The sequence below is a fragment of the Mirounga leonina genome, unplaced genomic scaffold, assembly GCF_011800145.1.
Source record: "Mirounga leonina isolate KUSES-001 unplaced genomic scaffold, KU_Mleo_1.0 Mir_200, whole genome shotgun sequence".
In the NCBI taxonomy this organism is placed as follows: domain Eukaryota; kingdom Metazoa; phylum Chordata; class Mammalia; order Carnivora; family Phocidae; genus Mirounga; species Mirounga leonina.
Window position 1 is genome coordinate 3,449,919 of NW_023270503.1, and position 144,179 is coordinate 3,594,097.

A 144,179-nucleotide genomic window follows, 5' to 3' on the forward strand; every position below is an offset into this window, starting at 1 on the left:
TGATTAAAACACAACAAGAAATGAAAAGGAGGATGCTATTCTAGATACTGCAGGTATTTGAAAACTGGAAGATACACTCAACTTTGTTTAGAAGACCTAAATCCACAACCTCCAGAGCAACAGAAGAAGAACAATAAGCTGGAAAGCAGACAGAGGCGTTGAAAGATTTAGCAGAGCTGAAAAAATTGAATCCTCAGCCAATGGTGGAGACAGCCGGTGCTAAGCAAACCAATTTAGGTCGCATAATCCCCCGAATAAGGCAGCTCCAGGTAGCCATTAAGGGAATTGGGAGCGAAAGGAAGGTTACTGGAGGGTTGAATGTCTGTTAGATCCCCTCCCTAATTTGGGCAGCTGGGTGACTGTCCCTGCCCTGCTCCCTCAGCCAATTCAAGATTTATTCTCGAGAGAGAGAAACCGTTTGTGGTCTGGAGGTCATTAACATAGCTGAGGATGAAAGTACCGTAAGAGGGCTGAGTGTTTGCTTTCTGAATGTTCTCTGTCCTCTTATGCTCCTAGAACTCTAGTGCCCAGCAGGGGCGCCCGGGTGGCCCAGCCAGTTAAGCGTCGTCCATCAAGAGATGGAGTCAACTCAGGTCATGACCTCAGGGTCCTGCGATGGAGCCCCATGTCAGGCCCTGCGCTCCGTGTAGAGTCTGCTTGTCCCTCTCGGTCTGCTCCTCCCGCCTCCCCTGCTCTCTCTCTCATAAATAAACTTAAAAAAAAAAAAAAAGAACTCTAGTGCCCAGGAGATTGGAAATCTCTGGGGAATCTTGATTAGCCCAAAAGGAAAGCTATAAAGAACTATTATGACATAAAACATTATTTTATGAGACTGGCGTAACTCTGTCAAGGGTAGTAAGAGAAAAAATTACACGTAAATCACACCCATACACAGAGATGCAAAAGTCCCCAAATTATAAACCAAATCACCATATGTAAAAAAATAATCCTCATAACCAAATATTTAATGAAAGCTATTTCTCAAATAAAATTAGGTTCACGTGGGGAGAAACACAACCTTGCCTATGTCTTCTCTGCTGAAGAGGAAGGGAAACGGGTCAAAGGACTAGCCAGAGACCTGAATTGGAGGACCTTGCTCATACTTGGGGGACTGCTGAGCGCAGAAATAGGGAGCTGTGGCTGGGCACTCTCTGACTGCTACTCTGACCCCTAGAAAAGTCCTGGCCGGCCAGGATGACTCTGGAGACATGCAGAGTCATACTGACCCCACACACCCCAGAAGCCAGGCCCTGATAATGAGCCGTGCCTTCATGTGGTCATGAACCCATGTGCCTGTTCCAGCTCGTCCTTAAGGAGCAGCTTGATTCTAATTTGCTGTCGGCAGCTCCAGGGCCCTTGCGCTCCAACGAATTCCTTCAGCTGCGCGGTGCAGGCCAGCCCTGCTGCTGACCACGGCCACAGCCCCTGGTTAAGCTGGACTTCTTTAAGTACTTCCCGATGAGCATTCCCATATTTAGGACAACTTGTTCGAACCATTGTTGCCCTTCATGACGCTGACTCTTCCTTCCTCCCTGGGGTCGATGATAACAATTTGATTGAAAACTAGGAATAAACCAGCCAGAGTTGTTTTGTTTCCCTTTTTTTTTTTAAGAGAAAGAGAATAAGGGGTGGAGGGGACGTGGGTACAGGGTGAAGGAGCGGCGGGGGGGCAGGCAGAGGGAGGAGAGAGAGAATCTTAAGCAGGCTTCACACCCAGAGTGGATCCGCTCCATCTCACGACCCTGAGATCATGATCTGAGCCAAAACTGAGTCGGATGCTTAACCAACTGAGCCACCCAGGTGCCCCTTGTTTCCCTTTTCAAATTCAGCCTTTTCCGCGTTACCACAAAGGGAAAGGAACAAAGGGAGGGAGGGAATGTTCAATTTGCACCAGCTGCAGTTCTTTGGGAACAGAACTGTGAAGACGGGAAGCCCCTATACTCCTTTCGGTACAGTTTGAATACCAGTTGCTCTCTTTTATGCTTTGCTTACTCCTCTAGAAAAACTCTAGTTCCATAACTCCTCTTGAAACGGATGGAGTGCTCTTGGGAACCATCTCTCGGCCTGCCCCATGACAGTTTTTGGTTTTATTATTTTTTTTTTTTTAAGATTTTATTTCTTTATTTGAGAGAGATGAGTGAGAGAGAGCACGCACAAGTGGGCAGAGTGGCATGCAGAGGAAGAGGGAGAAGCAGGCTCCCTGCTGAGCAGAGAGCCCAATCTGGACCCTGGATCTGGACCCAGGACCCCGGGATCATGACCTGAGCTGAAAGCAGACACTTAACCGACTGAGCCACCCAGGTACCCCTGGTTTTATTTTTTAAAATCAGCTGCAGTTCAGGGTAGGGCAGCTGAGACAAGGTGGACTTATGGTAGAAAGTACCAGAGTGTGTTTGACTTAGAGTTGCGGCCTCCCTGCATCTCCCCTGGCCAGGGACCTTAGAGGTTACCTTGTCCAAACATGTCCAAAACAGTCAAGAAATCCTTGGAGTTTTACTTGGAACATTCATCGACAGGAACACAGAGCCTCCTCCCCTGTGGCCTCTGCCCACCTCCGCAGACTCAACTTGCTCACTTCCCTTCTTGTTCGCTCCACTCCTGCCAACTCCTTTCTCCCTATCTTGTCCCTCAGACACACCGAGCTCACTCCCACCTCCTTGCTGTTCCTCTTCCTAAAGCTCTTCCCTCAGGTCTTTGCATGGCTGGCTTCTCCTGACTCTAGTCATGGCGCCATGTCAGGACCGTCCTGAACACCTTACCTGCATAGTCAGCCTCCCTGCCCCGCTGCCTCTACCACTTCCACACCTGTCCCCCTCTGCTGTGATCGGGGCCTGCTTTCTTCACAGCACTCATCACTTTCTGAAATGATCCTATTTCTTTATATGTTTGTCTGTTTCCCCCAAAGTCGATACTCCCTGTCAGCTCCCCAAGGGCAGGGGCTTTGACTTGCTCACTGTTGTGTTCCCAGGCCGGGCTCATGGTAAATACTGACTGGCTGGCTGACTGAAAATGCCCTATATTCTGACAGCTACACTCAATTAAAAGTTTATACATAGCTCCGAAGTCCGCTTTCCTATACAACTTGCTCAACAGGAACAAGTAGCAGGAGAACAAAGTCTCTGTGATCTTCATTCCAGTGCTTCACAGAAAGGTTTAGATTTCATGAAGGTGACTTACTTGAGGGGAGTAGAAAAAAAGGGGGGAAACCCACAAAGTTTTTTTTTTTTAAAGATTTTATTTATTTGAGACAGAGAGAATGAGAGAGAGAGCACATGAGAGGGGGGAGGGTCAGAGGGAGAAGCAGACTCCCTGCCGAGCAGGGAGCCTGACGCGGGACTTGATCCAGGGACTCCAGGATCATGACCTGAGCCGAAGGCAGTCGCTTAACCAACTGAGCCACCCAGGCGCCCAAACCCACAAAGTTTTATGTCACTTTTCTCACTGCCTGTACCTTTCTCCTTTCTTTTTTTTTTTTTAAAGATTTTATTTATTTATTTGAGAGAGAGAGAATGAGAGAGAGCACATGAGAGGGGGGAGGGTCAGAGGGAGAAGCAGACTCCCTGCCAAGCAGGGAGCCCGATGTGGGACTCAATCCTGGGACTCCAGGATCATGACCTGAGCCAAAGGCAGTCGCTTAACCAACTGAGCCACCCAGGCGCCCCCTTTCTCCTTTCAAATCAGCCCAGCACAGTGGGAGGTGCGGGGCGTTTGGACCAGATAGGCTGGTTTTGCCACTTGGGGTCTGCGTAACCATGGACAAGTTCCTGAACCTCTTTCAGCCTCAGTCTCCATACCACTTTTATTGAAAAATCGCTTTTAAGTGTATTAAATATGAAAACTCACAGCTTGAGAAGGAGAAAAGCTGTCATTTATTTTTAAAAACATTTACAGCAAAATACAGCCGAAGAGTCTATACTGCATATTACCCATAAAATAGCAAAAGGACTGGGGCGCCTGGGTGGCTCAGTTGGTTAAGCAACTGCCTTCGGCTCAGGTCATGATCCTGGAGTCCCGGGATCGAGTCCCACATCGGGCTCCCTGCTCGGCGGGGAGTCTGCTTCTCCCTCTGATCCTCCCCCTCTCATGCTTTCTGTCTCCCATTCTCTCTCAGATAAATAAATAAAATCTTAAAAAAAAAAAACAAAAGGACTAAAGACAATGTGCAGAATGAGTCTGGTAGATGCTCCATAAACGGTAGGTTTTATTATTTTTTAAGATTTTATTTATTTATTTGAGAGAGAGAGAACACAAGTGGAGGAGGGGCAGAGGGAGAAGCAGACTCCCTGTGGAGCAGGGAGCCTGATGCGGGACTCGATCCCAGGACCCTGGGATCATGACCTGAGCCGAAGGCAGACACTTAATGGACTGAGCCACACCCCAAATGATAGCTTTTATTAATGACCAGTTCTCACAGAGCTTCTCCAACGCATGTAGTATTGTGCTGAGCCCTCTGCGGTCCAAACATCACCCTCCTCTCTAGGAGTTTATCATTCTGCTGGGAAAGTAAGATGTCTTTACACGAGCCAGTGGAGAAAGAAGGTGGCTTTATATGAGTGAGGTCTTCTAGTAAGTGCCCTACGTTGCAAAAAGGCTTGAACTCGGAGAAGGGAAGAAATGCTGACTGGTCTTAAACTAACTTCTAACCACAGTGACCACAGACCCCAGTGAGGGTGGTGGATGAGGGTGATGAGCTTACCAAGAAGAGACAAAGGGAGAACCTCCCTATACGCAGAAGCACAAGTTATCGTGAAGTTCCTAGAAGGGAAGAAAAGCCAAAGAGAGGGTGAGTGAGGACCCGTTCTAAGAATAATTCTGGCCCTCTTGATCCCATCCCGAGCGAAGCCCTAAACGTCACCTCTCGGCTCACAGTAATCTCGCTAGTAAATGAGCACAAATATTTGGCCCTTCCTAAGGGAACAGACAAAATTACAATGGTGCCGAGTAACTTGGCCCCGTTTGGGAAGGAAACACATCTGAATCCTGTGAAGTAGAGCTGCGCCCCTGGGAACACCTCCAGGTTCTGCTCTGTGGTAAGTTTGGGGCTCCCAGGATGTCTTCCTGCCTTCTGTCTTTCCTTGGCTTTTTTCTTCCTTCTTTCTTTTCCCCTCCTCCTCCTTGTTCTTCCTCTCCCTCACTTGTCTATACTTAGATTTCAACACACATTATCAGCCTCCCCCGCCCAGCAAACTCAGTAACACCTGTTCTGTGCTTTGCTTTTCCCCCTCATTTAACAATAAATCTTGTGAACCTCCCCAGATGAGCCCAGATAAACTGCCTCACTCTTCCCAACAGCTGTGTGGTACCCTGTTGTTGGCTGCACCAGGATTTACCCAGGGCCCTGGTTTTAATGGCACCCGGAGTCTGTCAAGAGTAAAAAGCATTTCCGAGTAGTTCCCTGGCCACGCACACGTCTGCGGGGCCTGCTGTGTGTTGAGCCATGGGGAGAGGTGGGGAGCCCCTTCCCTTGGGAACTGGGAGCCTAGCAGAGGAGGTGCGCACGTAGGAGAGGGGCACGGGCTCTATGTACCAGGGGGCGCAAACACAGGGCCGCGGGGGCCCTTCCTGGGGCTCCGTGCTGCTCCTGGCTTCCGCTTCTCTGCTGAGGTCGGAGGTAAAAAACCAGCTCTCCTCCAGAATGTGGCCCCAGCTCTGGGTGTTTATAGTCAGGGGAGGGAATTCTGTAGGAAGGAAGGAAAAATCAGAAACCCCAGTTCCAAGATATTACAGATAGAGCACGGGGCAATCACAATAGCTGTCAAGCCTGGAGGAAGAGGGGTTGTTTATCCAAGGCAGGAGGCTCCCAAGGGGCAGGAAAGGTGGCCAAAGCATCTTGCTCAACCCCATCCCTGCCACAGCCTAGCACATTCCCCTCCTGGCACTCCGGATGGGGCTGCCCCTCCCATGCCCTTCCCTTGTCTCTTCTGGATCCAGCGGGGGCTGCCACAGGGGGACACCTGCCCAGCCCTCTGAGGGGGTGAGCACAGGCCTCAGTGCAGCAGATCCTGCCTTCGAGGTGCCGGACTCTGCACGTGGCTGAACATGAACAGAGTCACCCAAACTGTGTCACCTCCCTGGCAAATCCCCTTTGGAAGGGATGGCGCAGGCAGACACCGCCAGGGCTGGGAATCCTGAGGAAAGGCCCAGAAGAAGGGGTGGGCCTCGTCTTCCATTATTGCATTAAACAGAACGGAGGCAGGACAGACAGATGGCCCCAGGACTTCTGGAGGGAGAGGTTTGGCCTTAGAGGGTTTTTCCTGCTCTGGCTCCACAGGGGAACAGTTTGCTGGGCCTCGAGACATCCGGAGCGTGGGTGTTCGTGGTGGCAGTGTTTAGGTGTGGTGAGGGAGAGAGGGCTGTGCTCATTCTGCAGAGGCCAGAGCTGGTGGAACTGAGGGCAATTATCGCTGAACCAGGGTCGCCTGGCAGGGCTCTTCGCCCGGTCCTGGTCACGCAGGTTCAGCCAGGTTCGGAGCATCTTCCACAGCCCCGTGGCTTTCCCGACACCAGCCAGTCGCTGAGCCTCACAAGTTCCCCTGGTTTCTGACTTCCGCCTCCTCCCTGTCTGTGCCTTCCGTTCCGAGGGCCCCGTGTGCCTCCAGCGCCCCCACTCCCCTACTGCACCTCAGGCCCGGGTGGAGCGGCCACGGGATCCTTCCAGAAACGCTGCTTTCCTCGGGCCTCTCCGGCTCCGGGCTCCCTGCTGCTGCCCACGCTCAGCACAGCCCCTCGGCCTGGCCCTGGAGGGCAGAGCCTGTGTCTTCCTGCGCCTGGCACGGAGCAGGTGCCCAGGTCATGAAGGAGCTGTGATGGAGATGGACAACCGGCCAGGGCACCAGTAGACGGTGACATCTGTCCGCTCCCCGCCATGCGGACGGAGGACGGGCGGTCAGACCGGGGATCTGCACGAGGGAGACGGTCAGCTCTGGGATGACTGGGCAGCTGTGGCAATGGCAGCGGGAGGCACGATGGGGAAGGGTTGGCTGTAGGGAGGAGAGGGGGGCTGGATTCGGGGAGGTGAAGGGGGGCGGCTGAGGCTAAGGGGTGTTTATAGGGTGGCACCCACGGGGACAAGAGGAAGAGAAAGCACATGTTCTGAGAGGAGATGGACCGTCTGGGACAATTTTGTGTGGACTCCACCAGGGAGGCAGTAAGGAGCGAGGGAAGAATCCAGTCTGCATAAGTCTAATGTCTTTTTCTGGGAGCGCCCCCTTAGCGAGGGAGCAAGAGGAGACAAGCCTGGCCTGGGTGGTCCAAGGCCGAAGAGAGAGGATACGGGAAGTCTCCCTCGGGAGGAGAGGTGAACAGGGGGCGGGCCATGCACCTGTCAGCCTCTTCACACCCCTGAGCTGGGTGGTGCTCACCATTCATAGGATCCCTATTTTACACACAAGGGCCCCGAAGGCCAGACAGGTTGAGGTGAGGGAACTTACCCTGTGTGGGAACAAACCCACATAGACAGTACAGGGTCAGAGCTGAGATTTAACCGAGGCCCGTGGGATCCCCCACTCTCTAGGCCAGCACCACACCAAAGAAGGCAGTACCCACCCTGGAGTGGCTGGGCAGAAATGGGTATTAGGATCTAGAAAGAAGGCCAGGAGTGGTGGGGTCAACAGGTTCGTGAGACTGTGGAGCGGTGTTGAAAAGCCACGTTGGAATCAAGGTGGAGGACAAACTCCGGAGAGCCTTAGCCAAGGGCTAAAGTCACCCCCACTGCTCCCACAGCCTGTGGCCCCCCTCCCAGTCTCCTCCTCCCTTGGTTCTGCCCTGCCCCCTCCTTGGAACCACACCCTACATTTGTGTAGCCCCTTGTTCATACGGCGTATACACATGAGTTTAAGAAAGCCAAGTAGAGATGGGCGCCTGGGTGGCTCAGTTGGTTGGGCGACTGCCTTCGGCTCAGGTCATGATCCTGGAGTCCCGGGATCGAGTCCCGCATCGGGCTCCCTGCTCGGCAGGGAGTCTGCTTCTCCCTCTGACCCTCCTTCCTCTCATGCTCTCTGTCTCTCATTCTCTCTCTCAAATAAATAAATAAAAAAAAAATCTTTAAAAAAAAAAAAAAGAAAGAAAGAAAGCCAAGTAGAGCCTGGGGCGCAGCAACTTGTTTATCTCAAAGAGGGAAGCACCCACGTGGGCCCCTGCCGCCTGGGGATTTGGCCTGGAGACGAAATCCCCAAGTTTGCCCAGGAATCACCGGCCTGGCTTTGCAGCCCTAACTGCCAGCCAGCTCACCACCCCCGTGCAATCGCTAGCCTGACGTCTAGGTGGCACCAAAGCCTCACACTGATTCCTCCCAGGCTGGGGAGCCCGCGGGTACCCCGCAGGCACCTGCTCAACCCAGCGAGTTCGTGCTCAGCTTTGTGGGTTCAGTTCCTCCAAGTACACAGCAGCTGCAAGCTTGTAATTCCTTTCTTCCTTCTACTTTGCCCCATCCCTGGCCTCCTTTTGGAGGTCCTCGCCCTCTCCCCTCTCCCCTCTGCCTCAGGGACATCCCAAAGCAAGGACTCCATCTGTCAAATGTAAAAAAAAAACTACTGAAAAGAGAATACAACAAATAACATGAAATTCACACTTAAACTTCAGGGTTTTTTTGTTTTTGTTTTTGTTTTTTAAAGATTTTATTTATTTATTTGAGACAGAATGAGAGACAGAGAGCATGAGAGGGAGGAGGGTCAGAGGGAGAAGCAGACTCCCTGCCGAGCAGGGAGCCCGATGCGGGACTCGATCCCAGGACTCCAGGATCATGACCTGAGCCGAAGGCAGTCGCTTAACCGACTGAGCCACCCAGGCGCCCCTAAACTTCAGTTTTTTTTAAAAAAAATTATCACAGCAATATTTTCACATGGTTCAAAACAATAAGCTCCTGTTGAACCTCTTCAGATAATTAAAATACTGTAGTAACTTCTCGACTCTAGGAAAACCACCGGCGTATCTGCTCCGGCAGATCACCAGCCGGACACTCTGTTCTGATACGGCTTTGAAGTGTGGCTAGTTAAGAAAACGAGAATTCATTCATTCATTCATTCATTCATTCATTCATTCATTCATTCATTCATTCATTCATTCTGTCTGCAAGTATCTACTGTGAGCCACTAGGTCGGGCACTGCTGGAGGCCAGAAATTAGACTAGGTCCCTTCTGGCCAAGCGCACATCCCACGGTGGAGATAAACTCCAGGAATGCCAGGTGCTAAGTCCTAGGAAGAGAAATAGAGCAGGATTCCGGGTAGGGGTGATGGGCAGGCGTCAGTGGTCCAGAAAGATCGCTCTGAAGGAGTGATTTTGAGCAGAACCCTAAACACGACCTGGGGAGCAACTGGTGGGGGCGGAAATATCCCTGTCGGCTGTGGAGCGGCCCCGTCCCCCGCGAGGTGAGAGCGAGAAAGTTGGGATTCCTGGCTCTGCTCGGCCTTCGGCCGGCGCCCCCGCCGCCCCGGGCTCGCTCGCTGCCTCCGTGGGAGGGAGGGTCCCCGTCACGTTCCCTGGGGCCCCGCCCCCGGCCCCCCTCCCTGCACGGCGCACGGCGCACGCCGCCCCCCACCCCACCGCGCGGGGGACCGCGGAGCCGCGGCCACGCGCAAACGTAAAGTTTCTGCGGCTCAAAGTGACGCAAAAATTCTTGAAGAGCTCTTTGGCGGCGGATATCTAGAGATCAGACCATGTGAGGGCACGAGAGTACAAATACGGCCGCTCGGGCGCCCGCTCCCGCACAGGCAGCCGCGCCCCCGCTGCCTCGAGGGCGCGAGGGCCGCCCCGCCTCGGAGAGCCCCGGACCAGCCTGCGCACGGACTCCCGCCAGGTGGGTCGGCCTGCCTCGCGCGGGTCCGCGCTCCTGCCCGCACACCCCATCCCGCGGGGCCTCCCCGGGCGCGGGCGCGGGCGTGTGTGCGCCGCGCGCTGGGCTCCGCGCCCCGCCGCCGCCCTCGCCGCGAGGACGGGCGAGGACGGCCGGCGCGCCCGGGGACGGGGCGAGCGCCGAGGGGGCTGGGGGCGGGGGGCGGCGCTGGGGGGCTCCTTTGTCTACCGCACGCGGGGGCTGTTCCGATGGCCGGGGGACCGGAGCAAGACCCTGTGAAGACGCGCTCAGGCTAGGCGCTGTTGTGCGCGTCGGGGAAAGTTGCTTTAGTTTCAGCTCGCTGCTTGCGCTGGGTCCTCCCTTACCCACGGCGTGCAGGTGGCTTCGTGCAGAGGCACTTCTGCAGGGAGGGTTCTGGTTGACAGCCCAAGTATCTGGAGAAATCTCTAAGTGGACTCTTACGTGGGACGAGTCTCCGGGCGCCTGGGTTGTTTTCACTGGCAGAGCCGGTGCACGCTCCGCCGTCGGCCGGGCCGTTCCGAACGTACGCGAAACTCAAACTGCAGCGAGCTGCTGGGCACGTTCAAGTGCGTACCCGTCGATTGCTAAAGAAAATGTGTGCATTTAAATATGTCTTTTGAAAACACTCTTTGGAGCTGAAGAACCCAAAGGAGCACGTTTCCTTTTGCACTGGGTCTTTTGCATAAAGAATTTCTTGTTCAGTTGGGGTTCTGAAGAATTTGAGAGGGGTAGAATTGCTAAGAGGACATTACAAACGCGCGCGGGTGTGTTTATGATCAATTTTGTCCAGAAAAATGAACCAGGTCAATGGATTATTTATGAGCCTGCTAGCTCTCATCATGGTAAGACTAGATCAAATATTTAATGTGTTTTGCCTTCAGTTACATAGGAAAAATGTCTAAGGAAGCAACATTGGCATTTATGTTTAATGCAGGCCCACTATGGGCGGCATTAGCATTTGGGTCTTGAGCGGTGGAGGGAAACACACAGCTTTGACTCTGTCCCATTCCCTGCGTTTGTGTGGAGTCCCTGATGCCAGGAAGGTGGCTTTCCTACCACAGACTGGGGTGGGGGTGGCTGCCTTCAGCGCCACCGAGGAGACTCAGGTTCTGAGGAGGCTGGTGCAAACTAAGCAAACCATTTTGTGCATGAGCTTTTCTTTTTTTCACTGAACTTGAACAAGAGCAGATCGAGACTGCTTCACAATTAATTAGAAGGCCCCTCAGCACTCTGGTGACCCGTGTGGGACGTTTCAGGAATCTAAGAGCAGCACAGATACTCAAACCCATTTCTTTCGGTCTCTTGCTTAAGAAACATAAACTAGGGGTGGGGAGAGGGGTGACGGTGGGGACAGAATAATGTTGAAGTTTTAATGGAATCAGCAAAAGCTCAGAAATTCCTCTGTGGGGGATTTTTAGAGTTGTCTGAGCATAATGATGACGCTCGGAGAAGCATGTCCAAGAGTTTCACGAGTGGGCGATGTGGCCGTGGGGTGGGGGTGCTTGGCTGGTGCTTGGCTGGAGTCTCCGAGGGCAGGCGTGCAGGAACGTCCCCAATGTCCCCTTCCGAAGAGAAACACAGATGATTCCAGAAATTAAGCCAGTAAGTGGCAGTTCCTTCTCCTGCGTATCATCAAATGGTTTGATTAGAGAGAACAAAGGCAGGGCCGCCTGAAGAAGTTTAATTTCAATTTGGCTTCATGAATCAACAGGATATGGTCATGATTTGACTTTTTTGAAGAAAGATGCCTGTGTGACCAAAGGGAGAATTATGCATTTTTTTCTGTCAGAAGGTACCTCACGCCTTAGCTCTTCCCATCCTAGGTCCGCTCCTCTGGCTGTCACAGTCCTCAGCTGTAATTGAGGGCAGGAGGGGGCCCTGCGTGACATGATGTCCAAGTCTCCTCCACTTCTTCTGTGACTGTGACCCTAATCTCTCTGCTTTAAACAAACACGACTTGAAAGGATGCTGCAAAATGCCGGAGCACCGGGACTCTGCCCAGATGTTGCCATTAATCAGGGTCCCCTGAGGAACCCCCAGGCGTCGCTTGAAGGCAGAGGTTTGCACAAGTCAAGTCTTGCACCTCATCCACCCACAGGCAACAGGAGCCCGAGTTTCCCCGCCCCGCACATCCCCTTTGCAGCATGCCCAGCGTGGGGTTCAGTGGAAACGGCCTCCAGGCAGTATGATTCGGGCCGTGCCCATTTTCTTTCCAGGTTTGTGGTCTCCCATGTTAACAGCGACAGTCTTGGGTGTGGAGTTAAAGATCTGATAAATCGCCCCACTTCTGCTTTCCTGGGGCAAGTGAGACTTACTCATCCTGCTCCTGTGGGGAATTAGTCTCTGGGCTTAACCTTCTAGCACCCTAAGGAAAGAGAATAGTCATCTTTCCAGGAGGGACCCAGGTGGAAAAATAGACGACAGTGGCCTGTGGGAGATAACTGGCAGAAGTGATTTTCCCTGAGCAGAGGGTGAACTGCTTTTCTAGGGTGGGCGCAAGACCCACCAGAGCTGATGGAGCCCCCATGTTTCTCGGCGCAGCTCATCATACTGACTTGGGTCCATTTTCAGAAATGGTCTCTGAGTAACCGCTCTGTGCAGGGGCATTCCCTCAGCCTGACCAGGGCTGGCTGTCCGTGAGTGGGAAGATCAGCGCGCCTTTACTGGATGTCCATAACACGTTTTTAAAGCAAGGGAGTGTGCTCCCAGCCCTGTGTCCATGTGGTGACAAAATGTGGAGAGATGAGGCCAGTGTGAGGCCATTTGTCATCTTTCCTCCTTTCTTTGGGCTCCCCTGGAAGCTCGCGGATCTCCCTTGCTTCCACCCCAACCTTGGACCAACGGTACTCGTTAGTGGGTATTTAAGCCATAGGCTTTTTAAGTTTTTTGGTTTTTTTTTTTAAGATTTTATTTATTAGAGAGAGAGAGAGAGAGAGATCATGAGCAGGGGAGGGGCAGAGGGAGAAGCAGGCTCCCTGAAAAGCAGGGAGCCTGATGCAGGGCTCCATCCCAGGACCCTGGGATCATGACCCGAGCCAAAGGCAGACCCTTTACCAACTGAGCCACCCAGGCACCCCTAGGCTTTTTACTTTTAATTTATTTTATTTTATTTTATTTTATTTTTAAGATTTTATTTTTAAGTAATCCCTATACCCAGTGTGGGCTCGAACTCTCAACCCTGAGGTCAAGAGTTGCACGCTCCACTGACTGAGCCAGCCGGTGCCCCTAAGCCATAGCGGACTGGATATCCTGTCAGGAATCCCAGGACCCCCCTGGACTGCAGGGCGAGAGATGAACACAAGCGGTGTGGAGATGTGGAGGTCATGGGGCTGGGCCAGCCCGGTGGCCAGGGTCTCCAGGCACTGACAAGCAGGAGAGATGGTATGGGGAAGGACTCCTGGGACCCTGAGGTCCAGCTCTTTCTGCCATTATTTGAGGGAGGGAGGGAAGAAGTGGGGGGTGGGGTTGGGGGGAGGGGGTGACAAGGCCAAGTGGCAGATCTGGGAGAGCCAGCTGCGTGCTCCAGGAGAATCCAGAGCTGGCGGCTGGGAAGCGGGCGGATTAGTGGCAGCGAGTCAGCAGGGGGCCTTGGCCTTCTTGTGTTTTTGTGTGATTTTTCTGGGCACATCCAAAGAAAAAGAACATTTTCTTTCCATTACTACTGAGCTGCTGAATGAAGCTGAAATAAACAGAGCTTTCCCCTCTCACTAAGGGACTCCCTCGAATTTAGGGAGGGGCAGAGCTGGAAGGGCTCCGATCCCGGGGTTTACTCCAGCCCGCCTGCGGCTGTGAGGGCTCAGCCAGGCCCACCACTGCTACCCTCCCGCACCTCTGGTCTTCCCTCTCCCCTGGTGTGTGGTTTTTAAGCACTAATCAAGCTAGCTGGCTCTGTTCCCTGTTTCAGAGGAAAGGAGCGGGGCTGGAGGAAAGGGGAGGGAGGCCCTGCCCAGAGAGAGAGGGAGGAGAGGGGAGATAATGCTATTCTGGGCGCGCCCCAGGCCCCCGCAGGGACATCTGACTGACTTGAGGTTTCCCAGCGCTCCAAAGTCTAGAATGATTTCCCTCCCTCCACCCCAGTTTTTTCTTTTAAAACATTTCAACTGAAAAGTCAGGGAAATGGTCCAGCGAACCTTCTTCCCTCAGAGCCGCCCGTCATTAACGTTTTGTCATGTTCGTGTGTGACTCGCTCTAATTTTTGCCTGTGTAATATATATAGTTTGATACATTCTGTATCATATGTGTGACAAAATTCATGTAACAATGAGACAATCTATATATTATATAATTTTTTTGTTGAACCTCAGAGTTTGCAGACATCTAAATACTTCACCTCTTGGGGCGCCTGGGTGGCTCAGTCGTTAAGCGTCTGCCTTCAGCTCAGGTCATGATCCCAGGGTCCTGGGATCGAGCCCCACATTCCCCCACATTCGGCTCCCTGCTCGGCGGGAAGCCTGCTTCTCCCTCTCCCACTCCCCCTGCTTGTGTTCCCTCTCTTGCTGTCTCTCTCTGTCAAATAAATAAATAAAATTAAAAAAAAAAAAAGTTAAATACTTCACCTCTTGTCTCCTAAGAACAAGGACATCCGCCTACATAAGCAGAGCCCCATTATTATCACATTTGGGAAGCAGTTTGATAAACTACTATCAAATATACAAATATTGGGCACCTGGGTGGCTCAGTCGGTTAAGCGACTGCCTTCGGCTCAGGTCATGATCCCGGGGTCCTGGGATGGAGTCCCGCATCGGGCTCCCGGCTCAGTGGGGAGCCTGCTTCTCCCTCTGACCCTATCCCCTCTCATGCTGCTTCTCTCTCTCTCTCTCTCAAATAAATAAATAAATAAATAAAATCTTAAAAAAAAAAAACAAATATTACAGTCCTTATTTAAATTTCCCCCACTATCTCAGTGGTGTCCTCTGTAGCATAAAGGGTTACTTCTTGAGACCACAGACTCCCAGGGGTCGAAAACCACCTCTTGCCCTCACCTCTGTGCATCTGAGGCCTAGATCAATATTGCGTAACGATGAACTGATTTTCATGAATGTTCCCAAACTGCATGCATGACACATTGTAAAGCACATTTCAGAGCTTCTTGACCTAAGAATATAGGTCCCTTCAGGCAACATTCCCTAAATCACAAACATCTTGTGGGCTCTGTGGCCCCCTCCACTCTGCTGCTTGACCTCAGCCCTTGGCTCCACTGCGTCCTCCCCACTCCCTGCCCCACCCCGGGAAGTGGGCCCAGCTCCCCCTTTCCTCTTGCCTCCACCACTCCCATTGTACTTAATTCGACTTCAGACCCCCTTTCTCCCCCCCTCCCTGCTCCCCCCCCCCCTCCCCCCCCCCCCCCCCCCCCCCCCCCCCCCCCCGTGTTCTCTCTCTCCCCCCTCTCCCTCCCTTGGCTCCCTTTGTGGGTTTAATCATGTCTGTTTTACACAAAAGTAGTTTTAGTGATATACTTCGTATTACGGAAGAGAAAAATCTGTGTTTGGATATGCTGCCACGTTTTTTAATCTTGATTTCTATTTATGGCATAAATTGCGTTACGACCACAGTAAAGGAGTGTTCCGAAGGTGGAAGCGGCCCTCCTCACCCCACCTGATCTAACGCGTCGGCGGTTTGAGTTTCCCAAGTCCTTTCCTGGCCTCGTCCACGTTGGAACACAGAGGCAGCAGTTTCGTTTTCAGCAAAAAGTTGTGAGTTGTGGGGTTCAGTGTAATAACAAACGTGTGTCCTCACCTTCTACAGCTCTTAGAAAGGTGCCTGAAAGACTCGTCCACAGAATCTGCACAAGAGTCTCCCCACTTCCTGTCCTCTCCTGGAATGTAGTTTTTCTCAAGAACCAGGAATGTTAGGATAGGGAGATGACGGATTACAGATACCTTCCAATCAGCTTCATTGTCCCCTTTTGTTGTGCTTCACAATGCTGTCCCACAGCTTACATTTTAGATGTTTCCGTATTTTCCGGGCAAACTGGATTCTGTAGCTAGTTTAGGAGGCTATCTGCATTGACAAGGTTGATTTCTGTAGGTAGAAAATACATTCCACGTTCCAAACAAGCAACTCACAACTGAACGTTTGGAACACAGACCATTGATGGGTGTGCCTGCTGGTACTTGTTTCAAAGTCTAAAAGCACAACCTGTCTTTTCTAGTCCAGAGTCCATGAAAATGATTGTTGTGACAGTCCTCCCTCCCCGCCCTCAAGATGCACAGCACATCTTCCCGATGGGTGAGGGGTGGGGAGGGGCACCTGTGAAAGGGACCCGGGGAATGAAAGGGTAGCGCCTTACCTGAGGCTCAAAACCACCAGCACGGCGGCTGGGGCTCCCTGGGCCCTGCACCCAGGGAACCTGAAATACAACCTCTGTGCTGGCAGCTGTGCAAGTATTTGAGCCCAGAGATGTATGAGGAATGGCTCCTGCTGCCAGGACATCCAAAGCAAATAGACATAAAAGGATAACTAATGATACACAATAATCAGGGATGAATGACATATTAGTAATCGTACAGCGTGGCGAGAGATCATTTGGGCTGGGGTGATGAGTGAAGCTTCATGGAGGGGCTGGATAGAAACTTAAGCCAGGCCTCGAAGGATGCGGGATAATTAGGGGCAGCAGCGCGGCGTGGGGTAGGGATACACTTGGGCGCGCTGGGTGGCCCACCTGCCCCTGATGACCTGGGGTGCCTGGTAAGCATGCAGCACCCACATGGATCTCTTGAATTATAATCTCTGGGACAGCAGCCCAGGAATCTGCTGTTTACAATTTGCCAGTGACCCCAAGGAGAGGAGCTGGTTGGGAGGAACAAGCACAGTCAGGGAGGGCCTGTGGAAGTGGGGGAGTCGCTCGCGTCTGGGCCCCGGTCCCCCTGGTGGGGCGTGAAGCCAGAGGGCAGGATGGGCTGCACACGTGTGGTGGCCCAGTGGCCACCAACGCCCTGTCATTTACTGATGCTCTCCACGTGCTAGACACTGAGAGTCAAGATAAATAATCCATTGTCCATTTGTCCAGCCTCTGGAGCGATGTGAACCACACCACAAACGGCTCATTCTCTCTATCCGACTCGCTGTGTGCAGAGAAGTTCGAAGCTCCCCTCTCCCAGGCAGGGAAAGTTCTGGACAGAGACCCTTGTCCTTTCTCAGGATAACTGGCCCAGATGACCCTAAGGATTATAGACTATTTAATCCCTCTCCAAAAAATTGAACTGTCTCACACAAAGAATTCTTTGGGTGGGAAAGCGATGTTCATTTCTACCTCTTTTGTCCAAAAACAGGTGGATTTTCCCTGCCCTCCCCATTCACACGGTGAAGTCTGTTTTGTTTGAAAGGTGAGCCAGGAGTCCCTTTGGATCCAAATACAAACCACCGTCTTACGCTGCGGGCGACTGTGAGTCAGAACCCACTCACATCCGGGCTCCTGCGACAGAAACCGCGCAACAGGAACAAAAGAAAGACTTGTAGACTCTGAAGGCTCCTTGGGGCTAGAAATGTGAGCCATCTAAACACGCTGCTCAGGTCAGCAGAAGGCTCCGGTGACAATAGGATGCGCGACAGGGATTTGTAGGAGCACCATGGGCCTCTCCCTCCTTAAGCCTAAGTACTGAGCCTGGCCTTGTACCATGAACTTCAGATGGGCCGAACGGCGCCTGCCTTGCCGCCAGGAGCCTGGCACGTAGTAGGCATACAGTATGTCTTTGCAGAATTAGTGTTGCCGGCTCAGGGCTCCCTGGCAATGGGCACCAGAACTTTGTAATTGCTCTCGCCCTCGGGGAGGTGTGTTGGGAACTTCAGACTCCCTCTCTGAAGAGAGAAGGCAAATTGCCACTTGGCTATCTGATCTATAATTACTCTGTTCTCTGTGGTACAGCCATCATTTGTGCTGGGTTTGGTTTGGTTTTTGAAAATGAAAACCAAGTGTCCTGAGAAATGAACTCACTTCGATCTCAACAAACGAAGTCAAAGTACAGACTTTCTCTATTGTTTCTGCTTAGAGCGTGCTGACAGATGTGCAACAGACAAGTCGGGTCAAGGACATTTCCAAAGGTCTGGGTAGTTTCATGACTAACTGTAATTACATGCTTGTTCCGAAACCGGTTCCCCTGGCTACAGAGGCAGAGTTTGTGGGAAGAGGAATGGAGGTTTGATCAGAAGTTTAAAGAGAAACAATCCTTTCTCCTGGGGTTGGGGGGTGGGGCGGGGTGACTTAGCCACCCCCCACCCCCTGGGGTTAAGAGGGAGCAGGAGTGTGAACCGAAAGCACGGGCTGTCAGCCCACCAGGGACTCACTCCCCTGTGCTGCCCGTGTGCGGAGAGGTGGGATTAGGGTCCCATGTGTCATGTTGTCATCCCATCGAGCAGCAGGGTGACGTGGTGCCACCCCCAGCCTGTCACCTGCTCAGCTGGGTGCAAGAGCCAATGTTCAAGGTGCAAAGGAAGGCTTGTGGGGCTTTCTCTGGCCACAGAGAAACTCAAAGGCTGCCTGGAGGAGGTCACAGCTGTAATATTGACCTCGTTTGCAATCTCTACCCAGCAGGATAAAAATATCTTTTAAAAAAGAAAGCTTTTAAGAGAACATTCTTAGAAGCCAATTTTCTTAACTCTTACTTCTTTATTCCCGGGGCAGCCTGCTCTCAACTGTGATCTGCGGGTCTCAGTAGAAAAAGGTGGCCCGTGCTCCGTAGAATCGGAAAAGTAGGAGAATGGGAGCCACGGGCAGCGTCCTGCCAGCAGGAGGGGGTCCAGGCCAGGCTGTGGTCTCCTGGCCAACTGGATGAGTCACCGGGAGGAGCTTTCTTCCAATTGGGAGAGGCAGAAAGGAAGGAGATGTGCGTCTCCTGCCCATTTGGTGGCTTTGGGTGGCTGTAACTTAGGTTTGTACCCCAGGTTCGGGTATCAGGAGTGCTAGAGAGCGGAGCTGGCTGGAGAGAGACCAACCTGAAGTCATGAGTCCATGGAGGATCCCCCTTGGCAGGCTTTCTTAGGACTTGGACCATTTCAGCCTGTTGATGCAATTTAAAAAAAAAAGTGCTGGGAGATATTTCAGGAAACAAGGTCTTTGTAATACTCAGAACAAAAACAGAGAAGCATGCATTATTCTTCTAGGAGCTGCTCAGGACAGGTGCCAAGAAATCAAGATCAGTTGCCTTAGGGGACGAACCCCTGAAGATACTGAAGAACATATATTGCCCAAAGAAGTTCACCAACACACACACATTTTGCATCTTCCCTGCAGGATGCCCCAAGGGAGAAAGTACAGGAAACCTAGAACAAATCACTTGACCCAGGCATGAGGAAGGTGACAGAGTCACAAGTATGGCTAAGTGTTTGCTCCCCCCACCACGATATTCTTCAGAGATGGGTGACGTGTCCCTCCCATAGACCATGGGGGACGTGCCACAGAAAGATTGGATGGTACAGCTGCTCTTTGAGCTGCAGTTTTTTGTTTTGTTTTTTAAGTCTTCTCTACATCCCACCTGGGACTCGAACTCACGACCCTGAGATCAAGAGTCGCACGCTCCACCCACAGATCCGGCCGGGCGCCCCTGAGCTGCAGTTTAAATGAGAGCAACAATGCGGTATTCCAGATAAGGAGAAGCTCCTACAGAAAACTTTGGGTAAAATTTTGAAGGTGGAGAAAGAAAGGTAGGGGAGGGGGAGCCTTGGTCACAGGCTGGCTCAGCCCATTGATGCCATCGGGCTGCACGTGGTAAAGCTCTTTATCTCTGTCATCTGGCCTTCAAGTTCTTCAGTGTTCAATGCGGAGAACATGCTGTTGATAGAGGCTGAAGGGAAGTGCAGAGGCCTTCTTCAAACAACACAACCAGAGACCACAAGGTGCAGGTTTAATTTAGCTGTGTATTTAAATACACTGACACCTCATCATCATCTCTCAAAAAAATAATGAACTTTAAAAAAAATCCCTCAGCCTGGCACATGGTTACTTATGGTGGATGAGAGAATGTGTGGTTAATTTGAAGAGTCCACAGAGGGGGCCAGGGGAGGCTGGAGAGCAGCATAAAGATGAGCACAATGGGGTTTTATCTAGATCACGCTTTATCAGAAATTCATGTTCTTCTGTGAGTGGTGTTTGCATCCTTGAGCCCGGGGTAGGGTCCGGAGGTGGGGGCCAAGCAGCTGGATAGGGTAGAACCCAGGACACCCACCCCATCTCCTTATTTATACACATACACACCCTAGATCCATAGAGCTGGTATCTCTCTTGTTGCTGGAATATTTTCAGCAACAATCAATCCCTTTAAAATTTTTATTTTCTACTTTACAGAAAAAAAGAACCCAATGAACACAAAGCTCTAATTACTTGCATCCCCTCGTATTCATTGCTCATCCTTGCCAATATTTTTGTACACAGTCACCGGTGTGAATCTACTACTTTGTGTTCTAATTTTCCGCTACATTTTTATCTTCACATTTCCACCTGTGGATAGTTAAGTTCTAGTCACTGAAAGCCCCAAAGAGGTAGGAGACAGACACTGCCGTTTTTTATTAGCTTCCATTTCTAGCCATCCTCCAACTGTTGGATTTGAAGGGGTGATATCAGATCTTTGCAGCTGTGACTAGTGCTAACAGTCATCCCTAGACATCTCGAAAGGTGGAATGTGACCTGAGCTAAGCAGAGACCTGTTTCAACTCCCAGCCTATTTCAAGAGCTTGAAAAGTTCAGTCCCCAGTAAAATGAAGTTAGGTGGAAGGTCTTGGCTCCTTACTACTTTATAACATGCCATAGGTTTACAGTCCAAGAGGGCTCGGATTTCTGCCCCATGTTTGACGTGTGAGGCCTCGGTCCAGATTGCGGCGCTGACTTCCCCGCACCTCGCTCGGCCCCAGCAGGGCTATGGAGGTGCCGAGGCCCCGGCCAGGCCTCCCCACCAGGCTGCTCGGGGACAGAGACACCAGCCATACTGGCATCTGTAACCCACACGCTCTTCTCACTCGCTCTTCCAGCTCGCCCCGCCTGCCCACTGTTGCTGGCTAACAGGTGGATCCTCCTCAGGAGTGGCTGGGAGAGGTAGGCAGAATACACAGCGAGCAGCAGGGCCATTCAAAGCCCGGGCAGACTCGCAGAGGCACGAGGCGAACGCATCTGGGGAACGCCCTGGACACAGTCAGGAGCAGCTAGACCCTCTAAGGAAGAGGGGAAAAGTCCACAGCTAAGGATCTAGGGGTGCCTTTGTTCTTGTCCTTTTAAAGTCATACTTGCAATTTACGTAAAATACACGGCCTGCTCTGCTTAGACGGTTTAGGACTGTCCTAATTTATTTGCAGGCAGCAACTGCTTCTTTCTTTGTGTTTCTTTTCCCAGCCTAGCATCCAGAACAAGGTAAGTGCTCTGCACAGTTTTGGTGAAGAAAGTCATCTTCTTACCTTCTTCTGAGTGACTGGTAAACTCCAGGATGCAATTCTAGTCTCTCAAACTGAAGTCAGTCTTTTGTTCTTAAACAGAGCCGATGCAAGACCTGGGTGATTTGCTGTCTGTTCTTATTTGTTTTGTTGTTTTGGGTTTTTTGTTTTTTGTTTTTTGTTTTACCTTTTCAAATGACTTGATTGTGATTTGATACCTCGTCTAGGTTGAAAACTGGAGGTGATTTTATTGACTGCCATATAGCAAACAGGATGTTTCACACTTGACAGATGCATTTGTAATCCCATTCATTAATGTCGTTTACGGTGTTTGTTGAGTTAATACCAAAGACAAGTAGGATGCGTAATTCTGTTCTCCCTTTGCCGTGTGCCTTCCCAACAGAGTTCTCAATCCCATTGATATAAAGCTCCGAGGAGATCCCCAGATCTGAGCACTGAGAATTCGGCTCGGGTCCTCAGCAGATGGGTGTCACCGTCATCTCCTAGCCAGCAGGATGGAGACCACGCCCTTAAATTCCCAGAAGGAGCTATCAGCGTGTAAGGATAAAGAAGATTGTCAGGAAAACGGAGTTCTGCAGAAGGGTGTCCCTGTCCCTGAGGATAAGGTGGAGTCTGGCCACGTCTCCAACGGGTACTCAGCGGTGCCGAGCCCTGGTGCCGGAGATGACTCTCAGCACTCCATTCCAGCCACCACCACCGCCCTAGCGGCTGAGGCTCATCAAGGGGAACGGGAGACCTGGAGCAAGAAGATGGATTTCCTCCTCTCGGTCATTGGCTATGCCGTGGACCTGGGCAACGTCTGGCGCTTTCCCTACATCTGTTACCAGAATGGAGGGGGTCAGTATCATGGGCCACAAGCAGAGGCTCTGACCCAGGGGTGGTCTGTAGATCCTTTTGGGAGGCCAGAGCGGAGATCATGTCTTTTGTCTTGTCTGACTGATGAGTCCGGGAACATGATTGCTTAGACTTCCAAGCTGGTCCAAAAGACAGAGCCCCAGTAAGCCAAATGTTCAGTCAGCATGTCTGAGGTTCAAGTTGGATAAAAGCTCTCCCAAACCTGACCTCGCCAGACGTTCAGCATCCTCGTGCTTCATGTGTGGGAGAGCCCCCTTCTCACCCCTGAATTACCCAAGCTCCACCCTCAGAGCGAGATGTGAAAATGACCATCAGCCTTGTGCAGGTTCTGCTCGGCAGAGGCCAGAGAGGTTAGATCTGTGTAAGGAAAAATTGGGAAGGGGCTCCAGGGTCCCAGGCCCTCCGGGGCCTTTGGACCCACGTGTGGTCAGAGAAGGGCGTCTGCTCAGGTCCAGAGTCTTGAGCTGGAATCTGAGCATGATCCAGAGTTGAACCCAGCCACAGCATGGCCTTAATAACCCCAAACCATACACTGGATCTGCCTTCTATCTCCTACAAGAGTGCTGGGTTTTTGAGGCTAGAGACTATTTCAGGTTCCTCCTTTTACCCCCCAACACCTTCAGAGCAGTTAACTGTAGGATTATCAAAAAGAGTATCTGACTGCCGGCATGGCTATGGGAGCCACAGAGAGGGGAAGTGGAGAGGAATGAGTAGGCACGGGGCTTCTGTGTTGACACTGGACTTGCTATCAAAATGGTAAAAGGGTGAGAAATGGAAGTCAAATCAGTCAATATTTTTTTTTGACAGAAGCTCTGGCAGCTGACTTGGGAGGGCAGCTAAAATGACGTTTGGGGAGAATTCATTAGTGTCCTCATTTCCTCCATGGCCTGACACAGAGTTGCCTGGATTTTTTAAGGACCTTGGTCCACATGCCTACGAAGGCAGTTCCGGGGTGGGGGGGCTGGGAAGCCCAGTCCTCTCTGCCTGGGAGGAGCGGAAGTTATCTCCAGCTTGGGAGGGCTCATCTTTAGCCTGAGCTTTCTATAAGGGGCTGGGGCGCTGGTGACGTTTGTCCTACACTCATTCCCTACCATTAAGCCAGCCAAGCAAACCCATTACAAATGCCACCATGAGAACACAACGTGGTTCTTATTCCCAAGCTAGATGTACCCAGAGCGATTGTAAGTGAGGTGGGACCTTTCTGAGTTGCCCCAACTTCTGGTTTCTAGGTTCAAAGCACTTTATGGGAGGGAGAGTTAGCGGGGAAAATCACAGCTGACCCACCCTTTGGGCTGAGACTCAGGCGGCAGGTGAGCAATCCCCACCTCGGTGTTTCCAAACTGTGCCTCAGCCACGAGAGCCAGGGGACACCAGCATCTCTGGGGATGCCGCAGCCCCGCGCTTCCTTGTTCTGTGACAAACTACCCTTCTCAGCCACATTTGCAAAGGGGGCCCAGAAGGGAGCGTTCTGGCTTAGTGGAATTATGGAAATAGAGCCACATTTCAGAAACAAGAGTCTGGAGCCAGGGATAATAGGGATGAACAAAGATTGGAATGCAGGGACCTGCAGATTACTGCAGGTTGTCACAGGTGATCTGTCCCCAGGGTCTCAAACTCTGCTTGCGTCAGAATCACCTGGGCAGCTTACACATTTTTGTCTTAAACCCACACCTGGAACTTCCCTGTCGGATGTGTGTTCTTAAGCTCACCAGTGATTCCCTCGTGTGGCTGGCTTTGGGAAGCTCAGCCCTCTGCCACTCTGTCATTTCATAGGGGAGGAAACAGGTTCAGGGAGGGGCGGTGTCCCCCAGGGTCCTCTGGTTGGTTAGAAGTGCAACCGATTCCAGGGTCTGGTCTGTTGATCCTGAACCCAGCTTTCTTTCCACGTACTCTCTGCCGCCTTCATTTACTCTCTGAAACCTCCATTTGACCGTGGAGCTCTGGGAAAGTGCTAAGCCCAGGGGAGCATAGTGTGAGGTCGCTTAGCACAGGGTGGCTTCATGAGACTTGAGCATGAGATGGCCCCTTGAATCTTGGTGCTACCCTGGGTGTCCAGATCAGTTGGGCTGTCCTGGGGCAGATGTGGGCAGGGGGTGAAATTGTCTTTCGTCTGCCTCAGGGGCATTCCTCCTGCCCTACACGATCATGGCCATTTTTGGGGGGATCCCACTGTTCTACATGGAGCTCGCGCTGGGCCAGTACCACCGAAATGGATGCATTTCTATATGGAGGAAAATCTGCCCGATTTTCAAAGGTAACTGAAAGGCTTGAGTGGGCGGGGGGGGGGGGGGGGGATGGGTGTTGCAGGGGAGAGGTGATTCCTGTCCATGTATGGGAACTGGGGACCTTCTTCTGGAATCAGCTGGGCCTTAAGGTATCTCTGGGCGATGACTCGGTAATTAAGTTTTTCACTGCTCAAGTGGTATGAGATTGTTAAAGGTAAACAGAATAAATAGCAATTAAAAGTAAACCTGGGGCACCTGGCTGCTAGAGCATGTGACTCTTGATCTCAGAGTCATGAGTTCGAGCTCCACGTTGGGTGTAGAGATTACTAAAAAAAAAAAATAAACAAGCTTAAAAATAATAATAATAAAAGTTAAATAAGCATTTTAGAAAATAAATAAAAGTAAACCTAATAGAGTCCTATAAATATAGAGGATAAACTAATGGTTGCCAGAGGGAAAGAGGTGGGGGATGGGCAAAGTGGGTGAAGGGGACTGGGAGGTACAGGCTTCCAGTTATGGAATGAATCGGTCACAGGGATGAAAGGCACAGCATCAGGAATATAGTCAATGGTGCTGTAATAGCGTTGTGTTGTGTGGGGACAGATGGCACTACGCTGTGGTGAGCAGAGCAGAACAGATTGTTGAATCACCTGTGGTACACCTGAGACTAATGTAACATTGTTTGTCAGCTATATTCAAATAAAAGGACTTTTTAAAGCAACCAAAATAGGGCGCCTGGGTGGCTCAGTCGGTTAAGCGACTGCCTTCGGCTCAGGTCATGATTCCGGGGTCCTGGGATCCAGCACCGACCGACCCGCGGGGAGTCTGCTTTTCCCTCCGACCCTCCCCGGTCTCGTGCTCTCTCTCACTCTCTCAAATAAATAATATAAAAAATAATAAAAATCTTAAAAAAAAAAAAAAAAGCAACCGAAATATAAAGAGTTCAAAGCAGTAACAGCACACACACGTTTTCTCAAACGTGTGATTTTGCAAATACATCTAAGGAATTTACCACCCCTGTCCGCCATCTCCCAGAGTCTTGGAGAATGAGGGGAATGGCAGCCCCCAGCACGCCCCCTCCCCTGAGCTGCAGGACCCTCCAAGGCACCCCGGGTCCGTCAGTCTGTCACTGTCAGGCCGCCCTGTAAACGTGGCCCCCCCGGCCCCCTTCTCTCCCAGGGATCGGTTACGCCATCTGCATCATCGGCTTCTACATCGCCTCCTACTACAACACCATCATGGCCTGGGCGCTCTACTACCTCATCTCCTCCTTCACCGACCAGCTGCCCTGGACCAGCTGCACGAACTCCTGGAACACTGGCAACTGCACCAACTACTTCTCCGAGAACAACGTCACCTGGACGCTGCACTCGACGTCCCCCGCAGAAGAATTTTACACGTAAGTGCATGTAAGTGAGGGGTGGTCTGGTAGAGGCGGGCCACGCCCCGGGGCGTGGCTTCTGTGGAGGGAGGCGGGGCCAGGGGCTCCCCGCCTCTTCGGTGGTTTGCGAGAAACGAAGCTCTTCCCGCAAGAGGAGTAAATGCAGGTGAGGGAGCCACAAGGCCGGCCCCAGGCAGATGTGGAGCTGGGAGGCTCGACCTCGAGTGCTCCCTAATCTGGCCCTGTGGGCTGTCCCCCCCCCCCCCCCGCCCTTCATAATGTGCCAGGCCAGGCTGCCCCCAGGTGCCCAGGCCGATCCCTTCCTTCACGCTCCAGAACGACTCCGCGTCCAAACCACCCTTCCTCCTGGGCCCCCGCTCTCCCGCCGGTTGTCAGGGAATCAAAGCCTCCCCCTGCTGCCGTGGTTTGCAGCTATTCAAAGGGTTTCTGGTTTCATGTGTTCACTTCACAAGCGGGACCTACCCTTTGGAAGAAGATGCCTGGAGTACGGAGTACTCTTTAATGCCGGCATTGCGGGCAGCGGGAGCCCCAGAGAGCGTGATTTTGGGGTGGGAAGGACCCACTACCCACACAGACAAAAGCTGCCCCAGCCAGGAAAGGAGGTGCCTGAGAGTCGGCCTCGGGGGCTGAGTGCTCTTCCCAGGGGCTGTGGGCCCGAATGTGCCGCTCTGTCCCCCAGGATGGGCAGGGCCCGCTCTTTCTGAGGCTTGGTGCCTTGCTCTGGTCCTTGCTGCGCCTTGTCCGGTTCTTCCCTTGGCACCTGCCGGATCCGCTCACCGCTCAGGGCATCTCACGGGCCTTTCTTTCTCGCTCACTCCAGGCGCCACGTTCTGCAGATCCATCGGTCTAAGGGACTTCAGGACCTGGGGGGGCTCAGCTGGCAGCTCACCCTCTGCATCATGCTGATCTTCACTGTTATCTACTTCAGTATCTGGAAGGGTGTCAAAACGTCTGGCAAGGTGAGGAGGACCCTGGCGGCGGATCCTGACCTGCCAAGGGGCCCCAGAGGATTCAAACTCAGAACTCAGTAGCCTGGACAGCCATAGACACAGGGACATTGTGTCCTTCAACACCAAACACGATTCGTGATGCTCAATTTCTCTTCACCAAATCTGTTCAAGAATTCTAGAAATAGGCCAATCCCAGGAACCATTATATGATTTTTAAAAAAATTCCTTTAACCCACCTGTAGTGTCACAGTTAATGACCACGGCAATAATTTATTGAAAACCCATGATGGGCCATGATCAGTGCTTTATAGACACTGGCTACTGTCTTGTCTTTTGCTGGGGTTTCCCCATATTGCAGGTGGGAAGTGGGTTTGGAGGGGTAGTACTGGTAAGCTGGGACTCAGATCCCCGTCTGATCCTAAAGGCTCTGATGTTTCTGCCACATCACTCTGCCTCCTGTAGTTACAGAAAGCATAAAAGACACCAACATCCACATGCTGACAATCTGTGTTTCTACCCCCTTCCTTCACAGGTGGTATGGGTGACAGCCACCTTCCCTTATATCATCCTCTCGGTCCTGCTGGTAAGGGGGGCCACCCTCCCCGGAGCCTGGAGGGGTGTTCTCTTTTATTTGAAACCCAACTGGCAGAAACTCCTGGAGACAGGGGTAAGATAATGGGGAAAACGATGGGCACCTGTCTGTCATTTTACTAACTGAAGCTAGCGCCCCCCGGCCCCCCACATAGGGACAACTGAAATTTAGGCTCATTATTGCAAGTGTGCAATAATGTTTTAAATCAGGAGTACAAGCATGAAAAGTACAGTCAAGGCCAGTGGATTGGCTTATGCCAAAATGTGAGGAAGAGAAATCACGTTTGTTTGCACTTTGTATGTGGCCGCCCCTGGGAGGAGCTTTGAGGGCTTGTTTTTCACTTTGCACAGAGAGTATGGCCCGGGGCTCGGCCCTCACCCTTACCTCTGCTGCCTTCCAGGTATGGGTAGATGCTGCCGCTCAGATCTTCTTCTCTCTTGGTCCTGGCTTTGGGGTCCTATTGGCTTTCGCTAGCTACAACAAGTTCAACAACAACTGTTACCAGTGAGTATCTGGGGCTCCCCAGGCAAAGCTTGAAAGTGGGTGAGCATCGTCAGCTGGCCAGAGGAAGGTGATCGAACTAATGGCCTCAAACTTGGCCGGGCCCGGGCACCCCCCAGGTCCCTGACCAGTTCCTCCATGGCCAGAGCACCCACCCAGTCCATAGCCTCCCGCAGCCAGTGAGGATTGAGAGAGGGGCCTCAGGCCACTTTCGTTTTGTGAGAGCTTCTCACAAAAAAAATTTTTTTTAGATTAAGAAATTCCACAGCAGATTCTTAAAAATTGCAACATATATTAAATATTTAGATTTCACTTATTAACGTGTTTAACAAAAATTGTAATGTGATCATTTATTTATGTACATATTTACAAAAGTATAACGATTGAGCTATTTTGACCAATGCAAAATGCCACCATGATTTTTGTCGCAAAATCTCATTTCAGAAATTTTGACAAAACGGGGAGTGTTGTGCCAATTACGATTTCACTATCACTTTTCATCTTTAGAGTTAACTTTGTTTGAATGTCCTCTCACGGATGGCAGTGTCCAGCACTCTAATCAATAAGATGATTACAGAATTCACTTTCTCTTACAAAGGAATCCACAAATACCCTAAGCAATGTGGCATTGCACTGGGACACCAGCCTGAAGTTGGATGACAAGATCTTCTTTTAAAAGTATCAGGATATCCCAGTGACAGGCTCGTAACCTCATTTGCACATAATGTCAAAAGTCTAAATCTGAGGACTTCATGAATGTGAGGCCAAGGCCCCCTCACGGTCCCGCCTCCAATCCAGACCTTGCTTCAGAGCAATTCTTTTTTTTTTTTTTTAAGATTTTATTTATTTATTTGAGAGAGAGAGAGAGAGCACAAGCAGGGGGAGTGTCAGGCACAGGGAGAGGGAGAAGCAGACTCCCCGCTGAGCTGGGAGCCCGATGTGGGGCTCGATCCCGGGACTCCAGGATCATGACCTGAGCCCAAGGCAGTTGCTTAACCAACTGAGCTACCCAGGTGCCCCCAGAGCAGTTCTTGTTTGAAATCAAGAGGTCTGTGTGGTTCCAGTTCACCACAGGAGGTCACGATAACCAGTCCTGACCTGCGGCTCGTCCCCACCTACCAACCAGTGTGAGAGGCCGGGCCTGGGAGAACGGGAGGGGACACTAGGACAGGTCCCTGCGGGCCTTGGCTGGAGACAGATGCTCTTGAGACTCTCACCTTGGAAATGTCTCAGTCTCTGTGTGTTTTCTGCTCCAGAGATGCCCTGGTGACCAGCGTGGTGAACTGCATGACGAGCTTCGTTTCTGGATTTGTCATCTTCACGGTGCTCGGGTATATGGCCGAGATGAGGAATGAGGATGTGTCCGAGGTGGCCAAAGACGCAGGTGGGAACTTGGGTTCTCTTTACATCCCCTTGCTCTCACTGAATTGGTTGGCTGCTCTTTGGGTCCTTATAAATATCTAACTTTTGAATTATTTCTGAATGTTCCTTTAAACATTGCCCAAGGTTTTAGAGAAACTTACTGCCTTCTGTGTGCTCAGCCATGATAGGGATGGGGCAGCTCCCCCTAAAATGTGACTTGGATGAGGGCTTTTAAAAAACCACTGGGTTTGGGTTCGGTGATGGGTCCAAGTCTAATAAGCAAATGATTACTAACCCTTAGAATTTCCCCTTGCAGAAAAATAAAATGTAGATGACGTATCCCTCTACTGTATTGTGAGGTTTTCATGGAAAAGGAGGGACAGATATTGAAAAAGTGGCCATAGAAGCTTGTGGATGGAATCCCAGGGCTTTCTTGCCAACAAGCCTGTCTTTGGCACAGCTCTGAGCATCCCCGTACCCCAAACTCAGGCACCCCTATCTCGCTCGTGAGAGGTGGAAGACATGTCCCTCACACTATCAAAAGGGACTTTAAAATAGTGGGAAGTCTTTATTCCAAGGCCTCTATGACTCTTCTGAAATCAGTTCACATTTCCTACTATTCTGGAGCTAACGCCATCAGAGAGAGCTAAATGCTCTAGAGTTATCAGTCCTGGCCCTGAAGAAAAGCTCTGAATTATGATATGGTGGAAACTCTTATTCCTGTGTGCAGCTTTGCTAGTCTTAGGGTCTTGGGTTTGTCTCCATCCCCCCGCCCCATTGATTGAGGGTTCACACTTTTCAAGATGGCTACCATTCCTTCCCTGCCTCGCGTGATGTCGGGACGGTGGGATGGTGTAGAGTGTGAGGAAGCCTAGTTCATGTGTAAGGTCTCGTGACCGGAGTTGTAACTGTTGGTGTGGCTGAGGTTCCCCCCGAGACATCTTCGCAGGGCAGGTGTTGGTGACCACATCCCCCTCTGTCCCGCTCTGTCTCAGGCCCCAGCCTCCTCTTCATCACGTATGCAGAAGCCATAGCCAACATGCCAGCATCCACGTTCTTTGCCATCATCTTCTTCCTGATGTTAATCACGCTGGGCCTGGACAGCACCGTGAGTGAATGGAGAGGGAAACCTGGCTTTCTGGAGGAGACAGGGGTTGGGGGGGAGGAGGGTGCACGTATCCCTCCCATCCTGGCCAGCCCACGTGGTGTTGGCTGCCCCCTCCCAGTGCTCCCTCAGCCCCTGGCTTAGGCCTCATCACTGGGGCTCGGGGCCCTCTAGGGCATGAGAGGGTCATTAATGGGCTAATGAGGGCTAGGTGTCCACACAGGCCAGGGCTCAGATATGTGAACTGCTATTACTGTGCACTGTCCCTGGACCACAGGGCAGCACCTAAAGGTCCCTCTTGTGTCCTGGTATCCTGCTGCCCTGCATTTGGCTCAGCACCTCGAACTTAGTAGTGTGGGATGACTCTCAGCTTTGAGTTGGCCATTCTGGCACAGCCGACGTCTCCCCGAGCGACCTCACATAAAGAAGTCCTGTCCAGGCACTATATTTTTTTTCCCCAATGTTCTTGGGGGTGGGGTCTAAGTGACCGTGTAAAACGGGGTGATAACATTGCCAGAGAGGGCCGTGGTGTATGGGGGGAACCGGTCATGACCAGCCACCCTCTGGCCTGTTCGCCGTCCTCGAAGGTAACAGACTTGTCCCGAGCCTCCCCTGTGACCGCTTGCGTGTCCCTCTCAGTTTGCAGGCTTGGAAGGGGTGATCACAGCCGTGCTAGATGAGTTTCCGCACATCTGGGCCAAGCGCCGGGAGTGGTTTGTGCTTGGTGTGGTCATTACCTGCTTCTTTGGATCCCTGGCCACCCTGACTTTTGTGAGTACCACAACCCCCAGCTTTGAGTAGCCTCTCCTAGGGCAGCAGAGCCCTACAAGGACCTTCCATCCTCCGTGGGGGCCCTGGCTTGGGGGCCAAAGTAAAAGGGGTTGATCAGACACAAAGTTGTTTCTGGCAGCGTCTGTGTGTAGAATCTGTGCCTGGTGGCTGGAGGTCTTCGCGCCCTACTGTAGACCCAACTAGATTTCAGGCTTGGCAGGGTGTCTGCAGAAGAACTGAGATCTGCTTTTCCAGTCTTTAGGGCTGCTTTCATGGGATTGTTGCCCTGATGTCCTGATATGCAGAATATCTGGAGGCTGGCATCTCATGTTTGTAATCTCGCTTTGTCTCCTCCAGAGAATTTGCAATGGTGAAGAAGTCAGACCCTCACCCATGATTTTTTTTGTTGTTGTTGTTAGCTGAGGCAAATAAGGTAAAACGGAATCCCAGGCATCCCAGGCTTGTGTCCTCCTGACTCAAGGCAGATTTTGAAGACCTGCCTCTTCAAGCCACGACCCCAGAGGCTCTGGAGCTTCAGTGGGGGTGGAGGTGGGGGCCCCTGAGGAGGACCCAAGGGATTGGCGAGTTAAGACAGAAGGCAAAACCAGGACCAACGTGCTCAGCGTGTGTGGTATGGTGAACTCGCCCAGATTCAGTCTTTAGGGTAGAGTACACAGTTAAGTGCCGCATCACTAGAAGAAAGGTGAAAACAGACCCAGGGGCTCTTTTGAGTTTGTATCTTAAAGCTCAGTGGGAGAGGAAGCAAGGAGAGAGTGCTCCCTAGGACGGGAAGAGATACCCGATGGCATGAAATCAGGGTCCTGCTGGGAGGGCCAGCCCAAGAGGCAGGCTCTGGGATATTTATATTAGGTCCAAGGCAGGAATGATCCAACGTTCAGAAGCTGCTTTTGGCCTTCACCGTAAAGAGGAGGCCGTGCATCGAGGGCCCTTAACCGGTTTGCCATCTCATTTCCAGGGAGGGGCCTACGTGGTGAAGCTGCTGGAGGAGTATGCCACGGGGCCCGCCGTGCTCACCGTCGCCTTTATAGAGGCTGTTGCTGTGTATTGGTTTTACGGTAAGATGCTCACCAGTCGCGAGCCTTTCCACACCAGCCTGTAGACACCGGAATAGAGAAGGGCTGATTTCATCAAAGAAAGCCGGGGCAGGGGACAAGACGTCACCTCCCTGGGGGTCTCTGAAGCCACCCCAGCAGAGTGCCTTCTTCGGAAACAGGTCACCATTTCCTCCACACTCTGTACCACAGATTCCCCTGACTCGTGGGAGGATGCTGTTTCCTTCTGAGTTTAAACGTTCACCCAGCGGACACAGGCTGAAGCAGTTCCATAGAGCTCATCCTAGTGGATGCTGAAGATGCTGATGGGCTCTAAGAATAGCACAGACAACAGAGAACTAGTGGATGGTGAATGCATTTGTAGAGGGTACAATATACTACTATTTTACAGAGCTCCCCACAAAGCCCCGAGACAGAGTCTAGGAGATTATCTTCCAGGGAAGAGGCAAGAATGTTCCTGTTTGGATTATTTGCCTTGGTAAAATCCCCAATTCACCCCCTGTGATGCTGGGATGGAATCTGATAGGGGTGAAACTTGCAGGAGCACAGAGAGTAAGCTAACGTGGGTCCATTGGCAGGGGTCCCAAGAATCCGTGGGTGCAGATGGGGTTGACCCAGGCAATTGAAATGAAGAAAACCATGTTCAGGGGCTCCTGGTTGGCTCAAGTCCATAGAGCATGTGACTCTTGATCTCAGGGTTGTAAGTTCGAGTCCCACACTGGATGTAGAGATTACTTAAAATAAATAAATAAATAAAATCTTGAAAAAAAAAATGAAAGAATACTAGATTCAGAGATACCTCTCTTCATCCTTAAAATCAAGAAGTGATTATTTCATTCTGAAAATGTATTGATTTCCCTAGTTCTATGGTAATAAAACAGCTTCAGCATGTTTGTCATTACACATAACATGAAGAAGGGGAGGCCCCATATTTTGAGTTGCACATGGGCCCAGTTTTTTAAAAAGAATTTCTCCCCACCTCCTTAGTGATTCAGATGACAGAGTTCAGAGTAGGTGCATCGTTGTGGACCTCGCTGTTGCTGGGGCTCTTGGGGAAGCGACTGCAGGGCAACCCGCCTTCCCCTTCCCAGTTTCTCACCAGTCGGAGTTCTCAGTTCTCACGTTCTCATACTTTTTATAGAAGAACCTTGATCTTGATCTGGCATGTGAATGGGCAACCTGTGGTTAAAATTTTCTCTTGAACATTTCCAATGTACGGTCCAAGTCAGTCTCTGTCAAGTGGGTTCACACTTCCTAAATAAAATTCAACTTTCTTTTCTACAGTAACAATAAAATCAAACGTGTGCTGAGTTCTCAGAAATCAGTGCAGTGTGGGCACCAAGAGGGGGCTTTGGGTTCCTCCCCAAATGTCCACCTGTCCCCCCGACTCTGCTTGCTATCAAATGTAGTTTTGTGACATGTCCGCTGTCCCACTTTCTGACCAGATTGGTGCCCTTGAGCCCCTGCTGTGGACAAACTCCAGAGCTGCGACTGTCTCTGAGAATCAGGGGATAAGACAGTCTGTGTCCTCCCTCAGTCGATCTCTTTCTCTTGTGGGTGATTTTAGGCATCACTCAGTTCTGCAGTGACGTGAAGGAAATGCTCGGCTTCGACCCTGGGTGGTTTTGGAGGATCTGCTGGGTAGCCATCAGCCCTCTCTTTCTCCTGGTAAGTGGTCATTTCCCTCTTCTTCTGGCCGCAAAGGAAGATTCACCCAAACACTTATATAGAGTAAATTGCATTGAAGTGTAACATAGATACAGGAAAGTGTGTAAATCTCAAGTGTACATCTCATTGCAATTTTATAAATCAAGCATGCTTTCTCAGCAGAAACCATGCTAAGAAACAAAAATATGACCAGCCCTTCAGAAGCCCCTCCGATGTCCCCTCCCAGTCACTGTGCTCCCCATGCTTCCCCTCTTCTGACTCCCAGAGCTATGGAATGTTAGTCTGGGCTTGGGTCCCCGCTGCCTGTGTCCATCACTCCCCTGCTCAATGATAATGATAAATAACATTTATTGAACATGACATACCAGGCCAGACTTTGTGCCAAACTTACACCTGTTGCTCTATGAATCCTTACAACAGTCCTACGAAGGAGCATAGTCCTGATACCACATTTTACAGTTAAGGAAATTGAAGCCTGAAGGGTAGCAAGTGTCCCTGCTTACCTCCCGGTGTCCCTCTGAAGGAGAGACACTTGGCCCAAGATGGCGAAGCTCCCTGCTTGCATCCCACGTGTGCTCTGACGTAGCCCGGGGTAAAGTGACTCTGTGCCTGTGGGCAGGGATCACTCTCCAGTTCTTTGATTTAACTGTAACTTTATCTTGGAGGGAGTTTTTTATCTTTTAGATCCAGAGGGCTTATTGGACTGGTCCCTCCATCCGGGTCCAGCTTGTTAGGAGTGTCTGGACCAAACATTTTGTCTTAGGGACATCTTTGGCTTTGACATAGAGATAGCTGTTCCTTCCCTGTCTTGTTTAAAACAACAACAAGGAATTCTGTTTTGACTTTCTCTGGGCAGCCCTTTGTTTGGTACTTTTTGTACCCATACGTCTGGACACTAACATATAAGATGAGCAGGACATTCCTTCTTGTCTCTGCGATGTTGCATGAGTCTCTCTCTACCCCAGAATCCCTGCTTGACTTCCATTCCCCTGGACCCTGGAGGTTTCCAAAACCAAAACCAACCATTGCTCCAGGTGGCAGATAATTCTCAGCACCCAGTGGCTCTGGGGTGTGCTCTGGGCTCTAGTGTTCTCCTAGACTTGGCCTGGTAGTTCCTATTATCTTATCAGCTCACTGGTGCTTTTAGGTAGATTAAAAACACATATATATTTTTCTTTCAAATTTTTATTTAAATTCTAGTTCATTAACAGTATAATATTTAGTAGAGTAGAACTTAGGAATTTGTCACTTACATATAACACCCGGTGCTCATCACAGCAAGTGCCCTCCTCAATCCCCATCACCCACCTTGCTCGCCCCCCATCCCCTTCCCTCCATCCACCCTCAGTTTGTTCTCTGTCGTTAAGGGTCTCTTATGGTTTGCTTTCCTTTCTCTCTCTTTTTCCCCTTCCCCTATGTTCACCTGTTTTAAAAACATGTCTTTTTTTAAATCCAGGAGTTTTAATTGTTTTCAGTGAGGGGGTTGGCATGAACCACCGAACCTGCCATCACTAGACACAGAAGTTCTCACATAAATGGATTAGTAATTTATATTATTACCAGTGCTTCTTGATAAGCTACTTAAATCCTTTCAGTTGGTTTTCAAAGGAAGAGGAGACACTGCATTAGTTCGTTGAGGGAAGAAGCTATATCTGTTTGCTCGTCAACTTTAGTATTCCCCACCCAGGGAGGAAGTTGATGTTCAGGGCTGGGATTTGGGAGAGGCAAATAAGGCATTCACCACAGGTGTCAAATTTAAGGGGGGGGAGGCTGTGTGCCAAAACACTCAGGAATCAAGATAAAGACTATTTTACCACAATATTTTTTAAAAACCAAAATGAAGGCAAAAAAGTCCCCAATCAGCAGATTTCAACATTTTAAATAAACGAAAGATCTGACCCTGGACTTGCCTGTCTCACCTCACTCACCTTACTCTAACCTGGCCCTGCCAGATCTTGTCTTTTTTAAAATACTGCACTAAAATATTACTCCTTGATTACTAAAATTGACTTAACTGTTGTGCCCCAGGTGAGCGGCTCACATGTGCCAGCCGTGTCCTGGCCCCAGGCTTTTAGTCCTTTCATGTCTGTGAGCCTCTGGTTGTCTTGCAGCCTGGGTGGGCGTGTGGTGAGCGGTCAGCGCGTTCCCGTGCCCAGCAAAACTCACGCACGGATTCGCGTCGAGGCCTGTCACTCCTAGTTCGTGTGAGGTTTGCTTTACTCACTTCCTCTAAAGGCAGGTGCTCCAGTACCCAACGAAGAGGAGGCAAATCTGTCTTCCCCTTCCGGGTTTACTTACCAGATCCCTGGCTCTGCGCTCTTTAAGGCTGCCTTCAGTAAACAATGAGTAGCTACTAAAAATACTCTTTTTCACCGAAGCCAAGTTACAAAAAAAGAAAATGTTATATATGAGCAGGCAGGGCCGTCCGTGCACAGGGTTTGTCTGGAGCAACACACACTGGCTCCCACAGGAGCTTGAGGCCTCTCTGAACTGGGCTGGATTTCACACACCTGCCATCCAGATGAGATGAGTTACAGAGGGGAGGGCGCCTCACCGTGTCCCTCCGTCTTTCCGTGTTCCAAAACCAGCTCCCTTAGTAGCTGGGGCTAGGGGTGCGGAGGGTAAGTCCGGAGGAGGGTCTGCGATTGGCCGGGCGCCTCTTTGGAAAAGCCTCCTCCCAGACTCAGGATAACACTGTTGGGAGGATGGATGTGTGTTTAACAACTTCCCACTTTATTACCTGCAGACAAAGAAGAAAAGATATAAATAGATGCTTAATCATCACACAAATAGTTTACATTACTGCTTTCTTTATGACTATGAAGTAATAAAATAAAATTAAATCAAGAGCAGTAACGATTTCGGCCCCATGGTTACCAGGCAAAAACTGGTATTTATGCTCGCTCTCTCGGGAAACCAACGCAAAATAAGAAAACCTATAAACTGAGCGTTGGGAGCAACACCATGGCATTTTTCTTGGGAGACATTTTCACTCGAATTTTCAAGTAAAAAGTACACGAAATTGCTTTTTCCTTCCATGATTCTGTTCATGACGAGGGCCTGGGGCAGGCAGTCACTTGTGGTTGAGACGCGTCGTGGCAGAACCCAGGCTAAGGCGCTCAATGCAGAAGGCAGAGAGCTCAAGAAAAGGGAAAAGAGGAAACACATACCCAGGAGCCCAAGGCCTCTCCAGTCTCGAGAACCTTAGAATCTCTCCTGGACACAGGTAACTTCCACCTGACAGCTGAGAAATGCAGGAGGAAATGAAAACAGAGCCCAGACAACTATGAGGCTTTAGGACTGACAGACGCCGTGAGGAGTCATCCAGTTTATTCCTCCACTGTCTGGCGAGACGGGGCCCAAACCACTCTTCATGGTTGCCGGTCTCTTCCCCTTTGCCCCGAAAGGGTTGCTTTACCTCCTCAGAAACAACTTTCTGAGGGCTTGGCATCCCCGCTCTAAGGGTTGAGATGGGGATGGAGAGGAAAATCAATATAAATACCTGGCTGTTTTCCGCTTGCAGCTTGGGCACAGAAATGAGTGAATTCTCCGAGTCAGAGTCAATCGAGGATCTGTCACGTTTGGGGGATTTCCTGAAAGGATCTCAGCTTTAGCATTTGGTGTTCCTGGTATCAGAACTGCCCCCATCTGCAAGGATGTCGTTACGATTTGTGATGTTTCTTGGCATTGCTCTTTCAGTTCATCATTTGCAGTTTTTTGATGAGCCCGCCCCAGCTCCGACTTTTCCAGTATAACTATCCTCAGTGGAGTATCATCCTGGGTTACTGCATAGGAACCTCATCTTTCATCTGCATCCCCACATATATAGCTTACCGGCTGATCATCACTCCAGGGACATTTAAAGAGGTAGGTGCTAGTGTGTGTGTTCAGACTAGTAATTGTTTTGGGAGAAAAGGATTTTCTGGTTGTGCTGTATTCAGAGGAGATGAGTCCCCCACGTGAAGTTCACCAGTTGGCTCTCCATCTTATGTATTTACATGCCTACACCAATGTGCAGACCTGTAATGGCTGCCGCTCCCATGAGCCTTAGATGCAGTGGCAAAAGAGAGAGCTGGTTATTTGCATGCACCGGAGCGCACAGCTTGAGGTGTGGATAGCATTCTAAACTTATCAGATGACTGCTTTGCCTTCTGCTTGCCACTGGGCATGGGCATCAGAGCTGTCATGTCTGCAGCAATACACATTATGTTTTATTAGAGATTTATTTATTTATTTGAGAGAGGGAGATTCATTTATTGAGAGAGAATAAGTAAATAAATATTTGCGAGCAGTGGGAGGGGCACAAGGAGAGGGAGAATCCTCAAGCAGACTCCCCACTGAGTGTAGAACCCAAGGCGGGGCTCCAACCCAGGACCCTGAGATTATGACCTGAGCTGAAACCAAGAGCTGGCCGCCGAACTGACTGAGCCACCCAAGTGCCCCTGAAGCAATACACATATTTTGACTTAAGTGGAGATTATGGTGGAAAATGTCCATGGTCATTTTTCTAACAGCAGTGTGATGAGTGCTATTTTGAAAATCATCACTAAATAAGGATGTTGCAGCAATATAATAGTTTTAGCTCAAACCATTGGAGTAAAAAAAAAGTTTCCATTATAGTAATATTAATATAGTAATGAATAATGCTATAAAATTTTATTAATAGAACCTTGTAATTTGTATAAGATTGTATATTTTTCAAAGCATCTTCATGTAGATGATCTCCTTTTGCTATCAGAATCCCTTGTGAGGTGGATAGGCAGGTATTATTAGACACAAGATATTGAGGCTGGGAATAATCTTGCCCAAAATTTCCTTATTTCAGTGACTTGTCCAAGGATATAAGTACAGGGAGGCTCAGAATCCAGGTTTTCTAATTCCTGGTCCAGTTTTTTTTTTCACTTTTCTCCTCAGGGGGTCAATAGTTTATGTAGAAATTGACACTAGAGGTTTGGGAGCGGTGAGTTGCCATTTTTCATCCAGTGCCCCCAGAGTTCATAGTTGAGGTCACCAGGATTCCCAATAATGTGGTACTTCGTTATTTCCAGAATTGAAAATGTTTGAGTTGTTACTTGGTTGTCTTTCTTGCCATAGTAAGAAGGTTACTGTGGCAGAAGAGCCTGAAGAAGTCTGTAGGTGGGTGCTTTTGTAGGGGATGAGCTCAAAGGTGAAGAGTGGTATTTGGGGAAAGCTAGAAGGGACCGTATCTGTAATGAACTGAGAACTGAGGTGGGCTAGTCTATGAGCTCTTCAATGCAAAACTCAAATAGGAGACCATCACACTCATCTTCCTAAAACATTTCATAAGAAACATTAAGCAAGAGTACATAAGGCAATTAAACATCAGCTCTTTCTGAGAACAGCTGAGTGCATTTATTTTTCCAAACAGGAAAACTGAATTCTAGGTGGAGAGAACTCTGCATGGAGTTACTTATTTCCTACACTGAAACCAGTCCTATCACAACCTCATTCCTCCCCAAGGGCCTGGGACCCTGGTGTTGCTTGAAATATATACTCAGACCCAGAATCGTTGGATTTATCCCTTCAAATCATCCTTTATCATAGTCATGATGATCCACTGGTTCCATTGATTAAAATCCAGAGGTCAAGGTCAGGGGTGGGAAGTCTAGTTAGGTTAGAAAATATCAGTATTCTTTGGTCAGACTACACCTCAAATCCTGGTCCTCTCTCTTGCAAATTCTCCGTTGGCCACAAGGAAATGTCACCCAAGGGTGAATAATTATTACAGCTCAGATCCATTAGCAATAGAGGTAAGTAAGGGTGATTGCACCATCATCTTTGCCATAGGCCATCATATGGGGAACAGTGGGTTTCCAGGAAGCATGATGCAGCCCGTCAAGGAAGACTGGTAGAGAAAGGAGCTAGTCACCTCTGGCAAGTTGCTCCTCTTCTCTGGGCCTTAGTTTCTTCATCTATAAAATGTGCTTATTGGACTGGATTAAAAATTCTCAAACTGTTTTTTAAGGAATAAAGTATTCTTGGAATATCACTAGGTGTTACTGCTGGGGAAAATGTTATGTGGTCAAATAACTTTGAAGAAAGCTGGATTAACGCAAGTTAAATAGGTTTCTTTACTACGGGACTTCTCAAAAGCCTTTATATGCCCATTTGCATGCTTAATCTCTGAGATGGATAAAGCATGCTAGGTTTTTTTGCCAAGCACTCCAAGGGACTATAATTCTTTGTGAATACCAGACTTGCTGGTCCATAACATTCTGTCTATGAGGGAGGGAGGCTGCATGTAAAATTTTGGTATAGTTAAAAAAAAAAGACTAAGGTAAATTTCTTAACTCTTTTGGGGCCTAGCCATATAAAAGGTTGGAGCTTGTGGAATGATCCTCCACTTGCTTACCTGGAATTTGGACATGCACCTGCAGCCTGGAAGTCTCCAGTTTGGAGTCATCAACTAGATTAGGTCATTGTTGTAGAAAGCCCTAGTAAACTGCACAAAGATACTGGGAAGATGGGCCCTCAAAAGTAAGCATTCATGAAGGTGTCAACAGTGATCTGTTTCTTAGATTATCACCCTGCAAAAGGCCAAGGCCTGGCAAATTTTGAGAGCAGTGGTAGTCTGGCAACTGGAATGCTGCCAAAATAGGGAAAACAAAAGTGGGCCTAGTATTTTGGGAGATCAGCAGCCAGAAGGGCAGCAGAATGGGTGGCTGGGGACTAGGACACAAAAGCCAAAAGTTCTGCTTTGCAGTGTTGTTCATTATACCATTCCACCATATACCTTAGTACTCTCTTCTCTTCCTGCACAACATAGCTTCACTCAAGACTAGTTAGAATGATCTGCGTCCAGTTCCCAATTAGCAAGACTTAACTCTGTGTAATCAGTTATGGTTTACATATTCATCTGTGGGGAGGGATGGTTTGTGAAATTTTGCTTTCTATGGCTTGACATGTCCAGGTAGCTGATGAGGTCTACCTTTTTAAGGGGATTTCTGGCGTGAAATTTCAGTTCTTGAATGTTAAGGTCATTAGGAACACAAAATATACAATTTTGTTAATTTCACTAACTATGCAGATGGAACTGTTTGAATGCCATAGGCCCTGCTCCATAAAGAAGAACAAACTCCCAGAATCAGGAAATAAAAGATTGAAGGACTGAAACTAATGTAACATTTTGTATTAACTATCTCAAAAAAAAAAAAAAAGACTGAAGGGGACTAAATACTTTTTCAATCCAAAATAAAAAGGACTAGTAGCAGAGCTTCACCTACAATCCATAAATCAAAAACCGCTTTCAAATCCAGTTTTGCCCACTTCCTGTACATACTTTCAGCCATCAAAGATTTTGCTAAGCAACTTAATAAAGATTTTCCTAAGCCTCTGAAGTGCTTCTGTTTTCCCTTCGCATCGCTGAGCTGCTTCATGTCACCCTGATGCTACGTTTTACATGGTGGGCTGTATGTCTCATACCCAAGCCCAAGCGTATTTCAGATCTGTCTTAAAGCTTCTGTGCATCTCAGCTGTTTCCAAACTAAAAATTCCTAAAGTCTTCCTTGTAATGAGTCCTATGTCAACATGAGTTTGCTTTAGGAGTGATTGATTTAAATGGTCACTCTTTTTAAAAAGTTTTGTGATAATTTGTAACCCTGTATGAACTAACTTCTTCACAGGTAGATTCCTGAGATCAGTAACATCCTAGCCTAATATTATAGCGGCTGCTGACACTGTGCATCATACGCCCGGTGTGTGTGCAGGGTGCAAGGAGCCTGGCTGGGGCGGGGTGGGGGGTGTACAGGGTCCAGCATTCACTCTGCTCCCTGAGCCCTGTGTGGCCGCAGGAAGCCTCCTCGGTCCAGAGAAAAAGATGTGCTTTCCCAGGTCCTCAAAAGCATGTTATACCCCAGTGGAGGTTCGACCGAAAGATCATCATTTTCTCCCGTTAGTGTTACAGTGATTTTTGTAATTAGTTGACAGATGCTTATAGTTCCTGAATATATCATTTTTTAAGTTGTATGTAGGTATGTATGTATGTATGTATGTATTTAAGTGATCTCTACACCCAACATGCGTTCAGACTCATGACCCTGAGATCAAGAGTCACAGCATCCAACTGAGCCAGCCAGGTGCTCCCTGAACGTGGCATTTTTATCTATATTTGAGAACAGATAAATTGGGAATTCCTTTCTTTTTTTTTTAATTTTTTAAAAATTTTATTATGTTATGTTAGTCACCATACATTACATCATTAGTTTTTGATGTAGTGTTCCATGATTCATTGTTGGCGTATAACACCCAGTGCTCCATTCAATACGTGCCCTCCTTAATACCCATCATCGGGCTAACCCATCCCCGCACTCCCCGGGAATTATTTTCTTTTTTTTCTTTCCCCCTATAACTTTATTAGAATGTGAATATATTCCAAATCAATAACTAAAAAATAAAATAAAGATAAAAATAAATCAAGTTACAGAGCATGCATAAAATACAAAGTAGCGATTTACAAATAGATAATAGTATCTTCATAACCAACCAATACTCTAAAATAATAAATGGCTACAGAAGAAAACCAAAAGACTGACCACAGCAATGCCTTCCGTGTGCCCCACACGTCATGTGCCCCACACGTCATGAACACCGCAAAAGACAGATTAACTATGAAACATAGTAACCTATGCAAGCCCAAACACATGTATTTTTGTACTTGGGGGATATTCCACCATCCTGAATGGTATCAATTCAGTTGACACAACTTTCAGAACACTGCAGAGTAAGTGCTTAATATTATCCACAACAAAGTAAAACTCAGTATTAGTGTGCACATTTCTAAATGGGAAACGAGTTGCTCCACTGATTTCAATAACGTAGTGGGGAGAAAGTAGTTCAGGTTTGTATAATGCCTAAATGCATTCTATTTAAATTCAAGGTACTACGTACTAGAATACATGCCTTTAAGTGGTACCACTTGAGCAGAAATTAACCTCTCACTATATTCCTTAGACCTACTGAAACCAGATATTTAACTGGACTGTATTCCATAATATACTGCAAAACTCAAAAATCAGCATAGTTAAAATAATTATCCATGCCTGCTGATAGATACGGTGATAAAACTAGGTTGCATTTCATTTACTGGAAGGTTTTAAGACAAAATTAACACTTCACAATTTGATACAGCATTAAACCTGAGCAATAAAATGCCACATAATCTACTGCTGGGGAAATTAGATGAGTTCAGTGATCTGGGCTGCCTGATCATTGCAACAGAGGCATCTCAGATGGAATTCCACCGGTCTCTCAAGTTCCCAGCCTGCCAGGCAGCATTGTTTAACATATGGCTCCATAACCACACTGCTACTGAAACCATAAACAGTCTTTTGTTTATTAAGATAATTCTTATTCAGAAAAAAGTGTCCCCCTCTCTAATCAACTCTGATGCTTACAAAAATTAAAAGACAAAATTTACTAAACTACTTAACCTTATTAAGGCATTTTAGAAACTGACTTCCAGAATAATGGAAAATTTTCAAGCTCTCAAAATCCTGCTATGTTTATAGGGCAATTCTTAGATTTGTGGAAATATACACTGCATTGAGAGAAGAGTGTATGAATTGTAAGCTGCTCATTATAAGCTGCTCTGTGGCAAAATGATAGCTTATTTCTTCTAAAGTCTTCTTAGTTTGATTTGATCAAGACCAATAGGTCTGAGCTTCAAGTGATCAAGTTCTAGTATGTTCTACAGTGACAGGCTTCCATGATGAAAAGTAAACAGTAACTGAGGAATCCAAACATTCAGTTTATTAAACTAAGGCTAGTGAAGCCATAGTATGAAAAAAAGCTGCAGTCATTCGGGGCAAGTGGATGATTTTATAAAGCTAAAATCAAAAGACTTAAGACATGGAAAAATTCGTAAGTATGAGGAAGTAATAAAACACAAAGTGACCACAAGAATTGCAAATATATTTAAATCTCAGACCTGGGAAATGGACTATACACAGCCTTCTAGGGGAGAAGAGAAACGCCTTAAATGTTCTGACAGCACTGCACCTTTGGCTTGTTTTCAGTGGTTGGTGGAACATGAATAGGAACCACATTGTTGCTTGGAGACATGTCATTTTCACGTCTGTCTGACATTTGCTTCTGGGAAACAGTGCGGTATATCTCTGTCAGAATTGTCTGAAAAGCAGCTTCTACATTTGTAGAGTCTAGAGCGGAAGTCTCAATGAATGACAAACCATTCTGTTCTGCAAAAGCTCTTGCTTCATCTGTAGGAACTGCCCTGAGATGACGCAAATCACTCTTATTGCCCACAAGCATGATAACAATGTTACTATCAGCGTGATCTCTCAGTTCTTTCAGCCATCGTTCTACATTTTCATATGTGAGATGTTTAGCAATGTCATACGCCAATAAGGCACCTACAGCTCCACGATAGTTTGCTGATGTTATAGCTCGGTATCGCTCCTGCCCTGCCGTGTCCCATATCTGTGCCTTTATTGTTTTCCCATCAACCTGGATGCTTCTGGTTGCAAACTCTACTCCAATGGTGCTCTTACTTTCGAGATTAAACTCATTTCGAGTAAATCGAGATAAGAGATTACTCTTTCCAACACCAGAATCTCCAATAAGGACAGCTTTGAAGAGATAGTCATACTCGTCGTCGCGGGTGCCCATTGCGTGGCCGAGGAGCGAAGGGGCGGGAGCAGCAGTGGTATCGGTGGGACCAGGGGGCGTCGCTGCAGGGGTAGCCCGAGAGCCGAGCTTCAGCTGCCCGACGGGGTAAAGAACCCCTCCCTGCTCCTCGGGAATTATTTTCTTAAGGAAAGTCAGTGAGACTGTTCCCACTTACTAGTAAATGCCATTAAAATGCTATTTAAATGTTTTAATATTAATGTTGAAATATTTTTGCAGTACTGTTATGAGTGTTTGTAACGTTGTATTTTCTTCCCAACAGCGTATTATTAAAGGTATCACTCCAGAAACAGCGACAGAAATTCCCTATGGGGACATCCACTTGAATGCCATATAACAAGCTTCAGTGAGGGGAAAATGGCTTCCCAACAACCTCTTCCTCTGGTTCTGACAAGTCATGCCTCGCCTTCTCCCCTCAGAATGAACAAGTTTCCAGCTACGCCTGACAATGGAAGGGCCTTCTTCATGGAGAGACAGTCCCAAAAGACTATGGTGCCCAGACCCTTATGGCCTCCAACTACTTGTTTCTGGGAAATCTCCTGGACATATCACCACGTTAGCTCTATGACACAGCTAAACTGGACTATTTTGGACGCGTGAGGGTGTGTATGGAGGTGATGGAAGCCACCATCTAATCAGTTAGGATTAGGCTGAGAAGCAAGTTTGTACAAGTCTCCTGTGTCATTTCTTGTTATGATCATTGGTATCTGACATCCATTGCTTCTAAAGGTTTCACTGTTCATGAGTGCATAAACCACGTAGGAGAAAACAGGGATGCCGTTTTGCTAGCCATATATTTTCTGAGTAGCATAGAATTCTGTAGCTGGAATCTACTAGAACCCTGTAACCCGTGTGCTGTTGTGGAGTCAGCAGAGGGAGAGGTAGAAACTAAATGGAAAAATAATGTATTCACGTGAGCATGTGTGTCTGTGTATACTGTTGTTTCAGTGTATCCTTGTCTCTGGTCCAATACTTTGGGCCCATTACAAACTATATGAATTTCCTCTAATTTTTCTTACATTAACAATTCCACCTACTCAAATGCGTATGTATGTTATTATAAGGGTATCACTGCCAACTTCGCCTTCTCCAATGACCCCGCTTTAGTGCGCACCTTCCTTTATGGGCTGGTGTTTAGCATTTGCTGCACTTCATTGCCATCTTCCTGTCTCTGCCAGTTAAACATTCAGGATAATGTTCCACAGGCAAATCTGGCCTATTTCATTAGTGACTGTGGCTTGGCCGTAAACTGCTTTGAAGACGGATACTGACAAATGTGTCTTCGGTGTTCAGTTGACTATCTGGTTTAAGCCCTGTTTCAAATTACCGGGTTTGACCGCTCAAGTTACCTTGCTTTGTGAAGAGAGGATAAATCCAGTTCTTGCTTATAGGGTATAGAGTCTGGCACCCTGACCTTAACCAAGGTCACCCTCAATCTAGAAGTAATTGGAGACTATGGGTTGGCCTTAAATGGAATTCCCCTAACACTTCCTGGTTGACCACCAGGATTGTGAGCCCTCCAGCTAATATTCAAGATTGAGGCTAACTGGAAAAGGGTCAGTTAAATGAACAACCTTGCATTCCACATAAAGCCTTGAATACAGATCAAGTAAATTTGATCTTGAGTGGCTTGTGACTTTCAGATGCATAACTAAAGAAGTAAATTTACCTTGTAGTGCAAGATTTCCTCACCAAAATCTTGAAGGGAATAAAGCCTAGTCGATGATAAAAGAACTCAATCATCTTGCCCCACATCATTTCGGTCCTCTATATATAGCATTTAATTCCAACCACCTTATAGAAAGAAGACCCATATAGCAGAAGCTTGGTTTTTATCCAATTACAGATCTTCCTCTCGGCTTCTTTCCCCAACAATCTCTGCCCCAGCCATCTTCTTGTACTCCCCTTACATTCTTCTATTTCTGATTCTTTGCTTCTCCCAGCAGGATATTTTCCTTATAGATGTGAGCTGCTGAGAAGTTTCCCAAAATATTAGAGGAAAAGAGAAGAGGGATTAAAAAATGTCCCTCACTGACCTACCTTCATTATCTTCGCTCTTTCATTCCTTCATGCTACCTTATTTCCATTCTCTTTGCTTTCTAGTGCGCTGAAAGGAGAGGGGATGTAGAAGCGGCAGCGTGATCCAGTGGTAAATGGCTTTGCAAATTTTAAGAACTACTTTATAAAGATATTCAGATATGGATTCTTTCCATCCCACACACACTTACGCATGTTCCAAAGACATCATTTTTTAAAAAGCACTTTTCAAACAGAATAGAGTTTTGCCAAGCCAGGTGCTGAGGGAATTATATAGGTGTTTTGAAAAGTTTTCAGACTTCACTGGACTTAAAAAAAAATAACAAAATCTCTGTTCTGCACGGTTTGCACTTACTTGATGCCTATTTACTATTATGGATTTTTTTTTAAAGGAAAACTTAGAAGTAGGTAGGTGGACTTTAAAATAATCTTTTAAAGAACTTTTACATCTAATGCAGTATTTACATAAAAGTAAAGAATAAAAATGGAATTGAATTGTAAGGTCATTTGAGTACTGAAGTTAATTTTTTTTTGCTGTGATATTATTAGTAAGAAATACCCAAGAAATAGGCAAGACACAAGATAAAGGCATGGAGGGCAATTCAACTGATTAAGGTTGTTTCCTATATTGATAAGCAATGAAGCCAAAGAATTCATCTCCCTTCCAGAAAACTTACAACCTATTTAAAATTTATTCCATTAGTTGTTCAGAACGCATATGACTTATAACCTAAATTCATTGCCCTGGCTGCCCCATCTGGAGATGAAGACCCTGACAAGCACAAAGTCAACAGAATAGCTCCAAAATCAACTAGCGAAAATCAAATCAAATAATGAAATCTCACAATAAGGCAAAAAAAAAAAAAGTTATTTGGTGAGATGAGTCACTCCCTCACCATCCTCTTTACTAAGCTTGTTAACTTGTAATACCAATCTCAAAATTTAAGCTTAAATATGAATTTCCATTTAACCCATCCACCCCACCTCCACGCCTGAAAAGGGAGATTACTCTCCTAGAATTACAATCGTATTCTCTCTGATAAGTAGGAAGGAGTGACCCGAAATGTTCTACCTATTGTATAATTGATTTGGGGGTTCACCGTCAGAGCAAAGCTTAAAACTATGGAAGGCAATGGCTTAACTGTGGTGTTCTTACCCATATCTTAGTGCTTAGCTACAGAATCGTACAATCCAAGCCTGGTTCCCTTCTTAGCACATCCCGACTCCCCTACTCATAAATCAACAACTGGTGCTTAAGATACCAGAATTGTTCAGAATGGTGTCATTAAACACAGCAGTAATCAGAGGACATTTTTCACTATCCTTCTCTTCATTCCTTTTTTTTTTTTTTTTTTTTTTGGTCAGGGGGTAGTGGGGAAAAGCAGTAGGTTCCTCAGAGAGACTATGTTACAACCTGTCATCCCATAAGTAATTAAGTAATGTAATAAAAGCAAAATAGTCCTATGCTCAGTGGGAAGCCTTATATACGTTAAAGTCATCATGGAGCTCACACATCATTTAAAACAAGGTGAGTTACACAAAAGGCTCTTCACTGGGAAGTTGAGTTTATAAAGTGCTTATTTGAGAAGCATGTCAGAGAGAGAAATTTATAAAATCAAATATGGGAAAAGAAATGTTACAGCAGAAAGATTATCCCTAAACTGTAGAAAGCTGTTCTGGTCCACTTGAAACATTCTGGTTTTTGAAGTTTTTTTTCAGTATCAGAGATAAGTAAATTATCTTATTAAAATTCAGCGTAAGTAGCTCCATAGATGGAGTATTTCAAATTTCTAAATTTTTTTCTTTTCTTACTTTCCCCTCATTGCTTAACTCTCTCTAAATTTTAATGATAGAACAATATTTTAACGTTTAGATAACCACATTACAGGCAGAGCAAACCTGGCGATCTAGCTAATTTCTCTGCTCTTCCTGGGATCTGGAAATTTCTAAATGAAGGTGAGGTTATTTCCTCTGCTAGAATGAAATAATACTCCTCTCAATTGGTTTAGTGGGCATTTACCTCAGTGGAAAAGATAAACATTTTAGGATGGAATCTTAAATATGTCTGTCCTTCTGTTTCATATAATTGGGACCTATTTAGTATTGTTTCTAAACGGAGTGTTTCAAAATAACTCACCTTTTCAAGAGAAGAAGTCTTTTTTTTTAATGATTCACAATATATTTCAGTTGGAATTTCAGATGGTATTTCTCTTACCAACACATCACAATATCCATGCCAAATTGCTCAACTAAATGATAGTAGATCATTATTTCTAGCAGTTTGTAAACACTGACAGCCCAAACAACAAATATTTGGGGAGGAGGAGTTATCCCATCTTTATGCTAAAATACCTAAAATACTATAACCAAATAAGAACATTTTCAGGGTTTTTTTTTTAAAGCTATTCTGGGGGTGCCTGGCTGGCTCAGTTGGTAGAGCATGTGACTCTTGAGCTCAGGGTTTTGAGTTCAAGCCCCATGTTGGGTGTAGAGATTACTTAAGAATAAAAATCTTAAAAAGAAAAAAAAAAGCTATTTTGAAAGATACTTCTTATTCAAACTCTAATACTAGAAGTGCACCTTGAGAAACTTGATTTATGAAAAATGCATATTTTAAAAGATAAAATTAGGGACTTCAAGAGTTTGCAGTTATTTCTTCAATGGCATTTAAAATAGGATTTGATTGGGGCCGCTGGTTGGCTCAGTCAGTTGAGTGTCCGACTCTTAATTTCTGCCCAGGTCATGATCTCAGGGTCCTGAGATTGAGCCCCCGCAATGAGCCCCGCACACAGTGGGATTCTCTTCTCCCTCTGCCCCTCCCCAACTCACACATACTCTCTCTCTCAAATAAATAAATCTTTTTTTTTTTAAAAGATTTTTATTTATTCATTTGGCAGAGAGAGACAGCGAGAGAACACAGGTAGGGGGAGTGGGAGAGTCAGAAGCAGGCTCCCTGCTGAGCAAAGAGCCCAACTAGGGGCTCGATCCCAGGATCCCGGGATCATGACCTGAGCTGAAGGCAGATGCTTACCAACTGAGCCACCCAGATGCCCCTCAAATAAATAAATCTTTAAAGTAAATAGGATTTGATTTACAAACAATTTTTCAGGATACTATATGTGTTGGACATATCAGTGAGGTACTTCAAGTTCTTGATTATGGTTAATTGAATTATATAAATGGTATTTCTTTCCCTTCATCTTTACTTTCCTCTTCCACATTACCTACAACTACAATTAAGTGAATTCCCTCTTCTATTCACTTCTGTCCACAGTGGTACAATGGAATTTCTATTTATTTTTTACATAAAACATTTTTAAACTTTAGTGGCAGAACTAAACTAAGTTTTATTTGTATAAAAGTAGAATCCCCTCTTTAAGATGCATAGCATGTCCCTGTATTCATTTACGCAGTCCAGGTTAGATGAGAGATCTCAGCAAATGCCTTATGTTGTGAACTGTCAACTGTAATAACTCTTAACATCATGATATATAGATTTGTTCTGTCTCACAATAAAAACAAAACTTCCAACCTCTTAAGGTTAAGATAAAAATCTTAATCTTTTTTTTTAAATTTTTTTTTTTTTAAGATTTTATTTATTTGCGAGAGAGAGAATGAGAGACAGAGAGCATGAGAGGGAGGAGGGTAAGAGGGAGAAGCAGACTCCCCGCTGAGCAGGGAGCCTGATGTGGGATTCGATCCTGGGACTCCAGGATCATGACCTGAGCCGAAGGCAGTTGCTTAACCAACTGAGCCACCCAGGCGCCCAAAATCTTAATCTTAACTGTACATTATCAAAACATTTATACAATTTCCCAACACTACATGTCATTTGCAAATACTTAGTATCAAAACTACCTAGAATTAAAAATATTAAATTTCAGTAAAGCTAAATTACTACAATTTTTGCAATTTGTGCAGAACTTTAGTTAATAATGTGTTTTCACATATATCATCTCACGTGATCATCAGAACTCTGGGTGTTATTTCCCTAGTGTTGCCGATGAGGAGACTGAGGCTCAAAGAAGTCAATTAATTTGCCCAAGTTCACGGCTGAAAAGTTCCAGGACAGGACTTACGCCTCGGCTTTCTGATTCAAAGCCAAAGGTTATTTGCACTTTATCTTTAAAATCATCATCCATAGAAGCCTAAATACACAGATCCTAAATTCAAAAATGAAAATCATGAGGGATGTATTTTCAACAAATATGGACATTCTCCTTCATAACCATAATACAACCATCAAAATCAGGAAAGTGACATTGATACGTCACTACCATTTAATCTCAGACCTTTTAGCAAAAGGATCCAGTCCAGAATCACACATTTCATTTAGTTTCATGTCGCTTTTGTCTCCTTCAGGCCAGAACAGATTCCCAGTCTTCCCTTGACTTTCATGACCTCAATACTTCTGAAGATTACAAATCAGATATTTGGCAGAATGCCCCTCAGTTTGATTTGTTTGAAGACGGATTCCTCATGATTAGATTCAGGCTAAGTATTTTGGCAAATATCGTGGGAATGATGCTGTGTTCCTCTATCTGGAGGAGCACAATTTGATTTGTCCCATATTCATGTTAACTTCAATCACACAAATAAGGTGGTGTTTGCCAGGCTTTTCGCTGTCAAGTTTCTTTTCTTTTTTGTAATTAATTAGTATTTTGTAAGGGAGTGTTCCTCTGAGATTGTGCAAATAACCCCTTCCTTCTCTTTTATTCATGTATTTGTTATGGATTCCTATTTTGTTCAGTGGACTATAATCATTAATTTTGATGCTCAAATCATCCCATGCTGAGCCAGTGAGAGTCTTGGCAAGCTGTCCCTTTGACATGTCCCCATCATTTAGAACACTTCCTTACTTTCTGGAGTAAAATGTTCCAGGAGCATCTTGTACTTTCCCTGACACAGCCTTTCCCTCCAGGAAGCCCTGGTTCCTTTTAGTGAATGATGTATTTAGAAACCAAGATTTAGGGGGTAGGTATGATCATTGCTATTGGGCTGTCACTGATCCCAAGTCCTCTCATTGGACAGAACAAAAGTATGTGTGTGCATGTGTGTATTTGTGCACACACACACACACTTGCATTCCTTAATTATTTCTGGATCTCTACTGTGAAAACTGAGTTCACACCAGTATCTCCAGTTCTAACCCAACACTGCAAAGTTCTCTCTCACTTTCTGTCTTTATATTTATAACCCCTTCTAGGACAATGAGAAGCCTGGTTCCCATTATCCTGAATAGATTTCCTTATTTGATCGGTGTCCCTGAACGTAAGCAATAGTCTACGGCTTCTGATCTCCTTCTCCCACTCAGGTTCTGACACCTGGTGCTGGGATTGTCCCCTGAACGGATGCGCTTCTCACCTTGCTCAGGCTGACAACCGTCCTGGGCAGTCACACTGCACTCACTCTATGGATGCCTTCTTGACCACACCTGGGCTCAACCTCTTGCATGGGCCTCCTCTCTGCACGATTACCCTCCACTCTCATTTGGGCTGACACAGAGTGTAGGCTGTGCCTACATAATTCTTTTCTTCACTGAGTTTTAGTGACACCCAGCTCTGGGCCATGATAGCTTTTACCCTGCACAGCACCCCTTAATGGACTGAATTGCTAGGGAAGGGATGATCAAAAGGGGAGAGGATCAGTTTACATTCATAGTTATAATTAAAGCCTTAAAAAGCCATCATATTTTCTTAAGGGGCAAAGTGAGGATGGGGATTAGTAGTATAATGGGGTGGGCAGAGCTTGGATAAAGAAAGCATCTTCCAGGAGAGAAACTTAAGTATATTTTTAAACTCTTTTTCCCAACCCACAAATTTTCCTGCTAACTATTCCTTATTTCTTCTTTTAGGCTTTGTCTTCTTAACATAATGAACAAGAATTTAACACATCTGGCACATAGCCCTCAACTTGCTAAATGCATGAAAATACATATTTCATGTCATTTATCTGGCCTAGTTTCCCTCCATCGTATGACTGATGTCATATATTTTTCCAAAAGCAAAAACCTTCCCTGCACCAATGTAAAGAACAGACAGGATTGAGAAGACAAGGGCTCCTTTCTCAGCAACTACTAAACTAAGTAACCTTATATAAGTCACTCAACTTCACCAGCCCCATCTCCTCATGGGTAGTAATAATATAACTGATGACAAATACTGATATTTACTGGGTGCTTACTAATGTCAGGCACAGCATTGCATGCATTGTTTTAAGCAATTCTCACATCAATCTTATGAAAGACACACTTTCATTTTTTATTTTCTTAAGATTTTTTTAAAAAGTAATCTCTATATCCCATGTGGGGCTCAAACTCACAACCCTGAGATCAAGAGCTGCATGCTCCTCTGACTGAGCCAGCCAGGTGCCCCAAAAGAAACACTTTTATTATCCCCATTTTACAAATGAGACTGAAGCATAGAGAACTTAATTTGTCCAAGGCTATGCAGCTAGTAAGTAGTAGACCCTAGACCTCCAAGTCTCAGCTTTTAAACATGATGTCATAGTGCATTAAAAACATTTTAAATTGGAAGGGTTACATTAGATGATCTCTAAGGTCATTCCAGTTTAATAATTCTGATTTTAAGAAATGCTTAGGGGATATTAAGATAAAAGAAACAAAACTTTGCATTAGAGTAGGCATTGGGCATATAAAGTTGAGATTGGGTCTTTGCCCTTCAACAACTAACATACTATCATAATGCACAGAATGCAAAGAAGATAGAGGTGCTGCTGAAAGAGCGGTATTAAGAGAGCCTTTATGGAGGCAATACCACTTTTGTTCAGTTTTTGTTTTTTTTTTAAGATTTTATTTATTTATTTGACAGAGAGAGACACAGCGAGAGAGGGAACACAAGCAGGGGGAGGGGGAGAGGGAGAAGCAGGCTTCCCGCGGAGCAGGGAGCCCGATGCGGGGCTGGATCCCAGGACGCTGGGATCATGACCTGAGCTGAAGGCAGACGCTTAACGACTGAGCCACCCAGGCGCCCCACTTTTGTTCAGTTTTAAAAGTAACAAGTTAGGTAGGGGCGCCTGGGTGGCTCAGTCAGTTAAGCTGCTGCCTTCGACTCAGGTCATGATCCTGGGGTCCTGGGATCAAGCCCCATGTCTGGCTCCCTGCTCAGTGAAGAGCCTGCTTCTCCCTCCCCCTCTGTCTGCCACTCTGCCTACTTGTGTTCTCTATCTGTCAAATAAATAAATAAAATCTTTAAAAAAAAAAGGAACAAGTTAGGTAGAAACATAGGTGGCATTCTAGGCAAAGCAACCAGTATGTGGGAAGGCATGGTTATCATGAAACAGCACTATGTATTTGATATGACTGCAGTGAGAGTCAACAAGGGGAGGGAGAAGGAAAATGAAAACATTTTGAGTTACTTGTGTATTGTTGAAAATTGAGTCAGGGGAACAGCTATTTATCAATTCGTAAAATTTAAGTACATTATTTTGGACCTTATTTACTTATTCTTAAAAAGATGTATTTATTTATTTGAGAGAAAGTGAGAGGAAGAGCAGAGGGAGATAACCCCCAAGCCGACTCCCCGCTGAGCGTGGAGCCTGATGTGGGGCTCAATCCCACTACCCAGGAGATCATGACATGAGCCGAAACCAAGAGTTGGACACTTAACCGACTGAGCCACCCAGGCACCCCATGGACCTCACATCCATGTAAAAGAACACATCTAAGGGCACCTGGGTGGCTTAGTCACTTACGCATCTGCCTTTGGCTCAGGTTATGATCCCAGGGTCCTGGGATCAAGCCCCACATCGGGCTCTCTGCTCAGCAGGAGCCTGCTTTTCCTTCCCTTTCTCAAGTAAATAAATAAAATTTTTAAAGATTTTATTTATCTGAGAGAGAAAGAGAGAGCACAAGCAGGAGGAACAGCAGGCAGAGGGAGAAGCAGGCTCCTTGCTGAGCAAGGAGCCCGAGGTGGGACTCGATCCTAGGACCCTGGGATCATGACCTGAGCCGAAGGCAGATGTTTAACTGATTAAGCCACCCAGGCATCCCAATAAATAAAATCTTAAAAAAGAACACACAGGGATACCTGGGTGGCTCAGTCGGTTAAGCGTCTGCCTTCAGCTCGGGTCATGATCCCAGGGTCCTGGGATCGAGTCCCGCATCGGGCTCCCCGCTCTGCAGGGAGCCTGCTTCTCCCTCTGCCTCTCTCTCTCTCATGAATAAATAAAATCTTAAAAAAAAAAAAAAAAGAACACACAACTAGCAACAAACTTAATGAATTTCTTATTTATACTAGCTCAAATCATACATTATCAAGTAACTGCCGCCCTGTGCATAAGCCATTCTATAAATCAACCTCTTATAGATACTTCCTGTAGAAATGACTAAGATTAACCAGGATGGCCAACAGTTCCTCTGACTCATATATTAGAAATTTTAAGATTACAGAAATGTTGGGGCACCTGGGTGGCTCAGTCGTTAAGCGTCTGCCTTCGGCTCAGGTCATGATCCCAGGGTCCTGGGATCGAGCCCCGCATCGGGCTCCCTGCTCCGCGGGAAGCCTGCTTCTCCCTCTCCCACTCCCCCTGCTTGTGTTCCCTCTCTTGCTGTCTCTCTGTCAAATAAATAAAATCTTAAAAAAAAAATAAGATTACAAAAATGTTGAGATATATTACACGTACAGAATATATAAAACGTATTTACAATGAGAAGAACAGCCAAGTAACTACCATCCAAGTCAAGAAGTGGAACATTGTCAGCATCTAGAAGCCCTGTGTGTACCTCTCTTGTATCATGAATCTTGACTCTAACAATCATTTCCTTGCTTTTTCTTAGTTTTACTTACCATGTATCTATATATGGTATCATTTTGCTTCTTTTAAAAATAACAAAGCAAATTACTTTTTCTTACAATACTGTGAAATTCATCCCAATTGTGTGTAGCTCTAGTGTTTTCACTGTATTGTGTTTATACAGATACCAGATTCATTTACTAATGGTGACATTCTAGGTTATTTCTGGTTTGATGAAAAACACTATTATGAAAATTCCTGGTGCACCTGTGGAAAAACACAAGTTATAGAAAATGTGCATCACCACATTGTTTTCAAAAAAGGTTCTACAAGTTCATTTGCCACTGGTAGTATAGATGACTACTGCTCCATGTCGAAAGCAACACTTAGTATTGTACCTAAATATTTTTGCCATTCTCGGTGGATGTTTGGTGGTATTCACTGTGGTTTTAATTTGAACAAATTTTCACTCACCGATGAGTCTATTTGCTACCCCCAGTTGGAAAAAGATCTTACTCCCCATATTATACTATATAAAACATTCTTTCCAGGTGCATGGTAAATCTAATTGTGAAAAGTAGACATTACTGTAGAAGCATTATGCTTCTAGAAGAATGCTGTCCAGAACTTTCTGCAATGGTAGAAATGTTATATAAATCTGCACTTTCCTATATGGTAGCCACTAGATACATGCTGCTATTGACATCTTCAAATGTCTAAGCAACTGAGGAAGTGAGCTTTAAATTTTAACTTTTGATTAACTTGAACTTTATGACAATTAAAGATTTCTGTTCATTAATAGATACCATTGAGAGTGAAAAGGCAAACCACTGAGGGGGAGAAATTACTTGCAAAGACAACTCCTACCTAGAACATATAAAGAATTGGAGCGCCTGGGTGACTCAGTTGGTCAAATGTCTTTTTTTTTTTTTAAATATTTTATTTGACAGAGAGAGACACAGCGAGAGAAGGAACACAAGCAGGGGGAGTGGGAGAGGGAGAAGCAGACTTCCCGCTGAGCAGGGAGCCCGATGTGGGACTCGATCCCAGGACCCCGGGATCACGACCCGAGCCGAAGGCAGAAGCTTAACGACTGAGCCACCCAGGCGCCCCTAAATGTCTTACTTTTGATTTTGGCTTGGGTTATGATGTTGGGGTTGAGATCGAGCCCCACATCAGGCTCTGCATTGGGCATGGAGCCTGCTTGGGATTCTCTCTCCCACTCTAAAAAAATAAAAAATAATTTAGGTCATGAAAAAAGGCAGATAATAGCCCCAACCCCTCCAAGATAGGCAAAAGAAACACTCTTCAAAAGGGAGATACTCAAATGCTAATAAATATATGGCAGCCATAAGGGAACCACAAAACCGTGAGATATCATCACACCCAACAGAACGACAAAACTCAAAAGACAAAAGGTAAACAGTTACCAAGTGTAAGCAAGAACGTGGAGCAATGTATGAGAATACATTGATGATGTGTATTTTGGATAACTGACAGTACCTAATAAAGCTACACTATGCATAACCTATGGGTCAGCAATTCCATCCCTAGGAAATACCCAACCAAAACATATACATGTACATGCTAAAATTTTGACAAGGACCAGAATGCTCCTAGAAGTGTATTCATAATAACCCCAAACAGGAAATAACTCAATGTCCAACTGCAGTAGAATGTGTAAGTACTACAAAATCTAGAAAACAAGAAAAACGAATCTATGGTGTTAAAAGTCAAAGTGGGAGAGGGTGCCTGGGTGGTCAGTTAAGCTTCCAGCTCTTGGTTTTGGCTCAGGTCATGATCTCATGGGTCATGGGATCGAGCCCCACATCGGACTCTATGCTCAGCGTGGAGTCTGCTTGTCCTTCTCCCTCTGCTCCTCCCCGGCTTATGCTTTCTCTCCAATAAGTAAAATCTTTAAAAAAAAGTGAAAGGGGAAGGGGTAATAAGGAAGCCAGGAAGGGGTGTGAAGAGAGCTTCTGTGGGTCAGGTAATGTTCTCTTTTTGCACTGGATGTGTTCATTCCGTGTTAACCAATTAGCCTGTCAGGCAGTGAGGCACTCATTCTCCCATACAACTCTGGACTTACCTCACCTTTGAAGTCGGCAATGGTAGTGGAAAACATCTCTTTAAGTCTGACTTGGCCTCGCTTAAGTCACATACCTTTCCTGGAGCCTCTTCAACCCCATTTGAACCACTGGATTAAGTAGTGAAGGGGTACTTCCCCAAGGGAAAACCAAGGCACTGTTCTCAGAAAAGGGTAAAATGAATGCCAGAGAGGTAAAAACATCTATGTATCTGGAGATCAAAAGAAAACCCCTAATTTGTAGTTCGTCCCTGAGTTATGTCAAATTTTGTTAAGAGTAATATATAGCTTTTCCTATCCAAAGCATCCAAGCTGCTTTGTGAAAGTCTCTGGACTTTCACAAGTCCAGAAGGAAAGTCCACAGGGAAAGAAATCTAATTTCTTATCAGATTTAACTCCAGTCTCTCCCTCCTTGACTATAGCTTACATACTATAGTTAAATTAATCTTTCTAGGGGCGCCTGGGTGGCTCAGTTGGTTGAGCATCTGCCTTCGGCTCAGGTCATGATCCTGGAGTCTTGGGATTGAGCCCACGTGGGGCTTCCTGCTCAGCGGGGAGTCTGCTTCTCCCTCTCCCTCTGCTGCTCCCCCTGCTTGTGCTGTCAAATAAATAAAATCTTTTAAAAAATTTAATCTAATATATGGCTCTACTTATAACAACTCCAACAAAGGAACCATATTCCCCTATCAAGGTTGAAGATTTTTAGCCTGTCACTCACGCTCTTCCATCATCTCACCTGAACTTTTTCAGTTATATGACTCCCTCTGTGTACATGTATTCAGTGCTTTTTAAATGTCTGTCACTGATCTATTTTATTTTTATTTAAAGATTTTATTTACTTGAGAGAGCGCACACAGAGGCAGAGAAAGCAGCAGATTCCCCGCTGAGCATGGAGCCTGACATGGAGCTCGATCCCAGGACCCTGATATCATGACCTGAGCTGAAGGCAGACGCTTAACTGACTGAGCCACCCAGGCGCCCCATCACTGATCTTTTTAAATTATTCGGATGCAACTGATATTTAATGTATCAGTCAAGAGATATGGGCATTAGATTTCTTGTTACTTTCCCTTTTTGGCTTTAAAGCTATAATAAAATGATTTACGAATGCTAAATTTGATCCTTAATATTATGTCTTTTCTAAAACTCAGTATTCTTTTTTTTTTTTTGAGAGAGAGTAGGGGGAGGGGCAGAGGAGAGGGAGAATCTCACCCAGCACAGGAGCCTGACATGGGGCTTGATCTCATGGCCCTGAGATCACAACCTGAGCTGAAATCAAGTCAGACATTTAACCAACTGACCCACACAGGTGCCCCCAAATGTTAAGTTTCTTAAGTATATAAAATAAGACAGGCTCTTAAATAGGCTACCTGAATCTTTAGCTAACTTCATTTTGACTAAATGTCTCCATCTTTTTACCCTTACCTAAAACTGACTGAAATAACATAACCAATTTACTAACTTGATAGGGGATCAGAATTAAAGTGATTTTTAAAATTAAAAAAATAAAAGAGGAATTGTGGCATAAATGAGTGACATACTTTTAAAATAAAATATGAGCATGAATTAAATGTACAAACACATCACTATTTTTATTTGCATTTAAGCCAAATGTGCTGTGAGCTAGAAAGTTACTTACACAAGATGTATGATCCATTATACATTAACAAAAATTTCAGAATGTGAAGTATAACAATAGTCTCTATTGTTCAAATCCACATTTAAAAAAAATTTTTTTTTTGAAGATTTTATTTATTTATTTGACAGAGAGAGACAGCGAGAGAGGGAATACAATACAAGCAGGGGGAGTGGGAGAGGGAGAAGCAGGCCTCCCGCTGAGCAGGGAGCCTGATGTGGGACTCGATCCCAGGACCCTGGGATCACGACCTGAGCCGAAGGCAGACGCTTAACGACTGAGCCACCTGGGTGCCCCTGAAATCCATATTTTTATCTAGAATACAGTATTTATAAACCTAACACCTCCCTGCAACAAAACCAACATTATTAGGGGAGTTGTTTGAATTATTTTTTAATAGCTACAGTGGAGCCCATTTTCCTCATTAAGTAACTATAGGGATTTAACATTCTTTAAGTGGCTTGATTACAACCAAGAATGTGGTATTGGTAATATATATATCAATTCACTCAAACATTCAAGAAAAAAGGACTTATTTTTTACTTAACCAAAAATGAATTCTGAAAATACATTAAAAAATACCCTCCCAACCACTGTTAACACACTCCTTTGTGCCTTCACACACCATGGTCCAGGAGTTACAATTTTTGTGCTTCCACAGGTCTTTCTATTTGGGCAGTTATCAATCGTCTTCTTTCTCAATATACGTCTTTGCATTAACCCGTGCCATTTGCCTGGCCAGGTACCTGTCTCTAGCCGACATTACAGTTTCTTCATTGCTTCGTTTTGCAAACTTGTTCCCCACCTCATGTGGTCTCTCTTGTTCTTTGCCCATCTCTTGGCATCCCTCTGTGAGTATGTGTTTTGCTCCCAGGGATGTTTCAGAACTGGAGGGTTTTTCTGGGTTTCTTTCTTTGTCCTTTTCCGTATTTCTCATTTTATTGGATCTTTCCCGGTCAAGAAACCTATCCTTTGCCCTAGAATTTGGGCTGCTTTCTTTTTTGTCTCGGCTTCTTTCTGAAGATTGAACACTTATTTCTCGTTCTCTATCTCTGTACTTATCACTGTTTTCATATCTTTCTTTCCTTGCTTTCATATGCTCTTCCTTTTCTTTGCTTTTCTCTTCTTTCTCTCCTCCTTTCTCATTGTGTCGGTCATGATCATTTCGTGGTCTATCTCTTTCTTGTTCTCTTGGGGAGTATTTCTCCCTGTCTTTCTCCCTTTTCCAATCTCTGTCATTTCTTTCTCTTTGGTCTCTTCCCCTCAGTTTATCTTCATGTTCATGCCTCTTCCAGTGAGAAGCTCTGTGACTGACCTCTCTGTGCCTCTGAGAATCCTTCTTTTCTTTTCGGGAACCACGGTCAGTGTAATAGTTCTCATGATCCCTGGATTGTCTCTCTTGGTGCTGATCTTCCCTTTTCTCATGAACTCCTGACTTGGACCTTTTTGTGTGGCATTTGGTACCATGCTCTCTTTCTTCACTAGAAGACCGTGAGTGCGCTTGATTTCTCTGATGCTTGGAGTCACTCTCGGAGGTCTCTGTGACCTTTTTCCTTCTGCAGTTCACTTTATTATTTTCTTCCATTTCGTCATCCTCACTATTAGCATAAAAGTCACTGTCTGCATCTGGGTTTTCTTCTGCTTGCACAACAGTTTGGAGACTGCATTTCTCATGTGGTATTCTGTTCTCTGAACTTACTTCATCAGAATAACCCCTTGATTTCTCTTCCTTTATCCCAGACCTTAAAACAAATAATATAACACAAAATGCCACATTATTACTGTAGTAATAAGCACATGAAGTGTTCATATAATTTTTCTCAATACTTAAACCAATGCAACTACTAAATGCAAAAAGGTGCTGTCTATTTACCTTGTAAACATCTGCAAACTAGTATTTTCTTTTTATTTTTTTTGAGAGAGAAACAGCATGACAGGGGAGAGGGTCAGAGGGAGCAGGCTCCCCGATGAGCAGGGAGCCCTACGTGGGACTCGATCCCAGGACCCTGAGATCACGACCTAAGCCAAAGGCAGTCGCTTAACCCACTGAGCCATCCAGGTGCCCCCAAACTAGTACTTTCTAACCATTCAGAATATTTTCAGAAAAAGGTAGAAGTGAAATAGAGAAAATGAGCCTTTCTGTATTGGACCACTAGAATCTTTAGGCATAAGTCTGTGTAAGGTCTTCATTTTTGTTAAGCATGACAAAGAAAAATTGGGAAAAGTAAGATATATTCTGGATCTAAGTACTATTTTCACAACATGAAGTTCAAGTTGCAGCTCTTTGTTGGATTCTTATTCCTTTCTTTTTAAAAAATTCAAGAATAGTCCTGGAAATAGCTGAGATATTTTCACAGCAAAATCTAATTCTAAATATCACTAAATAATCTCTTATGATTAAAAAGGCACGAGCATCCTGGTATTACCCCCTGGCACCTATCACAACAAAATAGGAATACGTGAATCCATCTGATTACAATCCACTAAAAATTGTTTACATTACCTACATTTTCCCAACTGATAAGTGCGGCTCATTTATTTACATTAGCCACACGTTCATTCTTACTGATCGCATAATAATCATACTAAGAGAACAACTGTGGTTCTCTGGGAACTGCTGGCAGAACTGTCTTGGCTGAAGGATTACCTAATACTTTGGAATTCTATTATTAGACTCTGAGAAAAGTACAACTATTAAATGACATTATGGAGTTTCATGGCTGGCCTCACAACTATTCCAGATGAAACTCTAATAGAAATTCTAATTTTCCAATCAAAAATCTGTCTTCAAATATATTTTCTTAGACTCACAATTTTCATCAATTTTGTAATCAAACCCAGCATTTGGAGGGGGGGAGGGAAGGTGGAGTATAAATCTAATTCTGTCTGTTTAGCCTTAATTCTACTCTTTCCTTTTCCCAGCAACACAGACTTAGATCCTCTAATATGAATGTTTCTGTTCCAAAAAACCATTTACTCAGATACAAGCTTAAGACAAATTCTCCCTTTTACCTTCAGCTATATACTTATGACAGTCATTTCACCATTCCTACAATATCTTATAATTTTATCAAAAAACCCCTCCAATCCTTACTTTCTATGCCAGTGCTAATGGACATATCTACAGACATGGTAATGTTCATATCTGTGCCATCTAATATGGTAGTCACTAGCCAAATGTGGCAACTGAGTATTTGCAATGTGGCTACACATCAGGTAGTGCATTTCTAGCTGTTGATACGTGAATCTTCTGTTTTATAGAGGCCATGTTCTATTTACGGAAATAAACCACTTCTCTTATATACTATTTGAACATACATGTAATCCGTAGGTTTTGAATTAAGAAACTGCAAATCCCTAGCAATTCAATTAGGTCAGGTTTGGCTGACAACACAATATGCAGTGCTGCAATCCTCTATCTTTCAAAGGGTTAAAATGATCCCACAACCACAGATCATGAAAGGAATCTTTCTTCTACTATTCCATATGCCGCGCCTCACCTGGCTTCACGAAAGCTGCATGTAGGTACTTCCTCTTCACCAACTGCTTGATTTAACAGGTGTCTATAAAATCCACTGAGATCTTTCTGCTTGGTTACATCCAAACGTGCTAAGAGAGGGCAAGCAAAAGTGAGAGGAATAGATTCAACAAGGCACAACACAGTTCAGTTTTAGAGGTACAGAGAATGTCACATACACAGTGTATCAACTACTCTTTGGATCTAGCTGGCAAACTATAGCCTGCATGCCAAATGTGGCCTACTGTTTTTGTAAAGAAATTTTTATCGGAATGTAGCCTTGTTCATTTATTGTTTAAGGCTGCTTTTCCATTAGAAAGGCAGAATTTAGTAGCTCCAGCAGAGATCATATGGTACACAAAGCCTAAAATATTTACTTATCTGGTCCTTCACAGAAAATTTGCCAACTGGTATTCTATATAAACACATAGTACATGCCTAGACAGAATATTATAGATTTGATTTCCTTCTATTTAAAACTTCTATGAGCACTTGCCAATTAAGTTATTTGTAAGTATACAATGTACTTAGATCTTGAGAAATGACCACGATTAGAAAGTCTGAAGTAAAGCCCTAAGACATTCTTTGGCTCCTGCACATTTTTGTTCTTTCTTGAATTAACATTATTCTTTTTCTGAAGGCCCACCCAGTTCCTTGAGTGATGTTACTCTAGTTTTCTAAACCCAGAAAATATAAGTAGGATTTAAATCTTAGTTTATATTGCTTCTGACAAATATCGTGTGGTGTATGACTTATAATAAAGGTTTTTTACATTTGGAATTATTTTCTAAGGCAATGACTTGTAATGGCCATAGTTTTAAGAAACAAAATGAGAGATGTGAAAAGTCCAATAGAAGTAATAGTTACTAAAAGTACAGCTATGGGGCGCCTGGGTGGCTCAGTTGTTTAAGCATATGCCTTCAGTTCAGATCATGATCCCAGGGTCCTGGGATCGAGCCCCGCATCGGGCTTCCTGCACAGCGGGAAGCCTGCTTCTCCTTCTCCCACTCCCCCTGCTTGTGTTCCCTCTCTCGCTGTGTCTCTCTCTGTCAAATAAATAAATAAAATCTTTAAAAAATAAATAAAAGTACAGCTATGTTTTTAGTCATTGTCTTTTCTCCATTTTATAATATCACAGAATATCGTATCTACACCTCGAGTTCATATACACAAATGAGGACCACAACATTATAATCTAGAAGTTCAGGGACAGAGCAAATGGCGAAACCACAGGGCAGAATTTTGCTGCTTCTGTTTCCTTCTCCCCTCCTCCCTCTTCCAGTTCACCTTCGAGTGCAGCAGCCCTTTTTTCTCTTTCTTCCTCTTCAGCTCTCTCTTGCAGTTTTTTCTTATAGGCAGATGTCACAAATGCCTCCTTATCATCAAATTCTCCCTTCTCCATTTCTCGTTCTCTCTGTATTTTTTTTTCCATTCTCTTTTCCTGTTCCTTTTTTCTGATCTCAACTGCTTTTAGTAGGTTGTGAATATACTTGGGCTAGAGGAAAAAATAAGATTTAGGGAAGAATCAAGGATAAAAATTAAGAATATTCTGTTTTTATCATGAATTTATTAGGATAAAAATGGCTAGTCCAAATAGGTGGGACTGTCATCATCTCAAAATTAAATATAAATTTAACTAGCAAGACTGAAACTAAAATTCTTTTCAAGAAAAATTTAAGTGTAAAGACAGAAATAATTCAAAATCCTATTTTACTTTAAAATTTCAAACTAAGTAATTTTTCCACTGTGTTTTCACCCTTTTTACAGGTATTATCTCAATATTTCAACAGATCAGTGAATCAGAAAGGTTCTTACTAGTTTTTCACATTAGTTGAAATACGGTTATTTAAAAGAATACATGGGGGCTCCCGAGTGGCTGAGTTGGTTAAGTGTCCGACTCGATCTCAGCTCAGGTCTTGAACTCGGGGTCGTGAGTTCAAGTCCTGCACTGGGCTCCACATGGAGCCTATTTAAAAAAAAAACAGCTATAATTTTACACCACTACCCTACTTGTACATACTATAAAATGTAAAGATCTTTAAAAATCAGTCTGTGCTTGTGAAAGAAGAAGAATGATAGTGTGAATTTATATCAAGACCCCACTCTCAATTATTTTTTCAAACTAAAAATATGATCATATGTGCAGATGATTCAGTTACCAGCTTGAAAGCAATAAAGAAATGAGAGGATGATAAAACACAAAAATATGAACAGGAAGAGGAGTTTCTAATACAAAGACTTTTTTTTTTTTTTTTTTTAATTTGAGAGAGGGATCGAGAGAGAGCATGAGTAGGGGGAGGAGCAGAGGGAGAGGGAGAAGCAGACCCCCCGCTGAACAGGGAGCCCAACGTGGGGCTCAATCCCGGTCCTCTGGGACCATGACCTGAGCCGAAGGCAGACGTCCAACCGACTGAGCCACCCAGGTGCCCCTAATACAAAGACTTTCTAAGAAAAAAAAGTTCAAAAATTTATTTGTGGGGCGTCTGGGTGGCTCAGTTGGTTAAGCGACTGCCTTCGGCTCAGGTCATGATCCTGGAGTCCCTGGATCGAGTCCCGCATCGGGCTCCCTGCTTGGCGGGGACTCTGCTTCTCCCTCTCCCGCTCCCCCCTCTTGTGCTCTCTCTCTCTCTCACTCTCTTTCTCAAATAAATTAAAAAAAAAAAAATCTTTAAAAAAAAAAATGTATTTGTGAAGGTGGTAAAACAAAAAATCAAAACTTATTGTTTTTATTGTTAGATAATTTACTCACTCCTATTAGGATACTAAATGCAGGGCTTTGTGGGTTCTAAATCAAAACTGTATTATCTGGAACTAGGGGCTCTTCACACTTCAAATACCCTTATAAAAGCTTTTTCTCAGATCATTCCTCATGCTAAATAAGATTAAGATATAAAATGCAGGTCAAGGGGTACCTGGGTGGCTCAGTCAGCTAAGCGTCCAACTCTTGATTTCAGCTCAGGTCATGATCTCACGGTAGTGAGATCAAGCTCCGTGTCAGGCTTCACACTCAGCGGGGAGTCTGCTTGAGATTCTCTCCCTCTACCCTCTCCCACCCCTCACTTGTACATGCATGCTCTCACTCTAAAATAAATAAATAAATCTTTAAAATACAGGTTGAGGTCAAAGAAATTTGTATTTTCAGCTACAAACCTTTCGGTCTTTTCCCAAAATCAATTTGGGATTATTTTCCTCCTTTTTTTTCTGCATTTCATCATAAATACTGTCATATTCATATACAGTAGAATCTTCTGCAAGGGCCTTCTGGATTTCTAGTTTGGTCTAAAATAAACAAACAAACACGTCTAAAAAATATGAACCAGCTAAAACATACGATAAAAAGTCTTGGTTAACTTTTTTGAGAGAGGATCATGAATCAGATATATATTACAAAAATTCTATCAATCACATTTTAGACTGAAAATATAAACATCGGTCTGGAGCCAGGCTGCCTGGGTTTGAATCCTGGCTCTATAACTTATTAGCTACTTGGGGCAAGTTTGTGTAATCTTTTTGTGCCTCAGTTTTCATCTAAAAAAATGAGGATAATAATTGTATCTACCTTCCAAGTTGTTGTATTATCTACTTTATATAGTTCATTCATATATGATTTTTTTTCATATAGGATTTTTAAAAATAAACAAAACACCTCAAACCAAGATCAGAGAAGAACTTCTGAACTTAGCTTGACAACAGATATCTACCAAAGACCTACTGCAAATAGTACACCTAATGATGACATTTAACAGCTTTTCCAATGAAATAGGGAGTAAGATAATGTTGCCATCATCAGTCCTGTGCACTTGAAGACCAGATAAAAGAACGGAAAGGAAAAAAAAGTATTGTCTAACTATTAAAACACCCCATTTCTTAAAAGGAATTTGAATGGGCAAAGAAGGAAGTCACACTCTCACTCTTCGCAGATGACATGATGCTCTATGTGGAAAAGACTCCACCTGAAAATTGCTAGAACTCATATAGGAATTCATCAAAGTGGCAGGATATAAAATCAATGCAAAGAAATCAGTTGCATTTCTATACACTAAAAATGAGACAGAAGAAAGAGAAATTAAGGAACTGATCCCATTTACAAGTGCACCAAAAACTGTAAGATACCTAAGAATAAACCTAACCAAAGAGGCAAAGGATCTGTCATCAGAAAACTCTAGAACACTCATAAAAGATACTGAGGACACAAAGAAATGGAAAAACGTTCCATGCTCATGGACTGGAAGAACAAATATTGTTAAAATGTCTATGCTACCGGGCGCCTGGGTGGCTCAGTTGGTTAAGCGACTGCCTTTGGCTCAGGTCATGATCCTGAAGTCCCGGGATCGAGTCCCACGTCGGGCTCCCTGCTCAGCAGGGAGTCTGCCTCTCTCTCTGACCCTCCCCCCTCTCATGCTCTCTATCTCATTCTCTCTCTCAAATAAATAAATAAAATCTTATAAATAAATAAATAAATAAAATGTCTATGCTACCTAGAGCAACTATACATTCAATGCAATCCCTATCAAAATAACAACCAGCATTTTTCACAGAGTTGGAACACACAATCCTAAAATCTGTATGGAACCAGAAAAGACCACCCTGTGTAATAATCAAAGGAGTGTTGAAAAAGAAAACCATAGCTGGCAGCATCACAATTCCAGACTTCAAGCTCTATTACAAAGCTGTAATCACCAAGACAGTATGGTACTGGCACAAAAACAGACACATAGATCAACGGAACACAATAGAGAACCCAGAAACGGACCCTCAACTCTATGGTCAACTAATCTTCGACAAAGCAGGAAAGAATATACAATGGAAAAAAGACAGTGTCTTCAACAAATGGTGTTGGGAAAACTGGACAGCCACATGCAGGAGAATGAAACCGGACCATTTTTTTACATCATACACAAAAAAAGACACAAAACAGATGAAAGACCTAAATGTGAAACAGGAATCAAAGTCCTTGAGGAGAACACAGGCAGCAACCTCTTTGACCTCGGCTGCAGCAACTTCTTGCTAGACACGTCTCCAAAGGCAAGGGAAGCAAGGGCAAAAATGAACTATTGGGACTTCTTCAAGATAAAAAGCTTCTGCACAGCAAAGGGAACAATCAACAAAACTAAAAGGCAACCTACAGAGTGGGAGAAGATATTTGCAAATGACATATAGCATAAAGGGCTAGTACCCAAAATCTATAAAGAACTTATCAGACTCAACACCCAAAGAACAAAGAATCCAATCAAGAAATGGGCAGAAGACATGAACAGACATTTCTCCAAAGAAGACATACAAATGGCCAACAGACACATGAAAAAATGCTCAAGGTCACTCAGCATCAGGGAAATACAAATCAAAACCACAATGAGATACCACCTCACACTGGTCAGAATGGCTAAAATTAACAAGTCAGGAAACAACAGATTTTGGTGAGGATGTGGAGAAAGGGGAACCCTCTTACACTGTTGGTGGGAATGCAAGCTGGTGCAGCCACTCTGGAAAACATTACAGGGGTTCCTCAGAAAGTTAAAAATAGAGCTACCCTACAACCCAGCAACTGCACTACTAGGTATTTACCCCAAAGATACAAATGTAGTGATCCGAAGGGACACCTGCACCCCAATGTTTATAGCATTATATAATAGCCAAACTATGGAAAGAGCCCAGATGTCCATTGACAGATGAATGGATAAAGAAGATGTGGTATACATACACAATGGAATATTACTCGGCCATCAAAAAGAAAAAAAAAAATCTTGCCATTTGCAATGACATGGATGGAACTAGAGTGTATTATGCTAAGTGAAATAAGTCAATCAGAGAAAGACAATTATCATATGATTTCACTCATATGTGGAATTTAAGGGGCACCTGGGTGGCTCAGTCAGTTAATCATCTGCCTTCAGCTCAGGTCATGATCCCAGGGTACTGGGATGGAGCCCCGAGTTGGGCTCCGTGCTCAGCTGGGAGTCTGCTTCTCCCTCTCCCTCTGCCCCTCCCCCTGCTCGTGCTCTCTCTCTCTGCTCCCTCTCTCTCAACTGATAAAATCTTAAAAAAAAAATATGTGGAATTTAAGAAACCAAACAGAGAAGCATAGGGGAAGGGAGGGAAAAATAAAACAAGACGAAATCACACAGGAAGACAAACTGTAAGAGACTCTTAGTCATAGGAAACAAACTGGGGGCTGCTGGAGGGGCGGGGAGTAGGGGGGGATGGGGTAACAGGATGTCAGGCATTAAGGAGGGCACGTGATGTGATGAGCACTGGATGTTATGTACAACTGATGAATCACTGAACCCTACCTCTGAAGCTAATAATAATACAATATATGTTAATTAATTGAATTTAAATAAAAAAGTAATACCTTAAAAAAATAAAATAAAATACCCCATTTCTAAGAGTATTGTATCTTAGATTTAGTAAATGCAGTCAAGTTAGTATTCTTCATCATAAAAGTTAGTTTGGGATTAAAGCAGAAGACAAGAGCTAAATCATCCAAGTGGATGGGGAATAAAGTGAAAAGCAGGAAGTATAGATGAGAGATCAAAGGGGCAGCAGGCAGGTAAAGGTACAAGAATAGCTATAGGAGCACTCCTAACTTGCAAGCAAACTATGAGAAAAAGTTTCACTAATAGGAAAAGTGGTTTTGGACAGCTAGGATTAAGAATAAAATTAGGTTTGGGATTTATGCTTTAAAAAGTAGGTAAGAAGGGGCGCCTGGGTGGCTCAGTCATTGAGCGTCTGCCTTCAGCTCAGGTCATGATCCCAGGGTCCTGGGATCGAGCCCCGCATTGGGCTGCTCAGCAGAGCCTGCTTCTCCCTCTCCCTCTGCCGCTCCCCTTGCTCGTGCTCTCTCTTTCTCTCTCTCTGTGTCAAATAAATAAATAAAATCTTAAACAACAACAACAAAAAAAGTGGTTGCCATCTGGGTATTCTCTAAGACTGATGAATCACTGACCTCTACCTCAGAAACCAATAATACATTATATGTTAATTAACTGAATTTAAATAAAAAAAGTATTTAAAAATTTAAAAAATTAAAAATAAAAGTTATTTTTATGTAGGGTTTCAAACAGAAAAAATAGCATACACACACACCCATGCAATAAAACAGAACTCACACTCAAGAATATGTCACCCAGCTTACGAACTAGAATATTACAAGTATCTTCAAAGTTATCTATGTGTTCCTCCATGATTTCCTTTGCCTACCACACAGACGTAAACAATATTCTAAATTTAACGCTTATTTTCTCTTCCTTTTCCCCCCACATATGTATATGGCTCTAAGTAATATATTCTATGATGTGCTGTTGTTATCAGCTTTATATAAATAGTATCAGCTTCATTAAAAAAAAAAAGTGGTTGCCATAGTATCTGGCACATTAGAAAGTGTTTAACAAATTTAACCTCATGCAGGATTCCAGGTAGACAAGAGAGAAACAGATGCCAAATGTTAAAGAAAATGTGGAGAGGAAAAAATTAAAATTAAAAAGAAAGGTACTATGCCATTGTTTAATTTCATTATGTTCTGCAGCAGCTAAATCTAAGATACAATGGCATAGTAGAAAAATTAGTAAACCTTCACGCCTAGTTCTGTAATTAGCTGTGTGATCATGAGGGGTAATTTTTTTTTTTAAAAGATTTTATTTATTTATTTGAGAGAGAATGAGATAGAGAGAGAGAGAGGATGAGAGGGGGGAGGGTCAGAGGGAGAAGCAGACTCCCTGCTGAGCAAGGAGCCCGATGCGGGACTCGATCCTGGGACTCCAGGATCATGACCTGAGCCGAAGGCAGTCGCTTAACCAACTGAGCCACCCAGGCGCCCTCATGAGGGGTAATTTATCCTTTTGAAGTTTCAGATTTCTTAACAGACCATGGGCAGGTTTGTGAGAATTTTAAAAACATAATGTATGTATAAGAAAGTGCTTGGAAATATGACAGAGCACTATATAAATATAAGGTGCAAGGCAAATCTATTGAAAATTATCAGATATTCCCCATTCTCAGTAGCCGAATTTCAAATAATTATAAAGTTATGAAACCACTTTGGTGTGAAGAGACTTTTTTTAAGTAGGCTCACTAGTAAGAATAATTAAACCAGGTGGCGCCTGGGTGGCTCAGTCATTAAGCGTCTGCCTTCGGCTCAGGTCATGATCCCAGAGTTCTGGGATCGAGCCCCGCATGGGGCTCCCTGGTCTGCGGGAAGACTGCTTCTCCCTCTCCCACTCCCCCTGCTTGTGTTCTCTCTCTCGCTGTGTATCTCTCTCTGTCAAATAAATAAAATCTTAAAAAAAAAAAAAAAAGAATAATTAAACCATATAATCCAATATAAGACTCCTGAGTCATCTAAAAGCAGAAATGGGTTTAATCTACAACACAGCAATGAAGAGTTAATTCTTCATTGTGCTTTTTCCATGTAAATTTATCACAAAAACCTGAAATATATGTAAATCAAGAAACATCTTAAACATTTTCAGAAAAGAAGGGTTAAGATAAAATTATTTCTTCATACACAACTACTCTGCTCTGTCTCAGGACCTAGATACCAAAACTGATACTGAAATACTTATTTCACCAAATACATTTAATTCCCTCAGCCACCTTACCTGTTTCATTGCTTGCTTCTTAGCAGCTTCCCTCTGAAGGCTTTCACTCACGGAGGTCTGTAAAACATAAAAATGTTGTCTTTGTTTAAGCCAATTTAAAATTTCTTTTCCAGTATTCTGGTTGGCAATTAGTTCCTTACCTATACTAAAAACCAGAAAAGTATTATGAAAACATATTATAATTAAAGAAACATTTTCAAGGTCTTTTACCAAAACCTTAGGAAACAAATGAATTTTATTATAAATCAAAAGCGTAGGCTGTAAGGTGTAAGAGAAAATAGAATGGTACGTGAAAAAAATGAGGTAACATGGCTTTTTTTTTTTTTAAAGATTTTTAAAATTTATTTATTTGAGAGAGAGAGTGAGAGAGAGAGAGAGCACAAGAGGGGGGAGTGGGAGAGGGAGAAGCAGACTCCCCGCCAAGCAGGGAGCCCGATGCAGGACTCGATCCAGGGACTCCAGGATCATGACCTGAGCCGAAGGCAGTCGCTTAATCAACTGAGCCACCCAGGCGCCCGGTAATATGGCTTTTTATTCCCAACTTCACCACTAAGGCACGCAATCTCTACGATTTCAATTATTCTGTGTGCACATGTGAACGTGAGTGAACATGCATGTATTAGGTGGGGGAGCACTGGTCCCTTCCAACACATTTAGTGGTATGATTCCCAGCAACAAAAAGCACATTTTTAAAAATATTCACCACTGAATATAGTATATCAAGTTCTTATTATATGCCTAAGGCTTAGGGGCAGCCAGAACTATCTGGGGTTATAATCATTCAATAAATATGTACTAAGGCATTGTTCTAGCTCCTGAAGATAGTGGGGAAAATAAGAACAGTCTCTATCCCTGAGAGATAAATGGTCTGAAAGGGAAGACTGAGATAATCATAATATAGATGTGATAAGCTATATAATAAAGAGATTTTTTTTTTAAAAAAAGGGCTGTAGGAGCAAAGAATCAAGAAAGCCTTCCTAAAAGAGATACGACATTAGACCTGAATCAAAAAGAATTTAAGAAAAGGCAAGAGGTGTTTAGGAAGCAGTAACCATAAGGGCAAAAGTAAACATTTACAGCTAAGAAAAAATATATAATTAAACTACTTAAAAAAACGTTTTCTCTAAAAGTATAAGGTTTCGTAAATATACTAACCAACACTGAAATGTATACTTTAAAAGGGCAAATTTTATGTTACGTGAATTTTATCTTAGATGAATTTATCTTTTATTGAAAAATATAATCCTCATCCCTAGGACTATAGTTTTCTAGCCTATTGACATTTGCTGCTTTTAGCTATACAGTATCAATTGGTGCTTCCTTTGTTTTCCATGGCAACCAAGAGAACATAAACCTAATTCCAGTTCCCTATGACCATGGAGACTCACAAAGGCCATACAAGTAATAGAATACACGGGGCGCCTGAGTGGCTCGGTTGGTTAAGCGACTGCCTTCAGCTCAGGTCATGATCCTGGAGTCCCGGGATCGAGTCCCGCATCGGGCTCCCTGCTCAGCAGGGAGTCTGCTTCTCCCTCTGACCCTCCCCCCTCTCATGTGCTCTCTGTCTCTATCTCATTCTCTCTCTCAAATAAATAAATAAAATCTTTAAAAAAAAAAAAAACAAGTAATAGAATACATACTTAATAAATTAAAAGAAGTGGACAGGCAAGGAACTAAGGACATTTTAGGTGACAGTAAACTGACTACAACTAGAGAAAAAGATACTGATAACAAAAACAACAGCAGCTAACATTAACTGAGCCAGGTGCTATGCTAAGTGTATTACTTGTATATTACATTAATTACTTGTTTAACACAAATTTCCCTGTTATGTGATACATTTGTACTCATTAGAATATCAATTTTAAACATTAAAATATTAACTATTCTAATAACCATCTCATGAATTCTTTCCAATCTATTTTTAATGTCTCAGTCTTTCTAATCAGTGTAAATTAAGTATTTCTTGATCATTGACTCAGTAATGTCTTAAGGACTAACTAGAAGAGTAAGTCTCCAAATACTAGACTTTTACTTCTTTTACTTGCTTTTATTATTTTTTTCCTATCTCTCCTCCAATCACAGTTCACCTGCTGTCACTTTCAAACTGGTTGCTTCAACCTAAACTATTGAACTTAGAAAAATAAAACACAAAGCTAGTACTTTTTAGACTCATATAATACAGAATAAGCAGACTGGGAAGGGCCTTTCCAATGTAAAGTGTATATACTGTGAGACATAAGAGGTTTTGTTTCCATGTTCATAGCCATTTTGAAGGATGATGTGTGTCTGTCTGCCCTTTGAAAAAATCAGTTATTACTTACAGGGTGATAACATAATGGAGGGAGTACAGTAATTTTACAAATTCTATTCATAGACTTGTATCCCTGGAATTCTAACAGCATCATCAGTGGATAAAGAGGTAGCTCTGAACCTAAGCTGAAAAAGTCAGGGAAGATTATCTCCTTTTGAAGCTCATTTGATTCTCAGTTTTCTAACTAAAAGAACTCTGACAATGACTTAACGTTTTCACTAAAATGCCAACAAACTGAAAATATTTGGGCACCTGGGTGGCTTAGTGGGTTAAGTGTCTGCCTTCAGCTCAGGTCATGATCCCATGGTCCTGGGACGGAGCCCCGCCTCGGGTTCCCTGCTCAGCGGGGGGCCTGCTTCTCACTCTCCCTCTGCTCCTCTCTCTTCTTGTGCTTGCTGTTATCTCTTGCACACACTCTCTCTCAAATAAATAAAATCTTAAAAAAAACTGAAAATATTTTAAGTTGAAATGCATTTAATACACCTAACCTACCCAACATCATAGCTTAGCCCAACCTACCTTAAAGGTGTTCAGAACACTCACATTAGCTACAGTTGGGCAAATCCACCTAACACAAAGCCTACTTTATAATATAGTGCTGAATATCTAATGTAATTTACTGAATACTGTACTGAAAGTGAGTAAAAGAATGGTTGTATGGGTAAATAGTTGTTAGTGTATGGATTGTTCACCCTCATGATCACATGGCTGACTACGAGTGAGCTGTGGTTCACTGCCAATGCCTTGCCTCATGACAAGAGTACTGCACTTCACTAGCCCATGAAAAGATCGGAATTCAAAATTTGAAGTACAATTTCTACTGAATGCGTAACACTTCCGCACCACTGTAAAGCTGAGAAATCCTAAATCAAAGTATTCTAGGTTGGGGACCATCTATGGTTTCTATAAAAAGGAAGGAGGAGAGCCTGGCTGGCTCAGTTGGTAGTGCTTGCAGCCTGTGACCTTGGGATCGTAAGTTAAAGCCCCAGATATCACAAAACACTTTAGGGCGCCTGGGTGGCTAGTTGGCTAAGCGACTGCCTTCGGCTCAGGTCATGATCCCAGGGTCCCGGGTTCGAGTCCCGCATCAGGCTCCCTGCTCCACAGGGAGCCTGCTTCTCCCTCAACCACTCCCCCTGCTTGTGTTCCCTCTCTTGCTGTGTCTCTCTCTGTCAAATAAATAAATAAATAATCTTTAAAAACAAACAAACAAAAAAAAAACCAAAACACTTTAGTTCTTGCCACAAAATATTCTAGTCTACAAATGGCCTAAGGAAAATAGCTGTTAAATAATATGATTAAGGATGAATGTAAGTGATCTAACCATACAATACAGTCATTAATTGATTAGTTTTAAAATTAGCAGGCATACAATTATTCTAATTTTATGTTTGAAGACCAATTAGTTCACAGAATAGAAGAGAATATTCATTAATAGTGCCTTCTAATAAAACCACAAATTACCATTAGTTTTAAATGTAGGAAGATAAAAATTATTCCCCGTAAGGGCCTTTATCTTTTTTTTTTTTTTTAATGTGCGAGAGAGCAAGCTTCCGTGTAAGCAGGGAAGGGCAAAGGGAGGAGAGAGATAGAAAGAATCTCAAGATCTCAAGTAGGCTCCACACCCAGTGCGGAGCCCTACAAGGAACTTGAACTCACCACCCTGAGATCATGACCTGAGCCAAAACCAAGAGTCAGCCACTTTACTGACTGAGCCATCCAGGCGCCCTGGGCCTTTATCTTAAAGAAAAAAATAATTCAAGTTATAAACTGGCTCTTATGTAAACATTCCAACTGTCCTAAAAGTGTAAAAACTGCTATTGTACCACACCAATCTTTCAAAACAGGTTTTGTACCAAAAATCTCAGGGAAATAACCTTTTATAAAACCTGAAGTAGTAGTTCCTTGCAAATATTTCAACTTGATTCAACAAACATGTTCTGAGAGCCTACTACGTGTACAGCACTAAAAGTGGGAGAGGAGCCACATTTGATCAACATCTTAATTTTTTGTCTAATCTAAGAGTTGGTAGGTTTCTTTTAATTTCCAAATAAGAAATTAACATAAAAAAAAGAGATAAAATGCCAGGTCCATTTTATAGATACAAATAATATATAATAATACCCTCTGCGCGCGCACACACACACACACACACACACACAGTTATCAAGATAGGCACCATAAACTGCAGAATTAAGAAAAACACCGCGACTGGCTGTTCTTAGTCTTTACTACCTCCCCTAGTCGTTTGTTCTGTGTAGAGAATAAAAATTATTTAATCGGGTCCCTGGGTGGCTCAGTCAGTTAAGCAGCTGCCTTCGGCTCAGGTCATGATCCCAGAGTCCTGGGATTGAGCCCTGCATCGGGCTCCTTGCTCAGTGGAGAGCCTGCTTCTCCTCTCCCTCTGCCCCTCCCCCCACTTGTGCTCTCTCTCACTCTATACTCTGCCCAAATAAATAAAATCTAAAAAAAAAAAATTTATTTAATCGATCTAATGTTTCATTGGGATGCAGTCTGACAGAGATGATCTAATTAAAAGGGAAATGGTTTTTAAAACCTTCACAATTAGTTCAGATAAATGCAAGAGAAAACCACAATCAGTGCATTTCTTACATCACTACACATGTTTAGATGGGCTGACTCCTGGGCTTTGATAACTGCCAGAAGAGAACAGTTTTATATATATTACTACAGCCCCTTCACCAATACACAGAATACAGTTTAATGGCACTGGGAAAGAAATAAGATACTGGACCATTAATTTATATTATTGAATTACCTTTCTTCAGTCACACTTTTTACAGAATTAAACAAAAATTAAAAAAAGAATAAAAATTCAGAAAAGGGTTCTGAGTATTTTTTTTGCAGAAATCTCTTTTCCATAACTAATAAGTCACAGATTTTAAAAAATCACATATAGCCTTTATATGTGAAATAAGACATTTACCTATCCACTTATCCAAAACAGTTCTCAACTAAAGAAAAAACAGTTCAAGAATCAATCCTTCCTCAAATGGCTTATGGCTATAATTTTCAGTTGTGCTCTGAGAATTTAGAAAAGAATACTTCCTGTTCTTTATTATTTTTTTTTAACTTAGCAACAGATCATTTACTAAAGGTCCTACAACTCAGCAATCTCTATTATGAGCTTTGTCCACATTCACATGCTTCTTTTGTAAGTACAAAGCCTGTTTAAGAGTTGCAAAAAATACATAAAATTTTTATTATATATGCTAAGAAAAAATGGACATGGCTATCAACAGAAAATTTAGAAAAGAGAAAATATAAATGACCATTAACTATATGAAAAAATGTTCAATCTTACCAATAACTAAGGAGATGAAAATGAAAATATTAACTTTTATCATCAAATTCAGATTTTTAAAGTTGTGTCATCCAATATTGGCAAGGTAATGAGTAAATACATACTCCTACATTGTGAAAGTGTGAAATGGTTCCAACTTGGCAAACTGTATTAAAAGCCTGAAAAAATATCCAATTCTTTTGAACCAGTAATTCCACTTTCAGGATATGGATATATGGATATCCTGTATGGATATAAAAAAAAGATATACAAAAAGATTTAGGTGCTACTATATTTCACTGTATTATATAACAGAATATCCATTCACATTAGTGAAAAACTTGAAGCAACCTAACTTTCAACATCGTATCAGTTAAGTAAGCTGTATACCCTTCAACAGAGTTCTGCAGCCATTTAAAAATCTGTTTTCGGGGCACCTGGGTGGCTCAGTCGGTTAAGCAGCTGCCTTCGGCTCAGGTCATGATCCCAGGGTCCTAGGATCAAGCCCCACATCGGGCTCCCTGCTCAGTGGGGAGCCTGCTTCTCCCTCTCCCTCTCCCTCTGTGCTCTCTTTCTCAAATAAATAAAATCTTAAAAAAAAATAATCTGTTTTCAACAACATTTAATGGTATGGGCAAACTTTAATGTTATACCCATGTTAGTCCATGTTCACTACTCAAAAAGTAAGCCCCCCTGCTAATAATCATCCCCTCTCATACTATGGCCACATTGCTCATGTCTTTTACCTTGATTAAAACCTTCCCATGAAGTCCTCTATAATCCCTGCATTCTCATCCTCTTTCATAAACCTTTATTTCCTTGACTGAAACTGCCTCTTTCCTAAAGATACCCTTTCTTCTGAGGCTGTTCATGGCTTACATACTTCACTTTAGGAAGACCCTGTGTCTCCTCCTGATTCTAGTGTCATACACTGTGGGTAAAAGTAAAACCCCGACTCCTTTGAAGTTCATGCCATATGACTACTACCTTTATCCCTTTTTACTCTTAATTTATGAATTCTTTATTACTATCTCTGACACCTGATCTGTTTTCCTCTCTGCTTTATATCATGCCATCATCATCACAGAAAATCCATACAACACACTGACCTGACCTTGTTTTCCTCAGGTCCGGTTATGATGGTTTCCTCTCCGTGTAGCCACCCTATCATTGGCACTCTTGTCATTATCTGCAACTGCCCCAGCTCTGAAACTGTAAATCTGGACAACCAACCCAACAACAACCACTACTTTTCTACCAAATTTCACTGTATAGAAGATGTACATTATTTCACATCCTTATATTGATGAAATCAGGACAAACTTTATAATCAGCAGGCATCATCTAACTGCTGTTGACCAAGAGATATTCTTAATAGTTGGTTCTACCTGCATGTGTGTAAATACTAAAACAGCATCAGCACCAAAACCTGCAGAATGAATATCATCAAGTGTTGGTGACATAGCATTTCTTAAAATTATGCAATTATGTAGAGATAATTTACTTTGGACTCCCACTTGGGATTACTACTTAATATGCCTAGTTCACTACCTCCAAACACCCTCCTTACGACCATTAAGCTCGATCTCAGAAAGAATGATAAATTTGGAAAAACACAGTCATCAGTGAGTCTGAGTGAAGAAGTAAGTCCAAAAGACTGATGATGACTCCCTCACATTCCTTGGAAAATCTGAACAAAATCAGTGAGAACTTCCTATGATTAAGAAAAAAACAAACAAAAAACTCTGGATTTGAAAAAGTTTTAGGGATCCCTTAACTAATTATTTTTATTCATATTTTGCTGCTTTTTAATATAAGAGTAACCAAAGGTAAAAATTTATATCTTAAGACTAAAAGAACTTTCAATATTGTATTGTATAGTAAATATATAATTAGAATTCTAACTCATAAGACTATCATAGTTTAATTGGTAGTGTTTTCTTAATGATGCATAAAATAACAGTGCAATTTACAATGTTTCAGATTTTTTTAATAAGATTTTATTTATTTATTTAACAGAGAGAGACACAGTGAGAGAGGGAACACAAGCAGGGGGAGTGGGAGAGGGAGAATCAGGCTCCCCACTGAGCAGGGAGCCCGATGCGGGGCTCGATCCCAGGACCCTGGGATCATGACCTGAGCCAAAGGCAGATGCTTAACGACTGAGCCACCCAGGTGCCCCAATGTGTCAGATTTCAATAAAATACATAGCTCTCTTGCTCATTTATTTCCACTTTATCTTTTCTTTGATCTTATGGATGCCACTAATCCCTTGATTTTTCTATTTTTTTATTAGCATCTTTACAGTAGTGAATCTTCAACTACTCTTGCCAATAATTAAACTCCCATTGCCCATCTTTTGCACCTATTTGATAAATATGAGTCCTGAATCCATGCAACTACCTCTGTCTATAGTAAGGCAGCTAAGCACTCCTGGAAAATATTATTTCTTAGCTTCCAACTGTAATTGGGTCCTAACTGTATTTACCAAACATCCTCTGTTACTAATCAAGTCTCTCTTTTTTCTCTACCAACTATATTCAGGCCTCCTCTCTTTGTAAACCTCCTATACCCTGTCAACTTTCCCTATATATGACATTACCACTACCTTTAAAAATTATTATGAAAAATTATGTACAAAAAGGGTACAAAAAATAACGTAGTACCTGTGAATTCATTACCCAGCCTAAGAAATGGAACATTATCAGTAGAGATGAAGTCACTGTATATCCTTCCCTAAATCTCATCTCCCATCCTTTCCATCCTAAATTTTTATATAGTCTCCTTGCTTTTTGTTAGTTTTGCTACGTATGTATTGAAGGAGTTCAGGACATGGCCACCCCAAAATATGCTCCTTTGGCAAATACTGATTATTTTGAACTGAAGAAACTTGAAAATTGCCACGTGAAAGGTGCCTTCCCTGTACCAGAAGGAAGAAACTGCATTTTTTTTTTTTTAAAGATTTTATTTATTTATTTGACAGAGCAAGAGAGCACAAGCAGGAGGAGCAGGAGAGGGAGAAGCAGACTCCCCACTGAGCAGGGAGCCCGACACGGGGCTCAATCCCAGAACCCTGGGATCACAACCTGAGCTGAAGGCAGACACTCAACCATCTGAGCCACCCAGGCGCCGCTTTTCTGTATTTTCTAAATGGTCTAAAAGAATATGCATTTTTTACATAACCAGGAGGTTACTATAACTTATTAAGTAACCAGAAATTATTCTAATTTATTAAGTAACAAAAGCAACTTTAAGATCCTACTCAGAACTGAAAGTTAATTATGCTTAGTATCTTGACCAGCTGTGGAATATAAAGTGCAACCTGCCTTTGTGTGGTCAAAGTTTCTAATTCTACACCTTCAGTCAGTTAGTACTTAGTGTTAATAGGTCACTCCATGCCAACCTTCAAAGAACTAAACAAACTGAACTAATACCTTTATTTAACTAAAGAACAATTAATACCAACCTAATAGCATTTATTCATTCACTTAAGTATTTACTGAGCATATGCCATGTGTAAGGCACTATTCAGGGTATTGGTCAAAAAACAATAAACAAAAACCTCTGCCCTCAATGAACTTATAAGGGAACAAAAACAGACAAGTAAAATATATGTCAGATGTATCGCACTCTATGCAAAAAAACAAATAAAGGTACAGAGACTAAGGAGAAGACTGAATTTAAAATAAGACATTCAAGGAAGGTCTCAATAAGAAGGTGTCATTTGAATCAAGACGGGTAAACAGTTAAGAAAACAAGTCACAATGAGATCTGGAGAACAGTTTTTCAGGCACAGAGAATAGGCAAGGGCATGGCTAACATCTCCAAGGAAGTGGACATGGATCAGAGTGAATGGAGAAACTTACTACAGGTATTAATAATTCAGAGGAGGTTAATAATAATTTCAGTGTGTTCTTTTTTTTTTTTTTTTAATTTTATTTATTTAATCATTAGAGACAGAGAGAGAGAGGCAGAGGGAGAAGCAGGCTCCCAAGGAGCAGAGAGCCTGATGCGGGACTCGATCCCAGGACCCTGAGATCATGACCTGAGCTGAAGGCAGACGCTTAACCATCTGAGCCACCCAGGAGCCCAATTTCAGTGTGTTCTTAAACACAACCTTGCCTAATGCGAAATTAACAAATTTGCAGATTAAGTGGAAGTTTTCATCTATCAAATTTTATATGAAAAAAGATTATTTTTAATTAATTTTATTTCAAGTGCAAAGACAGTTTTAATAAAAATCAACTTGGTGACAGTGGAAAAAAAAGTTGGGGTAATCATGGTCTGAGAGAGTCAAAGAAGTATCTATGGAGAAGGAAGATCTAAGCTAAATTTAGAAAGAAAGGTAACAGGGAAAAAAGGTTGTATTATATAAAGGAAACTCAATAAAAAAATAGGGGCGCCTGGGTTGATCAGCTGGTTCAACGTCTGACTCTTGATTTCAGCTCGGGTGGTAGTCTCGGGGTCATGGGATCAAGCCCCACATAGGGCTTGTACTCAACACGGAGTCTGCTGGGAATTCTGTCTCTCCCTATCTCTAAATAAATGAATGAAGTCTTAAAAAAGAAATACAATGACATAAACATGGCAAGAAAGAATGATGAGATCAGTATGATCAAAGCAAATGACTTCTGTATGGGTGCTAAGAACTAAAATTGGGGGACGCCCAGGTGGCTTAGTTGTTAAGCGTCTGCCTTCAGTTCTGGTCATGATCCCAGGGTCCTGGGATCAAGCTCCGCTCATCGGGCTCCCTCCTCAGAGGGAAGCCTGCTTCCCTCTCTTCCACTCCCTCTGCTTGTGTTCTGTCTCTCGCTGTGTCTCTGTCAAACAAACAAACAAACAAATAAATAAATAAATAAAATCTTTAAAAAAAAAACCCAACTAAAATTGGACTCAGACTACATTATGAAAAACAGAAACCCTAAATGTGATGCAAAGACAAAAAAGAATTAACTTTTTTAAACTTAATGAAAAAGTCATTTAGAAAAATGATCTGGAATCAATGTAATATGGATAACAGGGAATTAGACTAGGGGCACTGAGGTTGTAAGACTACCGCACGGGCGCCTGGGTGGCTCAGTTGGTTAAGCGACTGCCTTCGGCTCAGGTCATGATCCTGGAGTCCCGGGATCGAGTCCCGCATCGGGCTCCCTGCTCGGCAGGGAGTCTGCTTCTCTCTCTGAACCTCCCTCCTCTCATGCTCTCTATCTCATTCTCTCTCTCAAATAAATAAATAAATAAATAAATAAATAAATAAATAAATAAATAATCTTTGGGGCACCTGGGTGGCTCAGTCGTTAAGCGTCCGCCTTCGGCTCAGGTCCTGATCCCAGGACCCTGGGATCGAGCCCCACATCCGGCTCCCTGCTCCGCGGGGAAGCCTGCTTCTTCCTCTCCTACTCCCCCTGCTTGTGTTCCCTCTCTCGCTATGTCTCTGTCAAATAAATAAATAAAATATTAAAAAAAAAAAAAAAAGACTACCGCACATGGGAATGGATAAACGGGATAAACTAGACGATGCTCTAAAAGAAAGAGAACTTGGAAGTAGATGGACAGAAGGAATGCAGAAAATAGGACCAAACATGGTATTAAAGTTTCTAAGCTAGGAGACTGCAGAAATAGTGATCATTGGTAGAATCATACATGTATGTTCTGCAGAGATCATTTCATCCAGAGCTGTGTTTTTAGAATGATTACAAATTGAACAAAAAATCATACTCCTTATCCAAAAGATACGAATGTACATTTTTGAAATCTTATGACAATAGTTCCCCATTGAGAACTCAATTAGATCTCATATATAGAACATGATCCTCATAATTTTACCTCCTTAAAATACTTTATCACATCATAAGTGGAGAACTTTCTGATTTATTCTACATTTTTCTCTAATATCTAAACATTTAGGTTTTGAAGAATAGGCAAAGAACCTAAAAATGTATTCATCTGAAACAATTCGTTAGGAAGGCAAGTTTTAAATCCATGGAAATATGATGGACTATTTAATAAAATGATGTGGAAACAACTGTCTGCCTTTGGAAAGAAATATTAAAACTGATTTCTTACCTTACCTCATTCCTTTTAACAAACACCAAAATACATTCCAGGCATTATTAAACATTTAAATGTAAACACAAGTTGCAGAACTTGAAAGAATAAAATGTTTTATTAAAAGGTCAAATGACAATATAGCCATACAAAGGACTTAGAGCAATTAGGACTCTCATGTATCAGCAGTAGAAATGTAAAATGGTGCACCAAATTTGGAAAGGAATTTAGCAGTTTCTTAAAGAGGCAAACATACACCTACCATGCGACCCAGCCATTCCATGCCTAAGTATTCATCCAAGAAAAATGAAAGTATAGGTCCAATACAAAGATTTGTATACAAATGTTCACAGCCAGTTTACTTTTAACAGCCAAAAACTGGAAACAATCCAAATAATCAACAGGTGTGCAGATAAATTGTGGTATATTTACACAACAGAGTACTACTCAGCAAGAAAAAAGAGTGGACTACTGAAACATAGTGTGAACTAATATCAAAGTAATTATGCTCAAAGAAGCCACCCACAGCCTTCAACCAAAGTATATATTGCATGATTCCATTTATATAAATTCCTCAAAACGAAAACTATAGTTATAGAAATTAGATCAGTAGTTGCCTGAGGGCTGGAGAGGGGATGGAAGAGGCAAGAAGGAGGAACCACAAAGGGACATAAAGAAATTTTGGGGTGTGATGGATATGTTAATTATCTTTATTGCAGTGACAGTTCATGGTATATACTTATGTCAAAATTTATACTGTATACTGTAAATAGGTGCATTAAAACTGTATACTGTAAATAGGTGCATGTATATATATATCCATTATACTTCAATAAAGCTGTTTTTAAGAAGTAAAATAACATCAGGCCATACACAAAAAACTGTAGACTCTTTTTATCTGTGGCGGGTACATTTTAAATAAAAAGCTATATAATAATAACAATTTTAAAATAAAATGAGCTGTGGTTATTACAACTCAAAAATTTGGAAGGGGAAGAAGAGAGGATTTGAACCAGTGACAGGGCTGGCCAGTGTTTTAGAAAATCAGTTGCAAGAAAGCCTCAATGAATCACCTCAGGAAGAACAAAAGGGCATATTTAGAAACTAAAGCCAAGAGACAAAATATGTCAAGCCAACTACATATAAGGACAGGTACAGAGCAAATTCAGAGGCAGGAATTTAGTAGCAGAGGCAAATTATTATGCAAAAGATGAACAGACTGACAGAGACAAGCTAAGGAGCATGGTCCAAGTATACGAAGCAAATCATTCCTGGAATGCATAAAAACACTAAGATACGAGGCTGATTTTAAGAACAGAAAGCAGGGTAGCCCAAATCAGGTGAAGCTAGAGAACGTGTAGCCAAAAACAGGTCAGAGTCAAGCAGACTGCAGAATGAACAAAAGCTGTGCACAAGAAAAGGAGCCCACAAAAAAATTCTTCTCAAAGTAAGGCGGGCTGTTCCATCTGGCTTTTATCCCTGGTTGCTCAAAGAGAAATGTCCTTAATCCCAACAAAACACCCTTAGTAGCTTCTGAAATTTTAACTTCTCTCAGAAGTGAAGATATTTTAGTTTTAACCTGAATTATATATAAATTCACTTTCATAAAGTATTAGAAAGAGCTCCTTGAAAGCAGAGATCTTATCTTATTCAACTTCTATCAGTAGCACCCAGTATGTCTTCTATACATCAGATGCTTAAATGATGATACTTAAAAGTTCTGAACAAGAAAACCATCAAAAAAAAAAAAAAATGTGCACTGAAATTTGTATTATTCACTTTCTGAATTATCACTTAATATTCCTAGACTAGTTTCCTTTCATTGCCCAGGACCTCCCTTTGTTCCTTTCCCACTGTCAAGAGAATATGTGATCCCTAAATGGAAAACAACTAGTAAAAGCTTAAATTAATAATAAGAAATAATTAGAAAAATTAATTTGTGGCAAAAAAACTCTCATGCAATCAAAAGCCAAATGTACATAATTTTTTAAATTAGTCATATTCAGCTTACAATTCTTGGTAAGATATTTTTTTTTAATTATTTATTTGACAGAGAGAAAGCGAGAGCAGGAACACAAGCAGGGGGAGTGGGAGAGGGAGAAGCAGGCTTCCCGCGGAGCAGGGAGCCCGATGCGGGGCTCGATCCCAGGACCCTGGGGTCATGACCCAAGCCGAAGGCAGACGCTTAACAACTGAGCCACTCAGGTGCCCCCAATTCTTAATAAGATATTAAGCTAAGCTCCCTCCCTTTGAAATTGTTCTACAAGTGAGAGGTTGGATACAAGAAACAAACTGTGAAAAATCCCTGGGGAAACAAATGCTGGCTTGTCTGGACAGAGGAAGGGAAGAGTAGCAACCCAGAGCTGAACAGTGCATGGCACACAATTGGGGGGCTGGATGATGGAGAGCTTTTCAGAAATGTCTCTCTCCAGATACCTCAGGCAAAAACAGTAATTGCTCTGAGGTAATGTCAGAGCAGCACTCCCGCGTGGCTGGGGTGGCAAGCCCGATCTTCTCTCTGCTGAACAAAATTCCATGAAGCTTGGTCTCAACACAGAGCAACTCTCTGATAGAGTTAACAGGAAGGGTTACTACTTGATGGATGATGCAAATGGGAAGTCCAGACTAATATCGTAGGCTCTCTGCTCTGAGGTTCTTCTTCCTTTCTCCTGACAACCTTACCACCCCTTTCAAACACAGTACCTAAATCCAAAAGGTGCAGAAATGCTGAAAATAAATGGCTGGGAAATATGAACTTAATGTGGCTGAAAATCTCAATGGAAAATGTGTTCATGGAAAAAATCAATCAATCAATCAAGCACTGAAGTATAAGGACTATTAAAATCTTTTTAAAGATTAAAACCAAATACATTATATGTTAATTGAATTTAAATAAAAATAAGTTTTTTAAAAGTAAAAACAATAAAAAAAAACTGTAATATACATTAAAACCCCCCAGAATTAATGAGCTACTCAGAATATAAATTTTAAGTGACCATAATACATATCCTCAGAAATGAAAGGGTATGGGTAATATGAAGTAGAAATACTTTTTAAAAAAGAAACAATTTGAGGGGCGCCTGGGTGGCTCAGCCGGTTAAGTGTCTGCCTTAAGCTCGGGTCATGATCCCAGGGTCCTGGGATCCGGCCTGCATAGGGATCCCTGCTCGATGGGGAGTCTGCTTCTCCCTCTGCCTGCCGCTGCCTCTGCTTGTGCTCTCTCATTCTCCTCTGTCAAATAAAGGAATATAAGTTTAAAAATAATAATAAATAGTGATTTGAGATTTAATTAAAAAAGAAACAATTTGAAATAATGTAATAGAAAACAGTTAAAATGAAAATATTAAGAGATGGGTGAATGGACTAATGGGTATAGATGAAAAATGTTTTTGTGAGCTGGATTAGGCTAAGAAACACTTCTGAAACATAAGAGGAGGGGATAAAAAAGATTTTTTTAAAGGTACAAAGACATGAGAGAGTATTAACTTTGTAAAAACAGAAGATATAGAAGACGTAAAATTTAAACAGATTCACAGAAATATATGACTGAGAATTTTCTAGAATTAAAAACTGTCAAACTGAACAGCTTGTGAGTGTCAAAGAGGAAGAGGATAAATAAAACATACACATATACATAAACAACACCTTGATACATACAATGAAATTTAAGAGAATCAAAGACAAAAGAAAATTCTAAAAGCTTCTAACAAGAATAGTTCACCTATAAAGGAATAAGATCAAAATGACATCAGATATCTCATCAGAAACACAAGATTTAAGGTAATTCTTAAAATTACTGTGCAGACAGCAAAGGAAACAGTCAACAAAACCAAAAGACAACTGACAGAATGGGAGAAGATATTTGCAAATGACATATCAGATAAAGGGCTAGCATCCAAAATCTATAAAGAACTTATCAAACTCAACACCCAAAGAACAAATAATCCAATCAAGAAATGGGATGAAGACATGAACATTTTTCCAAAGAAGATATCCAAATGGCCAACAAACACATGAAAAAGTGCCCAACATCGCTCGGCATCAGGGAAATCCAAATCAAAACCTCAATGAGATACCACCTCACACCAGTCAGAATGGCTAAAATTAACAAGTCAGGAAACGACAGATGTTGGCGAGGATGCGGAGAAAGGGGAACCCTCCTGCACTGTTGGTGGGAATGCAAGCTGGTGCAGCCACTCTGGAAAACAGTACGGAGGTTCCTCAAAAAGTTGAAAATAGAGCTACCCTATGACCCAGCGATTGCATTACTGGGTATTTACCCCAAAGATACAAATGTAGGGATCCGAAGGGATACGTGCACCCCGATGTTTATAGCAGCAATATCCACAATAGCCAAACTATGGAAACAGCCAAGATGTCCATCAACAGATGAATGGATAAAGAAGATGTGTATATATACTCACACACACACACAAACACAATAGAATATTATGCAGCCATCAAAAAAACCCCAATGAAATCTTGCCATTTGCAACGACGTGGATGAAACTGGAGGGTATTATGCTGAGCGAAGTAAGTCAATCAGAGAAAGACATGTATCATACGACCTCACTGACATGAGGAATTCTTAATCTCAGGAAACAAACTGAGGGTTGCTGGAGTGGGGGGTGGGGTGGGAGGGATGGGTGGCTGGGTGATAGACATTGGGGAGGGTATGTGCTATGGTGAGTGCTGTGAATTTTGTAAGACTGATGAATCACAGACCTGTACCTCTGAAACAAATAATACATTATAGGTTAAAAAAAAAAGAAAAAAAAGAAGACAGTAGGAAGGGAAAATGAAGGGGGGAATCAGAAGGGGAGACAAACCATAAGACACTATGGACTCTGAGAAACAAACTGAGGTTTCTAGAGGGGAGGGGGTGGGGGGATGGGTTAGCCTGGTGATGGGTATTAAAGAGGGCACATATTGAATGGAGCACTGGGTGTTATACGCAAACAGTGAAATCATGGAACACTACATCAAAAACTAACAATGTAATGTATGGTGATTAATAAAATTTTTAAAAATTACTGTGCAGAGTAATTTTTAAATGTTGATAGAATTTTGAAGCAAAAAGTTTATATTCAGATAAACTATCATCAAAAGTAAAGATATCTTAAGCACACACAGTCTTAGAATATTTCCTATATTATAAGCCCTCTTTGAAAATACTCATTAAAGGAACTATTCCCAACAAGAATGATGTTGTAAGATACATGAAAGTGAACAAATACGGTGCCTGGGTGGCTCACTCAGTTAAACGTCTGCCCTCGGCTCAGGTCATGATCCCAAGGTGCTAGGATTGAGCCCTGCATCGGGCTCCCTGCTCAGTGGGGAGCCTGCTTCTCTCTCTCCCTCTACTGTTCCCCCTGCTTGTGCTCTGTCAAATAAATAAATAAAATCTTAAAAAAAAAGGTGAATAAATAATTTAGAAAACTTTTATCTTCAGAAGGAACAAAACATATAACCAAAACAATCCAGAGCCAAAAATCCAGGGAAACTCTGTATAATAGAACTTTCTGGAATAAATAAAGTGTTCTATGTGTATCTGTGTTGTCCAATATGGTAGCCATTAGTCACATGTGGCTATGGACAACATGAATGTGGCTAGTGTGACTGAGGAACTTTTAAATTTAACTGAAGTTTAAAAGTTAAAATTCTCTGTAACTAGTGGGTACTGTATCAGCACAGATCTTAGTATGTTCCAATAAAACTTTCCTTAAAAACAGGCTGCTGGCACATAGGCCATATAGTTTGCCAACATCTCACCTGCTAGTGATATAAATACAGTGATGATGTGAGGTGGGGGGGAACAAAAGGAGGCCAGAGTTTGCCATAGTACTTATGTTGAAGGGAGGATGGTGATGTAGATAAAAATACTTACAAAAAAAACAAATACATAAATGAAAGTCTGGACTTATTTGGGGTATGAGGCAATGACCAAATTTTTTTTTTTAATTTTTATTATTGAAGTACAGTTGACACAGAATGTTATATTAGTTTCAGATACAGAACATAATGATTCAACAATTCTGTATGTTACACTATGCTCACCATGCTAAGTGTAGTTACCACCTGTTACCATACAATGACCAAAATTTTAACTAAAACAGAGCAAAATGTGTAACTTTCAAACTGAAAAGAAAATTCAACCTATTCAATGGGAAAAGGAAAAAACCAAGAAGTAATAATAAAAAATACAAAAAAATATGACAAAAAAGTTCTAATACAACATTCCAATACATGTAAATGAGTTAAACTCACTCATCTATAGATTCTTAAGATTGGATTTTTAAAAGATGTAGGAATAGGAGGTCAACAGGGATAGCCCAAATCTAAAAAGGTACAGAAATGCTGAAAATAAATGGCTGAGAAATATGAAGGACATCTATGAACCAAGAGCTTCACAGCAATTAGAAAATTAAAAAAACCCAAAAAACCAGAATTGGAAGGCAAAAACAAATATAAAGGGCAAAGTAGGGTACTGTATTATATACTGAAGGAAAAACAGATCAAGAACTAGCAAACATAAACATTTATGCTTCTACAATAAATAAAACACGAAGACAATTCAATGGGGGAAAGAACAGTCTTTTCAATAAATGGTGCTGGAACAACTAGATACCCACAGGCAAAAGAATGAAGTTGGATACTTACCTCACACCATACAGAAAAACTCAAATGGATCATAACCTAAAAATAAGCACTAAAACTATAAAACTTAGAAAACGCAGGAATAAATCTTTGTGATCATGGGTTACACACTACATGACAAAACCAAGAGTACAAGCAACGACTAAAAAGAAGACATAAACTACATTTTAACAAAATTAAAAATAGTTGTGTTTCAAAGGACATCATCAAGGAAGTGAAAACCCACTGAATGGAAGAAAATATTTGCAAATCATATATATGGTAAGGGATTTGTATCCAGAATAAAAAATTCTTACAATTCAACAGTGAAAAGACTAAAACCAATTTAAAAATGGACAAAGGACTTCCAGACTTGAATAGACATTTCTCCGAAGAAGATATATAAATGGCCAACAAGCACTTGAGAAGATGCTCAGTATTAGTCATCAAAGAAATACAAATCAAAACCACAATGACATATCATTTCACACCCACTAGAATAGCTAAAATAAAACATAGTGTTGATGAGGACATGGAGAAACTGGAATCCTTAAATGTTGCTGGCAGAACAGTAAAATGGTGTAGCAGCTTTGAAAAATATCTAGCAGTACCTCAAAAGGTAAACATAGAGACACATATAACCCAGAAGTTCCACTCCTAGATATATACTCAAGAAAAATGAAAACATGTCTATACAAAAATCTGTACATGAATGTTCATAGGAGTATTATTCTTAATAACCAAAAAGTGGAAACAACCCAAATGCCCATCAAGATGAATGGATAAACAAAATATAGTATGTATATCCATACAATAGATTATCATTTGGCCATAAGAAGGAAAGAAGTATTGATAAATGCTACAACACAAATAAACCCTGAAAGCATTATGCTATGTGAAAGAAGCCATGTTTTGTGACAAAAAAGACCACATATTATGATTCCACTTACTTGAAATCCAGAATAGGTAAACCCACTGAATAGGAGATAGCAAGTCAATTAATAGTTTCCAGGGTCTAGGGAAAGGGAGAATGGGGAGTGACTGCTAATGGGCACAAGTTTCTTTTTGGGCTAATAAGAATGTTCTAAAATTAGGTAATAATAATGACTGCACAACTCTGTGAATATATTAAAAACCACTGCATTTTATGGCATGTGAATTTCTTCGCAATAATGTTACAAACACATACATACACAAAGCAACAACTCTCAGAAGTAGAGAGACATCAGCAATTTTAGATGGCAATTTTAACTTATTCTGCTCTGAAACTAATAGATAAACAGGAAAAGATTAATTATAGAAAATACAAGTTCAAACTAACAAAGATATAGAGAACTTACATACTGTGGAAAGTATACATGCTTTTCAAAGACACAAGAAGCATTTGCAAAAACTATGTGCTGGCCACAAAACAAACATCACATAATCTATGTTCTTTGGTTCTAACAATAAAACTAGAAATCCGTAACAACAAAAAAAAAGCAACAAAAATATAAAAACAAACAAACAAAAACTTCCACCTGTATTCTAGAAACTCAAAAGCCATAGTTCTAAATTCTCAGGTTAAGAAGAAATTATAAAGGAAATTACAAGATAATTAGAAAAGTACAACAAAAATACTATGTAACAAAATTTGTGAGACAACTAAAACAATACTCAACAAAATCTATAGATTTATATGCTTATATAAGAAAGATTAAAGTTCAACTCAAGTTGAAAAAATATAGAATAACTCAAAAAAAACCAAGGAAACAAAGATATGGGCAGAAATCAATCAAATAGAGTAGAAATCCACAGAATGCAAAGATGGATAAAATAAAATGCTGGTTCTTTGAAAAGAATAAGACAGACAAACTTCTGGCAAGATTAATCAAGAAAAGTGAAGAGATACAGGTGATGATAGTTGAAAGATTTAAAAGTACTATCATAATACTATATTTATGTTTACAATATTATGTTACAAAAGATCATAATACTTATGTTAATAGATCTGAAAATCTAAACAGAATGGATACATTTTCTTAAATTGGTTAAAGAATCTGAACAGACCAGGGGCACCTGGGTGGCTCAGATCTCGAGTCCTGAGATCAAGCTCCGCATGGGGATTCCTGTTTGGCAGGGAATCTGCTTCTCTCTCCCTCCCTCTGCCCCTCCCCACCGCTCGTTCTTTCTCTCAAATAAATAAAATCTTAAAAAAAAAAAAAATCCGAACAGACCAATAACCACAAAGACATCCTCTCTCAAAGAGCTGTAAACCCTGATAGTTATACAAGCTGAATTCTCCCTAATTTTCAAGGAGCAATTATAATCCCTGTTTTCTACAATTTGTTACAGATAATAGAATACAAAGAGAAATATCTAACATGTTTTATATGGCATCATTTTGATTTCAAAACTAGATAGTAATAAGAACAGACAGCTGTCTGTGTTTTCTTAGAGTCTGTATTTGTCTATTTGGCATCCATCCATCACAAGGCCAATTACATGAACTGTATTTTCTTATTTTCTGTATTCTTGATGCTCTGGCATTTGTGACCTCGCTGACTAGGGATAAACAATCTCTCCCAGGGCTGGCCAATTTCTGAGAGATAGCAACGGGTTAGCCCAAGGATGTATCTTTCCTATTTTACACAGGAAACCATCCTAGAGCCCAAACTCCAAATCATCTCCTTTACCTGGCTCTTAGACTCCAGGAGACACTATTCCTCTGCCCTAAGCACTAACAGTCAGGTACCAGCAACTGGAGATCACCTTTATACTCCAGAGCCTGCCAACATTATTCAAACTAGCCAATTCTAAAGTGTTTCCCCTGCTCTACCTTGCCCCTTTCCCCTTGCTGCTGCTTTTGCCTCCTGACTAAACCTGATGCTTCCCATGTCCCTATATGGAGTGGCACGCTCCCTTCTCTTGTAATAATCTTTCAATGCACTGGCCTCTCCATGTCAATGTCACCTCCATAAATTAAATTCTGCAGGCACATTTTGAGACAATAACTAAAGCCCATTTCATTTATGAACATAGATGACTGAAAATCCTAAATGAAGAATTAGTGAACTGAATCTGTTAGTGTATTAAAAATAACACATCCTGCTCAAAAACAATTTACACAAGAAATTCAAGAATGGTTTAATATTTGAAAGTCTATCAATGTAATCACATTATGGACTACAGGAGAAAATGACTATTTCAATAGATTCAGAAAAGGCATCTGATAGTTTTAATATATATTTATGATTTATTAAAAAATTGCCAGTAAACTATGAACAGAAGGAAAATTCCTTAACTTGATAAAGCCTATATACTAAAAGCTAATATATATCAAACTTAATGGAAAACTTCAGAATCATCCCATTTAAGATACAGATAAGAAAAGATGCCCACTGAGGCTTTGTTCAACATATTATTGGAGGATGTGGCTAATATAGTAAAATGGGGGAGAGGGGGAAAAACCAAGGAATAAGGATTAGGAGAGATGAAGCAGATGGTGTAGACAAATTATTACCGTAAATGAGTTTAGAAAGACTGCCAGATACAAGAAATCAACTTACAAAATCAATAGCGTTGCTCTGTACCAGAATAGTCAAATGGAAAATAAAGTACCATTCAAAATAGTTGTATGAAATATCTAGGAATTAACTTAAAGATAAGGCAGAGAATGTTAATGGGTGAAAAATCACCTCATAAAAAAGTCTAAATGAATGAAGAACTATAGCCCACTTACAGGTAGTTCCTTAAAGATTAATCTATAAATCCAAGACAGGTCCAGTAGAAATCAGGTTTTTTTTAGTTTTCAAGATATTTCACAAACTTATTCTATAATGTCTATGTAAGAACATCTAAAAATAATTCAATCAAGTTTAAAGAGAAGCATGAAGGGACTCACCCTACTAGATAGTAAGATTTACTACTAAGCCATAATAAAAAAACCTGTATAATTGCCATAGCAACATATAACAATAAACAAGAGAGCTTTGCAGCAGATTCAGGGATATATGGGAACTTGACATGATAAAGATGGCCCATAAATCAGTAGGAAAAGCATGCATTATTTATAGATGGTACTGGAAAACAGCTGTGCCATTCTAAAAAAAATAATGTTGGATCCCTACCTCACAACATGTGTAAAGGTGAACTCAACATGGACTAAAGATCTATAATATCTGTAATACCTGTAAAAGGTATTACAAATCCAACAGCAGAGAGGAGAGTATCTTGGTAGCTTCAGAGCAGTGAATATCTACTTAGACAAGACCTCCAAAGCACAAACCATATAGGGGGAAATTGATTTGACTACATTTAAAAGAGAGAATTTATGCCCCATAAAGGATACTACATTATAGTCAATTCTAAGCTTAATAACACATTAGCTCTCGAATACTGGACTTACGTTTATATAGCTCTTAAATAACTGTTCCACGAGGCAATTCAGTTTGGTAAGACGACTGTTTAGTCCACATGGTCATTCAGAAACCTAAGCTCTTTCTAGCTTGTTGCTCTGCTATCTTCTAGGGTATGAAGAAAGTTAGGTCATGGCCTGAAACAATAAACCCAACCATCTTTCAACTTATAATAAGGAAAAAAAAGAAGTCCACATCAAAAAATTTTCTTTTGAGCTATTGAAGTAGAAGTGCACATAATACTTTTGCCTATATCTGATTGACAAAATTAGTCACATGGTCTCAAATAGCTAATGATAAAGTTAAAAATGTAATCTCTAATTAAGCGGCTATGTGCCCAGCTTTAACTGTTACTACAAAAGGGAAGAATAGATTTTGGTGAATTATTAGCAGTCTTCACCGTAAGGACAACAAAAAAAGTAACAGATTGAAAGACTTTCAATTTCTAAAAGCAGCAAGGGATTACTATCTAAAATATATAAGGAACTCTTACAAATCATAAAAGAGACAGGAAATACAACAGAGAAGTGGTCAGTGGCTGTGAATGAGAAATTTGCAGAATAAGGAATGCCTAATAAACACATGAAGAGATAACTCAACTTCATTAATAATCAATGAAGTGCAAAATAAAACAACTAAGAATTGAAAAAATTATAAGGTGTTGATGAAAAAATGGAGAAATAGTGACCACCAACAAAATGAAATTGAATGTAAACTGGTATAGTTATTCTAGGAAGCAATTTGCCAGTACTTAGTGAAAAATTTATCTATATACTCCCTGATTCAGAAATCTCACTCCTGGATATATCCTCCAAAGGAACTCTTTGGTGGGACATGTATGAGAATGTTTTTTTTTCTTTTTACAGTGCTGTTGTGGTAGGAGGAACAGAGGGTAACTTTAATGTTTGTTTCTGAGGGAATAGGATGAGATAAAGTTGACACACACACACTCTGTAGTTAGAATCAACTAGGTATACACACTGCAATGCAGTGTTGACTGAAAAAGATCTGTAATACAATGGTATTTACATATATAGAACACACACACTCAAAACAACACATATAAAAGGACACATAGTCAAGCATATCTATCAAATCAGGCTATGTTTAAAAGGGAATGGGAGGGCACCTGGGTGGCTCAGTCGTTAAGCGTCTGCCTTCGGCTGAGGTCATGATCCCAGGGTCCTGGGATCGAGTCCCACATCGGGCTCCCTGCTCCGCGGGAAGCCTGCTTCTCCCTCTCCCACTCCCCCTGCTTGTGTTCCTACTCTCGCTATGTCTCTCTCTGTCAAATAAATAAATAAAAAATCTTTAAAAAAATAATAAATAAATAAATAAATAAAAGGGAATGGGAGAAGGGATTAGGGATGAAGAGGAAAACTAATAAAAAAAGCCTTGTCAGGCTGATAATGTAATTGTACCTTGAAATGAGGAGTATGACTAGCAATTCTCTGTATGTTTGAAAAGTTTACTGCATATGTAACAGTTCTTTCCACTGCCAAAGAGATGTCTCCATTCCAGAAAGACATACACAGATACGAAAATATGAAAGATGTAGTTCTGAAATAATCTTCTGTTTTGTATGATAATTTCTCTATGATGAAAAGACAGCAAAAAGTGGGAGAAGCGTAAAAAGTGTGTTTAAAGGAGGGTAATTTTGGACTGCTCATAAAAAAAGGTACAGTTCTTTAATACTCTGCAAGATACAGATTTAAGGAAAACAAACTCAGAACATGGTTTTTAATATGCTGTTGCATCAGAGAGTTGTAGAAAACATTTTATAAGATTGTGTGAAAACTATTTACTATAATTAATGACCTCTTTCAATTATTACTTGATTCACTAATAGAACGAAAACTACATTTTATTCCACTTAGAAACACAAACTTATTTTCCAAAGGGACATCATTAACTATGTTGGTAATAACTAGCATGCTTATAATCAACAGTCAAGGTCTTGTTGTCCTCCCCACACAGGCAGATTTCAATGAAACACACTTGGCAATGTATCTTTTTTTTTAAAGACAACCAACAGTTTGGCACCTAATATATAATCACAATGACCAAGTCAGGTGTGCAGCATCCCCAGTACAGACTTTATTAGAGTTCAGTTATAAATACACAATCTCTTGACACTGAAGATGTAGTTCTTGCAGATAAAGCCCAAAGGCAGGAAATGAATCTTCTCCCAAAAGCTGCTTATCTTTAAAGTAACCTCAAATTATTACTAAACTAATAAAGTAATTTTGTTCCAGAAAGTGATCTGATCTATTTTGTTTTCAGCTTTTGATAAATCCAAGAATGAGATGGGGATTATTGCTTTTTGTCTCACTATACACACTGAAACACAACATGAAAATACAGGAATAAAAATTTTAAATGATTTTTTATGGTAAAGTTGGAATAGGCAATAACAAAGCCTGTCAATAGATGAGGAAGATGTGTATGGTTTCAGAAAAATAAAAAGTTAATTTTGTTATTTAATAGCAAATTTGGAAGTAAAGCTTTTACTATCTTCGAATTAGAAACTGTTAAAAAAAATGAGTAAAAAAGGTACAGTAAGATTGTATACAACCAAAAAAAAATTCAAAAATATACAGTTATTACTGCCTTCTTTACGGATTTTTTTCTAATATAATGGCCCTTAACTAATGGTCACAACCCAACATGAAGATCAAGATTCTATTAAAAAGCCAGGCTACCAAAATTATGACTGTCAAACACAACATAGGATGGAGATAGCACAAGAAAATTTCAGATGACTAACGATTGATGATTTAGTTTTACTGCACACACAGAAGATATTAGTTTTATTGTAGCAATCTGGGCACCATTCATTTTTTTTTTTTTTTTAAGATTTTATTTATTTATTTGACAGAGGGAACACAAGCAGGGGGAGTGGGAGAAGCAGGCTCCCCACAGAGCAGGGAGCCCAATCCGGGGCTCAATCCCAGGACCCTGGGATCATGACCTGAGCTGAAGGCAGATTCTTAATGACTGGCCCCCCAGGCGCCCCATGGGCACCTTTCATTACACTTCCACTCTGTGCCATGCACTGTAGTAGGCATTTAATATCATAGCAATACAGGTACTATTTATTACACATCTATTCTATGACATACACTGTACTAGGCATTTGAGGTACACTCTCTCTAATCCTTAAAATAAACTTTTAGTAGACCATATTATAAAACAGAGGGTTTTTTGTTGTTGTTTTTAATATGGAACTGAAACTGAGAGATTAAACAATTTGCCCAAGATCTTAAGCTAGGAAAACAATGCAAAGCTTCTGGTTTAAGGTGGCAAATTAATACATGCTGCAGCCTCCTCCACCTCCTCCTAATCCAAACCCTCAAAATGACAGACAGGAAATCCACAATTATGCTAGAAAACAAGAAGCGGTACTTTTAATGGACTGGAAACTTGAGGAAGATAAAAGGCGAGAAACCAAACTGCCCACAGAGACTGAATACTAGAAAAGGTGGGAACCGTCCCCAGGATGCTACAAATTCTGAGGTAAGGGACAGAAAACCGGAAAAGACAGAAGACAGATTAACTGCAGTTTCTGGAGTGCATATTACTTACAAAGAATTAGATTGATACCACACACTTCCATTTGCAGAGTGGATATAAAAGTAAAAGTATGATATTTAAAAGTCCTTTAGGAAAATAATTTTGAACTTGGAATTCTATATGTAACTAAACTATCTTTCAAGTGTGAAGGCAAAATAAAGACATATGCAGGTCTGCAAGGATTCATATTATTACCCACAGATACACTCTAAAAGAATTACTTGAGAATATACTTATTCAAGTACAAGACAAAGTAGCAGCATGAAGAAACCAACAGCAAGGAAACCAATAAATTCTAAATGATTCTTGCATTAAAAAAAGAGGATCAAAACAAAAATTATGAACTATTTTCTAAAAAAAAATGAGGTCAGTAAAAAAACAAACTTGTGACATGCAAAGCAGGACTGTGGAAACATTTATAGCCATTAATAAGTTTCTTAGGAAAGAAAAAAGACTTTCAGTCGAAGAATTTAAAAGAGAACAGACTAAGAATAAAGAAAGATTACAAGGGGACCCAGGCCTGGCTCAGTCAGTACAGCATGTGACTCTTGATCTCAGGGTTCTAAGTTGGAGCCCCATGCTGGGTGTAGAGGTTACTTAAAAATAAAATCTTAAAAAAAAAAAAAAAGATTACAAGGAAATAACAAAAAAGTAATATAATAGAAAACTAAAAGAGTGGATGATCAGTAATCAAAAAGCTGATTCTTCAGAAAGGTAGTAAGTGATACAGGCAAACTTAAAGGCAAAAGGAGAGAAAACAAACTTCAGGAATAAAAATGAGACAGAATTATCAATTCAGAAGAGATTTTTAGAAAACATTTTAACTATTATTGAAATTCTCTACAACAGGATTTGAATCCCTAGGAAAAAAATGAATGATTACTTAGGAAAATATAAATGGCCAACATTAGTTGAAAAGTAGGTATCTGAACAGATTAAAAAAAAAAGAAATGCAAATAGTCAAGGACAAAATGCAAACATATCACTTTGCATTTTAAAGAACATATTTTCTCTGTTAACTACTCTAAGGCAGAGGTTCTTAAATATTTTGGTCTCAGGACCTTTTTAAATACTTTTAAAAATTACTGAGGACCCAGAGAGCTTTTGCTTGCTTGTATGGGTCATCCTATCAATATTTACCATATTAGATATTAAAACAGTAAATTTTATTATTAATTCACTGAAAAATAACTATAAATCCATTCATGCTAACAACATTCTTATGAAAAATAAATGTACTTTACAAATAAATTTAGTAAGAGTGCGAGTGTTTTATATTTTGGTGCATCTCTTTAATAAAGATTGCTAGATTCTCAAATTTGCTGTGTTCAATTTGTTGCAATTCATTTGTAATGCAGCCTCTGGAAAACCCCACTGTACACTTGTGAGAAAAACAACAGTAAAAAAGGGCAAATAATGCTTTATTATTATAAAAATAGTCTGACTTTGCAGACCTCATGAAAGGATCTTGGGGATCCCTAGGAGACTCCATATTACAACTTATAAAGTTCTGGAGTGGTGATGATTGCACCACAATGTGAATATACCTAACGCTGCACCTATACATGTTTAAATGGTAAATTTTATGTTATGTGTATTTTGCCACAATAAAAAAAATAGAAAATAAAACCCAGCTGCACATATAAAAGAATAAATACACCAAGACCAAGAGGGTTTATTCTAGTATTTAAAGAGTGGTTTCACTTTAGAAAAATCTATCAATGTAATTCACTGTAGTAATAGATGTTGAAAAAATGTGATAAAATTCAATGCAAATGCCTAATAAAAATTTTTAGCATTCTAGATTATTGGTCAACTTCCACTAATTTACCCTGTGTTTTAACAAACATCATCAAAATCTCATGGCTTACAGCACAAAGGTTTATTTCTTGCTCATGCTACGTGTTCCATTATGGATGGCTTATAGGCCCATACTGTCTTCATTCCAGGCTGAAAGCAGTCCCTATCTGTAACATGTTATTCATGTGGCAGGGCGGAAAAGCAATGGCTAAATCATGAGATAGCTCTTAAAGCTTCTGCTCAGATACAGCTTATCAGTTTCACTCACATTCCACTGGTTAAACAAGTCTCATGGATAAGCTTAGTATCAAGGGCAGAAAGCATATTCTCTCACAGGGAGGAGCATTTGATAGAACTCTGCAGAGATGGACCCAGTAGACAGGATTACTTGTAAACGAGAAGATTTAGAAATGATATACCTACAGCAAAGCGCAACTTCTTCAATTTGAAAAAGGGTATTTACCTTGAACCTAGAGCAAACATAACTACTGCTCTATAACAGCAATAAATACTGAGAAAAATATAACAATAAATTTAAAAGATCCCAACCAAGCATATGAGCTATGAAGTCAATTAACTATGTGATCTTAGGCAAGTTAAATTCTCTGCCCATTTCCTCAACTGTAAAATGAAGATGACAACATCCTATTTCAATGATTCTGCAACATATTTTTTCACATTTTAATGTCTCAGAAACTGACGACATCTTAAAAATAATAGCTGTCACCCAGGAGGTAATAATGATGTTCCAAATGAAAACTTTCCACTGACACTTTCTGAAACCAAGAAAGCATCACTAACAAAGCATCTTAGGTTTAACAAAATACGGTAATATTTAGTGTTATTGTGATGATTACATGAATGAATTCATATAAAACACTTAAGAGCAATGGCTAACAGATAGCAAGTGCTCAATAAATACTATTTTTTCTTATTCTTTATCCTACTATATATCAAACCCGATTATAATGCTAGAGTAACTGAAATAAAACTGCACTGGAACAGGATTAGAGAAAGAAATCAATGGAACAGAACAGTCTAGAGAAACAGACCCACATATTTATGGGAATTTAAAATACAGTAAATGAGCCATTTTACATCACTGGGAAAGGCACAGAACAGTTCTCAGTCCTATTATACTCAATACCCTTCTTTTATAAGGCCCTTTATCTATATTGAAATGAAATACACAGATAATAAACTTTCTACACACAATTTTTATAAAAATTATATATATATTCCTTCTTCTTTGTGCAGTTTTGGATATACACATATATACATCCATAAAGAACTATAAAGAATAAAGGGAAGTAACTTATAATGGAATAATATAAACTGTATTTCTATACGTAAATGCACAAGCACATTAGAAAACAGTAAGTATCAAAGTATCATTCTACCATGTAGACTCACTGTAATCACCATTAATGCTACAGATACAAATGCTGACTGCAGAACTGGTGACAGTGACCTGATTTTCTTAAATGGTGAACTCTTTGTAAGTTCTTCCCTCCCCCCACCCCCAGTAAAGTTCTAAACAAAATAAGATATAATCTTCCCTCGGATCTACAAGACGGTCATATTAGGGGAAATTTTAGCATTCCTTTTGCCATGCAAAAACAATACTTTTTAAAAAGTATTTAAAATTTTATTTTATGAAAATTTAATAAAAATAAAATGTATAAAACATATTTTGTGTTTATGTGCAAAAAGAACTTCAGCCTAGCCTCACAAAATTATAAACAGTTTTTCATCTATATAAATGTTCAGAGGGATCTTACCTATATGGATGGGGTTCATGAGATGCAGAATATCTACATTCCCTGGCCCACATCAAAAACTGGTGTAATACTCTCAAAAACATGAATAAGCAAAAGCCACTCCAAAAATTTCTTAGTGCTCCTCTGGAAGTAGTGATACCTCCAGTGAAAACCCTTGGAAGAGACTCTTCAAAAAAATATTCTGGACAACTGGATACCCACTTTGTTGAAAATTAAGCCCCATCTACTCAAAATATTCCTAAGTCACCAGAAGACAGAACTATGTAATTTCATATGGTAAAAACCACGTCTCAACATAACTTCTATTTGTATTCCTTTTCCAACTAGTAAACAGGATGAACTCTTTGAAGTCTCTTATCTCTGCCAGTCCCCCAACTAACCTCTTTTCTGTTGCTTCTGAAATCCATTCTCTCAAATTTTTAAAATTCCATTATAAACAACCTACCTCTCAAAGGGAGTACATTATCATGTTTAAAAGCATGGACTTTGGAATCAGGCAGGTCTTCTGGATTCAAAAATCTTATCATTACCTAGGTACTCTGTGTGATAATAGACCAATTTACTTCTTGTTATCTTAGCTGTATAATCTCTTCTTTTCCTTTAGCTTCTTCCCTTCCAGCTTAAACATGCATAAATCATAAATCATCTCTATCCTAAGAAAACAACAAAAAGGAAAATTCTACCAACTCCACTATTATTCCTTCAAGTTATCGTCTCCATCTCTTCTCTCTCTTTCCTGTCAAATTCCTTCAAAATAAGACCACAAATGAAATCAAATGAGTTAATGGTCAGATAATAAAACAATAAAAGGGATGGAAAGGGAGACTGCAGAGCTAAGAAAACCTATTAAGGACTGAAACAATTATTAGAGATAATAAATAAATTAGAAACAGCAAAAAACAGGAAAGACATAACTGCAATACTCACAAAGGTTTAAGATAATAATGGTTAATTCAGAGAAAAAAGACAAAAATTGAGTCATTTCCCCAAATATCTGTTTAACTCTCTTATCCTACCTGGCTTTATTTTTTCTTGGTCCTTGTCACCTTCTAAATTAACATGTAATTTACTTATCTGATTAACTATTTATCACCTCTCTTCCTCCCACTAGAATGTAAGTGCCACAGGGCATGGCTTTGTTTTGTTTCACTGGCCCAGAACAGGAATCACTAAATATTTGAGTGAAATAATGAATAAATTGCACAACAATATGAAAGACAAAGATGATCCTCCCAAAAGAACCTAGCAAATGGATCAGAAAAAGTATTCTGATACAATGACAGCAAATTTCTGTGAAATGAAGAAAAAATTAGGTATTTAGATAAAAAGCGACAATTCATTCCAGGAAAAAATATTTCAAAATAATCTGCACCAAAACACACTGAACTTAAAGAATAAAAAGAAAATACCCACTAGTTGTCCAAGCCAGTAAAAAAGTAAGTCATCTAGAAGAGAGACTTAAAAAAAAAAATACGGTATTGTACTTCCTCACAAGAACATTCAATTATCAGGGAAAATGACTAATGTCTACAGGGTTTTGAAATAAATTGTTATTCTAGAAATAGTACACCCATTCAAATACTTAGGTGATAAAAGCAATAAGCAATTATTCCTTAATAATTAAGAACTTAGGAAACAATGCCCCTATGAGCATATGCTGAAAAACTACTCAACAATGAAATTAAGCCAAAGACCTCAGAAATGGAAAGCACTGGTAAAAAGACTACCGAGTGTACCAAATCAGATTAAAAAACAAATCAAATATTCTAGGAATATAAGGATGGCTTAACTTCAAAAAACTAGAGAAATAATAAAAAATAAATTCATGTTAATCGATGCTAGAAAGATTAAAATTTAATACTTATTTATAATAAAAATTCTTAGTAAACTAGAAACAGTACCAAAAACTTACAGCTCAAACATCACAATTATAAAACTTTATAAGCAACTCCCATTAAAGTCAGATGTGTAACAAGAATGTTTCCATCATTGTTTTCTATTTAGCACTATATTGTAGTTTCTATGGACTGCAATAACACGCACACACATAATCACAGAAGAATAAGAAATATCAGTGAAAAGAACTAAAAAGACACAAACTCAAAAGAAATCATCAAGCTATGAGATCTATATAGGAACTAGAATTAAATCCACAAAAAAACCAGAAGCACTCATAGGTACTAGTAATAACTCACAAAAAATTCCCTTACACAGTAACAACAAGGGCTATAAGATACCTACATAAATCTAATAAAAGATGCGTGTGACCTTAATCAAAGAAATTTTCCAATTGTACTAAAGGATATATAAAACACCTGAACAAATAAAGACATATGCTATCTTCATAAATGAAAAGACTAAAATATCAAAATATCAATTCTCTTCTAAGCTAACCTATAAAACCAATGCAAGTCCATCAAAATTCCTAGTTTTTTCTACGTGTACCTAAAGGTGATACTCAAATTCACTTACGTGACCTAAGGCATTTATTTTATTTATTTATTCATTCATTCATTTGAGAGAGAGACACGATGCGGGGCTGGATCCCACCCAACCCAAGGCAATTTTAAAGAATCAAATAGGGTAGGATAGTGGAAAAGAGGATGAAGAGAATAGCAAGACAATGAATGACTTTGCAGGTCAAAACTAAGGATTCTGGTCTCCATCCCAAGAGCAATGGGAAGTCAATAGTGATTTTAAGACCAGTAAGATGACTCTCTGAAGTGTGCAAAAATGTACTTGGAGAGGCTTAAAAGATAACCTAGAAAGTCACTGAAAATGGCAGAGTATGGACCAACAAAACTTTTCTTTTTAACACTGGCCAAAAAATGTCAGAATCAGTTTTTTCAGAACTCTGGAAATTAACTAATGGCTTAAAAGAGTCTAGGGAGCATTTATTCAAGAACAGCTGAATCTCAGTAAGAACTCTGTGACATTTTACTTTCCCTATTTCCATCATCCCCTCCCTAGTGCCACGGTAGCCTAAAAACAACAGCCCACAATCACGGCAGAAACCAGCAGTCTAGCAGCCACTAGAGAAGGCAGAATGGGGTTAGAGATCCTTCAAAACCCCTATCCCAGAGAATTATTATTGGACCTGTCTGGTGGTTCCCTGAAGACACACCACTCACGGGGCTGCCTTTATTTGACTTGACAGAGCGCCAAAGTAAAACAGCCTCTTCCCTGGGGGTGTCTGTCAAAAACAATCATAGACAATTGCTGAACATCAGGGCTGCCTGCAGCAGTGCATAACAGTTTTAACAGTTGGGGAAAACAATAGGCTAACCAAAAAGCTTAAGAAGAAGAATTGAGAAATAAGATGTTCAATAGGGGGCTTTGAAAGCTCCCCCATATTCTGGGGGATCATGAAGTCCACATGCATACAAAGACATCTGTGCCTGATCAGGAAAGACCTGAGGAGGTCCTTAGCTCTCACAACTGACCCTGAGGCTCTGCAGAAACAAGAAGTGAAGGCTAAGGCAAAGTTGTAAAATGCCTGGTGGTATCCTGTAGACAGGCCCAACATGCATACAGAGTCCCTGGGCAGACTGGAGACTTATTAGTTAAAAGTATTTAAAGAAATCTCTGTCAAATCATTAGCTAACCAGGTCACGCTCTCGCTCGCTCTCTTTCTGCCGCCATCTTGGTTCCGCGTTCCCCTCACAAAATGCCTGGTGAAGCCACAGAAATCGTCCCTGCTACAGAGCAGGAGTTGCCACAGCCCCAGGCTGAGACAGGGTCTGGAACAGAATCTGACAGTGATGAATCAGTACCAGAGCTTGAGGAACAGGATTCCACACAGGCAACCACACAACAGGCCCAGCTGGCAGTAGCCGCTGAAATCGATGAAGAACCAGTCAGTAAAGCAAAACAGAGCCGGAGTGAAAAGAAGGCACGGAAGGCTATGTCCAAACTGGGTCTTTGACAGGTTACAGGGGTTACAAGAGTCACTATCCGGAAATCTAAGAATATCGTCTTTGTCATCACAAAACCAGATGTCTACAAGAGCCCAGCTTCAGATACCTACATAGTTTTTGCGGAAGCCAAGATCGAGGATTTATCTCAGCAAGCACAACTAGCAGCTGCTGAGAAATTCAAAGTTCAAGGTGAAGCTGTCTCAAACATTCAAGAAAACACACAGACTCCAACTGTACAAGAGGAGAGTGAAGAAGAAGTTGATGAAACCAGTGTAGAGGTTAAGGACATAGAATTGGTCATGTCACAAGCAAATGTGTCAAGAGCAAAGGCAGTCCGAGCCCTGAAGAACAACAGTAATGATATTGTAAATGCTATTATGGAATTAACAATGTAACCATCTGAAAACGAGGACTTTTTTTGGTGTTTCAAAAGAATAACTGCAGCTTGGTTTGAAATTTGTACTGTTTCTATCATTAATAAAGTTATGGCTTCTTGTTGGATGAAAAAAAAAAATCATTAGCTAACCACTAAGCTAACCAAGCAACGCCTTCAGTGGCCACACACAACAAAAAATATATAAACCTTAAGAATTAGTTCAGAAAAGTCACTACATAAAAAACAAAAACAAGGGCGCCTGGGTGGCTCAGTTGGTTAAGCAACTGCCTTCGGCTCAGGTCATGATCCTGGAGTCCCGGGATCGAGTCCCGCATCGGGCTCCCTGCTCAGCGAGGAGCCTGCTTCTCCCTCTGACCCTCCCCCCTCTCATGTACTCTCTCTCATTCTCGCTCTCTCAAATAAATAAAATCTTTAAAAAACAAAAACAAAAACAAAAAACAGCAAACAACAACAACAACAAAAACAAAAAACCAATAAACCCTGGAAAGAGGAAAGGCTCTGGTTTCCAGAGTTGCCACACTGTAATATTTTAAATTTTCAGTTCCCAACCAAAAATTAAGATACATGCAAAGAAACAAGAATGATCCATACACAGAATGCGTTCAAAGAATAAAGGAAACCACATCTAAAGAATTGAAGTCTGAGAACAATGTCTCATCAAACAGAATACCAATAAAGAGACAGAAATTATAAAACAAAACGAAAAACTCTGAAGTTAGAAAATACAATAATGCTTATGCATTATATCTCAGACCAAAGGTTTTTAAAAAGTCGCCCATGTGCCAACAGAAGTAAATCTGGCTAAAAATGCATAGATTTAAACATAGATTCACAAATCAATTTTACACATCTACAAGGACTCATGATTAATACCATCATTTCCTTCCTAAAAAAGATAAAAAAAATTCCTGCTCCATCTCATCTTCATCATCTGGGTTCTCTCAGCTACTTCTCTAATGTTCCCATCCTACCGGAAGATAAAATAAGAACAGAAAATTCTCAGGGCACCTGGCTGGCTCAGTCAGTAGAGTATGTGACTCTTGACCTAGGGACTCTTGATCTAAGCCTACATTGGGGGAAGAGCTTACTTAAAAAATAAATAATAGAATTGTCATCTCTCCCACTGCTAACAGAATGCCATCATTTAATGCTATCTTTTTCTCTCCTCTTGCATTTTCTTTTTTAAGATTTTATTTATTTATTTGAGAGAGACAGAGATAGTGATAGAGATAGTGAGAGACAGCACAAGTGGGGAGGAGAGGGAGAAGCAGGCTCCCTGCCAAGCAGGGAGCCCAACACGGGGCTTGATCCCAGGACTCTGGAATCATGACCTGAGCCAAAGGCAGATGCTTAATTGACTGAGCCACCCAGGCGCCCAGTCCTCTTGCATTTTCTTATGCTTCTGTTTCACTTGTAGACAGCAAGTCTAGGGATGCATTTTTAGCAAAACTGCACAACTACTTTAAATCCCTCACTGCCTATATTGCTGCTAGATATATTCAGTATCATGAATTTACCAGGAATTCATTTTAGTAGTATGAGAAAAGTGTAAAAAATTCTTAGTCATCATTAAAATAATATAAATTTCCTGCCATTTCCATACACAATATACTTTGTCATGTTTACATAAAACTGTCATTTTAGCTATACCAGACTATAACTAGAGAAATAGAAAATTATATGATTATAACTGATGAAAAACCACAATTGAAACTTTATTAGTTCAGATGTACTATTATGTTGAGATAGATTAATATTTTAACTTTTTCTTACCATTAGCAAACCAAACCGGCTTTCAACTAAAATAAGATTAGTTTCTTCATAAAGACCTATGAAGACTACTTTTCTAGAAAATGCTTTTGAAAAATTGGAATTAAAGTGGAGAAAGATTGAAAAATAGTGAAAGCACTGAAAGTGTACTATGTAACCCAGTTACTAATGTTTCTAACTCCAAGAATATACAATTATGGATTCTTTTTTTAAAGCACTCATTTCCTTCTGTTCTTCGAAATTACAATAATAATATGTATGATTTTTTTAAATAAAAAAAAACCACATGCCGTCTTTCAAAAAAATAACGGGTTTCATTTATTTTACTTTTTTTTTTTTTTTTTAAAGATTTTATTTATTTGAGAGAGAGAGACAGAGCATGAGCAGGGGGGAGGCGGCAGAGGGAGGGTGAAGCAGACTCCTTGCTGAGCAGGGAGCCCGATGATGTGGGGCTTGATCCCAGGACCCTGAGATCATGACCTGAGCTGAAGGCAGACGCTTAACCGACTGAGTCACCCAGGTGCCCCTCATTTATTTTCCTATTTATATATGCACGTATAGCTTTCTACAACCATATATATTCAATTTTGTATTCTGCTTATTTCACTTTACTTCATGCTTTTAAGTAGTTCTAATACTCACTGTCTCATTATGCCTTCTATCAGATGAAATGTATTATTTCCTTTTATATTTTAACATGATTTAAAATCTAAGTAACTTATGGGAAATGCTTATCAAATTCACCATTAATTTTTTTTAAATATATTTTTTCAATTATGAAACTATTGTGGAAAATTTGGAAACCACATAAATATGTAAAAAACAACCATTCATTAGTACACTACACAAAGACAACTACCATTAATATTCTGAAATGCATTTTTTTCCTTTGATTTTATCTATAACGATTTTGTACATATATCACACCACACTTAGCCATACTTTTTTTTTTTCAAGATTTTATTTATTTTTTGACAGAGAGAGAGACAGCGAGACAGGGAACACAAGCAGGGGGAGTGGGAGAGGGAGAAGCAGGCTTCCCACAGAGCAGGGAGCCTGATGCGGGGTTGATCCCAGGACCCTGGGATCATGACCTGAACCAAAGGCAGACGCTTAACAACTGAGCCACCCAGGCGCCCCTAGCCATACTTTTATTGTAGAAAGCTGGACTGGTTCTAAATTTTTGCTTTCATAAACAAAGATTTTTGAATACCTATAAATCTTTAATACAAATTTCTGCTAATTTTGAGAGAATTTTAGAAGGGAAAATACAGGCAGTTATTCTTTGATTGATACACTTAACTTTTTTTTTTTTTTTTAAGATTTTTATTTATTTGCGAGAGAGAGAATGAGAGACAGAGAGCATGAGAGGGAGGAGGGTCAGAGGGAGAAGCAGACTCCCTGCTGAGCAGGGAGCCCGATGCGGGACTCAATCCCGGGACTCCGGGATCATGACCCGAGCCGAAGGCAGTCGCTTAACCAACTGAGCCACCCAGGCGCCCCAATACACTTAACTTTTAAAGGATTGATACAAATTGCAAAACCACGTTCCAAAAAGGGGCATCAATTTACACTAACACAAGTGTGAGCGCCCATTTCACCAAAACCTTGCCATTACCATTTTCTAAAAGTGTTCGCTAATATAGTAAAAATGGCAGCTCACTGTTGGCCTAATTTACATTTCTTAAATACACTATGATGAAATATCTTTAAGGTCTATCAGATATTTCTATTTCTTCTATATTTGTCTATAAATGTGTTTTCCTCATTTTTCTGAGTATTCGTGTTTTTATAAATGCTTTACATCTTACGAAAATGAATGCTTAACCTATAAAAGGACTATACCATGGCTTCTGAGAGACTCAAAGTGCAATTTATTATCATCTACCATTTTCTGACATTTTTGATACATTCATGAAAAACTAAGTTAATAAACATTTGCTATCTAGTTTAATTTAATACTTCTGTGAAGAGATCAAAGAGTCCTGTATCTTTATCCAACCTGAAAATTGTTGCTTTTGGATAAACACACAAAACTGCATCAACTTTCAGGTTGTATTGATCATACTTCTTCATAGCATTATGAATTACTGGGCAAAATAGGATCTTACAAGAATACTGTCTAGAAATAAGCATTTCAATTGCCACAATTAAAGGGAAAAGTCACTGTGCTCTGCAAAATGAGCAAGCATTTAGTAGTGAGAACTATCTAAAAGGAAGTTCCTTGTTTAACCTGTCACGCAACATCTATTTTAGTCACTGACCATCTTGTAACATTTGTGAAACACTACTGATTATCACAAGTACTTCTGAGAACTGTGTAGACCAGGGGTCAGCAAGTTACAGCCAAATCTAGCCCCCTCTCTTTTTGTAAATGAAGTTTTATTAGAATACATTAATTAGTCATGCTCATTCATTTACATATTGTCTAAAGGAGGCTTTCACACCGTGAGAGCAAAGTTCAATAGTTGGCCTGCAAAGCCCAAACATCTATTACCTGGCTCTTTACAATACAGACAACTAAAACACCCAAGTAAATACTAATTTTACTCGTAGTACACGTATCAGCAGAGATATCCAGATCCTAACTCATGGAGCTCATACTCTAGTACAGTGACAAGACGTGTATGAAAATAACTTACAACACAAGGTATAAAAAGCTAAGTGCTAAGGAAAGGAGAGTGACAGAAAAAGGATGAGATTGCTTCCACTGGGGAAAATGAAGGAAGCAGCTTCTGCAATGGGTTTTGAAGAATGGGGAGACTTCTAGTGTGATGAAAAGCTGAGTTGCAAAAAACTACACTCTGCACAGAGGAGCACAGTTAGGAAAAAATGCTAATAAGCATTTTGAAGCCAAAGCATAGTGAAGGCTTTCAATGTCAGGACTAGCAATTTGGATTTTAAATACAATTAGGTTCAAAAGCAAGGGAGTTACAAGTGAATAGAACTGTGCTTGAAAAGTATCAATCTTGTCAACATTATTTCAAATTAATTTAACAGGACAGATGATAAGGAAACTAGTTACAAAGCTATTAAAATAATCTAAGTAATGAGGGTGGTGGCAATGAGACTGAAAGAGGATACACTGGAAAAAATGGAATAAACACATTACTATCATAGCAAAACCACTCAAACAGTTATGATTAGACAGCAGCATTTGGATACAATATAAACCTCTTACTCATATAGGGTAAAAACTCCCATCTCCTCTACCTTTGAACAAACTATTTCTTTTTCTTTTTTAAAAGATTTCATTTATTAGGGTGCCTGGGTGGCTCAGTCGTTAAGCGTCTGCCTTCGGCTCAGGTCATGATCCCGGAGTCCTGGGCTTGAGCCCCGCATTGGGCTCCCTGCTCGGCGGGAAGCCTGCTTCTCCCTCTCCCACTCTCCCTGCTTGTGTTCCCTCTCTCGCTGTGTCTCTGTCAAATAAATAAAATCTTAAAAAAAAAAAAAAAAAGATTTTATTTATTTATTTGACAGAGAGAGCAGGAGCACAAGCAGGGGGAGTGGGAGAGGGAGAAGCAGGCTTCCGGCCGAGCAGGGAGCCTGATGTGGGGCTCGATCCCAGGACCCCAGGATCATGACCTGAGCCACCCAGGTGCCCCAAAACTAATTATTTCTAATAAGTTCTGATAATTTTTTTTTAAAGATTTATTTATTCATTTGAGAGAGTGAGAATGAGAGAGTACATGAGAGGGGGGAGGGTCAGAGGGAGAAGCAGGCTCCTCGCTGAGCAGGGAGCCCGATGCGGGACTCGATCCTGGGACTCCAGGATCATGATCTGAGCCGAAGGCAGTCGCTTAACCAACTGAGCCACCCAGGCGCCCAAGTTCTGATAATTTTTAAAAGAGGAACTATTTAAATACCACTTTCCCACTTTTAAACTTACTCTCAATATAAGCACATATTAAAGGAGGGGGGTGGGAGGATGGGTTAGCCTGGTGGTGGGTACTGAGGAGGGCACATTCTGCATGGAGCACTGGGTGTTATGCACAAACAATGAATCATGGAACACTACATCTAAAACTAATGATGTAATGTATGGGGATTAACATAAGAATAAAAAAAATAAAAAATAAGCACATATTAAAATTGAATTCATTTGCTAGGGCCCCATCTGCTGGACCACTGGAAGGAAAGTCTAATCTTAAATTTGGGTTCTTAAATGCTTCTGAACTGCTGTAAATAACAATGGATTTGCTTTGTAGCAGCTCTTCTCCTGTTATATAATGCCCTCTTTAGGAAGTGAACCATAAAATATCTTTCTCTATATTTTCCAAAGCAGCGATAATTTTATTGTTGCTTAAATTGTTAATTTTTAAATAAGAGGTTTTGTATTCAAACCTCAAATATTTAAATATACCTAACTAAAGAATTTACTTCTCAGTATGAAAATAAGCTGGAATTCATCAGACTGATCTTTTTATTGGTAAGACGTTATACTATACTAAAAAACGGTTTTGTTCATTAAGAACTAAGCTGCAGCTTTCTTGTCAGTTGGCTTCTGGCTAAGCTCTACCAGTGGAAAACAAAGATGATCTACTGGAAGGTGGGAGAAAGGGAATAAAAGTATTCCTCTCTGCCTTTTTCTCTACCTACTTAAGACATTAATGTTTCCAGTGCCTTCAGCTCCATCTGGAAGACTAGTTCCCAGGTAACCCTATCCCTTGGCCACCAGGACCTATATCCTACCTGTATCCCTCCATTTATCACTAACTTGCTCTTACTACTGCTGATCTCTGGGCTGCTTCACCATCCTCTTTTTGGCTTCTTAAGTCTTCTATTACTTATGTAGCCAATTCTCTGCATTAAAGTCCCTGTATGTAAAAGAAGGGGAGAAGGAAGGAAGGGAGGGAGGGAGGGAAGGAGGGAGAGACGGAAGGAAGAAAAAGCAAAATGGCCTAGCCCTAGGTTTTCTAGCTCTAGTGTATCCACTGTCCACCAGCCTCATTTCACAATGGAAAAGAAAGAGCAATAATGTGTGTAAACTTTCTAGTTCACTTGTGTACACCCATCCTTCTCAAATATTTCGCTTTGTTATTACATGGGATGCCAGGATATGAAACTACAGAATAAGCATGTCCGCGGTAGGTGATTTTAAAAAAATAAATATTTGTATTTAAAACAAATGACGAGGGTGCTGTCAGTTCAATGGAGAATAGTCTTCAACAAATGGGATGTTGGGACAACTGGATATCCCTATGCAAATAATAAAGTAGGACCCCTACCTCATACCCTATACAAAAATTAACTCAAAATGGATCACAGACCTAAATTTAAGAGGTAAAACTACAACGCAGGCGCAAATCTTTGTGACACTGGATTAAGCAGTGGTTTCTTAGGTAAGACACCAAAGCGTAGTAACCTATGAAAAAAAAAACAGACTTTCTCAAAATTGAATTTTTGTGCTTCAAAGGATATTATCAAGAAAGTAAAGACAACGCACAGAATGGGAGAAAATATTTACAAATTATATCTAATAAGGGACTTGTATCTAGAATATATAAAGAAATTTTACAACTTGTAAAAGGACAAATAATCTGATTTTAAAACAGGCAAATGAATAGACATTTCTCCAAAGATGACACATAAATGGCCAACATCACTGGCCACTGGGGAAATGCAAATCAAAATCATAACGTGATAGTGGTCTGGGGCACAATACAGGGATGTAGACTGCATCTGGAGCCAATTTCTTCAAAAGAAGGAAAGCAAAAAGCAAAGAAGTATCAAATATGTTCCATTACCTACGTATGCCATTAGAAAATTAGTAAAAACTGAAAGAGAAGCTATCTTTCTTCCAGAACAAAGGAAGTACCAGATTAACAGATGCAAAACTCTTTTAGAAATACAGAAAATTACTCAAGTATTAGATAAGCATACATTTGGGGTTGTTTCTGCTTAAGGTAAAATTTCCAAGAACACACATTTGTCTCTCTTGCGGCAATGTATACCCCAATTCCCTATGTTTCACAGGAAAACATTGTTTTGGCTGCTAAAATAGAAAATATTCATATTAGATATTATTGTAGTACTATCAATGGTAAATTCAAGCACTACCATAATTATAAGCAATTACATTTAGCAGACAATTAATAACCACAAAAGTAGTCTTAGAAGAAACTACTTTGCTAATAAAAATTTCTAGGCAATTGGTGACATCTTAATAGCTCATTTTCAGGGATCTTTACACTAACAATTTTGTCACATCAGTGTTAGCTATCTAAAACAACTTTGTATAACTGCTTAGAAATAACTGAAATTCACAACTTCAAAAAAAAAATCTTAGATTACCCACGTACCCCTTAGGAAGAAAAAAAAAATCAGTGAGAAATCTTTCTTTAAATACTCCTTTTGATAATTCTGTAAATTATAATATACTCCAGATAACACTGTAATGACAAATAACTAAGGCAAGCAAAGACATCAAATTCACAAGTTCAATTTAAAAAATATTTCCAACAATGCAATAGAAAAACATAGGTTCCCTTACCTCATCATCATCATCAGAATCATTCCCAAACACTGATGGTTTTTGCAAAACAGGGTGCAACTGCTGTGCTTTCTTTGGCAAAATAAGCCCATACCTGCATTTTTTTTTTTTTGAAATAGAAATTACACCATTATATTTAAATGTTAAAAAATAATACATTCACTACCTCTTCCAGATGAAGCTACCAAGTCAAAACATGTCATATAGCTTATGAACACACAACAAACATTGTTTCTGCTTTTCAGCGATCTCAAAATTCTAATGTCCATTAAGATTTTATAAGTATTACTTTTAAGCAATTATTTGCAGGCAAGGGCCAAACTCAAACACCATTTTAGTCAAAGAAGTAACTGAAGACTTCAGAAATGTTCTGGATGGTGAAATAATAATAGTAATGTTTTAGAAAGAACATGTTAGTGGAAAGCTCAGTTTGTGCCCACTAAAAATTAGAAAACACTCTAAATTATCCGTGTGGTCGAACAAGAAAATAGCTATTTTTTCTTTGTCCCTACTGGGTACTTACATAGTTTTGAATAAGTTACTGGATTATGTCACCCACGAAAAATTTTTATAAGACACATTAACTGAGAAATCCAAGTAGCCATGGGACAAATACCCATTACACCCTCTTGAGCTCATGTGCTCTGTCTTGGAGCATCTCAGAGAACCATCATCAGACCCAACGCATTTGGTTTCTTACGTTTTGGCCTTTAAAATGCCGAGATCACGGGAAGTAAAGATTACACACCGAAGGTAAAACTTCCAAGAACACACAACATTTGCCTCTCTTGCGGCAATGTATACCCCAATTCCCTATATGCCTACCCTTTTCTGTGGCTTCTCAGCACAACATTCCTAAAACAAGAAGGGAGGGCGGGAATCAGGACTTGAGCAGCCAAGAACAAGGCCCCCTAAGGAAGCCAGGAATTGTCTCTCTTCTCATTGCCCATGAAAGCATCCAACCAGGGAGAAACTCAAGCGCGGGGTAGGAAGCAAGACTGAGGGGCCTCAGACCGAGCTTTTGGAAAATAGAAAAGTCTCGCTCTCTGCCCCTCAGCCTAACTTCCTTTATTTCCTCACAAGTTTCTCCCTCAAACTTCGGGCTTCCATCCTGGAAAATGTGTGGGGGAGGGGAATATGTTCCTCAGGATCTCTCGCTTTTCCCCGTCTCTATCCCTGACGACACAAGCCCCTTCACTTCCAGCGCACTTTTACTCCTCGGCCAAAGACAAAGTCGCCGTAATTTTCCATTCCCAGCCTGACCCTAACTCCCGGATCACTCACTGCCTGCCCGGAATCGCCATCTTGCTCCCGTCTCCGCTGAACGTGGCCGACGCCGACGTGACGCCGACGCAGACGCCGACGTCACACGTAAACTCTCGCGCGGATTCGGGAGGCCTGGAATACTCGTAGCGGCCGAGAGTAGCTCTTTTGAGTTGCTTTGCGTTGTAGGCAGCGGAGTCCTACGGCCTTCGGCTTTGTTTGGAAACCAACTAGCTGTCTTGAAATTAATGGGAAGAAAGGAATGACAGAATTCTAGGCCAGTAGTTCCCAAAGTGTGGAGCTAACCCCGGGAATTTGTTAAAAATGTAAATTCTCCGGCCCTTTTCCCACACCTACTGCATCTGAAACCCCAGCAGTCTGAATTTTAAAGAACCCTCCAGGTAACTCTGGTAATCACTCAAGTTTGAAAAACGCTACCCTAAGGCTATCGATTTTTTTTTTCCCGCCGAGGTATTCAGTGTGAGTATACCTGGCTCGGGGTAACTTGGCAGAAGATGAAAACCTATACGTTAATACTGGACCTATGCTCTTTGGACGAAATAATTAATAACATCGTGGTAATACTGGGTATAGAAATCAAAATCACATATGATCTATGTATACTTTTAAATCTAGTCACATTGCGTCTGTTCCTTCACTAGCACTTGGCCCATTTCAAACTAGTCTTACAGCAGCCAAAGATACCTTTTCCGTTACTGACAGAAGGATGTTAAAATTTCCAAATATAATTGTGGATCTATTTCTCCTTTTAATTTTGTCAGTTTGGTTTCTCGTATTTTGAAGTTATGTTATTAGGTATATAAACATTTAGGACTGTTAGGTCCTCTTGCATTGATCTGTATGCCATTAAATGATTCTCTTATTTCTCTTAATGTACTTTATCTGATATTAATACAGCCAGCTTTGATTGTTAGCATAGTATATCTTTTAACATCCTTTTACTTTTAACCTATTTTAATCTATTTGTGTCTTTATATTCAAAGTGGATCCCATGGTGATAGTATATAATTGGGTCTTGCTTTTTTTGTCTAATATGACGATTTCTTTTGTTAGGGTGTTTAGAACATTTTCATTAAAGTGATTATGAGTATGGTTGCAGTTTTTCTATTTCCCCATCTGTTCTTTGTTCTCTAACGCTCCCTGCTTTTCCTGCCCTCTTTTGGATTAATCAAGAAATTTTTATGATTTAGCCTAAGATTTTTATGATGCAACCTCTTTGTTGGCTTATTAACCATATATATTTTTTTTTAAGGTGTTGCTTTGGAGTTTCTCATTTACATCTTTATCTCAGTCCGTCGTCAAGTAAGAATATACTTCTTTATGTATAGTTAAAAAACCTTACAAAAATACACTTCCATTTTCCCTCTCTTAGACTTTGTTACTATTTTAACATATTTTACTTCTATGTTATAAACACATAATAAATTGTTATTTTTGCTTTAAGCAATTATCTTTCAAAAACATTTTTAAAATAAGAGAAATATTATGTTTACCCACATATTTACCATCTCTGTGTAGGTCAGATTTCTATCTAGTACAGCCATTCTTTTTTTTTTTAAAGGGGGGAGGGGCAGAGGAAGGGGAAGCAAGAGAATCTTAAGTAGGCTCCACACCCAGTGCAGTGGAGCCTATTGTGGGTTCAATATCATGACCCTGAGATCATGACCTGAGCCAAAATCAAGAGTCAGATGCTTAACCGACTGAGCCACCCACGCACCCCAAGCCATTCTTTTTTTTTTTAAGATTTTTTTTTTTTTAATTTATTTTGAGAGAGAGAATGAGATAGAGAGCATGAGAGGAGGGAGGTTCAGCGAGAGAAGCAGACTCCCTGCCGAGCAGGGAGCCCGATGAGGGACTCGATCCTGGGACTCCAGGATCATGACCTGAGCCGAAGGCAGTCGCTTAACCAACTGAGCCACCCAGGCACCCACCCCAAGCCATTCTTTTTCAAACAGCTTTATTGGTATATAATTCACATATCATGCAATTCACCAATTTAAAGTGTATAATTCAGTGGTTTTTAATACATTCAGAGAGTTGTACTACCATCACCACAATCAATTTTAGAATGCTTTTAATGCCCAAGAAAAGCGTATATCCATCAGTCAATCATTTTACCCCAGACCCTTTGACTCTAGGTAACCAGTAATCTACTTCTGTCTTTTTAGACTTGTAGTTCTATCCGTTTTTGCTCCATGTACTTTGAAACTCTGTTATTAGATGTATAAATATTTAAGATTGCTAGGACTTAATTAATTGAGACCTATTTTTCATTATGAAATGACCTTCTTTATCATGGTAATATTCTTTGCTCTGAAATCTACTTTGTGTGCTATTATTATGGTCACTCCAGCCACTCTTTTGACATTAACTCAGGGAAAGTGAAAAGATATTCAGAAAAGGAAAATAATTGTAATTTACTACATGGCTAAGCCCTAAATAGCATACATAGTCATGATAATGCAAACGCCGAATATCAATCTATTCTAATTTAAATTACAATGTAATAATATATTGAAATGAATGGAGGAATGGGAAATGTTTATGTGTTTGTGTGTGTGAACACACATACTGGGGAAGAAGCTAAATCTTTGTAATGCATACTGAGAGGCTAATAAATATTGCTTAAATCGGGGGAAAAAAAGTGTAGCCACACAGCATGTTATTTCACACTATGGAGGTGCATGTCAAAATGAAAGCCAAAATAGGGGTTGGGAAACTTTTTATGCCAAGGGTCAGACAGTAGATATTTAGGTTTTGTGGGTGTTAGGGTCTTAGTAGCTGTGGTAGCTACTCAACTATGCCCTCGTAGTGCAAAAGCAGTCAAACAATTGGGCATGGCCTTTCCTTCCCTTTCCTTTTCCTTTTCCTTTTCCTTTCCCTTCCCTTCCCTTTTGTTTCCCTTTTTCTTCCTTCCTTCCTTCCTTCCTTCCTTCCTTCCTTCCTTCCTTCCTTCCTATCAAATAAACTCTACACCACATGTGGGGCTTGAACTCAGGACCCTGAGAACAAGAGTCACTTGCTCCAGTGACTGAGCCAGCCAAGCACCGCTGGGCATGGCTTTTCTAATAAAACTTTATCATAATAGGCAGCTGGCTGGATTTAGCCCGTGGGCTGTGTATTAATTCCTGAGCTAAAGGAATTGAAATAGTTGACTTAGAAGTAAGAAAAATAGGGGTGAGGAGGGACTGAGAAATTCTCTGGTCTTAAAAGATCTTGTATAACAGGATGACTCTTTAAACTATATGTTATTTTGCTTAAAATAAAAAAGAATCAATAAAGGGTAAAAATAAAGCCCCCCTGGCAAGACTGCCTCTTGCTTAAAGAGACTGAATGTGGAATTAGTTACACAAAATTACCCAGCTCAATATGCTATATATAATGTGAGCTTTTGAATTGGTATATTGAATCCTGTATTCTCCCATTGCCTTTGGGATGTTGCAATGAAGCAATTGTGAGATTTTCCCAAAGGTAGAAGGCTGGTTTCTCAGATGCAGTGTTTCAGAGAGTTCAAGTTCTTCAAACACTTGGCAGAGTTTGCAGCAATGGTAGTACCTGGAGCAATGAATCAGAGACACAGAGAAGCCTCCTAACGTTTTGAACCCAAGTTTGGGAACTTTTTTTTTTTTTAAGATTTTATTTATTTATTTGAGAGAGAGAGAATGAGAGACAGAGAGCACGAGAGGGAGGAGGGTCAGAGGGAGAAGCAGACTCCCCGCCGAGCAGGGAGCCCCATGCGGGACTCAGTCCCGGGACTCCAGGATCATGACCTGAGCCGAAGGCAGTCACTTAACCAACTGAGCCACCCAGGCGCCCACAAGTTTGGGAACTTTAACTGAAGGTGCTAAAAGGACAGAAGCAGGGTAAGCCAATAAAAGATGGTATCATCACCACCATATTCTTGACTGTTAACACAACAGAGAATTCTGACTATCTTAGACTTTCAGAAACAAGACCTCAAGAACAGAGCATGACTAGAATTGGATCCAAGGCAATTGTAGTGTCCTTAGCATCCAAGCTAATGGATCTTCCATTTAATCTTTTGCCATTAATGTTACTTAGGTTACTTCCTTACTCTATCAGTCTCTGCTGCTTTTTGTACCCTCCCTGCCTTTTTGTGCGTTCTTGTCCCAAACCAACTACCCGTTCTCTAAACTTTTTCTCTACCAACAGTTTCTGCTAACTTGTACTGTCTGGAAGGCAGTTTGCTTTAATTTAAGGCCTGGCATGACACTGTTGGCCTCTCTAAACACTTACCATCCTTCTAGACACTGCTCCTATTGCTGTTTCCCAGTTTGGTTTATCTATGGTTTGGTTACTCTCAATATTAGGCCATTTCACAAATTGGTCTCCCTTTGGCAAGGAGTCAACCCTAATTCAAAAAGCTGTGGCTGGAGAGTTAGGGTCACATAGAACAAAATATGGCCACTAAGAGGTGCTTTACTACTTGTGGTCTGTGGGCAAGACAATCTCAGCCCAGGCAGTAGATTGAGGAAAGGTAAAATAGAGTTAATGACTAGGAGACGGAACAACCTCTGAGGGTAATTACCATGCCTAAGGACTAGGAAATAGGCAATATTTAATTAATTTATATTATCTATTGAGAGAGGTCTTTACAGTGTATTCAATAAACTTCTATCTCCTTTAAATTAAAAAAAAAAGAAAGAAAGAAGAAAATGGTCTGGATGGTCGACACCATGCAGTGTCCTTGTTACCTATAAGCTGCAGGAAAGAGAGCCAACAAAAAATCTAATCAAGTCTAAGCTTCTGAAATATATGTCACTATAGGTAATTCAATCTATTCAGATAATTCAAATCAATCTATCCAATAAATAGATTTAAATATAAATCTGTCTCTAAATTTTTGTCAAGTATAAATAACATCCTCTTCACTAAAGTAAGCTCCTGGTGTTAAGGACTAGTATTTTACTTGAATGATGGTTAAATAAATCCAATTAATCTTTCTTCTTGGTTGCTAAATTTTAAAGTAGTTTCCACAAGACTGATAGCATGGTCATTAGCCTGATAAAGGTTGAAAAGTGTTAGTGAGATGTCTGAGGTGCTGGCAAAAATTAGGAAAGATGGATGCTAGGCCCCCCTGCTTCTTGCTAGCTGTTTTGACCTAGGTAACTCACTGTTTGAGCCTATGTCCTCGCTTATAAAGTGAGGATAATGATATTAGACTGACTACCTTATAGGTTATTGGGAGGATCAAATGAGCTTGTGTGTGAAAATACTTCAAACGAGTTAAAATCCATGCAAATGTATGATATCTGTTCTCAAGCTACATGCCATTTAGTTAACTTAATTCCTGTGATAATGGTTAAGAAGTTAGCATTCTGCAAAAATGTCCTCTCCTCACTGCCTAAAATGCCATTTGTATGCACAGTGAACTCTGTAAGCTTGTTCTGAAGCCATCAGGGTATGTGGCTATCAGTTTAATATCTTCAAGAACATTGTTCCTAGAAATGTTGTTGCAAATGCCCTGAAAAGCCCTCTTCCAAATATGAAATAGGCTTATAGGTTAAAACTGGGCATCCAGGAGATGAGGACTGGTAATAACACTGCCATCTTATCAGAAAAGGTTAAGAAGAGGCCTCCAATCTCAAATTATAAGATGTTTGGAACACATCACATTTTGTCAACCAAATAAAGAAAATGAAGTTTAATTTCCCAAATTTTTATTAAAAATGGACTCTCATCAGATATCTTATTGCAAAGATGAAATCTCACAAAAGAGCAGTAAAGTTTGCTGTAATAATAAGCTTTAAATAAATATAAATTCTTTTTGCAGTTCTTGAACTTGAGAGGTTTTTGTTATTAAAAAAAAAAAAGGTGTTTTCTTTTTTCCATGAGTCATGGACATTTTCCCACAAGAATTTCTATTCATTGGAATAACTTGTTAAAGTGAGTGGGGAGGGTGAGTCGAAGATGGGGAGAGGGAAGAGGGGGTGCTCACTTAAGTCTCTGAAAAAGTAGAAAAACAATTCCCAGTTCATTTAAAATCTTTATTACTTGGTACCCTTTTAATGTAAAAACTGCCATTTTCCCCTTAAATTCTCAGTCTTTACTTTGTACCTTAAAAGAATTAAAATAACTCTACCCAATTAACCACAATAGTCCCATGGCAGATACAAAGTTAAAACTAAAAGGAAACTTTTAAGTATATGCCATAACATACATTTGGTTACGGCTACCTTCACTGGATATTTTTTAGATCAAATTTCTCCTTAGGTAGCGTTTTTCGTTTTAGAAAGTGCTGAAGTAAATGTCTAGGAGCCGGATATGTCTATGTGGCACTCCTTTCCAATTGAAAATATTTTATAGTTAACAAAACTGAACATGACAAAAATATCCTAAATACAGTACTAATTCATTAGCATTTCCCTGGCATGGTTTCCTTTGGCATTTTTGCATACACACAGGAGTCGGTCTTGGAGGGCAACGGGGGTGCGAGAGCACTATTTGGTTTTTTGTTTAGCTCCACGAGAGCTAAACAGATGTGTGCCCACTGGTAGAGGTATTCGATGACAATATTACCAAATTCCCATACTTCGATTCGAGAATGATCTGTACCGAGAAAAAAAAAAAGTGTGGATAGTTTTGTACTTTTATTATTATTATTATTATTTTTAAAGATTTTATTTATTTATTCATGAGAGACAAAGAGAGAGAGAGAGAGAGGCAGAGGGAGAAGCAGGCTCCCAAGGAGCAGGGAGCCCGATGCGGGACTCAATCCCAGGACCCTGGGATCATGACCTGAGCCGAAGACAGACACTTAACCATCTGAGCCACCCAGGCGCCCCTTGTACTTTTATTATTAAAATACAAGTTCCAGTATTATGAGGAAAGTTGGTCAGATATGCTTTGAGTCAAAACCAAAGAAGAATTTTATTTATGTAATTATAAGTAAAGAGATAAATAAATTTTGGTACATTCATATAATACTATGCAGCATTTTATGGTTAGAGAACTAGAGCTACATAGGCCGTTGTCGATAAATCTCAAAAACATATCATCACAAAAAGTAAGTTGTAAAATAATGTGTTCTTGGGGCACCTGGGTGGCTCAGTCGGTTAAGTGGCTGCCTTCGGCTTAGTCCCTGATGGAATTGGGCTCCCCGCTCAGCGGGAAGTCTGCTTCTCCCTCTCCCTCTGTCCCTCCTCCGGGCTCATTCTCTCTCTCTCTCAAATAAATAAAATCTTTTTAAAAAATGTTCGTTTGGATACAACTAAAACACAATTTAAAACCCTGCAAAATAATGTTATATTGTTTATGGATTATAAGCATGTAGTCAAAGTAAGAAATCATGCATAAAACTGATAAACATCAAATTCATAATAGCGTTCTCTCTAGAGAGAAAGAAAGGAGAGTGGGATCAAGGAGAGGTAGAAAGTCTCAACTGTTTCTATAATGTTTTATTTCTTTAAAAGTGTCTGACTCATACATAATGTTAAGATTAAATATAGCATATGGCTCTGTAACGACTACACAGGTGTTAGTCTCTAAAATTTTTTTTTTTTTAAGTAAACTTTACACCCAACGTGGGGCTCAGACTCAAGCCCTCAAGCTCTTTGAACTGAGCCAGCCGGGCGCCCCTCTAACTTCTATGTTTAAAATATTTCCTAATTAAATTTTATTTTAAAATATGTAATGACTACATACCATTATGTTTCATTTGTTAAATTGTAAACTATTAAACTGCCGTTTATAAAAGTTACTGTTCCCCAGGAGTCAATCACTAATATTCAGGTAGAATGGTCCAGTGAAAAGAGAACATGCTTTAAAAGTTGAACAGATCTGGGTTCCAATCTTGGCTCTACATCAACTAGTTCTGTGACTTTGAGCAGTCCACTTAACTGCTGTTAGCCTGTTTCGTCTTCCATAAACAGGGATGATGCCTCAGAATTGTTATGAGGATTAATGAGAAAAGATATGCAACAATCTGTTACATAGTAGTTGCTAAAAAATATTAATTACCTTCCTGCTTTTAGGTGACTCTCACCCTCAGCTCGATGTTTTATTCATTTTTGTTAATCCTGCTACCACAGTGCCTAACTCAATAATGTTTGCTAATTTGAGTTGAATAAACCATTAAATGATACTTATACTTGAATAAGAGTTTTTAAATATCATCTTCTGTCCAATGGCTCATTAACAACAATGACAATTATGTCCCTCATGGGTATCTATTAGGATGACAGAACGTATTTTATTTCCCTGTATTCTATCCCTTCTTTCTATGAAGGAACAAGATTCCCTGAATTAGATTTAGCCTTTCTATGGTTTTGAAGTTTTGACTACAACAAAAGGTACAATATGAGATATGAAAGGCACATAAAAAGTGGGAAATATTCAAAAGTCTCAATTTTTATTTGAGGGTGACTTTAAAACGTGGAGGTACAATTTTCTAAAATTTTCTCTTTTAATACACACGGAAGCACCATCTTTTCTCTCAGTTGTGATTGTTTAATAAATGTTGAAACAACATTAAATTATGGAATAATTAAGTTAGGTTTCTCAAATATTAAAAGTCTTCAGGTAATAGCTCAGGAACATAAATGACAGTTATGAATAAAAACAAAAACAGATGCTGGTCATGAGAGCACATTAAAAATACCTGATTCATCTCAAGTTATGGGCAATACTAGACCAATGAACACACATACTTAAAATATTGAGGTGCATTTGTTATAATTGATCCCTTTTTGTATTAATTGGCTTCCTGGAACCTTTACAAGGTAATGCTATAGGCTGCAAAGATTACTTTGATTATCTTAATGTTCCAATGTCATGAATCTAAAGTTTATCCCAGGTTTCATTCCTAAAACCAATCCTAATTCATTTTCTGAGATAGCAGTTCTGCTGCACCGAACAGTTTTTATCCTGCCTTCCCCAAATCTGCATTAAGAGCTGTGTTCCATTGATGCCTGCCACAGTGTGCTTATCTGAACATCCAAATGAAACAGACCCCTATCTGCAGCCAGTATTATGGTAGTCAGCCATCTCCACGGTGATTGAAGGACACGAGGATGGGGAGGGAGGACGCTCCCTTTCACAAGCCCCTTTTGCTTATTTCCTGTCTTTTTGTTACCGGGGACAGAAGTTCTGGGCCTATCTGGGCTGTGGTTCCTGTTTGCCTGCTTTTTCCAATGAGAGATTGATGTGTTAACAACTGGCTGCAACGATTTCTCTAATGAAGCCTCCTTGGCTCTGTTGGGTTTCCATCAACGACGGTTGAGCGCTACTGCCCTCTTGTGGTGGAGAGATGCCAGATTTTGCAGCTTGGCAGACGACAGCGTCAGATTGCACAGGGGTGGTAATTCTTTCAAGCAGATATACTACTTTTGTTTCTTTTCTAACCATAAGAAATTATATTTTTTTGCTTTGCCTTGGTGAAGGTTATACTAAATTATTTGAAGACATCTGAGCTAAAAGAATTGCTGGTTCAACCTTCGAATCCGTTTATGAACCTATTAACTCAGAAACATTTTATGGTATTTTTGTAGGTTCTAGTTTAATCAAACTTCCATAAGGAATTGATTTTGCTGAAGACATTGGGATGTTCTAGGGTATTTCTAATTCAAACTCCCATTATGGGTCACTGCTTTAACACTAGATTAGTTAAATCCTTTGGGGAATTACAATTAGAAAGATGGGTAAAGCAAAAAATCATGACGTACTTAAGCATCAAGTTCCAAAGTTAAAGTGTTAACTGCTCCTTTCAACTAATAACTCAAGATCAGCAGTATTTCTTGAATGTTCCTCTCCTTATCGTTAGTTCTTAGTTTTAGTTCCTTTATTTCTATTGCTTTATATACCCTATGCCACCTCTTAACATTACTGCCACATGCAATGAGCTGAATGTCCATGCCACATTGTATACTTAAAAGAGCACATGTGTGCATATTTCAGTTTTTATATAGGTCAGAAAACTCATATTTGCCATGGCAGTAGGGCACTTAATATGTCATTGTTAATTTAATGTGGTCTAAAATGTACTGTAGAGTGCTGCTTCCAGCTTATCAGGAAGGACTCGGTGGTAAGTGGGGAGGTAAAAGCACATGTTTTCTTGAATTATCCAAAGTTGGGTAGAATTTTGTTCCAGGTGGAACATTGAGTTCTTGCAGGTATATTAGTTTCATTTTTGTTGTATGCAAAATTTCTGTACGATACAGCACATTGTATTGGCTTGTTTTCATGATACAGCTATAAATCAAATGTGGAGAATTGAAATCAATGCAGTTTACTTTACAAAAATTCATAATTTAATGCCGTGGTCTCTGAACTCTTTTGATTATGTGCCTCCATCAGTAACAACAGTTTGAGCACGAGCCCCGATATATGTTTATTTATGTTATTCATTTTAAAATATTTAAAAACAAAAAATAGAAATTAGGCAATGGTGGGATAAAATAATTACAAATAGAAGTCCTATGATATTTTTCTTTTTTTTTTAAAGATTTTTTTATTTATTTGAAAGAGAGAGAATGAGAGAGAGCACATGAGATGGGGGAGGCTCAGAGGGAGAAGCAGACTCCCCGCTGAGCAGGGAGCCCGATGTGGGACTCAATCCCGGGACTCCAGGATCATGACCTGAGCAGAAGGCAGTCGCTTAACCAACTGAGCCACCCAGGCGCCCACCTATGATATTTTTCTTATACCCCAAATGTACAGGCATCAGTTGTTTGCTCCTTCTGTTTTCTCCTTTTTGTCTGGAGCCTTGTGGGGAAGGCTTACAGAAGTCTCTATATTCAGTAAACACACTCATGCTCTCCCCATTTTCACTCTGGTACTGTCTCGACTGTGTCTGATGTCCCCCAGCCCAGAGACTTTCTATGTTACCCTCTCTGAGAAACAAACTTCTAGTGTTGGAGATAGGAAGTTGTCCGGCGGTGTGACGTAGAGATGAGATGCAGAGACCAAAACACTAAAACAGAAAGAAAGGAGAAACAACAGGGAAAAGAAAACTTCCAAAAAGAATTATTGTTAATACCCTCAGAGAGAGAAGGCGTTGCATTCATGAAATGTGAACAAGATGTTGCACAAAGCAAATATTTAGAGAACCAAGGCTCTTAGACATTAAAACATGCAGAAACAAGAATTCAATAGGATTAGAAGATAAGGTTGACAGAATGTCTCAAAGTGAAACAAAGAGACAAAAAGATGGAAAATAGGAGAGAAAATATAGGGATTTGAGAGACTTCATCTAGGAGATCCAATGTCTGAATAATAGGAGTTCCAAAGAAGGAACACAGAAAAGGGAGGGCAGGTCTTCTAGGTCAACTTCTAGGTCACCTTTATGTAAATGAGAAAAAGACACCTAGCATGGATGAATGCACTCTGTGAGTGCAGCTTGGTAAACAGAAAAAGATGTGGAAAGAAAAGGATGCCCCTCCTCTGAGCAGACATAGCCTTAAGCTAAGGCGCACAGTTGAGTGAATGGAATCCTGGTTAGATTTCAGCCCCCACCCACCTCCTCAGCAGGGCACCTTTGTGCAGTGCCCAGAGGGCACAGCCTGCGGTCACAACGGTGATGCCATGGGAGAAATCACACAGAACTTAAGGACCTGAGTGTCACAAGAGAAAAGGCCCAGTGAATGCTCAGATCAATGGATGAAAACAGCCCCATATCAAGGCATAGCATTATGAAATTTTAGTCTTGGAGTGGAAGGTGGTGATTCTCCAGCTTCTGGAAAGAAACAAAACAAAACAAAAACGAAGAAGTCACATGCACAGAATCAGGTTTCAGAAAGGCTTTAGACGTCTCAACAGCAATCTTGGAAGTTTCCAAATTTCTTCAGACAATGGAGCTAGTTCCACAAGAAGTTAAACAGAGAGTTTCCGTATGACTCAGCAATTCCACTCATTATATACCCAAGAGAACTAAAAGCACATGCTTCCACAAAAACTTGTAAACAAATGTTCATAGCAGCATTATATACACAATAGCCAAAAAGTAGGAACCACCCACATGTCCATCAACTGATAAATGGATAAGTAAAATTTGGTATCTCCATATAATAGAATATTCAGCAGTAAAAAAGGAATAAAGTACTGATACATAGAACAAAGATGAACCGTCAAACATTTTGCTAAATGAAATAATCCAGATACAAAAGGTAACCTGTTGTATGACTCCATTTATATGCAATGTCTACCTAGAAAAGGCAAATCTTAGAGACAAAAAGTAGATTAGTGGTTGCCAGGGGCTGCGGTAGAGAGGGGCTAGAGCCAGTAACTGCTAATGGGTGCTGCTGGGTTTCTTTTTTTGGAGCAATGAAAAAAAAATTTTTAAGATTTTTATTTATTTATTTGACAAAGAGAGAGACAGCGAGAGAGGGAACACAAGCAGGGGGAGTGGGAGAGGGAGAAACAGGCCCCCCCCGCCCCGATGCGGGGCTCCATTCCAGGACCCTGGGATCATCACCTGAGCCGAAGGCAGATGCTAAACGACTGAGCCACCCAGGCACCCCATGGAGCAATGAAAATATTCTAAAATTAGATAGCGGTGATAGTTGCAAAGCCTTGTGAATATACTAATAACTACTGAATGGTACACTATAAATGGGTGAAATTTGTGGTATGTGAATTATAATCTCAATTTCTCGAAGAAGACAATGAGGCATTGTCTTCAAGATTATGTTCTCTGGTAAACCAAATCAAATATGAGGGCTGAATAAAAACATTTTCAGACATGAAAGGTCTCAAAAAATTTACCATCCACCCACTCTTCCTCAGAAAACTACTGGAGATCTGCTACCTCAGAACAAGGCAAAGTAAATTCCTATGATAGCAACAGAATGAATTTCAGGAAAGCAACTGAGTAGCAGGTCTGGGGTGGGGGAAGACCCTAGATAGAAAGAGAATCAAGATTTCTAGAACAGATGTCTTGAAGAAAAAAAAAAAATGGAACTAAAAAAGTTACCTGATAAAACTTTCCCCCAAATGTCTCTTTTGGGAAATTATATGGAAAGACAAATGGATAGGGTGGGAATTATGAAGAAATACCAAGAAAATTCAGCAATTAAAAAAATAAAGCTAATTATTTACTTCAGGAAAAACAAAAAGTGAAAAAGGAGCAATCCAAATATGTTGCAGTGTTCAGCTATAGATAATATTTGCATAGGCAAAATCATGTGAACACTGCATTTTGATTTAACCCCAAATGGTAATATAGTTACATTGGGAGGTTAGGATAAGAGAATGGTGGTATAATAGAACTAAACTTTCATCTGTAATAGGAAATAATTGATAAGGTTGAAAACTGATGAATGAAAAGATAGCAATATTGTATAATATTAGAAATACAGAAACATGCCAATGTCAGAAGAAACAGTCAAAAGAGTCAAAAAGAATTGCTTCTGGTAAGGGGGACTGGGGACAGTGAGAAGAGAGAAGAGGATGGGTTAGTGACTCTTCTGTTAATAGGCTTTTAGTTCTTTTTGACCTTTTAAAATACTTTAATAAAAATATAATTTTTATAATCCTTCGTGATAAAAGATTATTTAACGTCCACTAAAATGAAAAAAAAATGTGTTAAGGAAATCTTGAAAATTGTTTGCCTTAAATAGAAAAAATGTTCTCATTAAACTGATTTTTAGCAGACTTTATCAGATATTAAAGCATCAGTGATGGTACCTAGACAAATAAAACCATGTTGTTTCTCTAAATTCAGTAACTACTGTTGGAAAACTTCAAAATTTAAAAACAAAAGGAGTGGTAAGGAGCAAAAAGAGAATTGATTATTTGATTTTTTTTTTTTCTTTCTTCTTTCTCCCTGGGGGACTGGGACTGGAGATGGAAGCAGTCTGCATGCATGGGAAATGAATCAAGCATCCAGGCCCCAAGTCTTTACTGAAGCCTAAAATAGTTTCCCAAACAGTGTGTGAATGAATACTTGTCCAATATCTTCACTAACAGGGCCCTTTAAGAGGTTTTTTCCAGGACAAAAGGAATCTTTTCTGAAACTGAATGGGTGTTTCTTCCTCTAGAACCTGACATCTGTGAGCACTTCATAAATGGCACATTCCAGGCTCCCTGTTAAATAAACCCAGGTCTACTGTGATTGCAGGTTTCTTCCTACAGGTAGGAAAACAACAAAGCCCAGAAGGAATCACCATCCAAGAAACTAGGTCTAAGAAGGTGTTGGAGAACTGCAAATCCAAACCAATGATAGTCTATAGAGGGTCCAAATTAATAGGACAAAACAATGCTCTTGGTATCTTGTTACCCATTTCACTCTGACTCCTTTAAAAGAACCAGGCACGGGGCGCCTGACCGGCTCAGTCAGTTAAGTGGCTGCCTTCGGCTCAGGCCATGATCTCAGGGTCCTGGGATTGAGTCCCACATCGGGCTCCCTGCTCAGCGGGGAGCCTGCTTCTCCCTCTCCCTCTGCCTGCCACTCCCCCTGCTTGTGCTCTCTCTCTCTCTCTGACAAATAAATAAAATCTTAAAAAAAATTTAAAAGAACCAGGCACATCCTCACAGTTGCAGATTCAATTCAGCTCTGTATTCATATTATTTCTGGAAAGTGAGAGAATCTTGTGGAACATTCCTGTCTCATCTTCAGCTGTGCTGTGCGGAATGAAGGAGACTCTTGTCCCACTCTTGTAATGGAGAGAGATAGAGAATAGCACTTGCTAGAGCCACCATGGTGATGGTGATAGCACTTAGGAAAAGATCACCTGGGGAAGGAGAATTTTGAAGACAGAGTTAATTAGGGTTACGAGTCTGGCAGTCCTTCCCTCTGACGGTGGGGTATCTCCCTCCATTGCCCTCTTTGGAGGATCATGGTGGTGTTTTGTTTTGTTTTTTGTTTTTGTTTTTGAGGAAGCTGGTGAATTTCTTTACAGATGGTAATGGCACTGAGGTTCTGGCTACTTTGGCTTAGGAGGAGCTCTAGGGCTCTTGTAGGGGAAGTGGAGGGTCTGGGGACTCCTGCAGAGACCAGTGCCTGTGGACTTAAGAGATCCTTGGATTTAGGCATGGGGAAGAAGTATGGCCAGAAATACAGGCTCTAGAGAGCAAAGTGATTCTGGTCACACTTGAAATGAGAGACAGCATTCTTCTCGCTTCTAGGTCTGAGAACATTTCCTAGTAGACAGCATCTGTCCAAACCCCCTGGGAGGGGAACATGGGACAGGTAGGAGACACCTTACAGAAAGGGCAAGCGAGGTTGGCAGCAGAGGTCCCAAATGGAGGGGGGAGACTAGCTCCTTGAGAAGGTGGTCAGGTCATGGGTCTTCGGGTAGAAGAGGCCAGCTCCTGGGAGTGCTTTTGATGCCCTACTGCATGCACAGTTGTCCCGGTCACTGGAGTCACTGGGATCCCCACAGGAAAGTATGTCAGTGCAATGGCACAGCCTTGGGAAGGCAAGCCTGCTGAACAAAGCTGCCCAACGCTCCTCCATAGATGACTGCCTCAATCTAAAGGTGGGATTCTGCTGCCTGGAATTCCACCAGAATATAAAACACCCTTTCTAGAAATGCAAACCAAAACCATAATGATGTATCACATCACACCTGTTAGAATGGCTATGATCTAAAAGACAAAAAACAAGTATTGATGAAGGTGTGGAGAAAACAGAACCTTTGTACACTGTTGGTGGGAATGTAAATTGGTAGAGCCACTATAAGAAGCCATGTAGGTTCCTCAAAATATTAAAAATAGAACCACCGGGGCGCCTGGGTGGCTCAGTCGGTTAAGCGGCTGCCTTCGGCTCAGGTCATGATCCCAGGGTCCTGGGATCGAGCCCCGCATCGGGCTCCCTGCTCGGCAGGGAGCCTGCTTCTCCCTCTCCCTCTGCCTGCCTCTCTGCCTACTTGTTCTCTCTATCTGTCAAATAAATGAACAAAATCTTAAAAAAAAAAAAAAAATAGAACCACCATAGGATCCGGCAAATCCACTTTAGGATATAGATTCAAAGGAAATGAAATCACATCCTCAAAGGGAATCTGCACTCCCATGTTATTGCAATTACTTACAATAGCCAAGACATGTAAACAACCAAAGTGTCCATCGATGGATGGATGAAGAAAACATGGTGTACGTATATACAGTGGAGTATTATTCAGCCATAAAAAGAAGGTAATCCTGTCGTTTGCAACAACAAGGATGGACCTTGAAATCATTATGCTAAGTGAAATAAGTCACAGAGAGAAAGCCAAGTGCTATATGATCTCACTTGTCTGTGGAATCTGAAAGAACTGAACTCATAGAAACAGAGAGCAGATTGGTGGTTACCAGAAGTAGGGGTTAGGGGTTGGGGGAAATGTGTGAGGGTGGTCAAAAGGTACAGACTTCCAGTTATAAGATAAATAAATTCTGGGAATGTAATGTACAGCCTTGTGATTGTAGTTAACAATACTATACTGTTTATTTGAAAGTTGCTAAGAGAGTAGATCTTAAAAGTTCTCATCACAAGAAACAAATCTTGTAACTATGTGAAGGGATGGATGTTAACTAAACCTATTGTGATGACCATTTCTCAGTATATACATATATCAAATCATTATGTTGTACACCTTAAACTAATACCATGGTTATATGTCATTATATCTCAATAAATCTAGGACCAAAAATTAAAAAATAATAAGTAAAGGTGTAAGGTTTTCTAAACATTAAAAAATATATATTCTTTTCTAGAACTAGGATGTAGTAGGGTGAAAGTTGGCAACAGAAGTCCTAAGAAAGTATGGGCACATCACCAGCCCCGATTTTATCTTCTTGGCAAAATTGTTAGTTTGGAAGGCTTGGTGGGTTAGGAGCTATGTTAACAGTCCCTCCCCAAGATGTGCAGAAGGGACAGATAATGTTGGTGGTATTTCATGCTGGGTAGAGCTACTGAGTGGGGTCTTAGTTAACACTGCTGGAAGGCTCAGATACATTTTTTTTTTTAAGATTTTATTTTTTTATCTGACAGATAGACAGCGAGAGAGGGAACACAAGCAGGGGGAGTGGGAGAGGGAGAAGCAGGCTTCCCGCGGAGTAGGGAGCCCGATGCGGGGCTCTATCCCAGGACCCTGGGATCATGACCTGAGCCGAAGGCAGACGCTTAACGACTGAGCCATCCAGGTGCCCCAGCTCAGATACATTTTGAGCAACAAATTGCCCTTCCAGAAGGCTCCTCTTTTTCCAGCACAAACAGAAAGGGGTCCCAATGAAGTCCCCTTCCCTTCCCCAAATGGAGAGCTTAGAATTTCCTGACACAATTGCATCTGAAGGAGAGAGGGTTGGTATCTGGTGGCCCATGAACTTACTTTCTTGATTGCCACAGAAACTATGATAATGCTCCAGCTTTGGCGGTGGTGATAGGCTATTGAGTTGTGGCTGAATCCAACTCCATTAACTGCAATTGGATTTCCTGCCACCTGAGGACACTGTTGGAGAAGAGAAAGTGGTGGGAGCGTTGACGATCAAGGCTGCTCAGAAATTGGCTAGCACAATTTAAAGTGCGGTCAGGCAAAGGAGGCAGAAATTTGCATGTTTTCTCAAACAAAGGAGCTAAAATGAGTAATGGGAGGTAGTTCTGACACAGGCAAGTCGGAGGTGGAACCTGCCTTGGGACAACGTCACAGTATATATCTTTGTCTGGGGATGAGCTGATTAAGGGCGAGAGCCAAATCCTGAACACACCTGCAAGATGGAGAGTGGAAGGGCTTGCTCCTCATCCCCAGCTCCCATCTGACAGAAGGACTAGATTGTTCAGTGGTGAGTGCCTGCGTCCTTGCCCAAGTAGGGGAAATATCAGTCTGAGAGGACATGAGTGACCCCGGCAGCAGGGTCTGGCTCTTGGCCAAGGGGCTGGCAGGTTGGGGGCGACCCAAGTGGAGCAGGAGCTCAGGGAAAACATCAGTTAGACGAACGGGTCCCACGTGGAGGGGAAGGGTGTGCTGGGGCCCATGGCAGGGATTGAATCTACTTTAAAGGCACTGACACAGAGAATATTTCTTCTGGATTTTAAGTCTTCAGTGAAGAGTGAGCAAACGAGTACGGAACGAGTAGAGACACAGATCCAGCAAACAAGTGTTAGTTTTTGTTGTGACTGTTATTACTGTTTCCCTTGAGTAGCACCTTAAAAGAAGCGATCTGTGTGACATCTGTGAATTCAGAGGCTCCCGCGAATCAGCCCAGAGTCCTGAGGCTACAGTAGAAGCCATTCCAAATAGAAATTCTAGTCTTTATTCACTTCACTCATGGTCCTCAAGAACTCATGTTAACTTTTCTTTGGACGTCATCTTCTCTCCTCTTCCCCAGCACTCCCAAACTTCTAAGAGTATCTTGCCTTCCCAGGCCAGAAGATCTCCCTCCCTTATCCATCTGCCCTGGCTCACTGCTACCTCCTTCCCCTGCCACAGCCACCCGAGGAGTGTGATGTCGTCCTCTGGGTTGCCTTTCCCTTCCTCTTCTCCTCCGAGTCTCTCTGGTTTGGAGTCTCTTGGCCTCATATGTGTATCCCAGAAGTCTAGAAACCCTTCTGACTTGGTCCAGAGTCTCCACAGACAGCAGGAAAGGGGGGAAGGGGAGGATAGGGACAGGTTTAGTGAACAATTTCTATAGAGCCATTTTCCCAACTGATTAGTTCTTCTTAAGAAACAAAAAAAGAAACAAATTTTAAATTTATTCCTTATCGGTCCATTCACACAAACGGCCTGAGGTCTTTGGTGAGATAACACACACCCGTGGAGGAATGTACGCTTGTATAGGTATATTTACTCTTTAAAAAATTTTTAACTCCAGTATGGTTAACATACAGTATTATATTAGTTTCAGGTGCACAGTATAATGATTCCACAATTCTATATATTACTCAATGCTCATCATAAGTGTTCTCTAAATCCTTCACCTATTTCACTCTGGACATTTACTCTTTTTTTAAAAAAAAATATTTTATTTATTTACTTGAGAGAGAGTGAGAGCACTGAGGGAGAGGGAGAAGCAGACTCCTCGCTGAGCAGGGAGCCCGATGCAGGGCTTGATCCCAGGACCCTGGGATCATGACCTGAGCCGAAGGCAGATGCTTAACTGACTGAGCCACCCAGGCGCCCCTGGATTTTACTCTTATATGTGGCCAGTTCTCTGTGGCCAAAGAGCTCATCACCTTCTCCAGCCTGGGAGCCTCCCTACTCTTGATTCCTGCTGATTGTCCTTCTCCAAAAAAGTCTGTTAGTAGTCTACAAAGACTCATGATCTGTTCATTGAAACCCAAAGATAGTAATAGTCTTTTTTCTTTAATGTACTTGTTTCCTATCCGCACTGCAGCCCCTACTCACTTTTTTTTTTTAAATAAATAATGCACATGTATTCAATAAGTGGGAGATGAATGTGATTCGGAATTCTCAAATGTGTGGCATGAACAGTCAATTATAGACAAAGTGTCCCTCCCTTTAAGAGGACTACAATCAGAACTGTTTTTCCTAAAAATTGAGTTTATAAGCCACTTACTTTATTGTAATAAAAATATCTGAATATCTGAATTGCAACTATGTTTTATTGCTGTTAGATTTAGACCACAATTAAGTGTAAATTTACCTCTGATATGTTCGCCAATGAGCTGTAAATTAACTTTCACATTCTTAGCAGTCGGATCAAATTCACAAATATTCTCGACTAAGTAACTCTTAACATACTGTGAACGAAAGAACAAAAGTTATGGGAGCACCAGCAAGTAGAAAGAGAGCACCCCCAATTCACCAGTTTACAGAATTCCATGTATGTAAATTTTAAAACAGGCAAAACCAGTCTATGGTGTTAGAAGTCAGGATTCTGGTCTGGTCACTCTGGGGTGAGTGTGTGTGTGTGTGCGTGTGCATGTGTGTGTGTGTGAGGCGGGTGAGGGGAGAGGGTACAAAGGAAGGCTTTTGGGATGCCGCTGATGTTGTTTCTTGATGTAGATGCTGGTTACAAATGTTCATATCATACAAATTCTTGCATTTGTACATTTAGGATTTGTGCGATCATGATTGGTATACCTAAACTTGTGTGGGTTATTCTTCGATAAAAAGACTACTTAAAAACAAAACAAAACAACTTACCAGTTTACACTTTTCCCAGTTTCTGAAGTCACCTGATAATTCCAACTCTGGATGAATGAACAAGATCACCCCTATCAGGATGTCATGTACGAGCTTTGTGTTGGCTTCCAGCTCCTGGGACTTGCTATCTGACGGAGATGTGAACTCTGGTGGAAGATTATAATCATAGAGCAACAGTGATATGAAGTCTAGGGCGGTAAGCAGCCGGAGGCTTTCTTGCAGTTCTTGCAGCATAATTCGGAAAAAGAGAACTCCTGCCCGCTGGACTTCTCCTACATTTTCAATCTCTGAAACAACAGAGTGACACCTCACACTGTTGTTTAGTACATACAGTAGTTTTTCATAGCACTCTGAGCATAATACAGTAAACTTCTTTTTTCCAGGAAAAAGAAGACCATATCCTATGGTTCTAAACAATCTTAGTTTCTCTAGTGATGAAATCAAAACACAGAAATGGAATTACACCTGGTGAAGCTCACAGGAAGAGGCTTTGAGGAAAGGTAAAAACTCAGGTTTGGTGGTTGGACCTTAGTTTGAATGCTTACTCTCCCCCTTATTAGTTTTGTCTCTCTGAACCCCCTTTTCCTGTCTGTGAGCATGGGGTTGATCCCTATTTCCCTGGTGGCCTGTGGGAATTAAATGAGATGATATATGTAAAAGCGTTTAGTGGATAAGTACAGAGTGGATGCTCAAAAGACCAGAAGACATGCATTTTCTTCTTTTTTCTACTTAGCCCACCCTATCTAATGGCAAGAAACCTCTCAGATTAATCCCACACAACATTACTCTATTTACTCCATTCTAGGTAGCCAGAGGCTTCCATGCTTCCTTCCTTCCTCCCTGAGGCCCAAACTGGTTCTGTGCTAAGAGTAGCCTAGTGGGTGTGGAATCACAAGCCCTAGGGTCTAGTCTTGGGTCTGCCACTAGCTTGCAAACGGACTGTTACTCTGATGGGCGGGCGTTAGCTTATCTGTAAAACAGAATGTTCCATCGAATTAATACTGTGTAAGATAGTGGGCAGAGCACCCAAAGTGGGGTGCGAATCCAGGCTTCCCCACTTATTAACTGTGTGATTTGGTGCAAGTTGTTTTGTTTCTCTGAACTTTACTTTCCTCTCCTGTAAAATGAGTTATCACCATTCACCTGAGAGTTATTAGTAAGGACTAATGGAAATTACATATGTAAAGTGCTTGCTCCATGATGGGGCATTTAATAAATGCTAGTTCTACTTTGCCTTTCTGAGTCCTTCCAGTTCGAAACCATATGATTCCAGCCAAGAAAATGAGCTTTCATACCCTTTGCTCTAATTTATAGACCATACTCATCAGCCCAAGGCTGCATGCAGCCCAAGAATTCTTTCATGTAGAAAGAAATATTGTAACTATTCCTTTTAGGAAATGTATTGCACTCTGTGATTCCCTCCACATGTATTAAACCCAGGAATTCAGATTGTTTCCCCATTCACAATACCTAGGACATAGTTTTTCTTTATTTCTCCAGATAATTCGCCCAGTATTTCGTAGCAGGCAGCTTGGACCACCTTCATCATTTTCTGTAGATCTTTAAATTCTCGATACAGTAACATTTTACTCCTGCCAATGTTAAAATCAAGAATTCCCAGGGCTTTTCCTGTTCTCTCACGGAGTGGAATTATGATGTGGTTTTCTCCACAGACAGAGGCCAAGACAACCTCCGAACTGTCTGTACACTTGAAGAGGAAGTCTCTGAAACCCAAACCAAACAAGCCTAAGATCATACAACATCAGCCTGCTCATAACACTCCAGCCAAATGTACCGAGTTGCTCTCTTTTGTGCCCACTGCGCCCCCACCCCCCCCAACCAGCCCTGATTTTATCTGCTGGGATCGCACACAGCTCTGTCCCTCTCAGCTGGCTCGTCAGATGGAGAAGCCTCCTCTGACCAAGCAGCCTGAAGTCACTCTCCATCACGCGGCTCTGCTCTGCTGTCTTTGCTAGACGTATACTCATCTGAAGGTATTTGGGTTTTGTTTACATCCTGTCCAGTAAGTGGGGGTTGAATGGCAGAAGGAATGAGGAGTTTATTAGGTCAGGTTCCCTAGAAGTGGAGCCGGAGCCCGGCATGCTTATGCAGAGGATTGATTGAGGGAGTGCTTTCTGGAGAAACCTGTAAAGGTCTGAGGAAAGTACAATAGGGAAGGAGAGGCTAATTAAGGACATGAAGGCTAATTTGCCAGGATGTGGTTGGAACTGGAGGGTATGATCCTGAGCGAAATAAGTCAGTCAGAGAAAGACGATTATCATATGATCTCACTCATATGTGGAATTTAAGAAACAAAACGGAGGAGCATAGGGGAAGGGAGGGGGAAAATAAAACAAGACGAAATCAGAGAGGGAGACAAACCATAAGAGACTCTTAATCATAGCAAACAAACTGAGGGTTGCTGGAGGGGTGGGGGGTGAGGGGATGGGGTAACTGGGTGATGGACATTAAGGGGGGCACGTGATGTAATGAGCACTGGGTATTATATAAGACTGATGAATCATTGACCTCTACCTCTGAAACCAATAATACACTATATGTTAATTAATTTAATTTAATTTAAATTAAATTAAAAAAAGAATGTGAAGGCTAGGGCCACCTGGGTGGCTCAGTTGGTTAAACGTCCAACTCTTTTTTTTTTAAGATTTTATTTATTTGTCAGAGGGAGAGAGCACACAAGCAGGCGAGCCGCAGGCAGAGGGAGAGGGAGAAGCAGGCTCCCGGCTGAGCAAGGAGCCTGATGGAAGACTCGATCCTGCGACCCTAGGATCATGACTTGAGCTGAAGGCAGACGCTTAATGCTTAACTGTTTAATCGACTAAACCACCCAGGTGTCCCTAAGCGTCCAACTCCGGATTTCAGCTCAGGTCAAGATCTCAGGGTCCTGAAATGCTGCCCCACCTCAGGACCGGCGCTCAGGGTGGAATCAGCTAGAGATTCTCTCTGCCCCTCCCCTCGCTCGTGCTCGCTTTCTCTCTCAATAAAATAAGATAAAAAATAAAAAAAAAAGAATGTGAAGGCTAGCCTCAGTCTCCTCTCAAGGGGAGCTCTGGAAGGCAAACTGAGCCAAAGAATTTGCCCCACCTTGAGGCAAGGGAGAGGTCTTTTATCAGTCATTGGCTCTAAGATGCTTTGGGTGTCTGTTTACATAACTGTGAGGCACACCTAGTGAGGGGCTCCCATCAGTCAAGGACTCTCCTCTAGAGAAAGTTCCAGTGTACCTGAAGCGGCCTGGCAAGAGCTATATTAGGGACCTGGTAGGGCATCAGCAGCACTGCTTCCTCAAGGGGACAGAGATTCTCATTGAAATGTAGTAGCCAGGGACGCCTGGGTGGCTCAGTTGGTTAAGCGACTGCCTTCGGCTCAGGTCATGATCCTGGAGTCCCGGGATCGAGTCCCGCATCGGGCTCCCTGCTCGGCAGGGAGTCTGCTTTGCCCTCTGACCCTATCCCCTCTCATGTGTTCTCTCTCATTCTCTCTCTCTCAAAATAAATAAATAAAATCTTAAAAAAAAAAAAAGAAATGTAGTAGCTGCTTCTCTCTAGTGAGGTATAGACACATCCTTTCCCCCCCCTTTCCTCCTTCCCAATCTTTTAAACTTTTTTAAAGATTTTATTTATTTGAGAGAGAGAGAAAGCACAGAGGCAGAGGGAGAAGCAGGCTCCCCGCTGAGCAGGGAGCCCGATGTGGGGCTCGATCCCAGGACCCTGAGATCATGACCTGAGCCGAAGGCAGATGCTTAACCCACTGAGCCACCCAGGCGCCCTCTCCCTTCCCAATCTACATTGATATTAAGATGTTATTCTTCTGAGGTATTTGAGAAATGTTGGTGCTTTGCATAGCCTCAAAAAGCACAGTTTATGGTTCATAATAGCAATCCTATAATGCCAGGTAAGATTATGTCCTTTTTTCTTTTTTGCTGTTCCCGCCCCTCCCTGCTGCACTGCCCAGCCTACACTTTGTGTCTGAATGATAACCACAGTAATGATGTGTCACCCTAAACTTTCTAGGCATAACCATAAAGCTGATTGGTCAACTAAATTCCTCTAAAAGGCACCTGTTCTAAGTTACACAGAGGAATCAAAGGTTATGAGCCTGGGTGTTACAAGGACGCTCATAAAACTCTTGACTGGTGCAAGGAATAACTATGTGGGAAAGAGCTTAAACCTGAATGAACAGGGGCACCTGGGTGGCTCAGTTGGTTAAGCGACTGCCTTCGGCTCGGGTCATGATCCTGGAGTCCCGGGATCGAGTCCCGCATCGGGCTCCCTGCTCGGCAGGGAGTCTGCTTCTCCCTCTGACCCTCCCCCCTCTCATGCTCTCTCTATCTCATTCTCTCTCTCAAATAAAATAAATAAAATCTTAAAAAAAAAAAAACCCTGAATGAATATTCAGGTATGAGGCCAAACTAAAATTTAATTAACACATGTACTTAAATGTCAAATTAGCCTCCTGGACTGAGCGAGGTTACTGCCTACTCAGCTGCACTGACCTCTAACAAGCAGCCTGTCCCTTTTGCAATGCGTGTGTCCATCATTAAGATCTGTTTTACATCTGTCCACAGTGGGGGGGTGGTCCTTGCATCCCACAGGTGAAAGGCATTCAAAGTACTCTCTACTGGGTACTTATTAAAGACCATATCCTCTGCTTCCTCCCCACCTCTGCCCAGCCTGTCTTCTTTAAATAAAAAGTACACGTTCACTGGCCTGTTAACACTAAGATGATGAGCTCTGATAAGTGACGTGGATGTATTTTTTCACAATCCTGGTGGGTTTTTGTTGAATTCCATGTTTACAAGAAAATCATAGAAAATAAAACACTATCATGCTTAAAAACGTGCAATATAAAATGCCAATGAAACCTGTTTTAAAAAGGACTTGAAGGGGAAGGGAATTAACATGTCGCACGCAGACAGGAATTTTTCTTAAAAAAAAAAACCAATTAGAATAGGATTCAGGTGTATACTAATAAAAGGCAAAAGCCGCGTCTCTCTACTACTACTATTGAGCTACTAATGCACAAGGGGAATGTGTTTTGGCAGTCAAACAACACAGACATGAAGATGCATCTCATACCTGAAGATGCATGTCTTCCTGAAGATTGTAGGGGGGTTCTTGTGGATTTCTGTTAGACCCAGGTGCCCGGTAACCATCATATTGCGTAAAACATAGTCTGAATCCTTGAAAAGAGGAAGAGATTTCAACACTGAGAGGAATGATTAGACCTCATTTTCCCATTAAAGGTTTTGGGAACCGAAAAATAGGGAAAAAATTAGGAAAGTTTAGATCTCTAGCTTGAAGTACCGGGACATTTTACTTATTCAGTACCATTAAGAATGAGGTATTCACAAGGGAAAGATTCAAATTATCAACATTCTTTTAAATGCACAAACTTATTTTTTATAATTGTGATAAAACTATATTACTTTTTGATGTGAAACATGCATTATAGAACATTAGGAAAATACAGAAAAGTCCAAGGAAAGTAAGAACAATAAAAAATATTCTCCCATGAGGTCTTTGTCTACACCATCTCATCAAAACTATTTTGGTTAAGGTTACTAGTGACTCTCTTATTGTGAAATCCACTGATCAAACCCTAATCATCATCTTCCACTATAGCAGCATTTGACTCAGTGAACAATTTCCTTCTTGACATATTTTATTCACTTGGCTTTTGGGACACCACTCTCTCCTGGTTCTCCTATGAATCACTTTTATATTTATTGCTGCCCCTTTGTCTTCCTCACCTCTAAGAGGTTTCGAACTATAGGTCATAACCTAACTATCGGTTGTGAAAATATTTTAATGCCCTTTTTTTGTTTTTTTGTTTTTAGAGAGAGTGTGTGTGCAAGTGGGGGGGCATAAGGAGAAGGAGAGAGAGAATCTTAAGCAGCCCCCCTCTATCGAGGGGCTCCATCTCACAACCCTGAGATCATGACCTGATTCGAAATCAAGAGTTGCATGCTTAAGTGACTAAGTCACCCAGACACCCCATTTTAGTGCCTTTTAAAAACAGCTTTATTGAAGTATCACTGATACACAAAAAACTGCACATATTTGATGTATACAATTTGATGAGTTTGGAATGAGTCTTGACCAACTTTTTTTTTTTGTAGAGATTATTTATAAGAAAGTAAGATTAACATATCCTGTAAAATATACTAAACTGTAGGAAAGACATTCAATTGGAAGAATAAAAAGGGGTTTTTAAAATTATTATTTGACAAAGATAGAAAGAGCACAAGCAGGGGGAGCAGCAGAGGGAGAAGCAGGCTCGCCGCTGAGCAGGGAGCCCGATGCAGGGCTCGATCCCAGAACCCCGGGATCATGAGCTGAGCCAAAAGCAGACGCTTAACTGACTGAGCCACCCAGGTGCCTCTAAAAAGGGGTTTTTATGTCCACCTTTAAAAAATTCTTTGATTAAAAGGGAAACTGTGATAACAGGATCCATAGGGACTGCATGATGAATGGTGCTCCAGGGAACAACGGGTTTATAGTGTGGAGCTTCCTCTTGTCATGACCTCAAGTGTTCACCCAAACTGTTTAGATGAAAAATGTTCTCAACAGAGAATCTGGAAAGATTCTCTGATGTTGGCAACTGAGCATCTAGCTTTTCCTAATTTATTTCTTCCATGGTTTGTTATTTGGTGTTATATATACTAGACTAATAGGATTTTTTAGAATCTCACTGTGACTATGTTCCTAGGTTTAAATCTTTAGTTCAAACTAAACAATTCCTCTCCTGTTTCCACCTCTTCCCCCCAAACTGTGTCAATTCGGCCACTTCTGTTAAGACTGGAAACATAATACAGAAAATAAGGGCTTCATAAAGAATATGCCTCATAATAAGCTTTTCATTTAATTTTACTTGGACCAAGGAACTATAAATTCAGCAAGTGCCTCACTAATTATTCAGTAGTGAGATAACTCTAGTCAAAAATTTCTAGGAAACTGTTTAGAGAAAAGAGCTGCAATGATATTATCCCCCATTTTCTTTCTTCTGCTACTGGCTTGTTATTTTTTCCCCCCTTACTCTTCCAATACAGGTTTTCCCTGCTATCTGAAAGTGGAACGTTCCTATGAAAACTTTCATGAGCTAAAACAGTGTAAAGTGAAGAAGCAATTACTATTAATTTATACAGAAACATTTTTGAGCATTCCTGGACCCCCAAAATAACCTCTCTTAGGCTTTTCTGATGCTTTAGAACACATCTTGCTAACGGATACAGAAAATAAATTGAGATAAAGCACAGATGCTCATGGACGCTATTCAAAGTGGTGACGGCTTGATGTTGAGGTGCTGAGTGCAGTTGGGGGGGGTGGGGAGAGCCTGATGGCGCCACTCTTGCGGCTCTGGGGGCTCCCTGCAAAACAAACACCGAACACTATTTCCACTTTTTGCCTTTTTTCATAAAAGCAAAAATTCTCATTGGATTTCTGTCAGGCAGCAAAAACAGGTGACTAATGAGGGTCTTTTGTAAAAGAGAAGGGGCCTAACATGAACTTTTGGCAAGTGGGTATACTAACATCTATTCATTCTCACCTTCTGCATTACACGTTATTTTGTATTTATCCTCTTTTGCTTTTTTCTCTTTTGACAAACATTTTTTTAAAAAGAATGAAATAAAATAGAAGAGAAAATATCAAGAAACGTCACATAGTAAAAGTAGGTATTCTTTTGTGAAACTTCTATTTTAAGTGGGCGTGTGTGCGTGTGTATGTGTGTGTTTGTCAGGGGTCAGGATACAAAATGTTTTTCATACAATAGGTCAAAGTAAATATAATTTTGAGCCACAATGATTCCAAACATTTAGATAACCTCAGGGCTTGGACCTCAGACTTTTTCTATCCTCATTCATTCCCTTGGTTATTCCATCTAGTCTCATGGTTTTTGTTTTGTTTTTGGTTATTATGGTAAAATACACATAGCATAATATTATCACTTCAACCATTCAAAAGTATACAATTTGGTGGCATGAAACACATTCACAATGTTGTATAACCCAGCCTCATGGTTTTGTTTTGTTTTTTTTTAAGATTTTATTTATTTATTTGTCAGACAGAGAGAGAGAGAACACACAAGCAGGGGAAGTGGCAGGCAGAGGGAGAAGCAGGCTCCCCACTGAGTAAGGAGCCCGATGCGGGGCTCGATCCCAGGACTCTGGGATCATGACCTGAGCCGAAGGCAGACGCTTAACTGACTGAGCCACCCAGGCACCCTTCATGGTTTTAAATACCATTTATTTGCTAGGCTGGATTTCTCCCCAAACACTAGTTCATATATTCAACTGCCTATTTACTAGCTCCACTTAAGAGTCTAAAAGGCATTTCAAATTATAATTAAAAAAATCTTTTTCAATTTAGTAGGTAAAAGTTAACTTTTACTTAACTTTGTATTTATTTCATTATAAGAATGGAACATTTTTTTTCCATGTTTATTGAGCATGCATTTAAAAATTTTTTTTTAAAGATTTTACTTATTTATTTGAGAGAGAGAGCGAGAGAGCAAGCATGAGTCGTGGGGAGGGGCAGAGGGAGAAGAAGCAGACACCCCGCCGTGCAGACTCCCTCCCGAGCCCAACATGGGGCTCCATCCCAGGACCCTGAGATCATGACCTGACCTGAAGGCAGATGCTCAACCGACAGAGCCACGCAGGCGCAGCCCCCAATTTTTTTTTTTTTTTGTAGATTTTTTTTGCTTATTTTTCTTTTGGATTTTTTTTTTTTAATCTTACTGATCTGTGTAGAACAGTATTAACCCTTTGCTAAATATGTGGCAATTTCCCCCCACTTTATTTAAAACAACTTATTTTGTCTATAATTTTGGTGCACGGAAGTTCTACCTTATTATGTCATCAATGTAGCAACCTTGCTTGAATTGTTTCAAACTGTGGTGTAGGTTTAGCCTTTCTTCCCTAGATCAAGACTGTAACATTTCCTCTCATCCCTCATTTTCTCAGCTATGCTCACACATTTATTCTTCCTCCAGATGGAAATTAAAATCATTTGGTCAATTTAAAAAATCATTTTGGGATTTTTCTTGGAATTTTGTGAAATTTATAAATAATTCTTGGAAGAAATTATATTTTTAAAAAGTGGTGTTCTTGTCAAAAAAATCATATGATTTTCTGTTTTATTAAAAAAACTTAGGTTCCTTAGGTTCCTTAGTTTCCTTGTAGTTTGTTTCATGTAGAATCTAAAGGTGACACAGGGTGAAGTGGGGAGAACATCCTGGGCAGAGTAACAGCATTTTTGAAACTGAAGTAGAAAAAAATTACTTTTTATCATGTATGATGAGCTGTGAAACATTACTTGTGTTATCGTTTTTTTCTTCCTCCTGATAGTCTCTTCCCCCTTCCCTCTCATTCACGCAGAAAGTCTGTACTGCCTTAGAAAAGAAATGTGATGAGGTAGAAGGCAGCAAT

The 144,179-nt window shown here is 41.6% G+C and overlaps 4 protein-coding genes, 1 non-coding gene and 1 pseudogene across 9 annotated transcripts in view; 3 read left to right on the plus strand and 3 right to left on the minus strand.

Annotated features, from left to right (window-relative positions):
• Positions 1–9,558: 9,558 nt before the first annotated feature.
• SLC6A4 (solute carrier family 6 member 4) lies at positions 9,559–45,247 on the plus strand. Its single transcript, XM_035027651.1, has 14 exons — positions 9,559–9,794; positions 21,571–22,025; positions 24,163–24,297; positions 25,448–25,667; positions 26,491–26,629; positions 27,153–27,287; positions 27,613–27,716; positions 28,970–29,097; positions 30,071–30,183; positions 30,820–30,951; positions 31,928–32,027; positions 33,592–33,692; positions 37,392–37,559; positions 44,617–45,247. The coding sequence occupies exons 2-14, from the start codon at positions 21,683–21,685 to the stop codon at positions 44,689–44,691; spliced, it is 1,893 nt and encodes a 630-aa protein (XP_034883542.1). The 5' UTR covers positions 9,559–9,794; positions 21,571–21,682; the 3' UTR covers positions 44,692–45,247.
• LOC118025248 (ras-related protein Rab-11A-like) lies at positions 42,863–44,429 on the minus strand. The gene has a single exon (XM_035027650.1). The coding sequence runs from the start codon at positions 44,334–44,336 to the stop codon at positions 43,686–43,688; it is 651 nt and encodes a 216-aa protein (XP_034883541.1). The 5' UTR covers positions 44,337–44,429; the 3' UTR covers positions 42,863–43,685.
• Positions 45,248–59,068: 13,821 nt separating the features above from the next.
• On the minus strand, positions 59,069–114,771 carry NSRP1 (nuclear speckle splicing regulatory protein 1). Of its 4 annotated transcripts, none has more exons than XM_035027653.1 (7): positions 114,696–114,771; positions 113,412–113,505; positions 70,982–71,038; positions 65,535–65,663; positions 63,672–63,879; positions 62,368–62,476; positions 59,069–60,609 (listed from the first exon to the last, which is right to left on the minus strand). In XM_035027653.1, exons 1-7 carry the CDS (start codon positions 114,713–114,715, stop codon positions 59,550–59,552), a joined length of 1,677 nt encoding a protein of 558 aa, XP_034883544.1. In that variant the 5' UTR covers positions 114,716–114,771; the 3' UTR covers positions 59,069–59,549. The 4 variants fall into 4 exon arrangements, with proteins under 4 accessions (XP_034883544.1, XP_034883546.1, XP_034883545.1 ...); XM_035027655.1 differs by lacking the exon at positions 114,696–114,771 and adding an exon at positions 114,237–114,309; XM_035027654.1 differs by lacking the exon at positions 114,696–114,771 and adding an exon at positions 112,189–112,283 and having other exon boundaries at positions 113,412–113,434.
• LOC118025379 lies at positions 78,254–78,344 on the plus strand. Its single transcript, XR_004683311.1, has one exon. It is a non-coding gene; the product is annotated as a small nucleolar RNA SNORD116 (small nucleolar RNA).
• LOC118025251 lies at positions 104,448–105,265 on the plus strand (annotated as a pseudogene). The gene has a single exon (XR_004683265.1). The product of XR_004683265.1 is annotated as a nascent polypeptide-associated complex subunit alpha-like (transcript).
• Positions 114,772–120,236: 5,465 nt separating the features above from the next.
• The window catches only part of EFCAB5 (EF-hand calcium binding domain 5), a 195,141-nt gene continuing 171,198 nt past the window's right edge, over positions 120,237–144,179 (minus strand). Inside the window, exons 20-24 of the mRNA XM_035027657.1 lie at positions 139,828–139,931; positions 136,202–136,455; positions 134,732–135,018; positions 134,229–134,325; positions 120,237–121,265 (exon numbers count right to left, since the gene is read on the minus strand). Coding sequence (XP_034883548.1) covers positions 121,072–121,265; positions 134,229–134,325; positions 134,732–135,018; positions 136,202–136,455; positions 139,828–139,931 — 936 coding nt within the window. The 3' untranslated portion in view covers positions 120,237–121,071. The remainder of the gene's footprint in view (positions 121,266–134,228; positions 134,326–134,731; positions 135,019–136,201; positions 136,456–139,827; positions 139,932–144,179) is intronic.

Bases quoted from the DNA above. Each gene is read 5' to 3' on its own strand.
- SLC6A4 (XM_035027651.1), top strand. From the start codon at position 21,683: ATGGAGACCACGCCCTTAAATTCCCAGAAGGAGCTATCAGCGTGTAAG. The intron at 24,298-25,447 runs GTAACTGAAAGG...CTTCTCTCCCAG, and splicing joins AATCTGCCCGATTTTCAAAG to GGATCGGTTACGCCATCTGC. The intron at 25,668-26,490 runs GTAAGTGCATGT...CGCTCACTCCAG, and splicing joins CCCGCAGAAGAATTTTACAC to GCGCCACGTTCTGCAGATCC.
- LOC118025248 (XM_035027650.1), bottom strand. From the start codon at position 44,336: ATGGGCACCCGCGACGACGAGTATGACTATCTCTTCAAAGCTGTCCTT.
- NSRP1 (XM_035027652.1), bottom strand. From the start codon at position 113,570: ATGTATTATTTTTTAACATTTAAATATAATGGTGTAATTTCTATTTCA. The intron at 71,039-113,411 runs GTAAGGGAACCT...TATGTTTTACAG, and splicing joins ATTCTGATGATGATGATGAG to ACCTCCGTGAGTGAAAGCCT. The intron at 60,610-62,367 runs GTGAGGCGCGGC...ATTTGTTTTAAG, and splicing joins TGCAGCTTTCGTGAAGCCAG to GTCTGGGATAAAGGAAGAGA.